The sequence below is a fragment of the Paroedura picta genome, chromosome 4 (genome assembly GCF_049243985.1).
Source record: "Paroedura picta isolate Pp20150507F chromosome 4, Ppicta_v3.0, whole genome shotgun sequence".
In the NCBI taxonomy this organism is placed as follows: domain Eukaryota; kingdom Metazoa; phylum Chordata; class Lepidosauria; order Squamata; family Gekkonidae; genus Paroedura; species Paroedura picta.
Genome location: NC_135372.1, coordinates 139844404 through 139986389, shown reverse-complemented (window position 1 = coordinate 139986389; position 141986 = coordinate 139844404). Strand labels below are relative to the sequence as shown.

General features: G+C 48.5%; 1 protein-coding gene across 4 annotated transcripts; it reads left to right on the top strand.

The window, feature by feature from the left end:
• Positions 1-21454: 21454 nt before the first annotated feature.
• On the top strand, positions 21455-128897 carry KCNQ2 (potassium voltage-gated channel subfamily Q member 2). 4 transcript variants are annotated; one of them, XM_077335844.1, is made up of 17 exons: positions 21455-21957; positions 55512-55602; positions 62629-62755; positions 64949-65124; positions 65766-65891; positions 69263-69373; positions 71189-71284; positions 76174-76268; positions 88360-88389; positions 94860-94928; positions 96361-96390; positions 98244-98467; positions 100643-100751; positions 101829-101960; positions 108891-108992; positions 118110-118233; positions 119645-128897. In XM_077335844.1, exons 1-17 carry the CDS (start codon positions 21665-21667, stop codon positions 120365-120367), a joined length of 2658 nt encoding a protein of 885 aa, XP_077191959.1. In that variant the 5' UTR covers positions 21455-21664; the 3' UTR covers positions 120368-128897. The 4 variants fall into 4 exon arrangements, with proteins under 4 accessions (XP_077191959.1, XP_077191958.1, XP_077191956.1 ...); XM_077335843.1 differs by lacking the exon at positions 108891-108992 and having other exon boundaries at positions 21457-21957; positions 98280-98467; XM_077335841.1 differs by lacking the exon at positions 108891-108992 and having other exon boundaries at positions 21458-21957.
• The last annotated feature ends 13089 nt before the right edge of the window (positions 128898-141986 follow it).

The following is a 141986-nucleotide window of genomic DNA, read 5'->3' as shown; positions in this document are numbered from 1 at the left end:
TCCTTTTATTTCCTTCCTTTCTTTTTCTTTTTCTTTTTCTTTTTCTTTTTCTTTTTCTTTTTCTTTTTCTTTTTCTTTCTTTCCTTCCTTCCTTCCTCCCTCCTTCCTCCTCTCTCCTTTTCCTTCCTCCCTCCCTCCCTCCCTCCCTCCCTCCCTCCCTCCCTCCCTCCTTCCTTCCTTCCTTCCTTCCTTCCTTCCTTCCTTCCTTCCTTCCTTCCATTTGTATACCGCCCTGAAGGGTCAGGGCAGTTCACATAAAACAGGACAGAAACAATACAGATAACGTAGATTAACAATAATGAATGAAGTGAAACAACAAGCAACATGGAACGGTAGAAAAATGAAACATTGAAGTAACTCCTCCTGATAGCCCAGTGGGTTGGGCAGAATTATGGTGGAGGCTCGGGGGGAGGGCCCTGGTGGAGGAGCTCCCTTTTGCAGGCCCTGTGGAACTGTTCAAGTTTAATAATTGCCCCTCGCTCAAACATTTAATGGAGCTGTGGGGCTCAAACATGGTTTAATTGGCTCACTCCTACCCGTTCTTCCTAACTTAAAATACATACATAGAGAGCGACCAAGATTCTTAGCCTGTGCTTGTGCACAGGTTCCTTTCCCTGGGGCAACTGGCCGATAGGATTAAGCAAACGAAGTTAACATTTGTAATTTGAACATAGCCCTGGAGGTGACCAAGTTTATTTGCAATTGAACTTTTGCACTGTTTCCCTGGCCCAGAGTTTGGGACATTTTGCTTTTTTTCCCAGCAGCTTCGTGGCTCAATGGTAGAGCCTCCACTTGGCATTCAGAAGGTCTCAGGTTCAATTCCTGGCATGTCCAGGTAAAAGGACCAAGTAATTAGTGAGGTCAAGACCTCAGCCGTAGACTCTGCCAGCCTGAGTAAAAAACCCTGACTGATGGACCAAAGTTTGGATTCAGGATAAAGCTGTTCCGTCCTTTCCTGTTACCCAAAAAGAAAAATCTCATCCTGGAGTCAATTGAATGAAATCTCTGTATAACTTCAATTTTCATTCATTCATTCATTCATTCATTCATTCATTCATTCATTCATTCATTCATTCATTCATTCATTCATTCATTCATTCATTCATTCATTCATAGAATCAGAATCATAGAGTTGGAAGGGGCCATACAGGCCATCTAGTTCGTTCGTTCATTCATTCATTCATTCATTCATTCATTCATTCATTCATTCATTCATTCATTCATTCATTCGACTTTTATCCCGCCACTCCCAGACATAACTTGCTTGAACCGTCTTATTCATAGTGACGGCCAAGACTGTTTAATCGGAGAATCTTTTGTTTTTTTAAAAAAAGAACTTGCAGACATTTCTACGACCTGATCTTTCTCAGTGCAATTACCATAATTATGCATTCGATTTCTATAGCCCCCTCCTGAAACCGGCTCAGGGCAGTGCGCATAAGACGATTAATAATTAAATAGCTCCAGTCGACATAATAAAACATTGAGCGTTAAACAATATAAAACATTAGCAAACGAGCAGCATTTAGAAACAGTAGTAGCATCGGTTTGTTAGTCACTAGAGCTTTCCAAGCTGGATGTCTCAGGGGTGTGTGTGTGTGTTTTGTCAGGGAGGGGGCCTAGATGTTATGAGGTCTTTGGCCGCACCAAAGGCTTGGTGGAAGAGCTCCGTCTTGCAGGCCCTGCAGAACTGAGTCAGCCCCAGCTGTCCTCCAGGAGCTCATTCCACCAATTAGGGGCCAGGACAGAACATCCTGGCCCTGGTGAAGGCCAGACGTCATCTCTTGGGGCCAGGGACCACCAACCAGTTGGAGATTGCATAGCAAAGCACTCTTTGGGGGGGGATATAGGGAGGCAGTCCCTCGGATACGCTGGGCCCAGACCGCAAATGTCCTTATTCTTCACCATGCCCCCAAAACGTTGCATGAAATAACTTTCACAGCAATTGCAGATCTGCAAGGTCCCAACAGAATGGGTTTCCATGTGTAGACTCTTCGAGCAAGTCGTAAAAATTGGAGTTATGCACAGACTTCATTATATTGACTCCGGTCCATCATGCTGGATCTGCTTTCTGTGTGTAACGATTGTGCCCTTCGTTTGTGGCTCGTGTGCCCGCCTGTTCTGCAAGACAGCCTCGAAACCAGGCAAACTGGCGAGATCATAGAATCCTAGAGTTGGAAGGGACCTCCTGGGTCATCTAGTCCAACCCCCTGCACTGTGCAGGATGCTCACAACCCTCTCGCTCATCCACTATCACCTGCCATCCCTAATTGATGTGTAAAGCACTTGAAACGATATGGAGAAGGACCCTTGACCATTTGAAAGTTGAAAGCCTGTGAACTTTCCATATAGAGGATGGAGCAGAGTTGTTCTCTCTTGCCCCGGAGGGACAGACCAGAACCAATGGGATGAAATTAATGCAAAAGAAATTCTGTCCAAACATCCGGAAGAAGTTCCTGACAGTTAGAGTGGTTTCTCAGTGGAATAGGCTTCCTCAGGAGGTGGTGAGTTCTCCAGTTTTGGAGGCTGGACGGCCATCTGATGGAGAGACTGATTCTGTGAAGGTTCAAGGGGGTGGCAGGTGACAGTGGAGGAGCGAGAGGGTTGTGGGTGTCCTGCACGGTGCAGGGGGTTGGACTAGATGACCCAGGAGGCCCCTTCCAAGTTCCACAGGGCTTGGTACTTTTTGACAGTTTTGTCAGTGATCTGGACAAGGGGGTAGGGGGACTCCTCATTAATTTGCAGATGACACCAAATTGGGGGGAGTAGCAAACACCCCAGAAGATAGAGGTAGAATTCAACAAGATCTGAGCACGCTGGAGAAGTGGGCAAATGAGGACAAGATGCAAAAGGAGAAGTACAGAGTCGTACATCTGGGTCGCAAAATTGAGAAGCATGGCTAATGTATGGGAGGAGACACTTCTGGGGAGCAGTGTGTGTGTGTGTGTGTGAACGAGATTTTGGGGTGGGAATCTCCCCCTCACTGGACATCTTCAAGCAGCAGCTGGACAGATCCTTATCCTGGATGCTCTAGTCTAGGCTGATCCTGCATAGAGTAGGGGGCTGGACTAGATGACCTGTATGGCCCCTTCCAACACTATGGTTCGTTGATTTATTTATACCAGTTATCAGGATCTGGGGGTCTGGGCTGAGCTTATCCATGCCAGTTTCTTTCATGTCCCTTGAAAACCCCATTCTTTTTTGTTGTTTCAAATGCCACTTGGGGAACTGTGGAACTCTCATTGAAAGATTAAGGGAAACATTAACTCTTTCTAGTTGGAAAAGCCCCACCCTGTGTGGGTGTGTGGGCGGGACTTTAAAAGGGGCTCCTCTCTCCATCAGGGATAAAAGCAGTTCTGCAAGGGCTTTTTCAAACAAGGAAACTTGTTTCCAAGGCATAGGCTGTGTACCAAGGCTTGTGTTTTAATTGACAGGTGGATGTCTCCCAGTCTGGGGAAATGAAGGCAAGCAGTTGCCAAGGTACTAGAAAGCCACTGTGGAGGTAGCAGTTAAGAGTGCCCAATGAGCATTTGAGAGCCCTGAGTTCGAATCCCCACCTGTGCCAGCAAAGCCCAGTAGGCCACTCCCGGTCAAACCTACCCTGCAGGGTTGTTATGAGGATAAAATTGGAGGAGAGGAGAACAATGTCGGCCGCTTCGGGGAAAGGCAGGGTCCAAATGAATAAAAATAATACACAAAATGCTAACCCCCAGCAATGCCAGCGAGAACGGAGGGAAGCCAGAATCCGGGAGCAACCCACCTGGCCATTTGTTCCAGGCAAGGAGAGGGACTCATTGACAGCTGTGTACAAGGGTGGCCATAGACTAAGGTGAGGGAGGTCCAGGGTTCAAATCCCTTCTTGGCCATAAAGCTCTCTGCATGACCGCGAGCCAGTCACTGGGATCTTGGCAGCCTGCAGGTTATGAGAAGGTGAGAGATGGATTCGGGTGAGGAGCCATCTGGGTCTGAAGTGGCAGGTCCCGGGTTCAATCCCCGACAAGTCTCACTGGAAACAACCAACAGGAGAAGACCTAAGGGTTTCAGCCTGGAGAAAAGGAGGTTGAGAGGGGACATGATAGCCCTCTTTAAGCATTTGAAAGGTTGTCACTTGGAGGAGGGCAGGATGCTGTTTCTGTTGGCTGCAGAGGAGAGGACACGCAGTAATGGGTTTAAACTTCAAGTACAATGATATAGGCTAGATATCAGGAAAAAAATGTTCACAGTCAGAGTAGTTCAGCGGCGGAATAGGCTGCCTAAGGAGGTGGTGAGCTCCCCCTCACTGGCAGTCTTCAAGCAAAGGTTGGATACACACTTTTCTTGGATGCTTTAGGATGCTCTGGGCTGATCCTGCGTTGAGCAGGGGGTTGGACTATATGGCCTGTATGGCCCCTTCCAACTCTGTGATTCTATGATTCTACAACGGTATAGGCTAGATATCAGGAAAAAAATTTCACAGTCAGAGTAGTTCAGCAGTGGAATAGGCTGCCTAAGGAGGTGGTGAGCTCCCCCTCACTGGCAGTCTTCAAGCAAAGGTTGGGTACACACTTTTCTTGGATGCTTTAGGATGCTTTGGGCTGATCCTGCGTTGAGCAGGGGGTTGGACTAGATGGCCTGTATGGCCCCTTCCAACTCTATGATTCTATGATTCTGTGATTCTAACGTGTGTCAAGGCAGCTGCCAGCCCTTGGTTTGCAAGACTGGAACAGGGCTGTTAGCGACAGGAGCTTTTGAAGGTCATTAATGTTAGAATACACAAGATCTGCAGTGTGCATGACTGAACAGAATATGGGGAATATGGGGAATGCAGAGGAGATGTGTAATAGGAAAATTTGGGTCAGGAACTTCCAGATATGTTGCAAATAATCTCCTCTGTGTCATGACTGCTCAATTGGAGAGTTCCTGCTCTGAGCACACTTCCTCCACTTGCTTGCCTCCAGAAATGAATGCAGAACACAACAGTTAAACAGTTAGTTAGGCCTCTCTCTCCTCTCCTTATGCAATGTTGGTTTCTAAACAAACTTTCATTCTTTTAAGCAGCCTGGTGCTCTTCTCCTCTCTTCATAGAATCATAGAGTTGGAAGGGGCCTCCTGGGTAATCTAGTCCAACCCCCTGCACTGTGCAGGACACTCACAACCCTCTCGCTCATCCACAGTCACCTGCCACCCCCTTGAACCTTCACAGAATCAGCCTCTCCGTCAGATGGCTCTCCAGCCTCTGTTTAAAAATCCCCAAAGATGGAGAACCCACCACCTCCCGAGGAAGCCTGTTCCACTGAGAAGCCTGATTCACTGAGATACTCTTGAGTACATACATTCTAATTAATTCCTAGGATCAGTGTAAGTCAGAAGCAACTTCACAACATGTAGCTCATGTACAGTTGCCAATTGGTGCATGTATGTGTGCAAAAGTTAGAATTTGGGGTCCTGGTTGCCAATTTTCTTTTTTGAAACGAACTGGAATGCTTTCAGCCAAACCCAGCTGCTATTTTTTTCACAGAGCATGGGTGCTTGAAGCCTGCAGCGCAAGGAACATGATAACACATGCACATGCATCTTCTGTAACCATTCCCATAGATCCCATTGACGCATGGGGGAGGGGGAGGCAGTGTGATTATTCGGCTGCAGTGGGCTGCGTGCGTTCCCCGTACCCATTTCCGTGCTCACCCGTTTCACTGCGCAATCCCTGCGCAAATGTACCACTGAGACCAGTCCAAGGCTCTCATGCGCATCGTCTGATGCACTTTGGGCCTCGTGCCACAGCAAGCAGGATTAAAAGCTGTTAACAGCATTTGTGGTCTCTTAATGCACTTAACAAATGCACAAAGTGAATCAAGCAGTTTTCCCCAGCTGGCACGGCCTGCCGACCACTTTTAAAACATTTTTCATAAAGGAGCTCGTGGAGAAATAACTGCCATTTATATGTCCATGAAGTATTAATGGTGGACACCCAATAATTAGTAGTAATTAACAATTCCCAGTGGGGCTTTCGCTGTGTGCATGGGGGTGGGGTGGGGATAGCCCCCCTCTAGTGAATTCTCTTTTAAAATAATATGTTTCCACTAACTCTCATAAATTTATTTCATAGCCGTGGGTTCCTCCCCAAGGAAATCTCAAGAGCAAGTGCAAATATATGCTCCTGATTATGAAAATCTCGACAAATTTGAATACTCTGGCCAAACTACAAATCCCATGATTCCATTGGGGATTGCAACATTCATGATGGGGAGACAACTGGAGCTGTTAAATGAGGAAGTTGGTATAGTTTTCTATGGAAAAGGGGGCATAGAATCGCACATGTTGGTTTACCTTGAATCACACAATCCTAGAGTTGGAAGGGACCTCCTGGGTCATCTAGTCTAACTCCCTGCCCTGTGCAGGACGCTCACAACCCTACCGCTCATCCACTGTAACCTGCCACCCCCTTGAACCTGGACGGGGTCCCTTTATGCTGTGTAGCTAAGAACCTTGAACCTTAATGATTTTCCCCTATGACAAAAGGCAGGGGGAGGCGGGTGCTTATCACAGAGGAGGAAAATGATTGCTGCTGTGTAGTGACATCATTTCCGGTGTATAACTTACGGGATTGCTACAGGGAGACAGTCTAGCACACATCAGGAACTCTATAGGAGAGATGACATCACTTCCAGCTCTGCTCACAGACGTTCTGCAAACCATAGAGTGCTGGAGGTGCTGGAATATGCAAGATGTTTAGCGTGTGTGATTCAGAAACATACGAAGAATGTCCTGCAGGGGGCATCAGAGGAGCAGTGTATTTCGCATAGTTAGATTTGAAACTTCCTGATGTTTTCCAAACACTCCCCTTGATTGGCTCAAATGGAGACTTCCTGCTTGTCCGGAACAAGAGACTGAATGAAGTCAACAGGACAGTTAGACAGTTAGACCAGTCTCTCTCTCTCTCTCTCTCTCTCTCTCTCTCTCTCTGTACAAAGTTTGTTTCTCTTCCCAAGAAAAATATTTTATTCTTTTAAGCCAGCTGTTGCTTGACACCTTTCTTGAATATTTAAATGCTGCTAACAAGGGGGTGCTAGAGCACCATCCTGGCACCACATCAGGGGCTCCAGCTTGTGCTGGAAGCTACATTGACATGCAGCAGGGAAAAGCACTTTTCCTCCATTTTGCTGGCCGGCTGCCACCAATCAACCAGCCGGAGAGCGGTTGGCCAGTGCTGGCAGCGATGTCATCATGCAGAGGTGACAATCACCATCCTCAACCCCCATTTGGTAGGGTGCTTCTGCCCCCCCAACCAGAGGAGCATTGGCGGGTGACGGATCAACTAGAACTGCTGGGAGTTCTTTGTCCTTGGAAGACATCTGGCAAGGCTAGCAGTAGCCAGCCAGAATCGCCATCCAAATGAGTTGCTTATTTTCTCTTCGCAGGGCATCCGTGGTGCACATGGCATCCGATGTCCGCATGCCTCTTGCTTTCCTGGAGTCGTGCACGCATGGGCAGGGAGGTGTCAAAAACAGGAGCGCCTCATGATGTGAGTTGGCCATCTGTGTCTCATTTGGCATCACGTAGCTGAGCAGAGCAGGTTGCCATGGAGTAATTAACCTTCGAGTGACTGCATGGCCTGGTAGAGAGTCGCTTCTTCGTGGACCTCCGTTTACAGGGGGCTGTCGGCTGGGGTCAGTCCAAGGTTTTCCCATCCGCACCGTCTGCAAACGGTGGGGGGACGAGCACCTCCCTAACCCAGCCTTCCTCCTTCTCCCCAGGGTTGGAAATGCCCCCAAACATTGCGGTGGATCAGTCTGTGATGCTCTAGAGCAGGGGTAGTCAACCTGTGGTCCTCCAGATGTTCATGAACTACAATTCCCATGAGCCCCTGCCAGCAAATGCTGGCAGGGGCTCATGGGAATTGTAGTTCATGAACATCTGGAGGACCACAGGTTGACTGCCCCTGTTCTAGAGAACAGTCATTCTCAACCAGGTTCCTAATAATCCCGAGGAGTCAGGATGACAGAGTAGTCCATGGTGGCCTTGTTGAAAGGGGATAGAAGAAGAAGAGTCGGTTTTTATACCCCACTGTTCACTACCCAAAGGAAGCTCAAAGCGGCTTCCAATCGCCTTCCCTTCCTCTCCCCACAACACAGGTAGGTGGGGACGAGAGAGCTCTGAAAGAACTGCTCTGTTGGGGGACAGCTCTAACAGGACTGTGACTAGCCCAAGGTCACCCAGCTGGCTGCATGTGGAGGAGCGGGGGAATGAAACCCGATTAGAGGCCGCCGCTCTTAACCGCTACACCAAGCTGGTTGAAACTCTTGTAAGCCTCTTGGCCCAGGGTTGGAAGCGTCGGCCAGGACAAGGGGAAACCTGGGGGGAAAAGGAATCCTGGTGCAGGCTGTGCACAGTCCTTGTGCTGGATCCCTGTGTAGTAGCTCTCATCTAGGGATGCCAGCCTCCAGGTGAGGCCTGGGGATCCCCTAGAATTACAGCTCATCTCCAGACTACAGAGATCAGTTCCCCTGGAGGAAAGGGCTGCTTTGGAGAGTAGATTCTGTGGCATTGGCCACAGTCACTTCCTGCTTGAACATCTGGATCCTTTTGCTTGCAACAGCCTTCCTCCCGCCATTTTCTGCCAGCAGAAAATTCCGAGAGGGGAGAAATGGGAGGAGCCAAAAGGGGGAGGTCTGCGGATTCCCCTCTTCCCTCCCCTTCCTTATCCATTGTGTGTGAATTCCACAGGGTCACGGGAGCCTGGACAGATGAACAGAAAGCCACTCTATCCACCTGACTCCTCCTTGGGTTAGCCAAATTTTAATACATATAATTTTTTTTTAAAGTTTAATCCCCCCCATCTGGAGTAATCCCACTGGAACCCATCTTCCAAGTATTTAAAAAGCTGCCATGTAGAGGATGGAGCAGAGTTGTTCTCTGTTGCCCTGGAGGAATGGATCAGATTCAATGAGATGAAATTAATTCAAAAGAAATTCTGTCTATACCTCCGGAAGAAGTTCCTGACAGTGAGAGCGGTTCCTCAGTGGAACAGGCTTCCTCGGGAGGTGGTGGGTTCTCCATCTTCAGAGATGTTTAAACAGCGGCTGGAGAGCCATCTGACGGAGAGGCTGATTCTGTGAAGGCTCAAGGGGGTGGCAGGTGACAGCGGGTGAGCGATAGGGTTGTGCGTGTCCTGCCTAGTGCAGGGGGTTGGACTAGATGACCCAGGAGGTCCCTTCCAACTCTATGATTCTAGGATTCTATGACCCCTGGAGTTCATCCTGGGATTATTAGTAACTGTGGTTGAGAACGACTGCTCTAAATCAGGCCGGAAGCTCACTGTGCCATCAGGGAGATGACCCCAACCATCTCCTGCTTGATTTCTCCCCCCAAACCTCTCTGGCCCGCCCCCACCATCTCCTGCTGCGGCTTGGCCTCACATCTGGCTGGGCTCGCTTAATAATTGACGGTGCATCTCGCGGATGCGCTGCTCCTGATTGGCTGACTCGGCAAGGCCCTCGGGGCTCCCGCTAAAAAATTCATAAGGGCTCTGAAAGGGAGAATCTGCGGGCTGCCAATGCTGAGTCCGAGCAATTTGAGCCAGTCTCTGTCCTTCCACTGGAGGAAGGAGGCAGCACGGAGCGTGGCCAGGCCTTGGTGGAGCGGCTGCTCATGACTGCAGTGATTTCTAGGGAAGTTCCCAACAAGCGTGACTCAGAAGGGTGGATCCATGGGAAATGAATACGGGGAATATTGAATTGCCAGAAATGAAAGAAACTCCAGTGTTGTGTCTGCAAGATGAGAGCTGGGCCCTGTTGGCGTCCAAAAGGCCCAGATTCATACTTTTCAAAGCTGTTTTTAAATTTCAAACCAAAACCGATGAGCTTCGGAGGGGAATACGTTTTCTGGGCCCAAACGCTGTCTTTAAGTTTAGAAAAAGAGTTGTTTTTTTTAATGTCACTCCCCGAAGGAATCCCAAAGCGGCTCACGAAAACTTTCCCCTTCCTCTCCTCACAACAGACACCCCGTGAGGTAGGTGGGGCTGAGAGAGTTTCTCTCAAACTGCTCTGGGAGAACAGCTTTAACAGGACTGCGACTAGCCCAAGGCCTCCCTGCTGGTTGCAGGGAATCAAACCCAGCTCTACAGTTTCGAGGCTGCCGCTCTGAACCACAACACTAAGCTGGCTTTCTGTTGCTCGCACCAGACTTGTTTGTGGCTGAACACAGAGATTATAAGGCAGCTTCACGTAGTCATCCTAGTTCCAGAATTGGTAACCCTTCTAACGAGGAGAAGGAGAAGAAGAGTTCTCCCTCACTGGCAGTCTTTAAGCAGACAGATCCTTATCCAGGGCTGATTCTGCACTTACTTTGTGTTTTCCGTTGTGGATCCTGCTGAATTTAGATCAGTTTGAACTCAGGTCTTCCTCTATCCCCCCTCCCCTAAATTGAAACAGAAAGTGTTCTGCATTTGATTGGGGAAGCTCAGAGCGGCAGCGGGGAGAGGAGCCAAGCGTAGCAGAACGGGGAGAGTATTGGAGGCAGCAGAGGAGGGGGGAATAAATCCAAGAGGCAAATCTCTGCTGAGAGAAGTTAGGGCTTCTGGAGCACAGTCACTTTAAGATAAGCCTTGTAACTGGGAACCAGGAAGACTTTGAACTGACGCCCTGGCCAGTCAGGGAAGACTGCTTTGCTACAGTGTTGGAGTTAATTCGCAAAGAACACTGAACTGCACATTTAATTATGGTGGTTTTTGAAATATTGAGGCTTATATCCAGGATATCACGGGAAAGGTAGGATTAACTTGAATCAATCATACTTGTTGTAGAGGGAAAATTTAAAGTGCCCAAAATCAAAAGGCAAATTCAATTCAGTGTAGATGGGAGGGATTCATCCAAACTGGGACTGGGTAAAAAGCCCCATGCAGACTATACCCTGGATGCTTTGGCCTGATCCTGCATTGAGCAGGGGGTCGGACTAGAGGACCTGTAGGGTCTCTCCCAATTCTTTGGCTCCATGATTCTATCTTTAACAAATTCCCCAAACTACAGTGGCTAAAAAGGTCCAAATAACGCCAGCACTTTCAGACATGCCTAACAGTTTGCCACAGCTGATTTAAAGGTGCCAAATTCCAAGAAAATCTAGAGCTGCCAACTCTGCCCTTGGAAATCCATGGAAATTTGCAGGTCTAATCTGGAGAGGGTAGAGTGTGGGGAAGGGAAGAAAGCAGCCATATTCTCCTGGGGGACTGATCTCTTTCATCAGGAGGTCAGTTGTATTTCCAGGCCCCACCTGGAGGTTGGCAACTTTAGCAAAAGGTCATGGCTGTGATTTCTCTTGTCTGGAATAAGTTCACAGCTTTGACTCTCAGTCATCTGGCAAACAGTGGCTCAAACTTCCTTCCATTAATGGACGTAAGTCTTTTAGAAACCACAACATGCAAAAACTTGTGGGGGAACATTTTAAGCTTCCAAGACGTTCAGTCGATGACCTAACAGTAGCCGTTTTCTCTTACAATGGAATTTCAAATGGAAATTAGAAAGAGAGATAATAGAAATGCAATTGATAATGAAGCTCAAGAAATCATCATCTGTTCCACATCATATATTTCTGGTAGGGCCTTGGAGGAGGAGCGTGTCTCATGGCTTAAGTGCCACTCCTCCAACCGGCTTGCCTGTCTGTCTGTCCAGCAGCCAGCCAATCATCTTCCGTCCCCCACCCATGACCACCCCCTCCTCCTTCCACTTCCCTCCGAGGCTCGGAGGCTGCAGATCCCTGCTGCCTGAGAGCTGCCCCTGCCAATGAGTTCCCTTACAGCTGCCTGCAGCCTTCCCAGGTCCTGGGAGGAGAGGGAGGCCATCTGCAGAGTTCTTCCACCTCCCTCCAGTCTAGCGGCTGCTGTATTCCTGAATGCAATGGGCATGGCCCCTAGCAATATAATAATAATAATAATAATAATAATAATAATAATAATAATAATAATAATAATAATAATAATAATAATAAACTATCTAGCAAGTAATATTACTAATATGTTATCTATCAATTCCCTCTTCCCATACTTCTGCCATCATTTTCCTGGACTGAATGGAGACCTAGGTTTCCTGTCTCATTACCAATGCTGATTTTTTCCCCCATGCCTAGTACCCCTCTTCATATCATATGATCCAAACATACCTGCTATTGTCATTTAACTGCTAATGTCATTCAGCATCTGAAATTACTCCACTTTACAGTATATAGGTCACATTAGAGCTGTACCTGAACAAGTGAGCAGTGACTCCTGAAAGCTCCTCCCCTGCCACTAATTTTGTCTGTCCTATAGGTGCTACTGGATTCTGTTTTTTTTTTTTGTACTGCTGCAGACAGACTAAGATGGGCTATCCATCTTGGCATCTGAAGAAGAGAGCAGGAACACACAGACGCTACTCTGCTGCCCCACATGTTGTGTGTCTTTAAAACGCGGCTGGACTTTTGCTCTTTTCCACGGCCACAACCAAACTAACACGGTTAACCGCCTTGATCTTTCTTTTCCCTGTCCTCTTTGAATGTTATCCTTTTGACTTTAGAAGGGAAACGTCCTCACCCCCCCTCCCCGGAATCACATGGGCAGTTAACACGAGACCACGGAGGACTCTGTTGGGGACAACGGTCTTGGACATTTGCAGGGAACCCTCTAGGCCTTTATGGACAAGATCAAATTCAGATCATATGCCCAGGTAAGCTAAATTCGGCACCTTGACTGAAGGAGGCAAAGTAAACATATCCATGAAAGGATGTCAGCCAAGGGTAATTAGGTTTTAAAGTCACCTTTCAGGCTGGGTGAGGTGGTTTTAAAAAGCATGGACAGATTCAAGAGGGGAGGGGAGAAACAAATGGAACAGTGGACCATCAGTGGCTCTTGGCCCCAAGGTATAGATGGGACACTCTGTTTGGGTCAGGGATGCTGTGTTTTCTTGGAGCTTGGAGGGCAACAGGGGGAGGGCTTCTGGAGCTCTGGCCCCATTGCCAAAACTCCTGATGGCTCCTGGAATTGGGCCACACTGGGACACAGAATGTTAGACTGGATGGGTCATTGGTCTGATCCAACATGGCTTCTCTTGTTTTCTTATATGGAGCAGAGGTCCATCACTGACTATTAGACACAAGGTATAGATGGACAAAGTATAGACAGCATCCTAAAAAGCAGAGACATCACCCTGCCAACAAAAGTGCATTTAGTCAAGGCTATGGTCTTCCCAGTTGCAATGTATGGCTGTGAAAGTTGGACCATAAGGAAGGCCGAGCGTCAAAGAATTGAGGGTTTTGAACTCTGGTGCTGGAGAAGACTCTTGCGAGTCCCTTGGACTGCAAGGCGAACAAACTGGTCAGTCCTAGAGGAGATCAGCCCTGCCTGCTCCTTAGAAGGCCAGATCCTGAAGATGAAACTCAAATACTTTGGCGACCTCATGAGAAGGAAGGACTCCCTGGAGAAGAGCCTAATGCTGGGAGCGATCGAGGGCAAAAGAAGAAGGGGACGACAGAGAATAAGGTGGCTGGATGGAGTCACTGAAGCAGTCGGTGCCAACTTAAATGGACTCCGGGAAATGGTAGAGGACAGGAAGGCCTGGAGGATCGTTGTCCATGGGGTCGCGATGGGTCGGACACGATTTCGTACCTAACAACAACAGCAACATATATGGAAGCCTATGTCTGGCATTCTGGCCCCACCGTGAGACTGCCTGATGGCTTCTGAGTTCTGGCCACTGTGTGACACAGAGTGTTGTACTGTATGGGCCATTGGCCTGATCCAGCATAGCTTCTCTGATATTCTTATGTCTGAAGCAATGATGGTTCTTGAGGGGGGCAATAGTAGGAGATATTCTGGAGTTCTGGCCCCACTAGTGGACTTCCTGATGGCCCCTGGGTTTGGCCTTTGTGCGACTCAGGGTGTTGAACTGGATGGGCCATTGGCCTGATCCAACATGGCTTCTCTTATGTTCTTATGTCTGGGGCAGGGATGCTCTGTCTTCTGGACGCTTAGTAAAGTACGGAAAGGTACTGGCAGTGATGCACACCTGTTATTTCAGTTAGGCAGATGGTGGGCAGAAGGAAATGTGTTTGGCTCTCGTGGCCCTCTCTTGCATGCCCAGGGAAATGCTGAGCTCCTGTTTGTAGTCGGGAGGCGAATTTCCTCCAGGCCCGACTGGCCAGGAGATTCTGGGTTTTTTGGGGGAGGGGGATCGTCTGAACATGGGATTGACGTCACTGTGGGTGGGCAGCTAGTTATGCATTTTCTGCATTATACAGAGGTTGGATTAGAGGCCCCTGGAGGCCCCTTCCAATTCCACGTTTCTATCCTTCTATGAAATACCACTTCCCGAGGGTGATTGCACTGCCGCCCTCCAAACTCTTTTTCCATCTGTCGCAGGAACGTGAGCATCGTGCTTTCCAGGGAGATGTGATGGAGCTCTTTTGACTCTCCGCAGCTGCGACTGAGTGGGTTGCAAATTTGGATATTAAAATTCAGGGGGATTGCCCAGTCGGCCTGCATTCCATACGCCTGGCCCAACTGTCTTTCCCAGACTGGATCTTAAGAAATACCACATCTGCAACATCCACTTTTATGCAAGGTGAAGCAGCTCTCCTGGGAAATATAAAATCTCTCGAACTCTGCCCATAAAAGTCTTTGTCCCCTTCAATTTCCCCATGTAAACTTCTCCTTTTGCCTCTTCTTTTCTACCCTTCCTCCGGGACCCTGAATTGCTTCCTCCCTTCCTCTGTATTGTTACCTTGAATTTATTTTTAGAGTGTCATCATGTCCACGCCTGAGTTTTCTTCTCCCAGGGCTACATATAAATTTAGCTCCTTTAGTCACTTGACTGACAAACATCTCAGGTGATCTCGGTCTCCTCTCTCCCCTTGACTCAGGGACTGGTCCCTTCTATGAAGCACTGGGGGCTTTTCTACACCCGATAGTGAAATGCTTACCTAATGTAGTCATTATATTCCAGCTGTTCCGCATGATGTCGGCAGCAAACTGCTTGCTACATCCTCCATTTTAAAGGGCGAGTTTGAGAATCCCATAAAGTGGATTCCTCAACCTATTTAGTACGAGCTACTGGAGAGCAAGCAGCAGGCAACCAGCAGAGTGAAGGTATGGAGGCTCAAATGTGCTAAAGGCGCCTGCCTCACACCCACCTCCCTCTTCTTTGTTCCCAGAGAAGGGAATTTATTTTTAAAAATGGCTAACTGACTGGAGCAACGAATAGGCGGACACGCGTGCAGGCGATGACAGAAAAAAAGAATTTTTTCCCAAAGTTGTAACACAAAGCGCGCCTCTCCAAAGTCCCCCTCCCAAAATTGGGAACAATATTAATTTTTAAATGTACCAAAGGACATTCAGAAAAGCACTATGCATCTATGATTCAATGCATAGGCATTTCAACAGAGAAGCTTGAATTTAAAAAAAAATTAATGGGCATCGCGGGACCTTTAAAATGTGGAAAAAGGGGGATTGGTTTCCTGGATTGATTGACAGGTGGAGTGCGACACAAACAAGTTGTGTTGCTCTCTTCTGCCATGTCCAGCAGCAGATGTGGAGGGTAAGACGTGTGAAAAGGTGCCATCCTAAATCCTTCCATCCTCCCCAAAGGAGCATACCGCCCACTCTGGACACCCCTAAGTTAAAAGAACAGGAAGTATGAGATTTGAAAGGCCTCTGTCTAGAGCTGCTGCCAGTCTATTGTCTGACCTTGTCTGACCTTGATGGGCCGTTTCAGCAGAAGGCAGCTTCACGTGTCCAGCCTTGTATTTCCAAACATGGCAAAACTGCGATTCGAACCCCAAACTCCCACGTAGATGGGCGACGTAAAGTAAAAGGAACTGAGCGGTTTTGACTTCATTTCTCATCAGAATGTTTTGTTCTGCGCCAGCCCCACCTTCTCCCTGCAGATTCGACAGATTTGAGCTACCCCCAAGGTTTTCGCACGTGAAAATCGGCACACGTTTGCTCAGCTCCCCACTGACCGGCCTCCTTCGGTTTATCACAGCACCCTAACGGAATCTGCACAGACTGAGGGACAATACAAACCTGTCTAGCAGCAAAGGGCTCTAATAGATCTTGCTTACTGCAAACCCCATTCATCATGCTCTTGCTACTAGCTATCCCTGTTCTTTTCGCATTATGACAATTCAGTCCCTGGGGAACAATCCGCCTTCAGCCTTTACAGCTCGTTAGCTTTGGATATCCACCCTGCCAGTGGCTGTCTTCTTCGCTGGTGGTTGTTTCTGCCGTGGCTCCGTGGTGGGGCCTCTGCTTGGCACACAGAAGGTCCCAGGTTCAATCCTCAGTTGTTATTATGATTATTCGAATTATTTCCTGCCACTTCCGAAGCCGGCTCGTGGCGGGTTACAATGTCAATAAAAACCCATTAAAACCCCCATTAAAAGACATAAGATTATGAACATGGTAGAAACCCCCCCCCTCCCCACTACCGGAGGGGCGAGGAAGGAGGTCAAGATGACTCAGTCTGCTATTCACACCCGGGCGGGAGGGGGGCATCGATCTTCCTCACCTACCCCAGGCTCAACCATAGACCTGGTGGAAGAGCTCCGTTCTGCAGGCCCTGCGTTATGCTGGAAGTTCTGCAGGGCCTGCACTTTACCCGGGAGCTCATTCTACCAGGTCGGGGCCAGGACCGAAAAGGCCCTGGCCCTGGTCAAGGCTAGGTGTACTTCCCAGGGGCCGGGACCAGGCAGTAGAGATGTCCTAAGTCAGTGGTGGTCTGATGGGACTTTCCACCAGCAAGGTGGAAATCAGGGGTGTGCCCTTCTGCCGACCCACTCACCATCTGCCCAAGTTCACAGAATCAGCATTGCTCTCAGATGACAATCCAGCCTCTGCTTAAAACCTTCCGAAGAAGGAGAACCCGCCCACCACCCCCTGAGGAAGCCTGTTCCACTGAGGAACTGCTCTAAATGTTAGGAACTTCTTCCGGAGGTTCAGCTGAAAATTCTTTTAAATTAATTCATCCCGTTGGTTCTGGTCCAGCCCTCTGGAGCCACAGAAAAGGACTCTGCTCCGTCTTCTTATATGACAGCCCTTCAAGTTCTTGAAGATGGTTCTCGTATCACCTCTTAGTCATCTGCTCTCCCGGCTGAACAGCTTTGTCATGGATTGGCCCTGCCCCTGCGGCTCCTGCCCTCCAGCCGTGGACTCTAGCCTGCTTGCTCTCAGACGCCTCAGTGCCTGAAGCCAGCAGCAGGTAAGGGGAGAGGCCCTGGGCAAAGGATCATGGTGGAGGGCCTGCTAACAAGGGCCTCCCGGCCTGCTGACTGCCTGCTAAGCAGCTCTGTCTCGTCCCTGCTAATGAGCAGCCCAGCCCCCGCCTGCCCCACTTGATTTGGCTGCGAGTTGCGGCCCAAAGCCACCTTAAGCTGCCTGTCCAGGGGCCAGGGGAGGGGACCCTTTCAGGGCCCGTTCTTTGGAATGGGCTTTGAAGCAAGTAGAATCATAGAGTTGGAACAGGGGCCTCCTAGGTCATCTAGTCCAACCCCTGCACTATGCCTTATACTGAATGGGACCTAAGAATATATACTGAATATAAGCCTAAGAAATAAACAGAGGATGGAGCAGGGTTGTTCTCTCTTGCCCTGACGGGATGGACCAGAACCAACTGGATGAGATTAATTCAAAAGAAATTCCACCTAAACCTCCGGAAGAAGTTCCTGACAGAGCGGTTTCTCGGTGGGACAGGCTTCCTCGGGTGGTGGTGGGTTCTCCCTCTTTGGAGATTTTTAAACAAAGGCTGGAGAGCCATCTGACGGAGAGGCTGATTCTGTGAAGGCTCAAGGGGGTGGCAGGTTCCAGTGGATGAGCGAGAGGGTTGTGAGTGTCCTGCAAAGTGCAGGGGGTTGGACTAGATGACTCATGAGGCCCCTTCCAACTCTATTATTCTATGGTTCTATGAAATGCAATGCGGGAAGGTTGATTTGAACCCATGCTTTACAACCTATTTGTCCTTCCAGGAAAAATTTCTCTGAACTGCAATGTGATGGTCAGAGTAACAACGCCGCACCAGCTGCCGGAGCAGATGACAGGGTGACCGTGGCCAGGGCTGGCTTGTCCTTTGCTGTGGTTCATTTGAAGAAATGTCAATTAGGAACAAACTCATTTGAAGTTAGCTGTGCTCCTTCAGCCAAAAAACATGAAACGGAAAGCATAAAGCAGGCATTTCCCGCTCACACAATCTGCTTGAAGGTTCAGCAATTAAGTTGGGAGCTCATTCTAGTAATTGGGGAGCATTCTCATTTCCTGATGGATGAAGATTTATAACGTTTTGATGTTTAAAAAAAATTGGACGGGTGCCTGTGTGGCCATTGGCATTGGTGATGGTCAAATCTGACGGAGGTTTGGACAAAGGCATTCTGACAGATGCGGAATTTCAAAAAGGCCAGTGGGGTTCACTGGATGGATGAAAAGAACCAATGGGATGAAATTAATGCAGAAGAAATTCCATCTAAACATCCGGAAGAAGTTCCTGTCAGTTAGAGCGCTTCCTCAGTGGAACAGGCTTCCTCGGGAGATGGTGGGTTCTCCATCTTTGGAGATTTTTAAACAGAGGCTGGATCTGACGGAGAGGCTGATTCTGTGAAGGTTCAAGGGGGTGGCAGGTGACAGTGGATGAGCAATGGGGTTGTGTCCTGCATAGTGCAGGGGGTTGGACTAGATGACCCAGGAGGTCCTTTCCAACTCTAGGATTCTATGATTCTAAATTCCGTCTCAACATCCGGAAGAAGTTCCTGACAGTGAGAGCGGTTCCTCACTGGAACAGGCTTCCTCAGGAGGTGGTGGGTTCTCCATCTTTGGAGATTTTTTAAACAGAGGCTGGAGAGCCATCTGACAGAAAGGCTGATTCTGTGAAGGCTCCAGGGGGTGGCAGGTGACAGTGGATGAGCGAGAGGATTGTGAGTGTCCTGCATAGCACAGGAGGTTGGACTAGATGACCCAGGAGGTCCCTTCCAACACTTATTATTCTATGAATCTGTGATGCAATGGTTAAAAGAAGCAAACTCTAGTATGGAGAGCTGGGTTTGTTACCCTGCTCCTTTGTATGCGGGCTGGGTGTCAAAATCCCCAGGTTTTCTGCCATGATTTTATTATTTTCCATTGAGTTGATTCTGTTGCCTGCTAAGGTGTTGCTTTGACCTACCTTGCCATGGCTTATATGTTGTCGCTTGACACCCCAAGGTCGTTTCCTGCTGCTATGTTTTATGACTCCCTATCCGCTCAAGGTTGACTCAACCCTCCATCCTTCCGAGGTCGGTAAAATGAGTACCCAGCTTGCTTGCTGGGGGGTAAACGGTCATGGTGGGAAAGGCACTGGCAAACCACCCCGTATTGAGTCTGCCATGAAAACGCTAGAGGGCGTCACCCCAAGGGTCAGACATGACTCGGTGCTTGCACAGGGGATACCTTTACCTTTATCCTCCCTCTACATCCATCCCACATTCATATAGTACCCCATAGTTTCCAAGACCTGTTGTGAGAGCCAGCTTGCTGTAGTGGTGCGGACCTCTAATCTGGCAAGTTGGGTTTGATTCCGCGCTCCCCCACATGCAGCCAGCTGGGTGACCTTGGGCTCAACACAGCACTGATAAAGCTGTTCTGACCGAGCAGGAATATCAGGGCTCTCTCAGCCTCACCCACCTCACAGGGTGTCTGTTGTGGGGAGAGGAATGGGAAGGTGACTGTAAGCTGCTTTGAGAGTCCTTCAGGTATAGAAACACAGCCTATAAGAACCAACTCTTCTTCTTCAATAATATCAGGACTCTCTACCTCACAGGGTGTCTGTGGTGGGGAGAGGAAAGGGAAGGTGCTTTGAGAATCTTTCTGGTAGAGAAAGGCGGCATATAAGAACCAACTCTTCCTCTTCTTCAAACGGCCAAATAGTTATCTCTCTGTTTTGACTCCTTTGAATTGTGCCTGGTTCAAATTCCCACGGGAGGGGAGAACGAACCCCTATAGTGCTTTTTCTATGCTTTGTACCTCAGTCCTGACTATGCCTTTGTTGTAGATGCTTTCATTTTCCTTAACACAGAGTTTTGGCTGGATGGGCCATTGGTCTGTTCCAACATGCCTTCTCTTATATTCTTATGTCTGGGGCAGTGATGGTCTGTATCCTTGGTGCTTGCGGGGGACAACATTGGGGAGGGGCTTCTAGAATTCTGGCCCTGCCGATTGACCTCCTGATGGCCCCTGGGTTTGGATCACTGTAGGACAGGGGTAGTCTCATGGGAATTGTAGGCTCATGGGAATTGTAGTCCATGGACATCTGGAGGACCACAGGTTGACTACCCCTGCTGTAGGACACAGAGAAGGTACGACTGGATAGACCATTGGCCTGATCCAACATGGCTTCTTTTATGTTCTTATGGGTTCCTATGCTGGTCTGTACTAGAAGAACAAGATTCAAGTCCAGATCGGAGACTCTACACCTTAAAAGCCCAACAGGACATCTACAATATAAACTTCTGTGATTGGAGGCTTCAATTCTTAGCTTATACCACAGATACTTTGTTGATTTTTTTAAAGTGTCACTGCCCCCGAGTCATATCAGAGGAACCACAAATGAAACTGTTGTGTCTGTAGATCTGCTGAGGATCGAGCTTTGAGTTCGGAGGCAGGATCCTAGATTGCAATGTAATTGACCAATGCATGGCTAGATCCCTCTGCTGGATCCAGTCCCTTTAAACTGAAACTGGCCAATAGCAAGCACTGGAGGGAAGATCCATTGTTTGCCAGTGTATATAAACTGGGTTTTTTTGGAGGGTGTTTCTAGTTCAGTTCGCAGTTCTGCACCATCCTGGGGTCCTAATAAAGAGCTCAAAACACGGCCGGTGTTCACGTCGACCTCTGAACCCACGAGCCCACCCCCTTCGATGCAAGAAGAAGCGGCCGGAGTTTTTTTCAATGAGACGGCTCCTATGTGAACATTAACATTGTTTCCCCTCTGTTTTGACGGCGGTCAATGACCGTAAATAAACGGAAGAATCAATGAATGAATGAACGCAGATTGAAATGAAGAGTTCAAAACTGAGATAGATCTAAGGATCGCACTCGGGATTCATGGCAAGCAGCCTCGAGCCCTCTGGGGAACGGCGGGGTAAAAAAAAAATTCAATCAATCAATCAATCAATCAATCAATCAATCAATCAATCAATCAATCAATCCAAAGAAGCTTCCCATACAAAGAAGCGTGGCTCGCCCGGCTCTTGGGTGTGATTCTTGGGTCTTATTTTTCCTCCTCCTCCTCCGCTTCGGATCGCCTCTTTGCACAGGGCCGTGTCTCCTCCCGAGAAGCCCTGTCCATTGCAGCGGGGCACCTTCGGCCTGCAGTTTGGCGCAGGGGCGACGGGGTGGGGGTGGGGGGTGGGGGGTGGGGGGTGGGGGCTGTGCTCCCCTCCCCCTCCCCCTCCCCCTGGGGGCGGGGCTGCGCTTGGCTCCTACCCCGCCCCCCCCCAACCCACCGAGGCGAGGGAAGGGTTAAGCGCAGTCGGGGCGGAGCTGCGCCACACCGAAGCCGGCGGGGGCTGCCTGCAAAGCGGGGCCGCTTGGATTCGCCTTGCGCAGCCCCAGCCTCCGCCTCGCCCGCTTTGCAAGGGCGCCCGCCGGGCCGATGCCCCCCTGAGCCGCCGGATCGGGGCCCGGCCGCCCCCCCCTCCCGCCAGCATGGTGCAGAAGTCGCGCAACGGCGGCGTGTACCCGGGCGGCGCGGGCGAGAAGAAGCTCAAGGTGGGCTTCGTGGGGCTCGACCCCGGCGCGCCGGACTCCACCCGCGACGGCGCCCTGCTGATCGCCGGCCCGGAGGGGGGAAGCAAGCGCGGCTCCATCCTCAGCAAGCCCCGCTCGGCCGTCTCCGGCAAGCCGCCCAAGAGGAACGCCTTCTACCGCAAGCTCCAGAATTTCCTCTACAACGTGCTCGAGCGGCCCCGCGGCTGGGCGTTCATCTACCACGCTTACGTGTGAGTAGGAGGGGGGGGGCAAGGCCCCTGTGGGATCCCCGCTTCCGGCTGCACCCCACGTCCCTGGGGAGGGGGGCAGCTCTGATCCCCCCTCCTGGCCACAAATCATCACCCCATGAGATCCTTGATTTCAAGCATTGCAAAATATTTGGGGCTCCGTTCAGCCCAAAGGCCCCCCCCTTTTTGAATGCCTCTCCCTCCCCCCCACCCGTTTCCCTTCCTCCCCAAATGGGTGTCCGCTGAGCCGCAGCTTTCCTGCTCTTCTCCATCCCCGTCTCCATCTCGCCCTCCTCTTCCGCCTTCTATCTACCTTCTCCTGCATCAGTACCGATTTCCTTTCCTGGCCCCTTTCTCTCCTGCCTTCCCATAAAGGAGCCTTCGGCCCACCTGTGCCCGGCCGTTCTGGAGACCTCCCACGGTAAACATGTACAGCTTTTGCCAAAAATCGCCCTTCTGGCTTCTTTTCCCAACCTTCTCCCCCCTTCTAGCCATCTCTTCGTTGCATATGGTCCGAGATTCGGCTTTAGCAGGTGTCATATCAGGGAGCTCCCAGGCTTTTAACAGAGCCTTGTTTCTCTCCCTTTGTGGTAGGGCTATTTGGCAGACTGACAGCTCTCGATCCCTTTGAGCAGGTATTTCTTAGGGGGTTCCCGGATTCTGCAGTTCAGCTCTGTTTTCGCATCAGCCCTGGTCTGGGTAGAAAAAGAGAACAGGTGAACCTCGATGGGTAACGCCGTTTGGGGGGGAGGACAGGAAGTGGCCATCCTGATTTTGGCGTGCAGAAAATGGCTTACCCTCCCGCAAACACCAAACTTCTTGAAAACAGACCCTGAGAAATGATAGGCAGCCGACGGAACCAATAGAACATCGTTTCGGAGGCTCCTGTGTTTTTCGGCTCGGGCAAGATGGAGGAGGGCGTCCTTTGGGTACCGTCTACCCAAAAAGGCAGCGTTGGGCGTTGTGGAACCCTTGCAGGTAAAAGACGGTTCCGAATGGGATTGTGGTGAGAACAGTGACCTGGCAATGTTGATCCTCGTCCCCTTTGCCTTGATGAAAATCCTGGAAAGATCCAAAACATCATCATCGTTCCTACAATGCACGATTAAACCTGTAGAATCCCACACTTCTGGATTTTGGGTCAGCCCTTATCAGAAACTGATAACAGTAATAGATCAAGATGGGTAGTGATGTCTGCATCGGAAAAAAGCAAACGTCTGCTAGCACCTTAAAGACTAACAGGGGGAGCTTTTGGGAGTGACAGATCACTTCTTCAGATATCAGGTATCTGAAGAAAGGAGCCAGGACTCATAAAACCTCAGAAATTTTGTTAGCCTTTATGGCAGGCTTTCTCAGCCAGGGTTTCATGAAACCTTGGGGTTTCTTGACAACCCCGGAGGGGGGGGGGTTCCCGATTGGGTGGGGATTAATTTTTATATCCTATAAAAATTTGTTAAACATTTCTTGGGTGATATGACCATAGATGGTCATGCCAACCCACCCGACTCCACCCGAATGGCCAATGATGGGCCAGGAGGGGGGTGGGAAGGGGTCCTGGGTGAGCACGTGCACAGCTATGCTTCCCAAACATTGCACGATGTGCATGATTGTGTCACTTGTAGGGTTTCTCAAAGGCTTCAGGGGGTTCTCAGTGGTTAAAAAAAAGGCTAAGGTGTTTCTGGATTCTTGCTCTTTTCTACTGATTGGTGAAAATGCTGAAAGTTAAGTGCGCATGGGCATATGTGAAGTGCGCCTTGGCATATGTCCCATTTCCTAGAAATTAAACCCACCGAAATAAGGGAGAAATTAATGAATTAATAACAAGTGAAATGCTAACCAATAGGTTTGCTCAAACCTCACAACAGGAAGAAAGCTCATTAAGAATTGAGCCATGTTTATGCCACACAGCCACACAGAGGGATGTGGAAAGTTCAGAATGACAGCACACGGGCCCCATCATTGAATGCGCATTGGAAAAGCCTGGGCAAGATTTGGGATGCGGTGTCATTGTGGGGCTCTTAGGCCTGACAGTGTGGGTTATGAGCTCTGTTTCTGGAGGTGAAATCCAGGAGGTGGATTGGTCCATGCTGACGGAAGACTTTCCAGGTGGAAGTCGGATTTGGGTCAGCCAATGGCCAGCATGGATGCTTTAATTTTTACCTACCCCAGTGGTTCTCAACCTTCCTGATGCCGCGACCCTTTAATACAGTTCCTCATGTTGTGGTGACCCCCAACCATAAAATTAGGCAAGGGTTCTTTCACAGGAATTAAACCAAAACTGACCAATGGCATGAAGATCCATTGTTCAGGATTGAATATAAATTGTTTTTTTCCCTGGGATTTCTCAGTTTAGTTCTGCCTCTTGTCCCACCATGCCGATCTCACTTTTTCCCCACTGCTCCAGACTGACGAATGCTCCATCTCGATCTACCCCGCAAGGCTGTTGTGTGGATGGCGCTCCCCCGGCCAAGCTGCTTGCCCTGTGAAAGGGTTCAGAACCACTGATCTAGAAGCACCTTTGCCTTGCATTTCCTTTCCATTCAATCGCCTCTTCTGTCTATCGTCTTCCGCCTCTGGGCTTTGACTCCACAGGGCTTCCGTAGCCATTTCCTGTGGCAGATTCCCCACAAAATGCGAGAGTTCTTGTTGCATTTATCACAGCCTTCCAGAACTGGAGTGACTGGAGCCCGCTTTGTAGGGTGGGTAAGAGGGGCGACTTCTAATCTGGCGAGCCGGGTTTGATTCCTCGCTCCTCCCCATGCAGCCAGCCGGGTGATTTTGAGCTAGTCACAGCTCTGATAGAGCTGTTCTCGCAGAGAGCAGTTCTCTCAGAATTCTCTCAGTCCTGTCTGCCTCACAGGGTGTCTGTTGTGCGGAGAGGAAGGGGAGGCGATTGGAAGGTGTTTTGAGACTCCTTTAGATTGTGAAAAGTGGGGTATAAAATCAACTCTTCTTCCTCCTCCTCTTCCTCCTCCTCTTTTTCTAGTTGGGAGTGATTCATAGAATCTGAATCATAGAGTTGGAAGGGACCTCCAGGGTCATCTAGTCCAACCCCCTGCAGAATGCAGGAACTCACCGCTACCTGCTTACCCACAGTGACCCCAATTTCATGCCCAAGCGATCCCCCCACTTGTTGAGGTGGTGTGTATATGGCCTCTGAGGGATAAGTCAGAAAGGAAGTCCATCTTCTCTGTGGCTCAAAATGACTCTTCCTGGAGCGTTTTTGATGCTTTTGTTGTTTTGGTCCCACCTTTCTCCTCTCCTTTCTTCCTTTCCCAGAGCCTTTGCTTCGCCTCTGCTTCCGAATTCCCAATCTTCAAGGGGAACCTGGAGATCTTTTGCAATTATATCTGATCTCTATACTACAGGGATAAATTCCCCTGGAGAAAATGCAGTCAGAGGGCAGACTCTATAGCAGGGGTGGGCAAACTGGCCCTCCAGATGTCCATGGACTACAAGTCCCATGAATGCTGGCAGAGGCTCATGGGACTTATAGTCTATGGACATCTGGACGGGCACAGTTTGCTCACCCCTGTCTATGGTATACCATAGATTTTTAGTTTGGAGAGGGGGGGGGCGAACTGTGGTTCTCCAGGTGCTGGCAGGGGCTCATGGTAATTGTAGTTCAAGGACATTTGGAGAGCCACCATTTGGCCACCGCAGTTAGGTGAATAGTATGCCAGCTCTGGATTAGGAAATTCCTGGAGATTTTGGGAGGTGGAGCCTAGGAAGAGGAGGGAACTTAGTGTGGTATAATGCCCTTCCCATGTTCAACTTCAAAAAAACTTCAAAAAACGCCATTTTCTCCAGGGGAACGGAGCCGAAATTCCAGGAGATTTCCAGTCCCCACCTGGAGATTGGCAACCATGCACCCCCTAATCTCCAGGCATTCTTCAGGTCCTTGTGGTCAGTGCTGCTCCTACGGAAATAACCTCTGGAGAGGAATCTTGAACTGGCCTCCTCTCGGTCTTCCTGAACTCTCTCGAATCTGCTTCTTCTTCTGAGCGTTCGGCCGCCATGTTTGTTTCCCTGGTGACCACGTAGCCAGGGATTGTAGCTCCAAGCTTCCTCTCGGCCTCTTCTCCTGTCTTTTCCATTGCCCTCTTTCGTGCCTTGCTTTCTTGGAAGGGCAGGTGGGATTCGAGAGATCTGCAGATGTTTAAAAGATGACTTGAGAAGGAAACGCACCCAGGAAGTTTGCCGTGAGAACAGAGACGCCATGCAGGGAGAAAGGGCAGATGTTGACATTCCAGGGGTTCCCTTGTAGGAGGAAGAGCTCTCTCTCTCTCTCTGTTAAGGTCTAACCATGGCCAAGTGTTTGCCTGCGAATTGTGATTGTGGTCTGTAATCTGAGGATCTCTGCTTCCACCTGGAATATTGCTGGTTTTGTCAGGCCGGTTCCCAGATAGAACCTGGGAGAGCCACCTGAGATGTGTTCTAGTGTAATGTGCGGTCACTGCTCTCGGTTTGATTTTTCCAGCGGCACCTGAGATCTGCTGACTCTGGTCTCCCCGATAGCTCCTTAGTCCCGCTTTATGCTTTGATGGCATCTGAAACAAGCCCAGGATGCTGCATTTTGGAGTGCTGCCATGTTGCAATTGGGAGCGTACCAGAGAGATGTTTTATGAAGTCGTTCCAGGAAGGCTGTTTTGCCGAATGGTAGCGAGAATGCACGAGAACAAGCAGAGTCCAGCCGAGGACTGCTTGTTTCTAACTGGGTGAAACCTTTGCAGACCCTTAAATTTTAAAGGACTTGGTGATTCTGGAGGGTATTTAAGGGGGGGCATTTCGTGTTACATTGGGGGTGGGGAAAAAGCTTCGCTGCTAAAAGAGGAAAGCTTGCTTGCAAAAAGGATAAAAAATATGGCTGGCCTTGACCAGGTCCCGGGCCTTTTTGACCTTACCCCCGGCTTGGTGGAATGAGCTCCTGAGTGAGATCAGAGCCCTGCTGGAACTCCAGCAGTTCCGCTGGACCTGTAAAACGGAGCTCTTCCGCCAAACTGTTGCATGCTGTCGTATTGCAGATATTGATGGTCCTCCCACTATACACCCTCCCCCCTTTAATATTCTATCATTCCGGGAGCGTTAATTGCTCCCGGATCAGCGGGATGAACCCACACTGGGTTGGAATTAACTTGTGGTTTAATGCAGTGGTCCGCAACCTTTTTAAGGCTGCTGATCAGTGGGTGTGGGAGTTTTGCGCATGCGTGACCGGGCCGTGCATGCATGTTTGCGTCATGCGCGGCCGCACATGCACATGTGCGGCCGGGCCATGCATGCGTGAAACTGCCGCACATGCGAATTTTGGGCCGCGCATACGAGTTTGCGCATGTGCCTGCGCTTCCCTCTCTCCCCTCTCCCCTCTCCCGCAAAAAGAAGTTTGTGGCCTGGGGGGGCGGGGAGAGGGAGCCGTGGCCCGGTGCCAGGGCCTTCGCGGCCCGGTATCGGGCCGTAGCCTGGTGGTTGGGGACCACTGGTTTAATGGATTCAGTTAATGGATGTGTACCATTTTAATGGCAATTGTTTTATTGTTTCTTGTTCTTTGTACTGTATTTTAAATAATCATCGTTAGTCGCCCTGAGACACAAGTGAGGGGTAGGATATAAATTCAATAGTAACAATAAATACAGTTTTCTCAGGATATATTTGAATTTTGAGTTGCATGCATGGAAACATAGTAGATTTTAAGACCTGCTACTGGGTCTTTTTTGTTTTAAATTATTTTTAAATTCTAAGTAGGCAGACAGGAATGCTTCTGAATCCCAGAAGCAGGACTCATCATCTGGGGAAGGCCTCAGCTTCTGTGCATTGTTGTTGGCCTTCCAGAGCAACTGGTTGGCCGCTGTGTGAGACAGGAGGCTGGACTGGATGGACCACTGGTCTGACCCAGCAGGGCTTTCTGATGTTCTTAGGAGAACCTCAGCCTCTCTGCCCTGTTGTTGGCCCTCCAGAGGAACTGGCTGGCCACTGTGTGAGACAAGAGGCTGGACTAGATGGACCCCTGGTCTGATCCAGTAGGGCTCTTCTGCTGTTCTTACATTACAGGAACTGAAAAGGCATTTTGCTACACGTGAAGACTTGGGAACTTTGGGATTACTGGCCATAAACTTAAGATATGGACCTGTATTTGTGGGAGGGGCCTGTAGGGGGCGTATGAAAATGGCTGAATCTCAGTAGAACCCTTGGAGGACCTCTTTCCCCCGTGATTCTTTCCCAGGGGCTCATGGGAATTATAGTCCATGGACCTCTGGAGAGCCACAGTTTGGCCACCCCTGTGATATGAGGTAATGTGACAGAAAGATCTGAGATCTTGGAAAGCGGCTGCCAGTTTGAGCAGGAAATACCGCCCTTGCGGGACCCAGAGTCTGATCCAGAAGAAGACAGCTTCATGTTTTGAAGACCCTTACAGCACTCTTGAGAAGGGGGGTGGGGGATGCTTGGTTTGCAAGTCAGTTGCCCTTGGGTATTTATAACTTCTCCCGGGATGGAAAAGTTGGCAAAATCATACTCCCGTACAGCTGAGGCAGCTCAGCTGTATACTGTGCTGACAATAAATAGCTACCACGAGAAGCCAGGCCAGAAAAGACAATTTCTGCTGAGAAACTGTCAACTTCCATGAGGTTTCTTCCCCCTGTGCCCCTTCTTTGCAGTCAATCAATGTCATAAGAACTCCGGCATATAAGATGACTTGCATTAAAAAGTTTCCCAACTTTGCATTTCAAGGAAGAGCATGCAGTGGCTGGCAATTCCGTTGGCTCATGGCCAAAGCTGAAAACCGAAACACCTGCTTGTACAAGCAGGGGCTCATGGGAATTGTAGTCCATGGACATCTGGAGAGCCACAGTTTTGCACCCCTGCTTGGGTTTGCCCTAGGGAGCCCTTAGGTCAGGGGTAGTCAACCTGTGGTCCTCCAGATGTTCATGGACTACAATTCCCATGAGCCCCTGGGAAAGAATCATGGCAGGGTTTGCTGGCAGGGGCTCATAGGAATTGTAGTCCAAGAACATCTGGAGGACCACAGGTTGACTACCCCTGCCTTAGGTTATTTGGAGTTTTGTGCGTCGCTTGGGGAGATGATTTAAATAACAGGAGTCAGCAGGTAATATTTAGCAGTTGTACTTTCAGCCTTTCGTCCTTTCGGGGAGCACTGGATGACGGATGTGGTTCTTTACCTCTTTTTTAAAATCCTCACAACAACCTTGTAAGGTAGGACAGGCCGAGAAAGTGCACCCAGGGAGGCACACGATTAAGGTGGGGTATGAGTCCAGTTCTCTGATTGAGGCTGGCTTTCCACTATGGTGCACTGGAATTCAGGATTGGACCGCTCGATTTATTGGCTACTGTGGGGTCACGGTTGGAGGAATCGGACAGAAGGGATGCAAATCTGATCTGATTTTGCTTCTCTTCTGACAATGTCTGTGCCTTCGAGAGCATCACCCAGGGACCAGAGAGGAAGCAGCTTTTTAGGGATGCAGCGGCTGGACTCAGGTAGCTGAGAGCGGCCCGCTTTTCCATGGTTCCGATTTAGCACTTAATTACACAGGACTCTTTCTTTGGTGCTTATTTAAAATGACTCCCCACCCCCTTTCTGTCTGTGGAGTGGCTTTATTAAGGAGGGAGACAGAATGATTTTGGGATGGTTGGGTGGTGAACGTTAACCTCTTTGTCCCCAGCTATTTTCTCAAAGGAAAAAAAAGCCCTTCCCAAGCTGGTTTTTACTTTGGGGGAGCGGGGGAAAGGAAATCTGTAGGTTTTCTCCCGTAGAATTAAAATCAGCTTAAAGGTGGCTCATTCTAGCTTGAATGCTGCAAGGGAGGGGGGGGGGGGAGGATTAAAGATCCTTCCTTTTAAAAAATAAATAGAAAGGCCAGAAATTGTAATGTCTAGTTAGAGTAGAACAGCTTCTCTCAACTTTTTGACCATTGAGAAACCCCAGAAACAGTCTTCAGGCTTCGAGGAACTGCAAAAGTGGTGTGATGGTGCAGAATATGGTCAGGAAGCATAACTATGGACACGCCCACCCAGGGCCCCTCCCCTTCCCACCCCTTCCAGGCCCATCATTGGTCATTTTGGGGTGTCAACATGACCATATATGGTCATATCGCCTGATAAATATTTAACACATTTTAAAAATATGTAAAAAATTAATTAACTCCCACCCATTCAGGAAACCCTTCCAGGGCCATAAAGAAACTCCAGAGTTTCACAAAACCCTGGTTGAGAAAGCCAGATCTGGAGGGATCTCTAAGCTTTTTGACCCTACAGACCATTTTTGGAATGGTTGCTTCAGGAGATTTGTGGGGCATTGATGCTCTGTCTTCTTGAGCTTGGGAGCCAAGAGTGGGAGGGCTTCTGAAGTTCTGGCCCCGATGGTGGACCTCCAGTGTGTTTTGGACACTATGTGACACGGAGTTTTGGACTGAATTGGCCGCTGTCCTGATCCAAGATGGCTTCTCTTATGTTCATACGTCTGAGGAAGTGATGGTTCTTGAGGGGGGCACAGTGGGAGGGCTTCTTAAGTTCTGGCCCAGCTGGAGAACGTCCTGAAGGCACCTGGGTTTTGGCGACTGTTGAACTGGATGGGCTGTTGACTAGATGGACCACTGACTTGGTCCAACATGGCTTCTCTTATGCTCTTGTGTCTCGGGCAGTGATGCTCTTATCTTCTTGGTGCTTGGGGGGCAAGACTGGGTGGCCTTCTGGAGTTCTGGCCCCACTGGTGGACAGCCTGGTGGTCTTGGAGTTTTGGCCATTTTGTGATCCGGAGCGTTGGACTTGAGGGTCCTTTGCCCTGAGCCACGTTTATTTATTTATTATTTAATTTCTCTCCCGCCTCTCCTGGCAGAGTCAGCTCGGAGCGGCTTGTTTGGCTCTTACATGACCTGGGACCAGTCACAGATTCTCAGCCTGACGTACTCCTCGGGGTTGTTGTGGAGGTAAAGTGGAGGAGAGAAGAATGATAATATAAGCCGCTTGCGGGAGAAAGGAAGGGGATATAAATAACGCAGATAAAATGAAATGAATCCTTGCGATGTCAAGGGCAAATCCCCGGCTGCTTCTTCCTTTCTAAGACGGCAAATGCCGCGTCAGCGGATCAAGCCTTCCCTCCAATTGTATGCCAGCGAGTAGGGCCATTGTTGTGTGCGAGCCAAAGAACCAGGCTTCCTGCCACAGGAGTAGCATTATGCACAGGCCTAATCTCTGTACCTTGTGGCTGAGAATGCATGTCCCGGAGAGGCCGCCTGCCCCCTGAAGCTGCAGCTTACTCAGCAATCCGACAGCCCAGAAGGGGGATAAAATAAGTGCCTGTGGCTTGCTTCCATGAGCCAGCATCTTCGGTTTCACGTAGGGAATTGGAGAGCTCCCTGGGTCTCCCCCCCCCTCTTTGCCTTGTACAGTGTGCAGATTGTTGGCCAGGTACGGATGTCTGTTTTGTGGTTTTGTTCCTGGGAAGTTGCACACTCCACATGGTATTGTGAGCAAGTAGGGATGGCAATCCCCAGTTGGGGCCAGGGGATTCCTCGAGAGACAGTTTGGTGTAGTGCTTAGGAGTGTGAACTTCTAAGCTGGCGAGCAGAGTCCAATTCTGCACTCCTCCACATGCAGTCAGCTGGGTGACCTTGGGCTCTCCTCAGCACTGATAAAACTGTTCTGACCAAGCAGAGAATATCAGGCTCTCTCAGCCTCGCCTCCCTCACAGGGTGTCTGTTGTGGGGAGAGGAAAGGGAAGGCGACTGTAAGCCACTTTGAGCCTCCTTTGGGTAGAGAAAAGCGGCATATAAGAACCAACTTCTTCAGTAATATCAGGGCTCTTTCAGCCTCCCCTCCCTCGCAGGGTGTCTGTTGTGGGGAGAGGAAAGGGAAGGCGACTGTAAGCCACTTTGAGACTCCTTTGGGTAGAGAAAAGCGGCATATAAGAACCAACTTCTTCAGTAATATCAGGGCTCTCTCAGCCTCACCTCCCTCACAGGGTGTCTGTTGTGGGGAGAGGAAAGGGAAGGCGACTGTAAGCCACTTTGAGACTCCTTTGGGTAGAGAAAAGTGGCATATAAGAACCAACTCTTCTTCTTCTTCTTGTAGCCTCAGTTGTAGCCTCGAAAAAACCAAAAATTTCGACATAGAAATGGTACTTGGTTGGTAAACTGTAGAGATGGAGACGGCACAGGATGAAGTTACTATGAATTATTTATTGCTCATCAAGCGTTCAACACAAACATTTGCGGAATTTCTTTTCACTGAATTGCTTTTAATTGGCTCGAAGTCAACTCTGTTTATTTGTTTTTGTTTATTTAATAATAATATAATAATAAACCTTTATTGGCATAACAATAAGAGGCAAGTACAGCCAGGCAAGGTAAAATTATAATAGAATAATCAGCTCATTTTACTGTATTTTTATTCTTTTTGTTTATTTAATTTATATACCACCCTCCCAGCGGACTAGCTCAGGGCGGTGTACATCATATCAGCAAAATTAAAACAGTTGGTTAAAATTCAGTTTTACAATGTATAATAGGGAAGATTTAAAATTGTGCGGCGATTTAACATCAGGAAGCAAAGATTGGAACAGCAGCCTTGATAATCCCAGTTGCCTTCTGTACTTTCCCGGAATTAGCGGATGATCTGGGGGTATCTTATTTTATGAGGAGGGCTCAGTATGTTACTGGTTCACGGGCTGCCACCAAAAACCTGGTGGAAGAACTCCATCTTCGAATACTAACAGTTTGGTTCTCCCTAGCCTGAGGGAAGTCCATCTGGCCTTGATTAGGGCCAGGGCCTTTTTGGTGGAATGATCTCCCGGAAGATCTCAGAGCAATCACGGAGCTGGCTTCTTCCTGCCTCTCCTGAATCCACTTCCCATCAGCTTATTGGATGTCCACCAATTATTATGGAGTAGGTCGGTACAGGAGGAAGGGGTCTTTTGAGTACTCCTCTCCGGAGCCACTTTGTGTGCGATATTCAAAAAAGAACAAGCTACTGCTGTTTGCAGTGCCCCACCGCCCCACATCTGCCAACTACCTTCTTCCACGAGGAAGCTCTGCCCTCTCCAGCAGTCAGTTAATACCAGCGGACGTGAATCATGAAGTTGAATTCACAGCCAATTAGGCATCTGCTTCCGTGCCCACAGCGAGGCAACCCCCGTGCATCTCGAGACGGCATTGTTATGGTGCTGTCAGGCTGGTTGAGCAAAAGCCTCCGGGAACGAGGAACGCATTCCACGTTTCCCAGATATGCCCCTTATTTCACGGGGGAACAATCGGCCGCGTGTTTCAAAGGCGGCCAGTTGCATTTGGGCTTCCGGCAACCTGGGAGCACAAATATAGCTGTTTTCCAGTGGGCAGCCTTGGGCACTAAGCCGGTTTCTTTGGCACAGTTCTTTTGCTTCCGTTGCCGTTAACGAGAGCGATTGGGGCGATTCTGTGCACGGCCGGAATCGGGCGGTTACCGAAAGGTAGTTGAGCGAGCAGGAATTTAAAAGTCTAATGTGGATAAACTGTGTTTGCACACTGCCGTGCGGAGCTCCTGAAATTAACTGCATGGAGGAAAGGGAATTGTGAATGGGGTGAGTCGTCGTCCCCCCCGCTCCACCTGTGTGGTTCTCTGAAGCAAGAAAAGGGATGAAATAGGGCAGGAATTTGGGGGGGTTTTTTTTGAAAGTGACCACCTTTGTGGAAGAGAAGGGGGGCAAAGGGTTGGTTGTGCATAATTATCAATTTTTCTTTCTGCCAAGTGTGATGGAGGGAAGGTGGGGTTCCCTGTGATGGTCCCAGTGGGGGTGATCTGATGCTCCAGTCGCATAATCATCTCTGGTTGAACAGGTTTTGCAGGCTTCTGTCAAAAACCTGCCAGACCAGAGAGCATAAAATAAGTCTGCACACAGTTCTGATCGTTTGGTGAGGAATGAGCTGTCCTCATAGCAGAACTGGACAACTGTGATTTGTGATTCACATCACTTTTTTTTTTGCCCCCCGTCCCTTGCTGTGTAGTATTTCTGTCTCTATACTCACCCCACATCCCTTACCCCTTAACAAAGGGGTACCCAACCTCTTTGAGCCAGTGGGCATCTTTGAAAACCGACGCCAGGGTGGGGGCATAGCTGCAAAATGGCTGCTACAAAATGGCTGCTTCAGGAGGTGGGGCCAGCCACAAAATGGCTGTTGCAGGAGGTGGAGCCAGCTGCAAAATGGCCGCTGCAGCTTACAGTCTGCCATGCACTGAAGGTCCTTATGCTGGGACAGCAGCTGGTGCCAAAGCAGAATTTTAAAAAATTGTATAGCCAATCAGAGGCCTTGTTGGGATCCCAAGTTTGGGCACCATCTAAGTAACTACACAGAATCATAGAGTTGGAAGGGAACTCTGGGGTCATCTAGTCCAACCCCCTGCACAAGGGAGGACACTCACAACTGCTTGCCCACCCACAGTGACCCCAATTTCAATAGAATATTTTTGCCTGATTTTGCACCATCAGCAATGGCCTTGTCCTTAATCTCCTGTGACAAGCGCAGTTATTTGTTTTCGTGTTCTTCTGCATTTAACCAAGCTTGGCTTTTTGGACTCCAAGGACAACTGGGCTGGCACCAAGCCACTATAGTCCCCTTGGGACTCCCCTGGGACTGCCACTGGAGTGGAATTTCTGAATCAACTGAGCAACGCGGAGCCAGTCGGGGCCGTTCAGTCATTTCCACATTCTCAGAAAGCCTTGCGGCAAATTAAATAGGGTTTAATTGAAGCTGTGGTTTTGCTTTCCCTCCGCTCCTTTTCGGGGGCGAGGATTAAATTAAGTTGTCTTTTGAGGAAATGAGGCTCTCTGAAGTCTCAAGAAGTGGCGTTTGCAACCCTGCAGGGCTGGGGGACGAGCCCCGGGAGACCGGTTGTGAGCGGCCTAGTGGCCATGTACCGTGAAGTGAGGCCGAGCATGCTGCGGAGGGTTGGTGGATCGGAATTTGGGAAACGGGGAAATGCTTCCTCTGTTCTGGGAAAGAATCTCTTTCTTTGGTGGTGGCTGAAAGTGAAGACATGAAGCCGCCTTATACTGAATCAGACCATTGGTCCATTCAGGTCAGTGGTGTCTACCCCCGGCCTTTCTCAACTTTTTCACCATTGAGAAACCCCTGGAACATACTTCAGGCTTTGAGTAACACCAGAAATGGGGCGATCCTGCAGAATACAGGTGGGAAGCAGAGCTGTGGACACGCCCACATGGGGCCCTTCCCCTTTCCACCCTCTCCTGGCCCATGATTGGTCATTTGGGGGGGGGGGCGGCACTCGACATGACCATATATGGCCGTATCATTTATCTGTAACTGCTCCACAGAGCGGTATAAATAAAACAGTAAAGGGTGGGGGGTGGGAGCTGTCCGGGATGGAGGGGGCCAACTATTGACCCCTGGCCCCGGACTGACAAGCGGAGGGCTCAATCGGGAGGTGTAAAACTCCAGGACTGACCAGTTGGGAGGCGCTTTGCGCCTCTCCCCCCCATGTGGGCCACCTTCGCCCCATGCTGGCCGCTGTGATGCGAAGTAGGCCCAGGGAAGCTGGCCTCAGGAGCTGGGAAGCTGGGCCGGGAGGGGCTGGAGGGAGCCTGCCCAGGGAGGGCGGTAGGAGATGGCTTTCCCACCCCCAAAGCCCCAGCCTTCGATCGGGGGGGGAGGGTTGGGGGTGGGAACACCCTTCCTTGCCGCACGGCCAGCGTGGCCGCCAGCTCGAAGAGCCAGGGACTGTGCTGCCCGGCCAGCTGGGAAGGGCTGGAACTTGGGATGGGGGGAGAGCCCTTCCCAGCCGCCCGGTCAGTGAGTACTTTAGTAGTACTTTAGGATGCTTTGGGCTGATCCTGCATTGAGCAGGGGGTTGGACCTTCCAACTCTATGATTCTACGATTCTAGTAGTAGTAGTAGTAGTAGTAGTAGTAGTAGTAGTAGTAGTAGTAAATAATTAAATTTTTATCCCGCTATTCCCAGACAAGCTGGCTCGCGGCGGCTTACAATGTTAAAAACATAACCTCGTAAATACAAGCCAAAAACCCGACACAACAGAAAAACAGTCATCCAAAAGATGGCGGTCAGATAATCCTAAACCTCTATTCCTCGCATTCCTTCTATTCCCGACTGTGTCCGTCTGATGTAAGTCTGGGGGCGATGGTAGCCCCCCTCCCGTGGGTCCAGAATTGTTCAAGCACGGGGGAAGACCCAGGTGGCTTTGTGGAGGCAAGCAACGGCAAAACCAGCTCTGTTCATCTGCCGTGACCTGGATGAACCAGACTACCTCGATCTTGTCACCTCTCGGAAGCTAAGTAGGGTTGGCCTCAGTCCGTATTTGGATGGGAGACCTCGAAGGAAGTCCAGAGTCGCAACATGTTCACCTGCCCTAACCTTTATGGTCCAGATGACCACATTCGCCAATGACGGGGACTGGGAAATCAGAATGGTTTATTATGTGATTGCCAGCTGCCTGTCATTGTTGTATTGTTGTATGGGGTGGCTTTATGGGTTTTATTGTGGTTTAGTGTTATATTGTTGTGAACCGCCGTGAGATCATCAGAAGAGCGGCAGTACAAAAATAAAATAAATAAATAAACGAAGATTAAATCCAGGGTTGCTATGCATAAGGGGGCAATGGCCACCCAAATCTGTTCAGCTCTAGCTTTGAAAACTCTACGCCAGGCTTGTTCAACCAGGATTTCGTGATATATATTTTAAAGTTTTGTTAAGCATTCATCGGGTGATTTGACCATATATGGTCATGTCAACCCGCCCACCCCTCCTCCCAAAATGGCCCTGGAGGGGGTGGGAAGGGGAGGGGCCCCGGATGGGCATGTCCACAGCTCTGCTTCCCAACCCTATTCTGTGCAATTGCGCCATTTCTGGGGCTTCTCAGGGGTTTCTCAACGGTAAAAAGGAACAAACCCCTTGTGTTGGGCAAAAGCACCCCCACATTCTCTCTGTGCACTTTCTGTTTTTCTTTTGGGGGCACACCCAAACAGACCTCAAGCCCCTGGAGAGGAGGTGAGAAATATTTGTCACTGCAAATCTGCTGGGATTATGCAAAATTTGGAAGGGGAACCCCCCCCTCCCATCACTGTTTCCTAGTTTGGAAGAAGGGATCATGGGTGAGCAAGTCCATCCCTGCTCCCTGCCAATTTTCAGTACTTTTGGCCAGTTAAACAAACATTTTTTTTAAGCACCTGTTTTCAGAAGGTAACCCTCGGTTCTTTCTTTGGAACATCCCTCCCCCCTTCGGACTGCGATAGAAGGACTTGGACATCTCCATTCCTGCTGGTATCTGACAAAGGGAACTCTCTCATAAATTCATACCTCCAGAATCTCCTGGCTTCGAATTAAACTATTAAAGACTAAAAATATCCATGAATATCCATAGTTCATATAATTTCAGAATGTATCTGTATTGGCCTTTCGTAGAGGGGCTAGGTGTGAGTCCGGTCAAAGCGTCCTTCATCAGATATTGACAAAGGGAGCATTAATTCTCTTACCTCCCTAATGTTATTGTTCTTTAAGGTGCTACTGGACAAATCTAGCCCTAGACTGGAGTAACCAGGGACCTCAGAGTTTCCTAACTGGATCACGAGGAAAACACTGACTTCCTTTATTCCCCAGTTGTTTTTAAGCAGAGGCTGGTTCTGTGAAGGTTCAAGGGGGTGGCAGGTGACAGCGGACGAGCGATAGGGATGTGAGTGTCCTGCACAGTGCAGGGGGTTGGACTAGATGACCCAGGAGGTCCCTTCCAACTCTGTGATTGTATGATTCTATCTGGAAGAAGTTCCTGACAGTCAGAGCGGTTTCTCAGGGGAACAGGCTTCCTCGGGAGGTGGTGGGTTCTCCATCTTTGAAGATTTTAAAACAGAGGCTGGAGAGCCATCTGACAGAGAGGCTGATTCTGTGAAGGATCAAGGGGTGGCAGATCACAGTGGGTGAGCGAGAGGGTTGTGAGTGGCCTGCATAGTGGACTAGATGCACCAGGAGATCCCTTCCAACTCTATGATTCTAAGGTTCTGCCCAAATTTCTACGCATTGCCCAGTCTTTTTGCTTTCATTGTAAGGAGACAGACCTGTGAGCTCGGGAAAGGGAAAGTCTCCTAGGCAACCGGGGCTTTGTGAAGCATTCCGGACTGGAATTCGTTATCATAATGAGGCCGTGGGAGTATTTGATGTTGTCAATTCTCAGATGGTGGTTTTACTGAGCTCCCTCCGGTGTGCAGGGAAGCGGCTGAGGCGGGCGCCTTGAAGTTTTATTAATAGGGGAGTTGAATTTGTCTTGGAGGGACAAGGAGGGACTTTTGGTCAGGGGCGGCCGGATGAGACGGCACAGTCAGTCCACAGATGGGCAGTAACTTACTATTTTTATTAACCAAGCAGGATGGGAGGTGCCTGTCATGGTGCAAGGCTATGCCTGGTGGTTGCTGACACAGTCTCCAATCTCACAAAGGCAAGTTTGGTGTAGAGGTTAGGAGTGCGGACTTCTAATCTGGCATGCCGGGTTCCATTCTGCGCTCCCCCACATGCAGCCAGCTGGGTGACCTTGGGCTCGCCCCAGCACTGATAAAACTGTTCTGACCGGGCAGGAATATCAGGGCTCTCTCAGCCTCACCCACCTCACAGGGTGTCTGTTGTGGGGAGAGGAAAGGGAAGGCGACTGTAAGCCACTTTGAGACTCCTTCGGGTAAAGAAAAGCGGCATCTAAGAACCAACTCTTTTTCTTCTTCATAATAAAACAGCTGTTGTGTTCAGGCCAGTGCTTGATGCTTTTACCCTGTGTGGGAGTTTCCAGGAGGCCAGGAGACAATTACAAGGTGGTAACGTAATAAAGAAAGCAAAATTATCTAACTGGTCCACAGCAGGTGTTTCGTCCATGGAAGAAGAGCTGGTTTTTATACCCTGTATTTCACTACCCAAAGGAGTCTCAAAGACTGTTTACGCACTGGAGGTTTCATGTCAGGCTGCAGACTGGAGTTTTAGTTGTGGCAGGTTGCCCCACCTCTTCCTGCACCCACCTGTGGGAGCATTTGGCCTGGTGCACCTGATCCGCCCCTGATTTGTGCTCCTGCACGGGAGCTGGGGCAGTGAAGTTCCCAGTGCGGAAACGGTCAAAGTGGCTTAACATTGCCTTCACTTCCTCTCCTCACACCTTGTGAGCCTGAGAGAGCTCTAACAGATCTGCTCTGTGAGAGCAGCTCTAAGAGAACCATGACTAGCCAGAGATCACCCAGTCAAGATCCACAAGCAAGGCAGGTATCGAGAAAGATCTCTGAGAAATAAACCCAATTAGTAACCAGGCACAGACAATACTGTTTTACCAAGAGTCTTGGTGGACAGCGTCGTGATCTGCAAAAGTTGCCCCCTCCTCTGCTTTTATTATTGTTGCTCTTCATTCTGTGAGTCTGTGGCCCTGCACCAACTCAGTTGTCAGGAGTCAAGAGCAACTGGAGCTGTGCTAATAGCCTTCCGCTCTGACGCCTTTTCTGAGGGGTAAATCTCACCTTATGCCTGCAATGCTGGCTCAGGAGACCCCGGAGGTGAGAGACAGACTGATTTTGGTCCCTTCTCCTGCCAGAAAGAACAACCCTGGTCTCCTGAGGCTTTTTTTTGCTGGTCTCTGCCTCTGTACCCAGCTGCTCAGATGGGCATTCCCCTGGTGCAGCTCCTGACTCCTCTGTTTCCTCATTCTCAGAGGCAGAGGCAACTGGCTGATTCACTACAGTGCCACCTGTGTCCCCATCCCTCTTTCCATCTATCCATCTCTCACCCTCCCTCCCTCCCTCCCTCCCTCCCTTTCCTTCCTTCCTTCCTTCCTTCCTTCCTTCCTTCCTTCCTTCCTTCCTTCCTTCCTTCCTTCCTTCCCTCCTTTCCTTCCTCCCTCCCTCCCTCCCTCCCTCCCCCCTCCCTCCCTCCCCCCTCCCTCCCTCCCTTCCTTCCTTCCTTCCTTCCTTCCTTCCTTCCTTCCTTCCTTCCTTCCTTCCTTCCTTCCTTCCTTCCTTCCTTCCTTCCTTCCCTCCTTTCCTCCCTCCCTCCCTTCCTCCCTCCCTCCCTCCCTCCCTCCCTCCCTCCCTCCCTCCCTCCCTTCCTTCCTTCCTTCCTTCCTTCTTCCTTCCTTCCCTCCTTTCCTCCCTCCCTCCCTCCCTCCCTCTCTCCCTCCCTCCCTCCCTCCCTCCCTTCCTTCCCTCCTTTCCTTCCTCCCTCCCTCCCTCCCTTCCTTCCTTCCCTCCTTTCCTTCCTCCCTCCCTCCCTCCTGATATCTCATTATCAGGCCCTCAGCATGTTTAAACATCTTTTCAAGAGGGTTAAACTGTGTAAGAAGGGGCATAATAAACAATTTCCTTTCTTACATGTATATAGCAGGACACAACTAGAGATGAAGGCACCAGGGTGGATAGAGAAGCAGTTAAATGGTCCCTTCTCGACTTATCAAAATGTTCAGCCCTTCAAGAGGTGGGTTGAATGGAAGCTGGAAGTTGCCAGATCTCCTGGGTCAACACTTCTAATCCTTCCAGTATTGAGAATGTAATAATTCCTGGTGAATCTGAATAAAGACTGCCTCCCTCCCTCCCTCCCTCCCTCCCTCCCTCCCTCCCTTCCTTCCTTCCTTCCTTCCTTCCTTCCTTCCTTCCTTCCTTCCTTCCTTCCTTCCTTCCTTCCTTCCTTCCTTCCTTCCTTCCTTCCTTCCTCCCCTCTCTCCTCCCCTCTCCCCTGCCCTCTCTCAAATGACCCAGGGCTGTCATAAGGTTGCCAGTGGTGTCCACAGGCTCAAGAAGCTTAGAAGAAGGAGAGTTGGTTTTTATACCCTGCTTTTTACTGCCTGAAGGAGTCTCAAAGCAGCTAGCAATCGCCTTCCCTGCCCTCTCCCCACAACAGATTCCCTGTGAGGGAGGTGAGGCCGAGAGAGCTCTGAGAGAACCGTGACTGGCTCACGGCTCCCCAGCTGGCTGCATGTGGAGTTGCAGTGGGGCAGGGGTAGTCAAACTGCGGCTCTCCAGATGTCCACGGACTACAATTCCCATGAGCCCGCTGACAGAGGCTCATGGGAATTGTAGTCCATGGAAATCTGGAGGGTCGCAGTTTGACTACCCCTGGAATAGGGAATCAAACCCGGTTCTCCAGATTAGAAGCCACCACTCTTAACCACTATGCTGGGACCCTGGGGTAGGTGACACTGGTTTTGACCTGAGCAGCATAGTTGTTTGGTGAGGATTGGAACCCAAGACTTCCCAGATCAAACACGGTCCTTCTGTCTGGGCTGCGTCTCTGGCAGGATTTGATGGTTGTCCTCTCAGGGCGGCAGCAGCTTTCGAAAGACTGAGCCAGAAACATCAGGATGGTGCTGGCAGAGATGGGTGAGCGGCCAGAACCGTGGGAAGAAGAGCCAGCTTGGTTTGCTCAGGCCTGACTCATGGAGAAGGAATCTGCAGTGAGCAATGAATTCCTAAAAAGACAGGTGGCTGGGGCTCACAGGTGCAGGCTGTCATCTCTGACTGGGTGTCGTTGGGAAGATCTCAGCGCAGAAAATACTGCAACATCTGTTTGCAAAGACGTTGACACCAAAAGGCGCAGGGCAGGGATTCCTAACCAGGGGTCTGTAAGCTCCCTGGGGGTTTGCAGCAGCTCTCATGTGGTGTGGTATTGGGGAGGGGGTCCGGGCTATCCTCGTCTCCTTCTCTTTTTTCTGGCCTATGTGAGGCAGAGCTGCCATAGTAGTAGTATTGGGGGGAGAGGGAGCAAAAGGTGAACAAAGGGTGCAGGTAGTGATGTCACTTCTGGGGGTGTGGCAGGGGGCGTGGCCAGCTGACATCAAAGTTCTCAAAGTCTGAAAAATTAATTCAGGGGCTCCTCTAAGTCAAAAGGTTGGAAAGGGCTGGTCTAGAGTCTAGAGCAGGGGTAGTCAACCTGTGGTCCTCCAGATGTCCATGGACTACAATTCCCACGAGCCCCTGCCAGCGTTTGCTGGCAGGGGCTCGTGGGAATTGTAGTCCATGGACATCTGGAGGACCACAGGTTGACTACCCCTGCTCTGGAGGATAACGAGAGTTTTACTTGGGCAGACACGTGTATATGTATATATGTGTATGCATGTGTGTTTATATAGAGATATACAAACAAATATATATACGTTTACATGGGACTAAAGAAGGGTATACCTCGAAAATGTTTCTGGTCTCTAAGGAACCTCTGGACTTGTGTTTCGATCTTCTGCTGCTGAATAATACGCCCCCACCCCCACCCCGGAACTCCTCTGTTATGGGCGTCACACCAAAAGCCATTCCTGTTTCTGCATGAATGTTCGATCACAAACTGGATTGAGTCAGTCTGTTCTGATGCAAGCTGGGTTTCTCCCCCCCCACCCCCTTTTTTGCAGTGTTTAAATTATGCCGGGAGAGGAGTGAGAGATAATATAAGTGATTAATTTTCCATGGTGTCCTGGGATTAATTTATGACAGCTCAGCTGTTGAGATGGGGGTTGCGCATCTGAATCTGTTCTTTGGGCATCCGTGCAGCGGAGGCTGGAAAGGTTTGCTGGGCAAGGAGGAACATGGTGAATATATGGCCTTGCTAAGGTGCATGTGTGTCAGGTGCTGTCAAGACACATCCCACTGTGGGTGACCCCAGCAATGGTTGATTGATTACTCCTTCCTTCCTTCCTTCCTTCCTTCCTTCCTTCCTTCCTTCCTTCCTTCCTTCCTTCCTTCCTTCCTTCCTTCCTTCCTTCCTTCCTTCCTTCCTTCCTTCCTTCCTTCCTTCCTTCCTTCCTTCCAATATTATATCCCGCCCCTCACAATGTCTCAGGGTGGCTAACAACGATAGAATTTACAATAAAAATACTCACTAAAAATTCAGCTTGTCTAGTCAGATTGGGTTTTTGTTTTCTCCTTTTGGTTGTTAGCCTGATCTAGAAAGCCGTTTGCTCTCCATGGTCAGCTCATTTGAAGAAGGAAGTAGATGAGCCGTTGGAACAGAATATAATGATAATAATAATAACTATTATTAATAATAATCATAAAATGTCACCTTCCCAATATGGCTCAGGGCGGTGTACAAAATGGGTTAAAATTAACAATGAATTAAAAACACACCAAATGTCAATATTAAAATATTAAATATTAAATCTATCTATTATTTAGCATGTGCGAAAGCACTCGGGTGAATCAATTGATACTCATCAGAGCAGCTCCACACCAACAAACCTAATCCATTCATGTAGATTTTCATACACCTTCCAAAAGACCACCCTCAGTCACTGTGAGGAGAAAATAACATTCTGTGCTGTCCATCTTCAGCTTGCCTTTCTCACAAATAGCTCAGAGAAGAGGACATTTCTCACTGTATCTTCATAGGAACCATGGGAGAGTAAGAAAGCCTGACAGACTGATCCAAATGTTCTGTGTCTGGTCTTGAAACCTGCTGTCTGAGGGCAGCCATTTTGTGACTGGCTCCACCTCCTGCGGCAGCCATTTTATAGAAGCTACTTTGTGACTGCGTCCACTATGTTCCATCAGAATTCCAATGGTGCCCACAGCCTCAAATAAATTGGGGACCCCTGGTCTGTCGGCCTGACCGCTATTCCACACTGGTTTTACCGTCAACCGTTTCCTCACGCAACTCTGAGGAGATGCTGACAGCCTCCCGAACAAAAGCACGACCGGAACCAAGTTGCCTCCATTTTGTTTGGCCCATTACACAGGCTAACGGAAAAAATGAAGGGCCTTCTAGTAAAAGTCACGGCTGACCAGAAATCCATCTGGCTGACGAGAAACCCCACAATTAACGAGACAGCCTCATCAATAATCCCTTCAAGGTTGAGTAGAAATGGTCCTTTTATAGGCTTCGTAATGACTGGCCCTGCCAGCTGAATAGCCCGGCCTAGCCAGAACGCGTCACAGCTTGGAAGCTCAGCATGGCCGGCCATGGCTGGTGCTTGGACCACCAAGGAAATCCACAGTGGCTTTGCAGAAACCAGAAATGGCAAACCACCCCAGCTCCTCTCCCACCTTGAAAACCTACTGAGGAAGTCACGCTAAATCAGTTGCTACTTGACGGAAAGAGAAGGAATAAGCAGCTTTCTACACAGAATAAGGTTTTTAGAAGCGGCATATAAGAACCAGCTTTTCTTCTTCTTCAGTAATATCAGGGTCTCTCAGCGAGAAAAGCAGCATATCAGAACCAACTCTTCTCTTTCTGTAATATCAGGGCTCTCTCAGCCTCCCCTCCCTCACAGGGTGTCTGTTGTGGGGAGAGGAAAGGCGACTGTAAGCCGCTTTGAGACTCCTTTGGGTAGAGAAAAGCAGCATATAAGAACCAACTCTTCTTCTTCTTCAGTAATCTCAGGGCTCTCTCAGCCTCCCCTCCCTCACAGGGTGTCTGTTGTGGGGAGAGGAAAGGGAAGTCGATTGGAAGTCGCTTGGAGACTCCTTTGGGTAGAGGAAAGCGGCATCTAAGAACCAACTCTTCTTCTTCAGTAATCTCAGGGCTCTCTCAGCCTTCCCTCCCTCACAGGGTGTCTGTTGTGGGGAGAGGGAAGGGAAGGCGACTGGAAGCCGCTTTGAGACTCCTTTGGGTAGAGAAAAGCGGCATCTAAGAACCAACTCTTCTTCTTCAGTAATCTCAGGGCTCTCTCAGCCTTCCCTCCCTCACAGGGTGTCTTTTGAGGGGAGAGGAAAGGGAAGGCGACTGTAAGCCCCTTTGAGACTCCTTCAGGTAGAGAAAAGCGGCATAGAAGAACCAACTCTTCTTCTTCAGTAATCTCAGGGCTCTCTCAGCCTCACCTCCCTCACAGGGTGTCTGTTGTGGCAAGAGGAAAGGGACGGTGATTGGAAACCGCTTTGAGACTCCTTTGAGTAGAGAAAAAGTGGCATATAAAAACAAACAACTCCTCCTCCTCCACCACCATCATCATCATCATCAGGCTGCTCAACGTGGAAAAGTTTCTTTACGAGGTCTCCCTCTTTGGCTCATCTTTCCTTCCTTGTGCCCAAATAAGGCTATAAACTAATAAAACTGTGCCACTGATTAAACAAAGGCTAATGAACTGCAAGGAAACCAGCTTTACCGGCAGTGCTGGAGGGAAGGGGAGGGAGTGGAAAGCCACAATTAATCACATTTGCTCATCAGGCAATTTATTTAATTCACTGAACTCAGGAGACAATACAGTCATTCTCTCTCCTCCCCCCCCCCCCATGCACCACAGGTGCAGCAAATTCTGCATCCGTTTAATTGTCTCTGCTCCCCATCTTGTTAAGTCTGTCATTAAAGCCACCTGGATGCCAAGAAGCCAGGGCACCGATCCATAGCACTGTTGCTTTTCCCACAAAAAGGGGCCGTGGTGGAGAGAAGGAACTCCCAAAACAGAGTCATGAACGGAACAGGAGTGGATTTGGAACAAATTATTTATTATATATTTATTTATGATCGGATTTCTATCCCGCCACTTCTCAGAAAGACTTGCGGCGGCTTACAAAGTAAAACTATAAAACCCCTAATAAGCATACCCCTAATAACAGCAGCAAGCTTGGTGTAAAACAATCCTCTCATCCCCATCCTGGAGTCACCCTTGATGGGATGCACAGGTGTCAGTGCGGGGACCTGATCCCGTGGAGGGGCCCAGCTGATCTTAAGCTCTGGCCTCACCCAGAGACCTGGCGGAAGAGCTCCATCTTGCAGGCCCTGCAGAATTGTGAAAGCCACGACAGGGCCCTCAGCTCTTCCAGGAGCTCATTCCACCAGGTTGGGGCCAGGACCGAAAAGGCCTGGTTCTGGGTTGAGGCCAGGTGAGCCTCCTTAGGGCCAGGGGCCCCTAGCAGAATTGCACCAGCAGAGCGAAGAGCCCTACGAGGGGCATAAGGAGATACGAGGTCCCTCAGATAGGTAGGGCCCAAGTTGTGAATGGCCTTAAAGGTTCTTGAGGAGAGAGGAAAACTAGGTTTACCACAGCAATAGGGACAGGGCCTACCTCTCAATAATAATCTTGAAAATTCTGACTTGCGCAGAATTCCTTGCAAAGACTTCCGTCAAGGTGCTTGCATCTACCCTTCCATTTTGGGTTTTGGAGGGTCAGGTTCCGAAATATTGAGATCTATGAGGGAATTACTTCTTTATCCCCCTCCCCCCTTCAGAGAGCATTGGCTTCCAAAGGGTATCTGCATTTTTCTGTTGTTTTCTTTAGGTAAACCACTTTTGAGTGCTAACAGAAAGCGGTTTATTCAGGTTACTTTCTCTTCTCCATCCTCAAGGGTGAATGATGACTCAGTGTTGAGTAAAATAGGCATGCCTTCCTAATCGAGAACATTTAGAGAAGGACAGTCCAATGTGGAGAGTGTGCACAAATTTAGAGTCTGGGGGTCATGGTTGAACACGGTGGGAATCAAACTCACTGACTGACTGCTTTTTGGAACCCGGCCTTTCCCTAAGGAGTTTCGAATTATGTATGTTGTTCCTCCCTCCTCAGTTTTATACTTAACAACCTATTGAGGAAGGTACAGTGACTGACCCAGGGTAGCCGGACCTCATGGGCCACTGGCCACTGACCATAATTTGTTAAACATTTCATAGAATCACAGAATGATAGAATAATAGAGTTGGAAGGGACCTCCTGGGTCATCTAGTTCAACCCCCTGCACTATGCAGGACACCCACAACCCTATCGCTCATCCACTGTCACCTGCCACCCCCTTGAGCCTTCACAGAATCAGCCTCTCCATCATATGTCTATCCAGCCTCTGTTTAGAAATCTCCAAAGATGGAGAACCCACCACCTCCCGAGGAAGCCTGTTCCACTGAGAAACCACTCTAACTGTCAGGAACATCTGGATATTCAGATGGAATTTCTTTTGAATTAATTTCATCCCATTGGTTCTGGTCCATCCCTCCGGGGCAAGAGGGAACAACTCTGCTCCATTCTCTATATAGCAGCCTTTTAAATACTTGAAGATGGCTATCAGATCCCCTCTCAGTCGTCTCCTCTCCAGGCTAAACAGACCAAGCTCCCCCAACCTTTCTTCATATGTCTTGGTCTCCAAACCCCTCACCATCTTTGTTGCCCTCCTCTGGACACGCTCCAGTTTGTCTATATCCCTCTTCAACTGGGGTGGCCAAAACTGAACACAGGTCTCCAAGTGAGACTGAACCAGAGCAGAGTAAAGCGGTACCATCACCTCCCATGATCTGGACACGATATTCCGTTTGATGCAGCCCACCTCGCTCTCAAAATGGCCAATGATGGGCCGGAAGGTGGGGAAGGGGAGGGTTCCTGGTGGGGCTTGCACACAGCTACGCTTCCCAACCACTTGCTGCATGATTGCGCCACTTCTGGGGTTTCTCAAAGCCTGAAGCATGTTTCAGGGATTTCTCAACAATAAAAAACTTGAGGACGGCTGCGTTAATGGTGCTATGCTCTGTTTCCCCTCAACTTTATCCTCTGTACTTCTTCAGTGACTCTGATGTGAGTTTGATATGTAGCCTGAGCCGGGATTTGTGTCTGACTGTCAGCTGCTGTTACGGATGCTCCAAGAACTGCATGTGCGGATTCTCTCCTCTTCTTCTGTGTCGGATTAAGAGTTGGGGTAAAGGAGCGAATCTGCATCCCGACGCTGTCACTTTCTGCAGGTTTCTCCTTCACCACCTCTTTGTGCTGCTGCTGCCGTTCCCAATCCGTTCGGTGCCATCTCAATCGGCAGGATAATCTTTTATTACTTTTGAGAGTCCTCGGGTTTCATCTGACAGGATATTAAAGACGATAGCAGGAAGGAATTTTTAGATTAAAAAAAAATAAAGACCTGAGCTTGGGTTTCATTATTACACATGAAGATTATCATCTGGTAAAATGTACTCGGGCGGCGGAATTTGTTCCATGGCATCGTGAACTTTGGTGGCTCTGTGGTATGCAGATGAACATTTCAAAACATTTCACTTGGATGGCAGTACTGTGGCTTTCTTCTGGTGACCTGGAAATCTTGCGCAATGTTTGTGTTGTTTTGGTTGGCCCTAATACAAAGGTGTTGAGGGGATATTTGCTTTCTTTTTTGTTGTGGCACACATCTGCTGGCGCGCCTCATGTAACGGAAATGTAGACGGATGTGACGTCTGTAGTCCCATCCACGAAGTGCACTAGAAGGGCCCAGCCAGTGGTTACACTCTACCCAGCAGCATTAGGGTGTCCTAGAATAGAAGGAGGAGAAAGAAGAAGAGTTGTTTTTGATTCCCCGCTTTTCTCTACCTGAACGAGTCTCAGAGCAGCTTACAGCCACCTTCCCTTCCCACAATAGACACCCTGTGAGGGAGGTGGGGCTGAGAGATCTCTGACAGAACTGCCCTGTGAGGACAGCTCCGAGAGGAGTGTGACCAGCCCTGGGTCGCCCAGCTTGCTGCACATGGAGGAATGCCCGGCTCTCAAGATTAGAAGCCACTGCTCTTAACCACTAAAGCAATTCTGGAATCCAGCATGGTTTCTGGAATCACTTCCAGAGGTTTAGTGGGAATCCAGATGCAAAGTTGTATTCACCCAACTGATTTGGGAGCACGAGACAATCCAGAGTGCTTACCAACCTGAAGAACTTGGTGAGTGTTAAGTTAAGGGGATGTCTTCAGCTGCACAGCTGTCAGTCAGCTGCTTTTGGGGGATGCTGAATCCCGGCCACCTGGAAGCTGGAGAAGACCAGTATCCAGTCCTTTTCGGTCCCTCTTGTTTTATGGTTCTGCGAAATTCAGGGCAGGGTTCCCGCTTGGCTACTGGATACTGATCAAAAAACACATTCAATCTTGGGGAGTTTTCAATCAAGGAAAACAATATTTGATAAGTTATTGATTACGCCGACTTACCTATAAAAGGCTCAAAGAGCTAATAATGAGGGTTTCAGTGAATTAATCAGGGCTTTTCAAGATGGCTATAAACGTCAGATTTACCGCTTTTACTGCCTGGAGTGGCTTTCTCAGAGCCAGAGATTAATGCTGAACTTTCGAATTGCACGAGAGGTTGGGTGGCCTGGTGGTTTCCGGGATAGTGATCATTTTGGCATTGGCAGGGTGGTTTTGGGACAAAAGGCTAGTAGAGATGATTAGCCTTTTGGATTCGTATATGTTCAAGTATTTAAAAGGCTGCCATATCGAGGATAGAGTAGAGTTGTTCTCTCTTGCCCCAGAGGGACGGACCAGAACCAATGGGATGAAATTAATGCAAAAGAAATTCCGTCTCAACATCCGGAAAAAGTTCCTGACAGTTACAGTGGTTCTTCAGTGGAACAGGCTTCCTCGGGAGGTGGTGGGTTCTCCATCTTTGGAGATTTCTAAACAGAGGCTGGATAGCCATCTGATGGGGAGGCGGATTCTGTGAAGGCTCAAGGGGGTGGCAGGTTACAGTGGGTGAGCGATAGGGATGTGAGTGTCCTGCATAGTGCAGGGGGTTGGACTAGATGACCCAGGAGGTCCCTTTCAACTCTGATTCTATGATCTAATTTTTGGTGTGGCAGAACAGATAAGCCCGACCTTTGTAGAAACTTGAAAAAATGCCATTGTTAGCAGAAAAATCTGAAGTCTAAAAAAATACATGGGAGGGGGGGGGTTAACCCCATTCAGATAATAAAAACAGTACCTGTAAGAAATACATGCATTACTCTGAGCAAAGAACAGAGATAACTGGGGGAGTGAGGGGTTGGGGAGAGGAGGAAGGGAAGGCGATTATAGATCACTTTGAGACTTCTTTCTGGGTATAAAACTCAAATCTTCATCTTTGCTGCCTGTTCACTGTGCGTGTTCATCTTGCTAGAATTTTTTTTTTTTGAAAATAACAGGACACTGTCAATTGAATTACCGCTTTTAATGATGCGTTGCTCCATGAAAATCATACATCAGAGCGAGTTACTGTCCAGTAACGTAGACCAGAGTGCATTACGCTAATGAAAGGCATTCTTTAACTAGGCCGTTACTCAAATTAAATTTCCCTCGTTTCAACCTTTGCGCCCCTAGCTGCTCAAATCCTCGTTTCTCTACTATTAGCCACCTTTCTCCCTTTTCTTTCCTGCCAGGAGGGATTAGCATGGCGCAAAGCAGGTGTGAAGTTCTGGCGCCCCTCATTGTTATGGTTGGAATTAGGTGATTTGATTTGTGTGGCCTGATTTGAAGTCACGGGCCGGTTTGGCGCGGTGTTTAAGAGCGGCGACTTCGGATCTGGTGAGCTGGGTTTGATTCTCCGCTCCTTCACATGCAGCCAGCTGGGTGACCTTGGACTAGTCACAACCCTGATAGTGCTGTTCTCACAGAGCAGCCCTGTCAGAAGTTCTCTCAGCCTCGCCTACCTCACAGGGTGTCTGTTGTGGGGAGAGGAAAGGGAAGGCGAATGGAAGCCGCTTTGAGACTCCTTCGGGTAGAGAAAAGTGGCATATAAGAACAAACTCTTCTTCTTCTTCAGTAATCTCAGGGCTCTCTCAGACTCCTCTCCCTCACAGAGTGTCTGTTGTGGGGAGAGGAAAGGGAAGGCGATTGGAAGCCGCTTTGAGACTCCTTCGGGTAGAGAAAAGTGGCATATAAGAACCAACTCTTCTTCTTCTTCAGTAATATCAAGGCTCTCTCAGCCTCACCTCCCTCACAGGGTGTCTGTTGTGAGGAGAGGAAGGCAGGTGATTGTAAGCCACTTTGAGACTCCTGAGTGAAAAGCGGGTTATAAAAGTGAAAAGCGGGTTATAAAAACCACCTTCTTTCTAATGGAGACAATTGACAAAGAATGGGGTTATTAAAATAATACACAAAATTTGACAGCGCCTTTGTCCAAATCCTTGATGGAACAGCCCCACAGGGCTCAAAAGAAAGTTAGGCGCCGGCTCTCAAAGTCATTACTTTGAGAGCCGGCGCCTAACTTTCTTTTGAGCTGATTCTCATGCAGTCCGGTTTTTCCGTGTGCTCGAGGCTAGCATTAGTCGTGCTGTGAGCAGATGGCATCTTTGAAGTAATGAGGATTAATCTGTGCTCCCATCTCAGGGCTCTGACCACAACCTGTTGTCTTCAGTTGATGTTTGGGGATCTGGAGGCCAAGCCATACGAGGAAAGGCCGAGGAGCCTGTTCTGCCTGGAGAAGAGGAGGCTGAGAAGGGACAGGATGGCTCTCTTGAAGTGTTTGAAAAGTCGTCACTTGGAGGAGGGCAGGGAAAGGATCCTGTGGGAAGAATCTTCTAGACATCACCTGGCAAATCCTTTTTCCAAGTCCCCACAGGGTTGCCTGGCAACCAGCAGGAGTTTATGCTAGGGTTGACAACCTCCAGGTAGTGGCTGGAGATCATTTCCCCAGGGGAAAATGGTGACTTTGTGAGGTGAACTCGATGTCATTATACTCCATTGAAGTCTTTCCCCTCCCCAAACCCCATTCTTCTCAAGCTTCACCCCCTAATTTGGTAGGTATTTTCCTACCCAGAGCTGGCAACCCTAGTCTATAGGGGGGCAATGACATGGAATGAGAATCTTGGTGACCGTGTGATGTCACTTCCGGGGAATACCCAGAAGCCATGGCAGTCCTCTCTAGAATGCTGTATAGTAACATCATAGAGTTTCTAGGAATTCCTAGAGAGGACTGACATCACTTACAGGGGTTCCCAAGAAGCATGTTCTGCTGTTGGCCAGGCATTGATTTATCTTGCTAAAGCTCGGAGTGGGATGAAATTAATGCAAAAGAAATTCCGTCTAAATCTCCGGAAGTTCCTGACAGTTAGACCGGTGGAACGGCTTCACTCTGAACTGTGATGTCATTTCCACGTGTAAAACTGGGAGTGATGCCACTGTCTCGTGTGACACTCTAGGAATTCTTTCAATCACTATGGTTATACCATAGAGAGCGAGGGGATTCCGAGAGCAGTCCAGAGCCCGGCACAGTGACATAGCTTCTGTTTTTTTGGCGGGAAATGGCATTGTAGCTTTCTGTGACCGCATCCTTTTTTTGCGCTCCCTGTTCGCTAGAGCAACGTCTGGGGCCGTGGGACAAAGGATGGGACATTGATCCCCCATAGCAGCAACCGGGCAGTTATAATTTGTATATTCCTTTGCGGTCAGCTTTGACCCTCCCCCCCACCCCCGCAAAGCACTGGAGGAATAAAGGAATCTGAAGTTGTTTGGCCTATGGCCCACAAAAAGAACATTCATCGAGGTCCTGATCCCACTGGGTTTCTGAAAGGGTTGCAATTTTCCCAATCATCTTATAGTCCAAACAGTAGCTTAGAATCATAGAATCATAGAATCATAGAGTTGGAAGGGGCCATACAGGCCATCTAGTCCAACCCCCTGCTCAACGCAGGATTAGCCCTAAGCATCCTAAAGCATCCAAGAAAAGTGTGTATCCAACCTTTGCTTGAAGACTTCCAGTGAGGGGGAGCTCACCACCTCCTTAGGCAGCCTATTCCACTGCTGAACTACTCTGACTGTGAAAATTTTTTTCCTGATATCTAGCCTATATCGTTGTACTTGTAGTTTAAACCCATTACTGCGTGTCCTCTCCTCTGCAGCCAGCAGAAACAGCATCCTGCCCTCCTCCAAGTGACAACCTTTCAAATACTTAAAGAGGGCTATCATGTCCCCTCTCAACCTCCTTTTCTCCAGGCTGAACATTCCCAAGTCCCTCAACCTATCTTCATAGGGCTTGGTCCCTTGGCCCCAGATCATCTTCGTCACTCTCCTCTGTACCCTTTCAATTTTATCGACGTCCTTCTTGAAGCTTCCACATTCCCTGTTGTTTGTAGATGGCTCCTTTGTGGCGAAAGGTGGGCGTCATCGGCCATTTTATTTTTTTTACAAACTAAACAACAGCATCTTTGTAGAAAATGCCAAGGCAGGTGCCAGACATGCAGAGTCTTATAAATATTCCATGCTAAATCTGCAGCAGCCTACGAGCAAAGCCAGAGGAATGAATTATTCAATGCCCTTTTTAATTTTTTTTTTTTTTTACAAAATGTGAATTTTTAAAAAAGTTTTTATTTTTGGGCTGGCTTGCTTCTCGCAGCTGAGCTGCCATAATTAGTAGATTTAATTTATTTTGGCTGGCTGGCTTGCTTGACCCACCGTCCTTGCTGCCTGCCGATTTCAGCCTCCTTGCCATGTGGTTTCTGGCAAACTCAACAGATCGCCTCTCAGCCGAGTAGGCAAATTGCTGGGTGTCTCGTAGCATCTCAAGACAGTAGTAATTATATCTTCTCTCAACCCCATCTTTAACAATATTATGTTATATTATGTTATACAAGCAGGACTCGCAGCGAGCACCTTATTTTCCCTTTCTCTACTGTTTTAACTGTTCATTCTGCTAGGACAAAGAAATTCACAAACGGACTTCAGTAAGAAAGAAAGACCTTTAGCAGCGCTGATAAGGAGAAAGCTTAACCCTCTTTGGTGAAGACCTAAATCTTTCTCAAAACTTGCAGTCTTTTATACAGTTCATCCAGTAAGATCACATCTAAACTGTCCCTTCCAAGGCATTCATGGGCCGGGCTCATACTCTTTTCCCTATACACCCTAAACATACAATTTCTATACATTGCATGAGCGTTAAAATGAGCTCTAGGTCCACCCAGGGGTGGTGATTCTATCATGCTAAAAAGCCTATCTATACATCTGTGCAAGTGCCAAAATCTGTATCCTTAACCTTTACTCCAAAAAACTAGTTTTTTTTTTACAACAGGGGTCTTATCTGTCAAGCAGGGTGTAAGGATTCTTAGATTTTATCTAACCTGTTGTTTCTCTAACCCATTTTATTATCAAATGCTTATGCTACTAAACAAGAAATTCAGCTCTGACCCTTCATTTCCCCCCCCCCCAAACCCCATAGCTTCTCCCCCTTCCCTGCTTCTTTCACTCCTTCCCATCAACTATATCTACTTGTCTTTTTCTTTCCCTCTGCCCCTCACTCTCTGCTCACTGATGAAGGTCATGTGGATGGTGCACAGTGGTGGCACTCCTAGACCCATTATGTACGGGGGTTTTAGCGCACATTCGGGGTGGAATGGCGGCGACTAAAATCACCGATAATGCACGGTGCTGGCTGCAACCGGCCGCAGCTTCGGTGCATGCCGCCGAAAAAGCCGCGTTCGCGAAACGCGGAAGAAAGCGCAGCTTCCGGATGACCGGGGCGCAACCAGAAGTGGCGCCCGAATCGCCGCGTGCATAATCGGTTACTCTGGGTTTTCCGCTGTCGCGCCCCGCCCCGTGCATAACCGGTGTGCACCGCGTCTTCCCCCTCCGCGTTTTCCATGTGACCCGAAATCGCCGTTTCGGCGGCCGTGCATAATGGGCCAGTGTGACACCAGCAGCTGAACTCCCAGTTGCATACAATGGCAAGTGCTGTTGGGGAAAGGGTGCACAGGTGGTGCAGGCCTCTGAGCATGGGCTGGGAAAGGGATTTTAAAAACTGATTTAATAATTTATATATCACCCTCCCCTGTGAGCCTGTGAAGGACACATGAGCAGGTGGGGAGCATTTGCAGTTTTAATTGTAGCGTGGTGAATACATTTTTTGTAATCCTTTTCAGATTGGTTTTCAGACAGCCATAATAAACTGAGCTGAACTGAACTGGGCAAAGCGAGGTGGGGAGCATGCCAGTATGGGGGTGGGAAGGACGGCTCTGGTGGTGGGCCGATTGGGGCCCTGGAACAATGCTCTGTAAGTTAAGGGCTCCTGTCTGCTGGCTGGAAATATGTGTAAGAATAAACAAAGGAAAAGTGAAGGGGGAACTCAACCCAAAACATACTGAAATTGTTGCAAAGGTCCAGCTATCTCCACTAAAATATCATCAAAGTATTTATTATATGATGTGCCCGGGGTTCCATGAAAGCTCCCCGTTCATTCCCCTCTATCCCTCCTTAATGGACTCAGCCACATTGCTGCAAAAGCAGGGAACTGGCCGCTTCCATTGACCTGGGAGTGGCATTCTTGCTTGCCCACCATGCCTGGGAAAGGGGGTGGTGCCTGGACCCTTCCTACTTCAAACTTCCTCCTTTCTCTCCCCCCTCAGTCCTCCTTGGGAATGGTCAGGAGGCGTGGCCATCTGACATCACTTCCAGCCTGGTTCTGCGGCTCCTTGAAGGCTGAAAAATATTTCATGGGCTCTTCCTTAAAAAAAAAGACTGGTGTACAGGATGGTGAAGAATAATTGCAGTTTTGTTGGTTACCAGATGTGAAATCTTCAATTTTGTATGTGAAATTACTTATAGAATCACAGAATCATAGAGTTGGAAGGTACCTCCTGGGTCATCTAGTCCAACCCCCTGCACTATGCAGGACACTCCCAACCCTCTCGCTCATCCACTGTCACCTGCCACCCCCTTGAACCTTCACAGAATCAGCCTCTCCGTCAGATGGCTCTCCAGTCTCTGCTTAAAAATCTCTTAAGAACTTCTCCTATGAAGTTCTGGGTAGCCTCATAGACCTTATGTTTTTAATCTTCGCCACTGTGTGCGCTGCATCATAAATATATATTTTGATGATATTTTAATGGAGGTAGCTTGACCCATTCAGCATTATTAGAAATGTATCTGTTGTCGGCAGCAGCTTTAATGCTGTTTTTCTTCTTCTTCTTCTTTTTAAAACACGCCTTCTAGTTTTCTACTCGTTTTCTCCTGCCTGGTGCTGTCTGTCTTTTCAACTATTGCCGAGTATGAGAAGAGTTCCGAAGGTGCCCTCTACATTCTGGTAAGCGACAGATGGTGCTTTTAAAAAAATTAAAATAATTCAATCCCCCCCCCCCCCCGCTAAGTTTGGATGATTTCAGAAAAAGTTCCTGAAGGAGAAGACAAAATGTCATGGATCATAAAACCAAAAAAACGTAGTTTACGCCTAAAGCCCAAAACAAAAATATCTGGACTCGGACAAAAGCCAAATGTCCGACAGAAAGCAAATTTAAACACATTCTTGAGACTAAAATAAGAGAATGCGTTCGTAGCCAAATAAATCGGAAAGCTCAATCCAAGAGCCAAGATATTTCATATCTGCTTCTTGCCCAATTCTTTCCTTCTGTGATGTTTGTAACGGAGGAAACAGCTTTTCCTGGGGGTGGTTTTAAGAAATTATTTTATTAATAACTTGCTTCCATTGCTGAGAGTCAAGACAGATTACGATGTGTGTGTGTGTATAATATGTCGGTGCAAACTTAAATGGACTCCGGGGAATGGTAGAGGACAGGAAGGCCTGGAGGATCATTGTCCATGGGGTCGCGATGGGTCGGACCCGACTTCGCATCTAAGAACAATAACAAATAAAACTGGTCCATCAAATGCCAGCAAACAGTGTGATAGGGTGAGGATTTAAGAAGTCAGAAACCCTGCAGATAAACACAGAAGCTGAAAGAAAAACCCGTCTTAAGGTGGAACTAGTTACAGAAATAGAAGGCCACTCAGTAAAAATGAGTCATAGTCCTGTTAGAGCTGTTCTGGCAGAGCAGTTATGTCAGAGCTCTCTTAGTCCCACATACCTCACAGGGTGTCTGTTGTGGGGAGAGGAAAGGAAGTCGATTGGAATCCGCTTTGAGATTCCTTCGGGTAGTGTGGCCCTCCCTCCTCTTCCCACCACCAGGTCCCCCAGTCGTGCCTCCCTTCCCACACGTCCACCTCTGTAGCCCTTTCCCCCCATACATCCTGAGTCTCCTCCCTCCTTTTCTGAACATCAGGTCCCTCCGTCATGCCTCCCTCCCCACTCACCCTCTTCTGTCCCCCTTTTCCATACATCCTGAGTCTCCTCCCTCCTCTTCCCAACTCCAGATCCCCCGGTCGTGTCTCCTTTCCCCCTCATCCACTTCCATGGCCCCCTTTCCCGTGCATCCTGTCTCAGCCATTTGCAAGCCCTCCTACCTCCCAGCAGTGAGAAGTGTGTGGTTGCAGAGCACTCAGAAGAGAACAGGCTGGGGAAGGGCTGTCTGGGGGAGGGGTGTGTCTGACTGCCAGCGGACCCCAGTCTCTGCCAGCCACTCCATCCAGGTAATGCTGATGCCCGCCCTTCATAACCCAGTACAAAAAGGATGCCTTTCCGTGTCCTGGATAGTAATCAGGCTTTTATTTTTCTCGTCCCCCTCCCTCCTTTGTTGTGTTTTGTCACGGAATCTGCCAAACTGCCATCTTGTACCAACAGTTGTCTGGTTGGGCGTTGGGTAGAATTAAACCTATTAATTATGCCTGGCGTTTAGCAGTCTCCGATCTCGCGGAGCGCCTTGCCGAGGGAGTTGGTTCTCCTTCCTCTGCTGCGCTGCCGTCTTGGCGCTCACTTTGATGTGATGCACAGCTGCGTGGTGCTGCTGTTCACGACAGCTCGGTGCCCCTACCCAGCGCCGATTCGGCCTCCGATATCGGGCTGAGTGACAGCTGGGAGAATGCTTGCCGACAAGCAGATTCCAAGAGGCCTTGTGGCTCCTGCAAGATTAAGCGAGAACGCAGTCTTCATCACAGCCCTCTGCAGAGAAGGGATGAGAGAGAGGCTGTGGCTCAGGGGAAGAACTTCCCGCTTGGCATGCACAAGGTCGTGGGTTCAATCCCCGGCATCGCCAGTTAAAGGATCGGGTCGTAGGTTTTGTGAAAGGCCTGAAATGCTGGAGAGTGGCTGCCGGTCTGACAGTCCTGACCTTCACGGGACCAGCGGTCTGATTCAGTATAAGGCAGATTCCTGGGTGTCCCTGAATGAAAATGCAAATGAGCCCCTCTACTGGGCTCAGAGCTACAAAATGAGGGAAAGACGGAACCAGGCGAATTCCACAGAATTAGTAGTCAGCCTTGGAGAGTAACTTCCTCGCTCATCACCAAGGGATAACTGTGCCAGCATTGTGCAGTGATTAACAGCGGCGGCTTCTCATCTGGCGAGTGGGGTTTGATTCCCCACTCCTCCACATGCAGCTTGGTGTGTGACCTTGGGCTAGTCCTAATAGTACTGTTCTGACTGAGCAGTCCTGTCAGAGCTCTCTCAGCCCCACCCGCCTCACAGGGTGTCTGTTATGGGGAGAGGAAAGGGAAGGTGACTGGAAGCCGCTTTGAGCCTCCTTCGGGTAGAGAAAAGCGGCATATAAGAACCAACTCTTCTTCTTCTTGAGTAATACCAGGGCTCTCTCAGCCTCACCTCCCTCGCAGGGTGTCTGTTGTGGGGAGAGGAAAGGGAAGGCGAATGGAAGCCGCTTTGAGACTCCTTCGGGTAGAGAAAAGAGGCATATAAGAACCAACTCTTCTTCTTCTTGAGTAATACCAGGGCTTTCTCAGCCTCCCCTCCCTCACAGGGTTTCTGTTGTGGGGAGAGGAAGGGAAGGTAATTGAAGCCACTTTGAGACTCCTTCGGGTAGAGAAAAGCGGCATATAAGAACCAACTCTTTTTCTTCTTCAGTAGTATCAGGGCTCTCTCAGCCTCACCTCCCTCGCAGGGTGTCTGTTGTGGGGAGAGGAAAGGGAAGGCGAATGGAAGCCGCTTTGAGACTCCTTCGGGTAGAGAAAAGCGGCATATAAGAACCAACTCTTCTTCTTCTTGAGTAATACCAGGGCTCTCTCAGCCTCACCTCCCTCGCAGGGTGTCTGTTGTGGGGAGAGGAAAGGGAAAGCGAATGGAAGCCGCTTTGAGACTCCTTCGGGTAGAGAAAAGAGGCATATAAGAACCAACTCTTTTTCTTCTTCAGTAGTATCAGGGCTCTCTCAGCCTCACCTCCCTCGCAGGGTGTCTGTTGTGGGGAGAGGAAAGGGAAGGTGAATGGAAGCCGCTTTGAGACTCCTTCGGGTAGAGAAAAGCGGCATATAAGAACCAACTCTTCTTCTTCTTGAGTAATACCAGGGCTCTCTCAGCCTCACCTCCCTCGCAGGGTGTCTGTTGTGGGGAGAGGAAAGGGAAGGCGAATGGAAGCCGCTTTGAGACTCCTTCGGGTAGAGAAAAGAGGCATATAAGAACCAACTCTTCTTCTTCTTGAGTAATACCAGGGCTTTCTCAGCCTCCCCTCCCTCACAGGGTTTCTGTTGTGGGGAGAGGAAGGGAAGGTAATTGAAGCCACTTTGAGACTCCTTTGGGTAGAGAAAAGCGGCATATAAGAACCAACTCTTTTTCTTCTTCAGTAGTATCAGGGCTCTCTCAGCCTCACCTCCCTCGCAGGGTGTCTGTTGTGGGGAGAGGAAAGGGAAGGCGACCTTTCCCAATGCTCTGTCCTAAAAAAACATACCTGGATTATGGAAGTGGAAGATAGCAAGATTCACTTCTGATTGGTCAGCCCCCGGTGATGTCACCAGGGAATTTCCCTGGCCCTTCCGTGAAATTTCCTTATTTAGAAGAATGAATAAACAAATCCGCAAATGCTCACGTGGCTGTGTCAAAAAAAAGAAGTGAAACTGTGGCAGGCAGCCCGTCAGCGGCGTGATGGCTAAGCGCCAGGGCGGAAGCTCTGCCATTTCTCCCTTTGTGCCACAGACTGTCTTTTTTATTTCAAGTCTGTCTTCCTTCTGAAATACGCCGTTAATGAAAGTCATAAATAAATATGACGGAGGAAGCAGCGCTGGAAAGTCTCAGCAAAGAAAACAGGAATAATTGGGCTGCGGGGTTTGTTGGTCTGAAATATTTATACCTGGCCTTATTCAACCGTATCCTGAAGGCGGCTTCTAATAGGCGGCGTTCAGATGATAAAACCTGAGACTTGAAAAAAGCTTTGAGCACCTTTGAGCACAGGGGTAGCCAGACAGGGTGCCTTTCCCCTCCTGCCTTAGTGTGCTCAGCCACAAGTCAGGCAACTGGCTGCTCCCATCGCTCCCCTCTTCCCTTCCCTCAAACGTGAGTGTTTCTCTTGTGGTTTTAGCACCTGGGAGGGGGCGGAGCCTGCATGCCTCCTCCCACCTTAAACCACCCCCTGTCTCTTCTCCCCGTAGTCTTCCTTGAGCCTGCCTGTTAGGAGCCGATGTCACTTCTGGCAATATGTCACTTCCGGGGGGCGTGGCCGGGAGGCGTGGCCAGCTGACATCACTTCAGGGGCTCCTCGAAGCTTGAAAAATTATTTCAGGGGCTCCTCCACAGCCAACAGTGTGAAAAAGCCTGCTCCAGTACGTTGTAGGGAAACCCTGTGAATGAACAAACCGCAAACTGTCCTGTCGTGAACACCCTGAGCAGGGGTAGTCAAACCGCGGCCCTCCAGATGTCCATGGACTACAATTCCCAGGAGCCCCTGCCAGCGAATGCATTTGCTGGCAGGGGCTCATGGGAATTGGAGTCCATGGACATCTGGAGGGCCGCGGTTTGACTACCCCTGACCCTGCGGGTCATGGCTTCCTTGAAGGAGTCTATCCATCTCTTCGTGGAGACAAAAGGATTTTGTGGCAGGGGAGGAGCTTTTGCGGGTCACTGATCACGACTTCACAGCCGTGGCTCACAAATGCTCCTCACTTGCTACAAATGGGAGCCTTTAAGGTGCTCCCGGACTCTCAGCTGTTTTCTATCGCTGCAGACAAACGTGGCGATCCGTCTTCCTCCTTTCCAGCAGCCTTCAGTTTTTTGAAATATATATATTTTTCCTAGCATATATACATGTCTGTGTATGCAAAACAAGAAATAATTGCAAATACAGAATGCAGAAATGGGATCCTACACCACTCAGACGCTGAGGATAAAATAACATTTTCCCCCCTTTTGCTGTGAGGTCACAGCTGACTTAGAGTGACCCTGTGCAGGGGTGGCCCAGCTGTGGCTCTCCAGATGCCCTTGGACTACAAGTCCCATGATCCCCTGCCAGCACTGGGAATCGGAGCCCATGGACATCTGGTGAGTCACAGTTGGGCCACCCCTGCTGTAGGTGGGCCATCCCGGTCAGAGCAGACAAAACAGGGGTGGCCTGGCATTGCCTGCCTCTGCGTAGAACTCTCAACATCCTTCGTGGTCTCCCATCCAAATACTAATCAGCACTGACCCTGCTTCGCTTCTGTGAGATCGGATGAAATTGAGCTAATTTAGACTATCCAGGTCAGGGCAAAATAACAATAGGGTGCTTTGTGGTTTTCTTTAAAGATTATAGCAGCAGGAAAAGTTCTGTCTTTCTACCTTCATTCTGGAACCTTTTCAGGCAAGGAAGACCTGCCTTTTGGCACAGCTAACCATCTTTCCTCTGAGCGTGACCCCTGGCAGGCATTGTCAAATTCCGGAAGCAGAGAGACTTCGCTTGCACGGTTGTGATGTTCCTGCTGCTCTTCCTCAATTTTTTTCTGGCTTGTCCTGCTTTCCAGGGTTATAGAGTTAAGAGCGAAGGGTAGTAGTGAGCGACAGGTTATCAAAGCCTTGCCTAGCCAGAGGGATTACGCTCCACTGTCCAAATTTGCCAATGTCCTCTGCTCAGTTTTTGAGACTGACTCCTCTCTTCCTGTTAAAATCGTGAATCGTGCGTGTTTGAACATTCGTTTGAGTTGTGCTTATCAGTAACGATTTGGGTTTTCTTTTCTGCCATTAAAGGTCATCTGCAACCATCTGTATCATTCAGAGCAGGGTTGTGGGGCTAAGGGAAATCTTTTTTTTTAAATCCTCTCTTTTTTTAAGCTCAATAAAGGAAGACTTTTTAAACTCTCTCCGCTGAATCACGGCCTCAGTCTAAGTTGGGCTGTTAGTGGCTGTTCGCTTTAAAGAAGACGGTGTGATGTTGTGATCGCAGCTCTCTTGTGTTGTTAGTAGCTGAGCATCAGATTGCGGGGGGGGGGGGATGTAGAAACCTGGCAAATAAATTTTCACACCTGGCGAATAGTGCGTTTTTAATCCATTTTCAACGCACTTTAAGAATCCAGCCGCAGAGCGCATTGAAAGTAGATTTGGAAGTGCATTGCCCACCATTTGTAATAGAGCCCTGTTTCAAGACAAGCCAAATTCATTCATTCATTCATTCATTCATTCATTCATTCATTCATTCATTCATTCATTCATTCATTCATTCATTCATTCATTCATTCATTCATTCATTCATTCACCGCCCTCCCCTGAGGCTCAGGGTGGTTTACATAAAACATAGAAAAGAGTAGATAGAACTTAGTTTTTCATAATAATATAATAATATTAAAATTAAAACTATAAGAGATAACAGACTAGAACAATACAAACAGGTCCAGAGCAAAACACATGAGTGTTTTTCTGGGAGGGAAGGAGGGAGCAGGGGCCCTGCAGGTCTCAACTGAATGCCTGGTGGAAGAGCTCTCTTTTGCAGGCCCTGTGGAACTGTTCTAGCTCCGTCAGGGCCCTGATCTCTTCCGGATGCTCGTTCCACCAGATGGGGGCCAGGACAGAGAAGGCTCTGGCCCTGGTTGAGGTCAGGTGGACTTCTTCTTTAGGACCAGGGACCATTAGCCGGTTGGTGGTGGCAGAGCGTAAAGCTCTTTGAGGGGCATAAGCAGGGAGGCAGACCCTCAGGTACACTGGGCCCTGACCATGCATGGCCTCAAAGGTAATAACCTTTAGCCTGATCCAAAATTCAGCTGGAATTAAAAGTTCAAATCTGCAAGCTGCTTTGGGATGTGGTGTGACTTTAATGTGTGCGCATAGTCATCAGAGTACTCGTCCTGGAGATTTTGGGGGTTGCGTCTGCCATTTTCTTTACGGGAAATGATTTCTATAATCCAGAGATCCGTTCTGGGCGAGGTCAAGACCCTACCTGGAAGTTGGTCCACCCTCTCAGAATAACGGACCAATTAGCATTGAGGAGGTCTCCTGGTGTTGCCCCCCCGTCTTATTTCCTTGTGTCTCTTCCAGGAAATTGTCACCATTGTGGTATTTGGAGTGGAGTACTTCGTGAGAATCTGGGCCGCTGGCTGCTGCTGCCGATATCGGGGTTGGAGAGGAAGGCTAAAATTTGCCCGCAAACCGTTTTGTGTTATTGGTAAGTTCTGTCTTCTTGCCCAGTTGGTTTGGGCTGGTTGTGTGGGAGATGAGCACTCGTTCAGGAGACCATCTGAATGTGGATGGAATAAGATGGGCGCCTCCCCTTTTTGTGTGTCCCCCTCAAGAAGAGTTCCACTGGTTTATTTTTAAGAATGTTGTAAGGGACCTGCTGGATCAGAGTAGGGGTCCATCTAGTCCAGCATCCTGTCTCACACAGGGACCAACCAGTTCCTCTGGAGGGCCAGCAACAGGGCAGAGAGGCCGAGGCCTTCATAAGAACATCAGAAGAGCCCTGCTGGGTCAGACCAGGGGTCCATCTAGTCCAGCCTCCTGTCTCACACAGGGGCCAGCCACTTCTTCTAGCAGGCCAGCAACAGGTCATAGAGGCCAAGGTCTTCCCCTGATGTAGCTTCTTGGCTATGGGATCCAGAGGTTTAGTGCCTCTGAACGTGGAAGTTCCCCTCAATCACCATAGTTAGTAGCCATTAAAAATGCTGCCTTCCCCTGTCAAAGATTGAGAGTAAGGGATCAAATGTACCCCCCTGGGGAGGTTGTTCCATAATTATTGGGCTTTTCCATACTATCAAATAACCCCCAGCCCCACACATCTGAGGAGGACAGGAGATCCCAATCTGGGTTGTTTCGTTTCCAGGCTTCCTTGAACCCTGTTGACATGAAGCAGGCAGGCTGGGATGAGTTTGCTTAGATGCTCCCTTAGTGATATTCCCTTGTGGTCTGAAAACTGTTAGCATTTGGCAGGGGAGGAGGATATTTTTAGAACAACCGTGGACGGAGGAGCAGAGTGAGGAAGTCTCGTAATTGCTTTAATTGCCTCCCGAGTCTCCAGAGTCGCCTTCTGCACGGCATGCTCCGTGGATTCGGGCACAATATCCTACGCTGCCCTTGAGGGCTCTTGGGAAGTGGCTAATGGTGGAGAAGGTGGGAGCATCCATCTCCTGAGCAGCTTCTTGGGCATAGTTTAAGAACAAAAATGTACTGCCTGTTGTTAGACTCATAGAATCATAGAGTTGGAAGGGGCCATACAGGCCATCTAGTCCAACCCCCTGCTCAACGCAGGATCAGCCCTAAGCATCCTAAAGCACCCAAGAAAAGTGTGTATCCAACCTTTGCTTGAAGATCCCAATCTGCCAGTTGGAGGAGAACTTTACGGAGATTGTGGACTGCCAAAAAGACAATCAGTGGGAGCTAGATCAGCTGTTCTCAACCTTTTTTTTTGGTCATGGCCCCTTTAGGAACTCTTTTCAGGTTCTACGGTCCCTTGGAGTAGGCCGGCCGCTTGTGCAATGTGCTAGGCTCAAAAAGGCCTAAGCTAAGAGTGAGTTAACTATACTCAATGTACTGTGCCTTATATATGTGAGGGATCTCTAGAACATTCGACCGAGAGAACCAAGTGTGTTCATTCTTTTTTTCTTGAATGCAATAATTCAAGCATGCAAAAAGGAACGGATGCCATGATTTCTTTTTCTTTCCTTTGACGGAGGTCGAATTTTCTAGCAATTAATGACGTTACACGTGACGAAAAAGGGTGTTTCATTGTTTCCCTTACCAGGGACCCCCATAAATCTTTTGGGGGCTCTCCATCTCACATTTTTCAGTCTGTGGTCCCCTTGAAAGCCAGTTTGGTATAGTGGTTAAGAGCGGCAGCCTTTAATCTGGAGAACTGGGTTTGATTCCTCCAGCACAATGGAGGAACTCGCAACTACCTTCCCACCCACTCACAATCTGCCTAAATTTATAAAATCAGCATTTCTGTCTGATGACAATCTAGCCTTTGCTCACCTGAGGAAGCCTGTTCCACCGAGGAACCACTCTATCTGTCAGGAACTTCTTCCGGGTGTTGAGACAGAATTTCTTTTGAATTAATTCTGGCCTCCAGAACTGCAAGAATGAACAAAGAAGAGACAGTTAGATTATTAGGTCTCTCTCTCCTCTTTCTATATAAAATTTGTTTCTCTTCTTAACAAAACTATTTTATTCTTTTTTGGCGCTCTGATCACTTGCACATTTAAACTTTGCTAACAGTGTTAAGGTAGCCTCTTGGGTGTATAAAGTGTCCCGATCATTTTAGGTGAACAGAAGAGGGAGAGGGCAGGTAGAGCCCAAGTGAGCACCAGGGCAAAGGGGGAGTGAACTCCCTCTTAACAATTTGGCTTCTCTCCCATCTACGCAGACATCATGGTGTTAATCGCCTCTATCGCCGTGCTGGCCGCGGGATCCCAGGGGAATGTCTTTGCCACCTCTGCTCTTAGAAGCCTGCGGTTTCTGCAGATCCTGCGCATGATACGGATGGACCGCAGAGGGGGTACCTGGAAACTTCTGGGATCAGTGGTGTATGCCCACAGCAAGGTGAGTGCTGTAGACATCCTATACTAACCGCTGCTTCTGGAAAGTCTTCAAGGGCAGCCCCAGGTAGACTCATTGCAGTAATCTAGCCTCAATGTTGGCAAGATCTAGCAGGGTATAGTAGATGGAGAAATGGGCAAGAATTTAGGAGACCTGGACTGAAATCCCCACTCAGATGTGGAGTTTGCTGGATGACTCTTTTTCCTGATATCTACCTGGTATCGTTCTACACGTGGTTTAAAGCCATAACTGCAGGTCCTCTCCTCTGGCTACCAACAGGAACTACTCCCTGCCCTCTTCCAAGTGACAATCTTTTAGACATTTATAAAAACCCCATCCTATCCCCTCTCCACCTCCTTTTCTCCAGGCTGAACATTCCCAAGTCCCTCAGCCTGTCCTCACAGGGCTTGGTCCCCAGGCCCCAGATCATCCTGGCTGCAAACCTCTCATTTCTCCCCATGAAGACTAACATTGAGTGGGGGCATTTGGGTCTGAAGGGGGAACAGAGAGGTGAGGAAGTCGGGCTCCACCAATGGAAGTCCTATCTACCAGCGGAGGTTTTCTGTGTGATTCGAGCATTCCCTTGAGAACAGGGAATTAACAGGACACCCCCTTCTTCTCTTTCCTCTTCCACTGCATTTCAGGAACTGATCACTGCCTGGTACATCGGCTTCCTCTGCCTCATTTTAGCCTCCTTCCTCGTGTATTTGGCTGAGAAGGAAGAGAACACGGACTTCGACACATACGCAGATGCTCTTTGGTGGGGCCTGGTAAGCATTGCTGGTCGGTCGATTCCTCGGCCAATTCCTTGCCGCCATTGCGAAGTGGAACATCGGCTCAGGTTAAACTGTGGTTAAAAACTGGGTGGGTTTTTCTTTCTGTGTTGAGATCTTGAACTCAAATAGGCCTCTGGGCCCACTTCTTCCACTGGGTGTGGATCCCTGACGCTTGAAAACTGGCCTTTGAAATCTCCGATTCCTTTCCAGGCCCATTTTAAAGTCCTCCCTCCCTCCCTCCCTCCCTCCTCCCTCCCTCCCTCCCTCCCTCCCTCTTTCCTTCCTTCCTCCCTCCCTCCCTCCCTCCCTCCTTCCCTCCCTCCCTCCTTCCTTCCTTCCTCCCTCCCTCCCTCCCTCCCTCCCTCCCTCCCTCCCTCCCTCCCTCCCTCCCTCCTTCCTCCCTCCCTCCCTCCCTCCCTCCCTCCCTCCCTCCCTCCCTCCCTCCTTCCTTCCTTCCTTCCTTCTTTCTGCCCCTCCCTCCGTCCCTTCCTCCCATTTATATATCACCTTCCCCTGCAGCTCAGTGTAGTTTACATTGCAATTTGGGGTGGAGCACAAGGAATTTCATCATTTTGAACATATAATAATTGGGAACATATAGTACCTCTGAACATACAATAATTGGGAACACATACATCTGATAGTAGAGATCATAACAATAAGATGTTCAACCTTCATAGAATCATAGAATCATAGAATCATAGAGTTGGAAGGGGCCATACAGGCCATCTAGTCCAACCCCCTGCTCAACGCAGGATTAGCCCTAAGCATCCTAAAGCATCCAAGAAAACTGTGTATCCAACCTTTGCTTGAAGACTGCCAGTGAGTGGGAGCTTACCACCTCCTTAGGCAGCCTATTCCACTGCTGAACTACTCTGACTGTGAACATTTTTTCCTGATATCTAGCCTATATCGTTGGAGTTTCAACATTTCAACATTAACTGTGACATTCTGACTTCACCATTCACTATCTGATGTTACTCCAGCACTGTGGCTTGGCACAGCGGTCTGTGAGATGTAGTTGGTGCGAGGAGTTTCTGGCCTCTGATTGGTGGGATTGTGTCATTGGCCTTGACCCTCATGCCCTCAATGCAAGGGATGCTGGGAGTCTGGTCAACCTCAAAAGGATGGCAGGACTCAGGCATGCCTATGCTCAGCTAGGCCCTCTCCGTCAAACTGTTTCTAGCTTGTAAACACCACTACTAAACTACAAGGCCAGAACTCATCCCCCCTTCCCATGCTGGGGAAGAAACCCAGGCTCCTGACACCCTATACGTCATATCTGAGGGACCATCTCTCCCTAGATACTCCCCGGAGAGCACTCCGTTCTACCAATGATAACTAGCTGGTAGTCTCTTTGGTCTGCAAAGTCAGATCTCTTAACAAAATATATTGTGGCATTGTGCCTCCATAGGGTGGGATTCTTTGGTGTGAAAGTTCCTGCGAGTGGCATTTTGGTCAAGGGTCCTTTAAGCTGCAAAGAGGTGACATGGGCAGGCTGACGATTCTCCTGGGTTCCTTCCGCCTTGCGCAGAGCTTTCAGTGGTGATGCTTTGGGGACGGCAGGCCTTTGAACCAGCCTGGCTTTCCTTGATGCCTATTTTAGGAAATAGATCAAGATCTGTGTGAGGAGCTGTGTGAACCCGCAGAGGCAGAAAAGAGCCAGAATCAAGCAGCCCCCAAAAGACTCACAACAGCTGTGGCAGGGGAGGAATTCTTGCAAATCACTGCTGCCTTCTTCAGATAGCTTGAATCTGAAATCTGAAGAAATGAGCAGCAATTCATGACAGCTTGTACCCTGCCACAAACTTTGTTGGTTTAGGCTTGAGCACTTCGGCACACTTTGGCCGCTTTGGTGGCCATTCCAGCCTGAAGCAGCTAGCGCCGCGGGAGAAGGGGCGATGCTGGCGGTGGGGCGGCAGTCAGCGCACGCACACAGGGGCAGAGCTCTGCACCTGCGTGCAGGTGCCAGGTCATGCGCTGCCACCGGCGCTGCCATTCCCCCATAGCCACTTCGGGATGGAATGGCCACCAAAGTGGCTGAAGCGCACCAAAGCGCCCGAGCCTATTTCAGGTGCTCCTCTCTCTCAGGTCTCTCACCTTTTTTGGCCTGTTTTAGGGGAGCAGGCATGGGAAGATGCATGCAAGCCTGGTCTTCATATGAGCATATATGAAGCAGTCTTTAGTCCAGTCCTTTTGGTCAGTGAGCTTTTCAGAATGGAAGGGAAAGCTGGGAGGAGTCTCTGGGAAGAGTGAACATCAAAGCCTCTCGCGATCAGCTCTGTTTGCCAAAAACATGTCCTTGGTGGTAAGAGCCCCTCCTGGTTTCTTGGTGGAATTTGGCATCCGGCTGGGTTAACTCTGAGGCAGCTTTTTTGGCCTCCTCCTCGACGCCGTCTCCTTCCTCTGGAACTTGGTCCTCACGTCAGTTTTGCGTGGGTGGGGGGAAAGCCATCCATCCACTTGGAATTGCTGGAACGAAATCTTGGCAGGGCTTCGTGCTTGCAACAGCAGAGGCTGGAGGACCCAGCAGAAAAAGGCTAGCACTAGGACAGCTCCCGCGGATCTGCCATTCTGCAGAAGGGACAAAACAGAAATGCTCGGGAGAGCGTCTCTTGATCAAGGGATTTCCGGCGCAGTGTAACGGCCTAGCCCACGAAGGCGCTTTCAGAAAGGAATGGGATCGTTGACTGTTGAAGTGCATTCTTGGATGCATCTTGCTTTTACCGCTCCGTCCTCTGCCTCTGAAATCCGCTTTCAGTGTTCTGTTACGGCGAGACCTGGACGGTTTTCTTTCGCGGCGGTTTCCAGGTCTGTAACCCCAGTCCTGTTCCAGTGCCTGTTGGGGAATCGATGCTGTCTGATGGAGTTGTTTTCTGCATCTCATAATTAAGCACGAGTACTGTCAAGGAAGGGCAGGCTACAAAACCACGCAAAGACATGAATAAATAGGAGGGGAGAGAGGAGAAGAAGGCATTTTTTAAAAGAGGAGAGGGAAGAGCATACGGCCGCTGAACTGGGAGCAGAGCTCTGGGTGGGCACTGGTGATGCATCGTTGGCCAGATGCTGGGTTCTATCCTTGACAATTCTTGGCTCTTGTGGCCCTTTCTTTCATGCCCAGGGAAATGCCAATCACCACTTTGGGGGCAGGAGGCAAATTTCCTCCAGGCTAGGCTGGCCAGGGATTTTGTTTTTTCTTTTGGGGGGGGGCATCATCTGCACATGGAATTGGGCAGGGACATGTTGGTGGGCAGGGGGTTGTGAGTTTCCTGCATTCTGAAGGGGGTTGGACTAGATGACCCTGGAGGCCCCGCCCAATGATTCTCTGATTCTCTGATTGTAACTGCTTGCCTGTCTATCCTCAGATTACTTTGACCACCATCGGCTACGGAGACAAGTGCCCAAAGACCTGGAACGGCCGCCTTCTCGCCGCAACATTTACCCTGATCGGTGTCTCCTTTTTCGCCCTGCCCGCTGTAAGTAGGCGTTTGGAAGCCACGTTTTTATGGATCTTTTGAAAGTGGTATTTTTATGGATCTAGTGAAAGTGGTATTCATGCATCTCTCTTCATTTCATAGAATCATAGAATCATAGAGTTGGAAGGGGCCAAACAGGCCGTCTAGTCCAACCCCCTGCTCAACACAGGATCAGCCCTAAGCATCCTAAAGCAATTTCAGTACCAGGCAATTTGATTCAACCCCTGCTTGAGAGCCGCTGTTCCTTGGGGTTGGACAAATATTGTGGTTTTAGGAATGTGCTCCCGAACACACAGAAGGCACAGCAAATTGTGTTGAGTAACACAACATTGCTTCTTCTGCCGGATCAGTGAATTATTATTTAGCTCCGAAAGCAGCAGAGAGTCCCCGTTGAGACACAGAAATTGGGGGGAATCCCAATATTGCAAGGTCAGCCTTGGCCAGCCCGTCTGCTTCTGGGCCCAACTCAAAGTGCTGCTTGTTACCTTCAAAGCCTTGAAACGGCGATCTACAACATGGGGCCTGGGGGCACCAGCATGCCCGCTGACCCCCTTCCTGGTCCCCACTAAGTATTTTTTACAAAGTGGGGGACCTGACGGATGAATTCCTCACCCATGGGGCAGAGGGACTTCGGCAGGGGTTGCGGTCACCTGGAGTTAGTGTGAGGGTGCAGCCGTTGACCTTGGAAAAATCCGTTCATGAGTTTTGCGGCTAAATTCATGGAAGGGATGCCTGCAGCCAAAGAAAATATGTCAAACTTGGAATGGAAGCCATTAAATAATCAGAATCACACAGAGCTGTAAGGCAGGGGTAGTCAACCTGTGGTCCTCCAGATGTCCATGGACTACAATTCCCATGAGCCCCTGCCACCGTTTGCTGGCAGGGGCTCATGGGAATTGTAGTTCATGGACATCTGGAGGACCACAGGTTGACTAGCCCTGCTGTAAGGGACTACTAAGGGCCCTCCAGTCTAGCCCCTCCCCCCAACTTCTTGGGGACTTCTTAGGGACACCCAGCTTGGTGTTGTGGTAAAGAGCGGTGGCCTCTAATCTGGCAAGCCAGGTTTGATTCCCCGCTCCTCCACATGCAGCCAGCTGGGTGACCTTGGGCTCGTCACAGCCCTGATAGAGCTGTTCTCAGAGAGTCCTGTCAGAGCTCTCTCAGCCCCACCTACTTCACAGAGTGCCTGTTGTGGGGAGAGGAAGGGATCATAGAGTTGTCAATTGCTTTGAGACTCCTTCGGGTAAAAAATGGGGTATAAAAACCAACTCTTCTTCTGTAAGCTTTCAAGACACGACACCCCCTTCATCAGATATGAGCAATACAGAAATGGAGATCTCTGCATTCTTTTCTCCTAGGTGGAAGGTGGGAGAGGGGTTTCAAAGGATACTTGTAGAGGAGGCAAAGTTGTCGTTTATGGGAAAATATTATATTTGACCTGTTGTATAAACACAGCAGTCTTTAATGGGTAGGTTAGTCCACTAAAGGTTTTGTCAGATAATGGAGGCCAGTTTTTGAGGTGCCTTTGCGTGGTGGAAAGCGGGGTATCAAAACCAACTTCTCCTCCTCCTCCTCCTCCTCCTCCTCCTCCTCCACTACTACTACTACTACTACTACTACTACTACTACTACTACTTCCTCCTCCTCCTCCTCCTCCTCCTCCTCCACTACTACTACTACTGCTGCTGCTGCTGCTGCTGCTGCTACTTCTTCTTCTTCTTCTTCCTCCTCCCTCCCTCCTCCTCCTCCTCCCCCTCTTCCTCCGGAGAGGAGCTAGTGCTCTTTACCAGAAAGCAATCTTGTTCTTTCTCTCAGGGGATCCTTGGATCCGGCTTTGCTTTGAAGGTTCAGGAGCAGCACCGCCAAAAGCACTTTGAGAAGAGGAGGAACCCTGCGGCCAGCTTAATCCAGGTGAGGAGCTCAAGGACTGGAACTGGCGTCGTCTGGCTGTGGGCTGTATCTTCTCTTGAGATGAGCCCCACACTGTCCGGAAAGCTTCTCGAGGATGTCTTGCCCTCCCAGACTCCCTGTTGAATGTGTCTGCTCAGGCAATCTGTAGGTTTTTCCTTGATCTGGTAGGGCTTGGGTTTGGCTGTGGTTACTGACAGGCTTGGCTGGTTGTAGAATCATAGACTCATAGTGTTGGAAGGGACCTCCAAAGTCAACAAGTCCAACCTGCTGCAGAATGCAGGAAATTCACAACTACCTGCTCACTCACAGTGACCCCAATTTCATGCCCAGATGATTCCTTCCCCCAAACCAGAATCCCTGGCTAGGGTGGCCTGGAAGAAATCTGCCTCCTGACCTCAAAGTGGTGATCAGCATTATCCTGGGTGCTTAAGAAAGGGCCACAAGAGCCAGGCATGGACACACTTCCTTCTGCCCACCCACTCACCTAAATTCATAAAATCAGATGACTATCTAGCCACTGCTTAAAACCTCCAAAGAAGGAGAACTCACCACCTCCCGAGGAAGCTTGTTCCACTGAGGAACTGCTGTTGCTGTCAGGGACGTCTTCCGGATGTTTGGCCTCCTGGTTCTTATTTCCTTGCCTGCTGGATTTTCCACCAGTTCTGGTGGCCAACACTGATGGGTCCAGCTCCCCCCTAAGTAGCTGAATCAGTGTGTAAGTCAAGTCACTGTCAAGCCGCCTCTGACTCATCATGACCGTATGGATTGGCGTCCTCCAAAATGTGCTGTCACCAGTACCCTTGCTCTGTTCTTGCAGACGGAGGGTCATGGGTGGCTTTCTTGGTTGAGTCACTCCATCTCATCCCATGGGTTCTGGGAAGGAACCAAGGCGAGGCTGTTAACGATAGGACATTTTTGGGGGTTGTGAATGCATTGGGTCCCCCTAAATTGGAAGGAAGGGACTCAGTGTGTCCTAGCACAGTGTCTGTTTGCTTCAAGAGGCTTCGTTCTCAGCTCTGCAGCAGAAATTAAAAATAGCGGGTGTTTGGGTTTTATTTTGGAAGCACTAGTATGCTTCAGGGAGTCCAGGGGGGTCATTAGGGACTTCTCCCTGGGAGGCCAGTTCCGACCAGACGAGGAGCCGGATCCCGCGTTCTGCCCTCTTACGAGGCAGCCGAAGTCAGCCAAGATATTCTCTTGATGAAAAAGCCTGCTTGGCTGTATGCAGGACTGGGCTAAATAAAACAACAACATCCAAATTCTATTTATATTCTGCATCCATCCTAAACCCCCCGCACGTTTTGTGCCAGGAAAAAAAAAAGATCCGCATTTGTGTTGCTTTCATTTTTTTTAAAATCCCGCCCTTGCTACAAAATCTCTCCCTGCCGTTTTCACAGTAGTCCTGTGGGATAGATTGGAATGAGAGATGATGACCAGCCCAGTGTTATTCAGCAGTCTTCTTGGCGGAGCAGAATTTGAATTCAGGTCTTCCCAATCTGAGTCTACTAAAGAGAGTGATTGGGATGTGAGTGTCTGGCATAGCGCAGGGGGTTGGACTAGATGACCCATGAGGTCCCTTCCAACTCTAGGATTCTAGGATTCTATGAGAGCCAGCTTGGTTGTGGAGGTTAAGAGTGGCAGCTCCGAATCTGGTGAGCCGGGAGTGATTCCCCTCCACATGCAGGCAGCTAGTGACCTTGGGCTAGTCCTGTTAGAGCTGTTCTCACAGAGCAGTTCTGTCAGAGCTCTCTCAGCCCCACCTTGTGGGGAGAGGAAGGGAAGGCGATTGTGAGACTCCTTGGGGTAGTGAAAAGCAGGGTATAAAACTCAACTCCCCCTTCTTTCTTCTTCTTGTTGCTGTACTCTTCTTCTACAATGGCTCACAAAAGCATTCAGTATTTTAACTAGTCAGTCTGTCCGTTGTTTGTTTCCTATTTTATTAATTTTTAAGTTCAGGGCTTTCCCCTCTTTTTCCTGTTTTTATTACTTGACAAAAAAAATTCATTGGTTTTATTGTCTGTGACTGCTAGATTCAGATGGTTTTACTCCTGGAGAGGCTTTTGTAATTATCCCAAATCTTGAATTGGTTTTGCTTTTTTTTTTTTGTCATCAGCCACCTTGAATCAGCTCCCAGAGAGGCATTTCATCCTCACAACAGCCCTGTGAGGTTGGGCAGCCTGAGCTGGGTCTAATGAGGCCATCAAGATTTACTGTTGAGGTGGGATTTGAAAAGGGAAGTCACACAGGAAGCTGCCTTATACTGAATCAGACCCTTGATCTATCTGTCGGCATTGCCCAGTCAGACCGGCAGCCGTTCTCCAGGGTCTCAGGCTGAGGTCTTTCCCATCACCTATTACCTGCTCCTTTTAACTGGCGATGCCAGGGATTGAACCTGGGACCTTCTGCATGAGGACCAGAGGCCCTGCCACTGAGCCACAGCTCCTCCCCATTGAAACTGCCTTAGATCAGACCATTGGTTCATCAAAGTCAGTAGTATTACCTACTCAGACTGGCAGCAGCTTTTCAGGATCTCGGGCTGCTGCCGTTCACATCAACTGCTTCCTGTTTCTGGGGATGCCGGGGTCCGAACTTAGGACCTTCTGCCTGCTTAGAAGATTCTTTACCACTGAACCACTGATGGAACAAGGATCCATGCTGGACCGGACTACCATGGGTGGACAAAGGGTCTTATTTGGTATAGGGCATGTGTCCCTGAGCAGGGGGAAGACGGCAGGTGAACGATGCTATCCAGTGTCAGGAAATGAGTTAATGGCCTGAGCAGAAATCTGGAAGGGCAGGGGTCAGGGTTTGTCCCGCCGCTACTTCCTGCTTTCTCTGCCATTTTGGCGTGAGGGGGGTGGGGTTTGGCCCAGGAGAGACCCAACACTCGAAACAGTAGTTCAGGTGGAGAGACGGGGTTTGGGAATGGAGCTTCCCTGGGCATTTTTCCCTCCTGCTCCCAGACCCGTGGTAGTTAGCCCCACTACCCGTCAGGCCCCGCCTTCTCATCAACTCACACCTTTCCCCTAAATAATCTTTCGTCCCCTGGATCCCTCCTCCCAAGCCAGTAAGTGCCCAAACAGCTCCATCTGGTCCCGACGCCCGCTTCCAGATGCCAAGTCCATGCCTGCCCAGCTGCTGCCGGGGTCGTTCCAATCCAGGGCTCTGCCCCTCCTCCCGGATGCCTCCTGCCCCTACCGGCTTCTGTCACGTTGTGCCGCCTCTCGGTCTGAGCCTCCAACACTCCATGGCTGGCCGACGTCGTCCGGGACACCTTGCTGTTGCCCTCCTGTCTCCCCTCGTCTTGGGATAAGAGCTTCCTTTCCTGGAGGTTGGGGTGCAGGTCTGCCTGAGGAAGCTTTGCCAGACAGCCGGGCACGGCGGGTGGGGAGGGGAAGTCACAGAGGCCTGGCATCCTTCATTAATATCACGGGCAGACTCAGCCTGTGGGCGCTGGTATCAAGGCCAGCTGAATGTTCTCACACCCCTCTCGGCTTCTGCAGAAATGAGGGCAGCGGTGGTGGTGGAGCTTTTAGCAAGAACAGATGCGAGTGCATTCTCCGTCTTTAAAAGTGGGGGAGAGGGAGGAGGAGGATCAAAGGAAACGCTCTTTCTCCTTTTCCTTCCATGTCCAAACCCCGGCATGGAAAGGAGGGAGGGATAGGGAAGGAGGTGAGAATGCGGCATGAATCACTCTGCAGATCTGCAGAAATCCCATAGGGCAGCCTTGGTGGACTTTTTTTTACCATTGAGAAACCCTGAAACATTCTTCAGACTGAGAAACCCCAGAATTAATATTAAAAATTAATTAACTTCCACCCATTCGGTAAACCCTTCCAGGGCTGTCATAGAATCATAGGTGGAAGGGTCCTTGAGGGTCATCTAGTCCAACCCCCCACAGAATACTGACAGTATGATGTGGCAGGAAAGAAGGCAAATGCAGTCTTGAGCTGTATCAACAGGGGTATCATGTCAAAATCGCAAGTCCTGGTTTATACTGCATTGGCTAACAATTTTATTGTGTGTCTGATCTTGCGATGGCCTATGGCCTAGTGTAATAGAGTTTGACTTGACTTAAATACTGCATTAGCCAGACCCCACCTGAAGTACAGTGTGCAGTTCTGAAGGCTTCACAGGGGTCCATCCAGTCCAGCCTCCTGTCTCGCTCAGGGGCCAACTAGTTCCTCTGGAGGGCCAACAACAGGGCAGAGAGGCCGAGGCCTTCATAAGAGCATCAGGAGAGCCCTGCTGGATCAGACCAGGGGTCCATCTAGTCCAGCCTTCTGTCTCACACAGGGGCCAGCCAGTTCCTCTGGAGGGCCAGCAACAGGGCAGAGAGGCCGAGGCCTTCATAAGAGCATCAGAAGAGCCCTACTGGATCAGACCAGGGGTCCATCTAGTCCAGCCTCCTGTCTCGCTCAGGGGCCAACTAGTTCCTCTGGAGGGCCAACAACAGGGCAGAGAGTCCGAAGCCTTCATGAGAACATCAGAACATCATCTAGACCAGCCTTATGTCTTACAAAGTGGCCAAGCAGTTCCTCTATAGGGCCAACAAAAGGGCATTGAGTGTTCAGATAGAACCAGAGTGTTCTGGGTTCAAATTCCCATGAAGGGCTGTTATGACGGTAAACTGGCACAGACGAGAAACGTGTATGCCAATCTGAGCTCTTTGGAGGCTGGATCCGGTCAAACCAAGAGAGATCTAAAACCATGAATTAGTCAAGAATGGTGCGCCCTGTAAAACCGGGTAGAATTTTTCCGTGTCCTTCCCTCTCTTAATAGGAAGATGTGTGAATCAAGAGATAGCAGCAGGAACGGTTTCCTCCCTGCAGTACTGGAAGGCACCTTTTTATTGACCCGGATTCACCTCTTCGGTCTTGTCTTCGCAGGCCGCCTGGAGGTTTTACGCCACTAACCTCTCCCGAACCGACTTGCATTCCACCTGGGACTTCTACGAGCGAACGGTCACCGTCCCCATGTACAGGTAGCTGTTCCCGGGAGCACTCCCTTCCTCTTCCTGTGGCGGATTCCCAGTCCCATCCCAAATGTTTTGCCTTTATTTCATTTTTTAAAAAACCTTCACGCATCGTTATTGTCCCTAAAAGTTCTTGGGGGAGCTCTTTTTGCCTTTCTTTCTTTCTTTTTTTTAAAGATGTCCTTTTCTTTTCGGTTGCGGTTAAGTGTCTCCATCTCCACGATATTAATTTCTTTTTCTTTTTCTCATGTGTGTCTGTGTGTACGTCCCGCATCATTATTTCCCCCTCCGCCAGCGGTATTGTGCTGCAATGCTTAGCACGGCAGCGTCCGAAGACCTCCTGAAGGGGATGCCCTTGGAAAATAGGTAACCAATGAAAGACCCTCCTCTCCGCATCTCCCACTAACAAATCTCTCTGTTGACTTTGGGCAGTGGAGTGGGATGTTGACGGTGTGCTTGCTTGTCTCTAATCCTCTGCCTTCAGCATTTCCTGACGTTGCCTTGGACCGCTGGCAGGTTCTCCAGCTCCCTAGGTCATTTTCTAGCCTGTGGGGTGGCGGTGGAAGGAGATTCAGCTCAGCGGAAGAGCCTCTGCTTGGTGTGCAGCCAGGTTAAATGTCCAGGGAAAAGGACCCGTAGTAAAGATCTCCGCCCAAGATTCCAGAGAACTGTTGTCAGTTTGAGTGGAACCAAATATCTGATTCAGTATAAGGCACCTTTAGGTGTGTTCATGTGGAAAGGCGGCAACCGTGGACTTTAGGCTCGCCTGTGTTCAAATTCCAGCCAGAAAGCACATCCCTGCAAAAGGGGCCGACGCGGAAAGAGTGATGGGATGGCGGAAGTGAGCATGCGACTAATGCTGAGTGGTCAGTGTGTTGGGGAGTGTGGGCGTCTGTGGCAGAAAGTGCTCCTAGGGAAAATACCTGATCTGTTTCGCCTCTCTGTGGAGCAAGGAGGGGACACAACCCATGTAGGGGTTATCAGGCGGAAAGCTTTGCTTCAGCCCTGGTTCGGCGGAAGAGCCTCTGCTGGGCCTGCAGAAGGTCCCCGGTTCAATCCCCAGCATCTCTCGTTAAAAGGATCAGGCAGGAGGTGAGGTGGAAGAGCTCTGCCTGAGAGTCAGGAGAGCAGCTGCCAGCCTGAGTGGGCAGTCCAGTTGGTCTCATTCAGAAAAATACAGGTTTGCGGGTATCGCTATTTAACGATCATGGTAAGAAATCGGCACGTGGCATTGGCTTGCGTTTTCGGAGTGCATCACACGCATGATTTTGGCCATCGGCACAACACCCCTGTTAGTTTGACCTGCACTTATAGTATCATTGCGTGGGTCAGGGTTGTGGCTTGCTTAGGGTCACTGAGTGTGTTTTGGGGCAAATGTGGCATTCTAGCACTAGGAAAAAATGTTGTCAGGGCATGGGGGGAGGGAATAGGGAAGAGGGTTAAGACCCACTGCTGCCACATGGTCTTTCATCTTTTGTAAGTGGAAGCTTTCTGATGCTTCAGGAGACCAAGATGTAAAACCTGAGTTGGATGGCTAAGTTCAGATATGTGCAAACAAGAAAAAAAAACCCTCCATAAATCCCACAGGTTACAGAAGAACTCGTGTATCCCAAAGTTCTTGTCTTTAGAGTATTGAATAACCATCATCAAGTCAACCAGGTAATTTCTAGTTTCATTGTTAGACTTCCTCAGTTTTGTATGTTAGACTTCGTCAGTTTTGTAATAATGATTGCACACGACCAAGAAATTCAAGCAGAGCAGATACCCTGAGCTCTGCTTGAATTTTTTTTTTTGATCTCATGTCATTGTTATTGCAAAACTGAGGCAGAGAAGAACTTTGGAACGTCCCCTTCATGCTTAATGTTGACCTCCAGTTAGAATACACAAATTCTTCCGTGGCCTGCTGGATTCATTGAGCCACCTGGCATTTCCTTGCTTGCATACAGCCTCCTGTGTGAATTTCCACTTTGTTAGCTTAGATCACATCTGAGCATGAAGTTACAATGAAACATTTCTGACAGCGGAAATCTAATCCTGTGATGTCTTTTTCCTGCCTTTTCTTGTCGCTTTCGTTTTTTGTGAAGACCTACTTCATTACTCATTCAGTGGTTAAATTGTGGAATTCACTGGCAGAGGATGTGGTGAAGGCGACAGGAATAAACTGCTTTAAAAGGGGTTAGATAGATTCATGGAGAGGAGATCTAAAAATGGCTACTAGCCATGGGGGCTCAAGGGAACCTCCTTGTTCAGGGGTGCTAAGCCCCTGAATCCCAGATCCAGGAGGCCAAAGCAAGGAAAGACCTTGACTGGTACTAGATACTAGACAGAATCATAGACTAGAATCATAGAACCATAGAGTTGGAAGGGGCCACACAGGCCATCTAGTCCGCCCCCTGCTCAGTGCAGGATCAGCTTCAAGCAACCAGGAGAAGAATCTGTCCAGCCGCTGTTTGAAGACGGCCAGTGAAGGGGAGCTCCCCACCTCCTTAGGCAGCCCATTCCACTGCTGAACTAGACTCCTAGAATCCTAGAGTGGGAAGGGGCCACAAAGGCCATCTAGTCCCACCCCCTGCTCAATGCAGGATCAGCCTCAAACATGCAGGATAAGGATCTGTCCAGCCGCTGCCTGAAGACGGCCAGTGAGGGGGAGCTCCCCACCTCCTTTAGGCAGTTGATTCCACTCCTGATCTACCTGGACTGTGAAATTTCCCCCTTTTATATCTAGCCAGTCTTGTTCTCCATGTAGTTTAAACCCATTACTGTGGGTCTTCTCCTCTGCTGCCTACAGGAACCTTTCCCTGCCCTCCTCTAAGTGACAGCCTTTCAAATCTCCTGTCTCCCTGCATGCGCAACGCATCAGGCCATGTTATCTTCCCCGTCTTTGATTTCTCACATTGCGTGACGTATCTCTGGGCCGGCGGGACGTACCAGCTTCCCGTCTCGGCTAACGTACTTACGTGAAAGGGCTCAGTTGAAAGCGTTATGAATGAACTGAGCCGTGGTTGGCTTCCGTTGCAAGGTACGCGAACGATGTTTCCCTCAAAGGTTGCATCAAGAGCTTAATGCCAGGGCTGGGATTCCAGAAGGTGCCACGTGCATGTTGCGTTCCAACCCAGCCAGCCACCCACCCACCTATGTGTCGGTGGTGCTTTAAATATCCTCCGTTGGCATGATGCAGAAGAGGTGCTGGCTGGATTCCATAGAATCACTCCACTCACCAAAGAAGGACTTGGTTTCCGTTTCTCGGATCACAGCCCTCCCCCTCCCATGGCCGCAGGCTTTGAAACTGAAAGGAGGGCATTCCGGTGACCTTTGGCACATGCCATGGCGATCTTTTATCCGTGGGAAGAAATGTCAGTCTTACCACTTGCCTTTGAGGGCAAGCCTGTCTACTCCAAAGGGAATCATAGAATCATAGAGTTGGAAGGGGCCACAAAGGCCATCTAGCCCAACCCCCCGCTCTACGCAGGATCAGCCCAAAGCATCCTAAAGCACCCAAGAAAAGTGTGCATCCAACCTTTGCTTGAAGACTGCCAGTGAGGGGGAGCTCACCACCTCCTTAGGCAGCCTATTCCACTGCTGGACTACTCTGACTGTGAAAATGTTTTCCTGATATCTAGCCTATATCGTTGTACTTGAAGTTTAAACCCATTACTGCACGTCCTTTCCTCTGCAGCCAATGGAAACAGCATCCTCCCCTCCTCCAAGTGACAACCTTTCAAACACTTAAAGAGTACTGTTTCTAATCATAGAACTGGAAGGGAGCATAGAGGTCCTCTAGTCTAACCACCTGCTTAATGCAGCGTCATTCCGATGCATCCAGGAGAAGGATCTCTCCAGCTGCTGCTTGAAGATGGCCAGTGAGGGGGAGCTCACCGCCTCTTTAGGCAGCCCATCCCACTGCTGGACTACTTGAATTCCCCCCTCCCCCTGATATCTGGCTGATATTATTCTCCGTGTCGTTTAAAGCCATTACCGTGAGTCCTCTGCTGCCAACAGGAACCTTTCCCTGCCCTCCTCCAAGTGACAACCTTTCCAATACTTCAGCAGAGCCCTCCTGTCCCCTCTCAGCCTCCTCTTCTCCAGGCTGAACATTCCCAGATCCCTAAGCCTTTCCTCCTAGGGCTTGGTCCTCCTATCCTGGATCATCCTCATCGCTCTCCTCTGCCCCTTCTCCATTCTGCCCACAACCTTCATTCTTGGCTCCAGCTCAGTCAGGACTCCATGTCTCATGTTGGCCAAAACCCAGGGGCTGTGAGGTCTCCCAGTGTGGCCAGAACTCCAGAAGTCCTTCTACTCTTGCCCCCCTTCCAAGCACCAAGAAGACAGAGCATTACTGCCCTAGACATTTAGAGCAGGGGTAGTCAACCTGTGGTCCTCCAGATGTCCATGGACTACAATTCCCATGAGCCCCTGCCAGCAAATGCAGGACCACAGATTGACTACCCCTGATTTAGAGCACAAGAGAAGTCACATTGGGTCAGGTCATTGGCCCATCTATTTGAACACTCTGTCACACAATAGCCAAAACCCAGGGTCCCCCCAAGCACCAAGACTACAGATTCTCACTGCCGCAGACTTAGAGTTACATCTAGTAGTCAAACAACTTGTGAAGCATATGGGAGATATTTACATCCTGAGGGCATTTCAGATGAGAACATAAGAGAAGCCATGTTGGATCAGTCCAATGGTCCATCCAGTCCAACACTCTGTGTCACACAGTGGCCAAAACCCAGGGGCCATCAGGAGGTCCACAACTCCAGAAGCCCTCCCAGTGTTGCCCCCAAGCACCAAGAAGACAGAGCATCCCTGCCCCAGAAAGAGCATTCCTGCCCCAGATGAGAACAGAAGAGGAGCCATGTTGGATCAGACCAATGGCCCATCCAGTCCAACACTCTGTGCCACACACTGACCAAAGCCCAGGGCCCATCAGCAGGACCACCAATGGAGCCAGAACCCCAGAAGCCCTCCCACTGTTGCCCCCCCAAGCACCAAGAAGACAGAGCATCCCTGCCCGAGAAATAGAATTCCATCTATACCTTGTGGCTAAGAGCCTCTGGTGGACTTCTGCTCCATATCTTTAACCCTGTTCCCTCTTGATGGTGTCTATGCTCCCTGTTGACATTTCAAATCTGCTGCCCTTACAACACAGAAGGAGGAGGTAAAGTGATTTTCATTACCTCCAGGGCAAAGGCAGAGAAGAATGAGGCTTAACCGCCCTTGCTTCTGTTTTTAGATCCTGCTTGAGTCAGGAAAAGCCCTTTCCCTGCAGAGGTGAACCGCGCAGGGTTTTCAAAACCTGGCTCACTTTCATCTCCGTCCCTGCAGAGGAAGGGAGAACGTAATGCCAGCAGTCTCTATCCTCTTGGTACAAGGACTCCAGGTCCAGGGAGTGCTTAATATTTTCCAAGATCGATAGCTGGATCTGCAAACAGCTGCTGAGGGGAAAAAGCTTTCCATGAAAAGCAGCTTTTTCTTCAATTCAAGAGGCTGCCCACATAAGCTTGATATTAAAAAAAATTCCCAGATTCATAGAATCATAGAATTGGAAGGGACCTCATAGGTCATCTAGTCCAACCCCTGCACTATGCAGGACACTCACAACCCTACCGCTCATCCACTGTAACCTGCCACCCCTTTGCCTTCGCAGAATCAGCCTCTCCGTCAGATGGCTATCTAGCCTCTGTTTAGAAATCTCCAAAGATGGAGAACCCACCACCTCCCGAGGAAGCCTGTTCCACTGAGGAACTGCTCTGACTGTCAGGAACTTCTTCCGGATGTTTAGATGGAATTTCTGTTGAATTAATTTCATCCCATTCGTTCTGGTCTGTCCCTCTGGGGCAAGAGAGAACAATTCCTGGCTTCTCCAGTTAAAGCGATCCGGTGATAAGGAAGACTTTTCTTGAGACCCAAGGGGTGGTTGACCTCCAGCCCTTCCTTAGCTACTGCTCTTGATGTTTCCCAAGTGTTCAGCAACTGGACAGTCAGTGTTCAATATTATTATTATGTTATTTAAATGTATTCCTCGCCTCCCCCTGAAGGCTCGAGGTGAGTTACGACATTTAAAACCCCAATAAAAACCCCTGTACAAAATAAAACTGCAGTATAAATCTACTCAACCCCTTGAGACATTCTTCAGGCTTCGAGAAACCCCAGAAGTGGCACATTCATGCAAAATATGGGTTGGAAGCAGAGCTGTGGACACGCCCACCCGGGGCCCCTCCCCTTCTCACCCCCTGCAGGCCCATCATTGGGCATTTGGGGGGGGTTTGACATAAGCATATATGGTCATAAAGGTAAAGGTATACCCTGTGCAAGCACCGAGTCATGTCTGACCCTTGGGGTGACACCCTCTAGCGTTTTCATGGCAGACTCAATACGGGGTGGTTTGCCAGTGCCTTCCCCAGGCATTACCGTTTACTCCCCAGCAAGCTGGGTACTCATTTTACCAACCTCGGAAGGATAGAAGGCTGTGTCAACCTTGAGCCGGCTGCTGGGATCGAACTCTCAGCCTCATGGTCAGAGCTTCAGACAGCATGTCGGCTGCCTTACCAACCTGCGCCACAAGAGGCTCAAGAGATATGGTCACATCACCCGATAAATGTTTAACAAATTTAAAAATTATATAAACAATTAATTCACTCCCACCCATTCGAGAAACTCTTCCAGGGCTGTCAAGAAACCTCAGGGTTTCACAAAACGTAGGGTGTCGAACTAGGATCTGGGAGACCCTGATTCAAATTTCCCCTCTGCCGTGGGAGCTTGTTGGGTGATCTTGGCCAGTCCCATATTCTCAGCCTGGCCTACTTCACTGGGCTGTTGTGATCTTAAAAACACAGGGAAAATGGTGCAAGGCAGCATTGGAGAGAGAAGCCGGGGTAAATGAAGCCAATAAATATTGAGAGGGATTTTTTAAAGCCAAATATGAAATCCATGATTTTCCCCCCAAGTGCTTTGTTTGATTGAAGATGGTGAATTTCTGCTCTTGTGTAAATATTCAGAGGTTGGAATTCACATGGCCTTTTTCTGCAGCAAATTGAGGGCATTCTGGAGAAGGTTTTCTGCTGTGTAGGCTTAACTTCTTTCATTGTGATTCAGACTAGCATCCTGTTAATGGGACTGCTGAGAAGAAAGACCCTGCCAGCTGTTTGTGTGTGGGCGTCTTTAAACTCATTCCCAGCAGACCTGTCGGAATTAGACAGGGTCAGGATCAGATGTTAGGTGGAATCTTTCTCCCCAGCAAACCCCAGCTTCAGAGGAGACTGCTGGGGAGAGCATAACCTCCCCCCCCCCAATCAAGCAGCTGATCCTCAGGGTCTTTCTGAATCCAACCTGAATTGATACGAGCTTCTCTGATTTGATCCATTTAAAATAATTGGTATTGTGACTTGGTTCTGATAAACCTGGAGAAAAACAAACAAACAGATCAGCCCTGCTTGATTGGACCAGTCATCCAGCTAGTCCAGCATCCTGTTGCACACAGTGGCTAACCATTTCCTTTGGAGGGCCAACAGCAGGGCACAGAGGCCGAGGTCTTCATGAGACTATAAGAAGGGCCCTGCTGGATCAGACCAGGGGTCCAGCTAGTCTAGCCTCCTGTCTCACTCAGTGGCCAACCAGTTCCTCTGGAGGGCCAGCAACAGGGCCGAGGCCTTCCTAAGAACATCAGAAGAGCCCTGCTGGATCAGACCAGAGGTCCATCCAGTCCAGCATCCTGTCTCACACAGGGGCCAGCCAGTTCCTCTGGAGGGCCAACAACAGGGCAGAGAGGCCGAGGCCTTCCTAAGGACATCAGGAGAGCCCTGCTGGATCAGACCAGGGGTCCATCCAGTCCGGCCTCCTGTCTCACACAGGAGCCAGCCAGTTCCTCTGGAGGGCCAGCAACAGGGCAGAGAGGCCGAGGCCTTCCTAAGAACATCAGAAGAGCCCTGCTGGATAAGGCCAGAGGTCCATCCAGTCCAGCATCCTGTCTCACACAGGGGCCAACTAGTTCCTTTGGAGGGCCAACAACAGGACACAGAGGCTGAGGCCTTCATAAGAACATCAGAAGAGCCCTGCTGGATTAGATCAGGGTCCATCTACTCAAGCCTCCTGTCTCACACATGGCCAACCAGTTACTCTGATGGGCCAACAACAGCGCATAGATAACTCCTGGCTCTTGGTTCAGGATTCTTAGTGCCTCTGAATGTGTAGCTTCCCTCTCAGTTACCAGAACTAGTAGCCATTGATAAGACTTATCCTCCACGAATCTATCTAACCAGAGATTTGTGATTTGACTTTCAAGTTCTTGCAAAGGCAAGACTTGTGGCTGTCAGTAAGCCTAAAGCAATAGCCTGATGTTCAGGAACCAAGGGTATTTTGTTGGTCTTTTAGGTCAGGGGTAGTCAACCTGTGGTCCTCCAGATGTTAATGGGCTACAATTCCCATGAGCCCCTGCCAGAGTTTTCTGGCAGGGGCTCATGGGAATTGTAGCCCATGAACCTCTGGAGGACCACAGGTTGACTACCCCTGTTTTAGGTGGTTCCTGAATGTCAGATTGGCTCTTCATTGCTCTCTGTGGCAGTCCTATGTGCCTTTCCCCTTTCAGCACCATGGAGAGCTCCCAGTATTAGGCAGGTGCAGGGCCAGTGCTGCTTAAGCAAATGGAACCATGAACAGCATTTTTTGAGCCACGGAAATGATAATATCAGTAACAATAGCTGGTGTCGGAGGGTTAGAAGCTTCTACACACCATGTTATAACTTGGCAAATGGAACTAGGTCAGACCGTTCTGTTGCAGACGGATGGGACACAATAGGATTTGAATGTTGTAGGACTGCTCTCGGTAGATTCAAAATGCCCCGAGTGCTGGGGAAGTTGAGAAAGATGAGTTGAAAAATGCGTATCCATAAAGATCTGCATTTTGATCCCAACTGTTATTGCACAGGATGATTCCACCAGCTTGGTGTAGTGGTTAGGAGTGCGGACTTCTAATCTGGCGAGCCGGGGTTGATTCTGTGCTCCCTCACATGCAGCCAGTGGGGTTACCTTGGGCTCCCCACAGCACTGATAAAGCTGTTCTGACCGAGCAGTGATATCTGGGCTCCCTCAGCCTCACCCACCACACAGGGTGTCTGTTGTGGGGAGAGGAAAGGGAAGGCGACTGTAAGCTGTTTTGAGACTTCTTCGGGTAGAGAAAAGTGGCATATAAGAACCAACTCTTCTTCTTCTTCAGTAATCTCAGGGCTCTCTCAGCCTCACCCTGAGAGAAAGGGAAGGTGACTGTAAGCTGCTTTGAGACTTCTTCTTCTTCTTCTTCTTCTTCTTCTTCTTCTTCTTCTTCTTCTTCTCCTTCTCCTTCTCCTCCTCCTCCTCCTCCTCCTCCTCCCCCCCTCCTCCTCCTGCTGCTGCTGAATTGGCAGATGTTGGCTTTTCCATGGCGAAATGATGGGGGGTTAACCTGCAGTTAGTTTGGGTCCTTTATCTCTGTGCTCTGGCTGAAGCTTTTAGCATTAGTGTTTCTTTTGTCATCTTCTTCCGGGACATCCACACCTCAACTTTGCTTTCAACTTTGCCTTCCTTACACGTACATGGAAGCGTGTATGATAAACAAGGCAGGGTTGATGGTAAATATCCATTCCCTTTCATTGACAAGCCAAGGTTGGCGCATGGTCATTCAGTGGCTTTTTCAGAGGTGAATGTGGGTTTGCTGTTGTACAGTGTTTGAATGTGCCCTTACGAATCCCGAATGGCCAAATGAGAAAAGGCTGAAAATGTAAGAAACATGCAACAGACGTTTCATTGGACAGCTGGGATTTCATGCTCACTTGCTATGATTTGCAAAGAGATGTATAGGCTAGGGGTGTGAGTCAACAGGGGCACACTGTTAGCAACATGCTTGTGGGACCAACTGGGAGCCATGGTTAGCATTACTTGGCCCTTATGGTGTGGGTCCGTGGATCAGTGGCATGGCACATGCATTTCATATAGAGTCCTGGGTTCAGTCGCTGGCAACTGGAGTTAAATGGATGTCAAGAGGTAAGATCCTGGGCAGGATATTACACTATGGTATAGCATAGAAGGATGTACTATGACCATTTCTGCATTTGAGGCATACTTTGTTTTAGCCACTTTGAGACTCCTTTGGGTACTGAAAAGCAATATAGAATACCCAACTCTTCTTCTTCCTCCTCCTCCTCATACAAAGTTTAATTCTGCACATGAAAGTGCATACCCAGGTTTAAACTTTGCTGGCCTGAGAGGGGCTACTGGGCTCCCACTTTGCCGATGCGCCCTCTGCCTGTATGGGAACACCATGGTGTGCAATTCTGTTGTGGAGATGTTTTTCTTACTGGGAACTTCCAGGGTCTCCCCATGCCTCTTGGGAAGCAAGACGGAGCATGAATGAAGCAAATAAATAAATCACCAGTGAGACTCAGTAGTCGATCCTGCTGCAGATGTCAGAATCCTTCTCTACGATACCAATGGCTTTAAAAACAGATGCAGGAGCTGGGGGGGAGCATGGCGCATCTGAACGGTCCCGCTTCATTCTCCCTGTCACCCATGACTACAATTTAACACACAAACACACACACCTGCCAGACTTCATAAGGATCCAGCTTGAGAAAGATTAGGAGACGCTGATGTTACATCTGATCGCAGCCTTTGGAAAGGAAATGCCCCAAGCAAGTCGGAGGTGCATGGTACGAAATCTGAATCAGCATTCAGGTGCCGTGCAGCTGAAAAGGACTGCCGGATGGTGAATTTCACACACCCGTTTCGACTCAACTCCCTAAATACTTGGCTCCAGGTCAGCTGTGTGATAGCCGCTGTAGTGGACTTCTCTTGTGTGGTGTAATTTCTTCCCCTCCTCAAAGACTTCCTGTCGATGTGTCATTAACATTTACTAAATGAGAATGTGTTTCCGTTTTTTTTCGAATGGCTCCAATGTTACTAATCTATGTTACATGATGCTGTGTTATGTACTCTTGCTTAACAACATGAGATGTGCCTTTCTGGAGATCACAGCTGGCCCAGAGTGTCACATTTGTGCAAGAACCTTTGAAGGTTGTTGAGGTTCCACTTGGAATGTAATTTTTCACATCCAAATTTTCTCCCTAGATTCTCAAATTGCGAATCCCGGGCCTGTTTTCCAGAAAGGCACTGATGCATTGTTCACTTTTCATTCTTCTGGTTATTTTTCACGTCCAGGCATGGGTAGGATAGTGGCACATGTGCAGCTTGCTACAGTTTTGCATTTGCGCTTGGGAGTACTGGTGTGCTCACAGGTTCGCACCTAGCTTCCTTTTCGGGCAGCGACGGACGGTGTCCCTATGTGCCCCGAATCAGCTGTAGTTGGGAGGCCTTTTTGAGATTGGCCCCCTTTGTGCTATCTATCCATGGGGCTAAGTACGGTAAGATGAGCCTGCCAACTCAAATCTGTGGCAATCTGGACATGTTCTCATGAATATATTAATATTAGAAACGATCGGAATTAACCTGGAATGCGGAAAAAGGACCTGAAAGGAGGTGCAGACTGGACCTACGGGAGAAAATCCAGAACAGAGGGAAATTGCTGTTCTCTGCTAGAACTTGGCCAATTCATTATACCTTCTGCCAAATTCTGGGTCCTTTACTTGGTCCTTTTGATGCATACCGTGAGTTTGATTTGAGCCTAGTATTACTGTCAAGACCAGCAAGATGCACTTGTGAGAGACAAAGCTCCCTTTGCAAGAGAATCTTAACTCGTGAAAACATATCCTGACAGTCTTGTTGGCCTCGAAGGTGCTCCTGGGTTCGAATCTCAGTGTTTGACGGCAGACATCCTGAAACTGTGCCATCCGTTTGGTGCTGCAAATCAATCCAGAATTACGACTGTTGATAGTCCTAGGGGTCAATTGTTTGGGAGGCCCTGTGCTAGTCTTTGCTTAGAAACGGACAGACGTCTGTCCTGTAGCGTCCACTTAACTCGTGTGCTAATTTTCTTCGTTCTGTTTCTTTTCTCCCCCTTCCTTTCAAAACAACCGTTTCTTTTTCCCCCCATCCTTGTCATATTTCTCCGTCCCCCCTTTTTTCCTCCCCCCCCGACACTTTCTTTACGAAAAATTCCCGAATCAAAAAGTTCTCAACCGCAAACCTATGGTCCTTCCAGGTAGGAAGTGCATGTGAATTCAGTCGGTGTGTTGTGTTACCCCCATGTTCATTATTTAGTGAAGGGAACCTGCTAAGCTTTATTTTACTCCCCCCCCCAAGAAAACCCTCCCAAAACCCAACAGAAAGAAACGCTCTGCAAAAGCCCAACTCCTAAAAGCAAAGGCCTTGGACCATCAGATGTAATCTTGTGCTCCGTTTGCTATCTGCGTACAGGGGTAGTCAAACTGTGGCCCTCCCATGAGCCTCATGGGAATTGTAGTCCGTGGACATCTGGAGGGCCGCAGTTTGACTGCCCCAAGGTGGCAAGAGAGCGGAGGAATGGTTCTATAGGGACATGTTTTGAAGAATGTTGGAGAACAGAGATGATTGGAGGACTCGGGTTTCTGTAGCAACCGTTCGAAGGAGCCCTCATCCGTTCTGTTACCAGTGGTGTGATCTCATTAAAATCTGGAAGGGGCGGGGGCCAATAGCTTCCATGCTTTAACTGCATCCAAATGAAATAGGGACAGCTACGGATCTAAGGGCGACTCTGTCACTTTGCAACGGGACATGATGCTTTGTGCTAGTCTTTTGTATTCCAGTTTACGTGTTTGTCATTTGCTGAATTTCATTCCACACCCCCCTGCCGTTTACGTCCCCCTCCCCTTACGTTTTTCTCGACTAACTTTTCTCGCCTCGCCCACCACCTTTGCTTAGCTTCTGTTTTCTTACGCCGGAGCTTCTGTTTTCTTACAACGGCCAGGGTGCAAGCCGACAATAGGAACAGCTTCATGGGAGCCATGGTTTTGAGCTGCTTGGGTCGTATGCAGTATGGGGTAAAAATCCTTGCATATCTCATGTCGGCTCTTTCAAGCAGCGAGTGAATTTTGGAAGAAAGCAAAATTAGGAAAGATCCAAGCAGAATCGCCAATATTTTTATGACCCTCCCTCTCCCCTCCAGCCCCCCCCCTGCTGCCTTGCTGAGTCCTCCTGTGTGCTTCTCCATTTTCTTCTTCCACCAACTGTGCTTTCCAGGTGATCTTGGCTGTCTCCCTTGTTGCCCTTTAACGGTGGAAGAATTGGTCGGGGGGGGGAGGAGTTTAACAAGCCACTGCTTCTTCCACTTGGGGCGGAAGCGCACTCCGGCAGCAACCGTATTGCAAACACAACCATAACATGGCCACCTAATTTTGGGGGTAAAGATAGGCGTAAGACTTCCGGATGAATCAGTACAGCATAGCACTGTGTTCCCATGGGGTAACTTGTTAGCCGTGCATTTGGCTGTGGGTGCCCTTCCCGAAAAGCAGAATTTGGAGGGAGCCTGTGCCATCTTGTCACAGTAACCATACCAGGTCTTCAAGGCAAGAGATATTCAGGGATGGTTTGCAGGACTTCCTTGGTTGGTCTCCCATCCAAGTCCTATCCAGGGACAAATCTGCTTAGCTTTGGACTAGTCTAGGCTATTGAGGTCAAAATAAAAGCAGCAAAAGCCATCCCTTTATCTTTCCTTTCTTCCACCTGACTCCATCCTGCCCAAACGGCCTATGTTTCAAATGGCAAAACTCTCTTGGAATCAGGGCAGGGAACCATATTGGTGACGCTCCAGGTGCTAGCCAATAGGTGCTCTCCGATCCCCTCCCCCATTCCAGAAGCTTACGTCTGTCTTCACCCCTTCTCCATCATTCAACAAAAGATGCTACTGGCACAATGGGTGCAATCCAATGTAGGTAAGGCACGAACTCCTGTAAGGATTGCGACCAACCAGCCAAAGAGCGATACGCCACGTTTAGCAACTTTGCGTCCGCGACAAGCCGGTCCTGATCCTCTCCTTGTGTTGCTTTCTCTACAGTAAAGCAGGGTAAGTAGCTGGGTGCCCCCAAAACATGCAGCAAAGAGCAAGTGAGGCAGTTTCCTTTGACTTTGGACCCGATGCCCTTCCAGATCCTTGCATCCCAATTCTGCGTGTTACTTCCCCAGTCCCCTCCTCGCCAGGTGACCCCACTTTCCCCACTCCACCTCCTTCACTTCCTGTCTTACAACTGCTTTGACTTAACCACAGCAATTAACCCTTTGTGTGGCGTGTGCGCTCGCATGCCTTTGTGCGAAGTGTGTGTTTGTGACGTACAACCCAATATTGTGTTTCCTGTGTGTGGCGTCCCGGCCGGTCGCTTAAAGGCATGAAGCCAGCCTTACTCCGCCCTCGCCTTAACGTTGTTTGTGCTTCCCGATGGAGACTCGTCTCTCTTTCCTTTGCTATGGACGGTGAGCAGTTGGGTGTGGTTATTGTATCTTCGAGGCTGTACCAACAAGAGCGGAAAGTTCTGTCCAGTGGAAAAGGTTGCCCTTTGGTGGCTTGGCCCAGATATCATGGGAAACCACGGGTTTTTCGAAACAAAAAAACTAACCACGGTTACTGTGATTGTCCAAATATGGGCGAGCCCACTTGCTATTGGTTAGTTTATGAGCTGTCATTCCAGGATCTCATAACATGTGTTGTTGTTGGGTCCTTATTAGTCTCAGCTATGTTTTTGTGTACTGTATGGGGGTGAGGGAGGGGCTGTGGCTCAATGGCAGAGGATCTGCTTGGTGTACAGAAGGTCTCAGGTTCAATTCCTGGCATCTCTGTTTAAAAAATAAAAAGAGGGTGTGAAAGACCTCTGCCTGAGACCCTCGAGAAACTGCTACCTGTCCAGGTAGATAGTATTGACCTCATTAGACCAAAGCTTTGATTCAGTATAAGGCAGCTTTGTGCGCTCATGTGACAGGGACACTTGGGGTTTAATGTTACCTCGCATGGCCCTTGCTCAATGCAGACTGGGATAACAGCTGGAACTCTGTATCGGGGGCAGGGGAAAGACTGAATGAAACCAGCATTCGGCAGGACAGACCACTGCAAGCTGAATCCTGGTTTTGTAAGCCAACCGTCATTAATAAACCCTGGTTTCTCATTATGTCTGAACAGAGCTCATGAGTGATATGCATAATCCACCTACAAATCCCAGGTCCTCAGAGATCGCATGCAGTGTGGGTTTTTTTTCCTAGTGATTGTGTGAATCCTTGTGCCTCCCCAGGCCTGTGAGTGCGGCATGTTTCTTGCAAATCTTCTGTCGGAAGAAAGTATCTTCAAGTACCTCTGAGTCCAAACATATGCATTTCTTAAAGTTAGTTTGTTAGTTTCATAGCTCACAGAATTTTTTTCCCTCACTGTCTCTGACATACCCCATTTACAAAACGAATTATCTCTTTTGTGATAAAAACATTACAAGCTGCGGTAAATGAACCACACAGAATTTCTGGATAACTTATCTACATCACACTTCCTGTACTTTTTTGGGAGAAGGATCTTGCAAATTAATTAACAATGACTTTCATTTTCATATCAGCGATGCCAGATTCACCTTTTGTCTAAAATAATATTGAGAAAAAGGAGATGTCAAAGATTGCAGCAACTATTTTACACACAAGGGATGCTCAAAATCAAAATCTTGTCTAAAGTACATATCCAAAATAAGGTTGGATGTAGAATATTATAAATCTATATATATTACATAATACTGAGAAAAAGTAGATGTCAAGATTGCACCAAATATTGGTCCATCACATTAACTTCACATGTGAGTAAAGTGTTTCACAAACGAAAAAATCAATCTGAATTTTGCAAGCAATCTTACAACCCAATCCTCAGCACAGTTATTCCCTTCTAAGCCCACTGATTTCAGGAGACATGGAATGGTATAAGTCTGTTTTAGGATTCCATTAGAAAGCTAGGATTTTTTTAAAAAAGGTTTTTTTTAAACAAGACTTTAAAAAAGAACATTAAAAAGAAAAAGAGATGGGCCACAAGTTTATTTGAATCCTGTTAATCAAAGCTTCTGCCTGCAATGTCCAAAAATTACCCTTAGCGTTATGTGTTATGTCTCTGTCTGCCATTTTATGATTGACTCCGCCTCTTTTGTGACTGACTCCACCTCTCATGGCAGCCATTTTGTGGTTGCTCCCACTGACTTGTTTCAAAATTCCAAAGGTACCCACATGCTCAAAAATATTGGGGATACTCCCTGCCCCTGCTCTAACTAGCGTTTTATTAATCTATTTTTATTGATTTATAATTGTATTCCCCCTCCCCTTGGCAGCTCAGGGCGGATAACATCAATGTTAAAATACAAAAAACTGGAATATACCATAAATTAAACACCGAAATCCGAAATATAATTTAAATTTAGGATTTAAAAATAATTTAAAAGCCACCTCCTCTCCCAGAATTTAAATATACTGAAGGGGGCTGATCAGTTCCTGGAGGTTTTCAGGTGGATTTTAGGCATGTAGGCCAGCATTTCTAGGCCTCAAACACAGGCCTGGCAGAACACTGCTGTCTTGGCACTGGTTCAAAGCTTATCTTGGAAGGAACATCAAGAGCTGACCAAGGCCATTAGCACTCTGTGAAGACAAAACGTGAGGAGATACGGCCCCAACGAAAAGCAGAGGTCTTGCCTAGGTGATTATTATTATTATTATTATATTTATATTTATACCCCGCCTCCCCCCGAAGGCTCGAGGCGGCTTACATAACCCCGTCCCCTAAAACCATAAAATGACAATAAAAACCAATAATTTACAGTAATTGTAACAGCGATGGCGTAATCTACTCATTTGCTCTCCGCATCCTCATCTACGGCGGGGGGTGACGCTCTCTACCGCCAGTTTGTGAGGGGGGGCTGATCTTCTTTCCGCCCGGCCTCAGTTATAAGCCTGGCGGAAGAGCTCCGTCTTACAGGCCCTGCGGAATGCTGGTAGTTCCCGCAGGGCCCTCAGCTCTTCCGGGAGCTCATTCCACCAGGTTGGGGCCAGGACCGAAAAGGCCCTGGCCCTAGTCGAGGCCAGGCGGGCTTCCTTGGGGCCGGGAACGACCAGTAGGTTAGCCCCAACAGAGCGTAAAGCCCTGCGGGGGATATAGGGCAAAAGGCGGTCCCTCATATATGCTGGGCCTAGACCACGGATGGCCTTGAAGGTCAAAACCAAAACCTTGAACCTGATCCGGAAGGCGACCGGTAATACATATTACTGGTTCATATTCATGGAAAAATGTGATAACTGTGATATTTTGTATTATTATTATTATTATTATTATTATTATTATTATTATTATTATTATTATTATTATTATTATTATTATTATTATTATTATTATTATTGTTGTTGTTGTTGTTGTTATTTAATTGTTACCCGCCACTCCCAAGCAGGCTCATGGCAGGTTACAGATGTCCAGTTAACCCTTCCCATTAAAACCCCATTAAAATGGACAGAAAAATACCAATACAATAGACCAACAACCCAACAAGATGGCAGAGAAACCCTCCCAGCCCCTACCCCTACCTCTAGTGAGAGGAGTAAGGAGAGACAAGGTAATCAAAGTCACAGCTTGACACCAGGGGATTGACTGGCAATCACTGAAGAAGACACCGAAAATGGGATAAGCTCACCCGGGACCCCGTTCTGGTTGCCCGTATCTGGAATTTATGGATACTGATAAGTTGAAAATTAGAACTATATTCATTTAATAAGGAAAAAAAGACTTTATTACATCCATGCCCTTTGGATTTTGATTTTGGACTTCTGATTGTTCACGTAAAATGGATAGGCTGCAGAAGTTTTGCTCATCTAGGGTTGTTAATGATTGCTTGCGAAATACAGGGAGGTTTCTAAGTGGAAAGAACCAAAGAGGTCCAGCGGTCTAAAAATTATTATCATAAAAAAAAATGAAATACACATTTGATTGCACATCGCTGAAGGTCAATTAAAAGCAATGCGTTCCCACCTCAGTAGAAAGTATATGCTACAAGGGACACAAAAGAAACCCAGATAACAAAACAACACAATCTGATGGGTCTTCTTCAGAGGTCAATTACAGATCCATCCACACATAAATATCCATTAAAAAAAACTTTTTTTTTTAACAATCAGGAAGGTTGAATAAAAAGTCTGTACTGTGCAGAGGTGCCAGTCAATATCCTGGGTCAATATTTTGATGGGCAGAATTCACAATCCCCAAGTAGATGCTTTTCTGTAAACCTTCCCTGGACTGAAGGGAAATCTCGGACGGTGGGTGGAGCCTGGGGAAGGACCTCCAGGGGTGTAATACCATGGAGTCTGCCCTCCAGAGCAACCATGTTCTCCAGGGGGATTGACCTCTCACTAGGAAACCAGTTATCCAGCCCTCCACCTGGGGGTTAACAACCCAATACTTAATGGCTCAACAGAGATACCACAAGCAAATCCAGAAACAATATCTTCTACTCCCCCCACATCTTTGTTTTGCTTTTGGGCTGCTTCTAGAAATAGTGTAAGCTCTAGAAAACCGTTCCTCTCTTTCTGCGGGCAGGCAGGATTTCAGGGGCCAGGAAACGGTCGCCGCTTTCCTCGCAAGGTGTCCGTTTCTGAATATGACTTTCTTTCCCTCTCATTTTCTTTTGTGCCTTCCCTCCAATTCAGGCTCATTCCTCCTTTGAACCAGCTGGAGCTCCTGAGGAACTTGAAGAGCAAATCCGGACTGACTTTCAGGTCAGTGGAATGGTCCGGAGGCCGAGAAGAGGGAAAAACCAGAACAAGGGCAAGCGGCAGAAGTGACAAAGGCCGGGAAGGGTCGCTTACAAATCTCCTGTGGGGTCTTGAACACGTGGGACTTTTAAATGCCTGTGGTGCTTTTCAATGCTGGGAGAACTCACAAAACTCTGAGGGTATTAGACTCATAGAATCCTAGAGTGGGAAGGGGCCATCCAGGTCATCTAGTCCCACCCCCTGCTCAGTGCAGGATCAGCCTCAAGCATCCAGGATAAGGATCTGTCCAGCCGCTGCTTGAAGACAGCCAATGAGGGGGAGCTCCCCACCTCCTTAGGCAGACCATTCCCCTGCTGAACTAGACTCCTAGAATCCTAGAGTGGGAAGGGGCCATCCAGGTCATCTAGTCCCACCCCCTGCTCAATGCAGGATCAGCCTGAAGCATCCAGGAGAAGGATCTGTCTAGCCGCTGCTTGAAGACGGCCAGTGAGGGGGAGCTCCCCACCTCCTTAGGCAGCCCATTCCACTGCTGAACTAGACTCCTAGAATCCTAGAGTGGGAAGGGGCCATGCAGGCCATCTAGTCCCACCCCCTGCTCAGTGCAGGATCAGCCTCAAGCATCCAGGAGAAGGATCTGTCCAGCCGCTGCTTGGAGACCGCCAGTGAGGGGGAGCTCCCCACCTCCTGAGGCAGCTAATTCCACTGCTGAACTACACTCCTAGAATCCTAGAGTGGGAAGGGGCCATGCAGGCCATCTAGTCCCACCTCCTGCTCAGTGCAGGATCAGCCTGAAGTATCCATGAAAAATAGCTGTCCAGCCTCTGCTTCTTTCTTCTTCTCCTTTAGCTGGCGATGGGTGGAGCAGGTTGTCCTCTGCTGTAGGTGCCACTGGATATTTGCCTTGTTTATAATACGCTCCCACTCTTCATGTTTGGTGGCAGGAGTTTTGGCCACGTGGATAGTCAATCGCTGGTTTCTAAGGTCTTACGATCTGTTTAAGCCATATTTTCTCTGGCGCCAGTCTCTGGATCTTCCATTCGGTTGATTGTTCTCTCTGGAGGAGAGGAGATTTTCTGACAGCCATTTTGTGGCTGTCCCTAAACTGACTATGTTGCAACTTCACAGGTGCCAACAGGAACACAAAATGTTGGAGACCCTTGCAGTAGTAGACAATCATGACCTTGATGGGTAGACCAATGGACTGATTCGATACAAGGCAGTTTCATGTGTCGCTGTTTTTACTGGGTGGTATGCTTTGGCATGGCTGGCTTTTTCTGAGGTTGGCCAATAGCTTCCTCTAAGGACTGATCTACCTGGCTGGATTTTGCAACAACAACAACAACAACAAGCCTTTAATAGCATATAAAAGTACAATATAAGGAGAAAGCATCCTCTCTTCCTTCTTGCTGAATGTTATTTCTGCTTCTGTTTACAGGAAAGAGCAACAGCCCGAGCCATCCCCAAGGTCTGTATATTTCCAGACTGTCCATTCTCACGCTGTCTTTCTTCCTTTCTATCTTCCTGTCTTCCTTACTGTCCTCTTGTCTCCCTCTCTCCTTCCTTCTCTAATCTTTCTCTTTCTTTCTTTCTTTCTTTCTTTCTTTCTTTCTTTCTTTCTTTCTTTCTTTCTTTCTTTCTTTCTTTCTTTCTTTCTTTCTTTCTCTCTCTCTCTCTCTCTCTCTCTCTCTCTCTCTCTCTTTCTCTCTCTCTCTCTCTCTCTCTCTCTCTCTCTCTCCCTCCTCTTTTTCTTCACTCTTTCCTTCTCCCTTTGTGTTTCCTTGTGTCATGTGCCTGTGTGATGCCCGTGGCAACAAGGGGTGGACAGCCATTCAAATAAAGCATTGTGAACCTTCGACACACTCATCCTGGACCGTGAGACCTCTGCCCACATGTCTTGTACCTTATCCATTAATGGCGGCCCTTCAATCCTCTTTTCCTCTTCTCTGGTGGCAAATAGATGTGTAGTGGTGTGGACCAGTAAAGGGATACAAAAAGCCAGGTCCTCCTCCTCCTCCTCCTCCTCCTCCTCCTGCCAGCTAATAGAGCCAGCTTGGTGTAGAGGTTAAGAGTGGCGACTTCTAATCTGGAGAGCTGGGTTTGATTCCCTGCTCCTTCACGTACTGCCAGCTGGGAGACCTTGGACTAGTCAGAGTCCTCTTAGTGTTGTTCTCACAGAGCAGTTCTCTCAGAGCCCCACCTCTTAGCCCCACCTCCTTCCCGGGGTGTCTGTTGTGGGGAGAGGAAGCGAAGGTGATTGTAAGCTACTTTGAGACTCCTTCGGGTAGTGAAAAGTGGGGTATAAAAACCAACTTTCCTTCTTCGTAGTATATAGATAATGAAAGACCATGGCTTAGTGGCAGAGCATCTGCTTTGAATGCAGAAGGTCCTGAGTTCAATCCCCAGTATCGGCTGTATGCAATCCTGGCATCTGGAAGAGGGGGAAACTAATTTTGGCCCCTTTGGGGGGAAGGGACATAGTTCAGAGGCAGTGCATTTTCTGGGCATGCAAAAGGTCTCAGATTCAATCTCTGGCATCTCCAGTTGAAATGATCAGGTGGTAGGTAGATGGGAGCCCCTGAAACATTCTTTGGGCTTCGAGAAACCCCAGAAGTGATGCAATTATTCAGAATATGGTTGGGAAGCAGAGCTGTGGACACACCCACCACCCAGGGCCCCTCCTCTTCCCCCCCATCCCCAGGCCCACCATTGGCCATTGTTTGGGGGGGGGGACAAGTCAGCATGGTTATATATGCTCATATCACCCGATAAGTCTAACAAATTAAAATATATATATATAAAATAAAAATTAACTCTCACCCATTCACGAAATCCTTCCAGGCCTATCAAGAAACCATAGGGTTTCACAAAACCCTGGTTGAATAAGCCTGGAACAAGCAATTGGGGACATTGCACGTCTAGGACCAAGATCCTAACTATTTGTGTTCCCTGTGTCCCTGCAGCTTCTCCTCCCTTTGCACTGTGCCACCATCTCCATTGGCCTTTCCGTTAATGGTCCTCCCTCCATGGTCACATGGTCATCCTTCATGATCCCCCCCCCCCCCGTGCTGAATGAACAGACCCCTCCCAAACCTCATCTTCCACCATGGCCATGGAGACCTTCCCCGAGTCACCTCTTCAAACCTACCTAGTTCCAAAAGCCACACCTTCCTGCTTCTAACGCTGCCCCTTCAAAAGGCGGCTGATCTTTGAATGGCCGAAGGGGATCCGCCCTTGGTGTTTTTTGGAGTGACTTCCCCTGCTTGTCTCCCTCCCCCTCCCCTATTTTTGTCTCTTGTTCCAATTTGTCTCGGCGTGCAGTCAAAAGGTCAGCTTGAAAGATCGTGTCTTCTCCAGCCCCCGGGGTGCCACCATGAAAGCTAAGGGTTCCCCGCAGGCCACGGTTGTCCGGAGGTCTCCCAGCGCGGACCAGAGTAACGAGGACAGCCCAAGCAAAGTGCCCAAGAGCTGGAGTTTTGGGGACCGAAGCCGAGCCCGGCAAGCTTTCCGCATCAAGGGAGCCGCCTCCCGTCAGAACTCAGAAGGTATTTTGTTTTGTTTCTTGGTTTCAGTGATTTGGTGGGAGCTCTTCTGCCGGGTAGAGCCTCTTGTGGCGCAGAGTAATAAGGCAGCAGACATGCAGTCTGAAAGCTCTGCCCATGAGGCTGGGAGTTCAATCCCAGCAGCGGGCTCAAGGTCGACTCAGCCTTCCATCCTTCCAAGGTCGGTAAAATGAGTACTCAGCTTGCTGCTGGGGGGTAAACGGTAATGACTGGGGAAGGCACTGGCAAACCACCCCGTATTGAGTCTGCCATGAAAACGCTAGAGGGCGTCACCCCAAGGGTCAGACATGACTCGGTGCTTGCACAGGGGATACCTTTACCTTTACCTTACTCTCGGCAAAAGAGCCTCTTGTGGCGCAGAGTGGTAAGGCAGCCGACATGCAGTCTGAAGCTCTGCCCATGAGGCTGGGAGTTTGATCCCAGCAGCCGGCTCAAGGTTGACTCAGCCTCCCATCCTTCTGAGGTCGGTAAAATGAGTACCCAGCTTGCTGGGGGGTAAACGGTAATGACTGGGGAAGGCACTGGCAAACTACCCTGTATTGAGTCTGCCAGGAAAACGCTGGAGGGCGTCACCCCAAGGGTCAGACATGACTCGGTGCTTGCACAGGGGATACCTTTACCTTCTGCCGGGTATTTGATTGAGGTCGACTGAACTGACAGCATCTCCTGGGGCCCCAGAAATCCCTCCCCGTGAACTGAATCCCAAAGACACCAACCTAGGGGGTCACAGTTAACTGGTTAATAGTTTCACTGTTAGTATTGGAATTGTTACGTTGACCTCTATTTCTTCATCATATGTTGATGTCAAAGTGACATGCAATCAGAACACTAACTGGTGGATGTAACATCACAGAAGGGTGCATTCATAGGTGAGATCTGACCTTTGTGCCAGGGCAGGGTAGGTATGCTAAGGGGGTTTAATTATAACTAGGGGCCAATTCCGTTGCATCCAGGAATACAACAGGCACTAGATTGGGGGTGGGGTGGAGGTAGTGGAAGAAGAGGTGCTAGATTGGGGGTGGAGGGTGGAAGAACTCTGTGGATGGCCTCTCCCTCCCCTCAGGACCTGGAAAGGCTGCAGGCAGCTGTTAGGGAACTCACTAGCAGGGGCAGCTCTCACAAGGCAGGGATCTGCAGCCTCCGAGCCTCGGAACGAAGTGGAAGGAGGAGGGGGTGGTCAGGGGTGGGGGACGGAAGGTGATTGGCTGGCTGCTGGACAGACAGGCAAGTCGGTTAGAGGAGGAGGCACTCAGGGGCGGGACAGCCGTCCTGAGTGGGTGTTAAGCGCTGAGTGGCACTTAAGCCATGAGACCAGCTCCTCCTCCTAGGCCTTAGCAGAAATATTAAGTGGAACAGATTTATAGTTCAGTTTGTATTCTGCCCGTCGCTGGGGGCTCAGGGTGGATTACGACAAAAAAGTTTGCTTTCAGATGGCTGCCTTACCACTCTGCGCCACAAGAGGCTCTTATGATAATAGTAAAAACTGATAAATAAGGGTTGACGTCCTAAAGATGGCTTAAAGAAAACAAGAGAGATCCTGTGGGATTAATAAGTAACAATTGAATGTTTGCTTGGTGTGGTGGTTAAAAGTGGCAGCTTCTAATCCAGCCATCCGGGTTTGATTCCCCACTCCTCGACATGCAGCCAGCCGGGTGACCTTGGGCTAGTCACAGCCCTGATAGTGCTGCTCTCACAAAGCAGTAGTATCAGGGCTCTCTCAGCCTCACCCACCTCACAGGGTGGCTGTTGCGGGGAGAGAGAAGTTGATTGTCAGCCCCTTGGAGACTTCTCCGGGCAGTGAAAAGTGAAGGAGGCAGAGATGAGTTGTAAACTGCAAAGGTAGAGATGCTTGTTCCATGGGAGAGGAAAGGGAAGGCGACTGTAAGCCGCTTTGAGCCTCCTTCGGGTAGGGGAAAGCGGCATATAAGAACCAACTCTTCTTCTTCTTCTTCTTCTTCTTCTTCTTCTTCTTCTTCTTCTCCTTCTTCTTCTCCTTCTCCTTCTCCTTCTCCTTCTCCTTCTCCTTCTCCTTCTCCTTCTCCTTCTCCTTCTTCTTCTTCTTCTTCTTCTTCTTCTTCTTCTTCTTCTTCTTCTTCATACCCCTTGCAGGCTGCACTAAGTGTCTTGCTCTCCTTTTCATTTGATCTTTCTTTGTAGAAGTCAGTCTCCCTGGAGAAGACATCCCCGATGACAACAAGAGCTGCAACTGTGAATTTGTGACGGAAGACCTGACGCCGGGCCTCAAAGTTGGCATCAGGGCGGTTTGGTACGAGAGGGATCGAACGGTGACCATTACTGTGAAGAGGAACACGCTAGGAAAACCCTTCCCTGCTGAGTGGGCTATGTCAGGCTCTGGGCTGTGGCTCAGTGGTAGAGAATCTGCTTGGCATGCAGAAGGTCCCAGGTTCAAAACCAACCACGGCCTGCTAAAAAAGATCAGAGAGGATGTGACAGGAAAGGCCTCTGCCTGAGGCCCTGGAGAGTCACTTCCAGTCAGAGTAGACATACAGGAACTCTGCTCTGGTTCGGCCTCCCTTGGAGTCCTGTGTCAGTTTTGGGCACCCCAATCGAAGAGGGATGTAGACAAACTGGAGCGTGTCCAGAGGAGGGCAACAAAGATGGCAAGGGGTTTGGAGACCAAGATGTATGAAGAAAGGTTGGGGGAGCTTGGTGTGTTTAGCCTGGAGAGGAGACGACTGAGAGGGGATCTGAGAACCATCTTCAAGTATTTAAAAGGCTGCCATATAGAGGATGGAGCACAATTGCCCTCTCTTGCCCCAGAGGGATGGACCAGAACCAATGGGATGAAATTAATTCAACAAAAATTCCGTCTAAACATCCGGATGGAGTTCCTGACAGTTAGAGCAGTTCCTCAGTGGAACAGGCTTCCTCGGGAGGTGGTGGGTTCTCCATCTTTGGAGATTTTTAAACAGAGGCTGGATAGCCATCTGATGGAGAGGCTGATTCTGCGAAGGTTCAAGGGGGTGGCAGATTACAGTGGATGAGCGATTGGGATGTAAGTGTCCTGCATAGTGCAGGGGGTTGGACTAGATGACCCAGGAGGTCCCTTCCAACTCTATTATTCTATGATTCTATCTCCAGCTGAGCAGGCCAGGTAACAGGTGATGTGAAAGTCCTCCACCTGAGACCCTGGAGAACCACTGTTAGTCTGAGTGGGCTTTATTGACCGTGACGGACCAAGGATCTGATTCAGCAGAAGGCAGCTTTATGCGTCCCTGTGTGTGCATAGGGTCAGCAGAGGAGAGATGGCTCACCGGGGAAATGCACACTTGTGCACAGGCTGAGATTTTTACCTGCCTCCCTTTCTCCCTTTCCGCTTCAGCATCATGAGGTTTCTGGTTTCCAAGCGGAAGTTCAAGGAGAGCCTGCGGCCTTACGATGTGATGGACGTCATTGAGCAGTACTCTGCAGGACATCTGGATATGCTCTCCCGGATCAAAAACCTACAGTCCAGGCAAGAGTTTCTCCTCTTTCTGCATGCAGCCTTCCGGCAATGGTTGTTTGTTTTGGCCACCACTTCCTCAGTTCTCCACCTGTTGTACCTCCGGTTAAAAGCCGCCAGGCATGGTGGGGAAGGGCTATTTCTGTGTGGGCTGCTGGTACGGAGTTCGTATTCTTGAGAGTGAGGTCTTTGGGGCTCAGTCTGCAGCAGGTATGACAACCAGTAGGTACACCTTTGAAATGCAGGCACAGGTTGTTCCAGGAAGTCCACTCCGTTGTCTCATGCCGAAGGAAAATTCAGCTCCCTTTGGCTGATATTATTCAAATAGCAAATGTTGCGTCCAGGGGCACCTTTAAGACGAACCAAGTTTTATTCAAGGTAGGAGCTTTCTTGTGCACGCACATTGTATCCGAGGAAGTGTGCATGCACACAAAAGCTCATATACCTTGAATAAAAGTTTGTGGGTCTTAAAGGTGCCCCTGGACGCAACATTTGTTCTGTAGCTTCAGACCAACATGGCTACCCCCTTGAATCTATTATTAGTCCCACAGACAATTTTCCCTTGATCCCTTCATCAGAAATAGAATTTGAGAATCTGTTCAGGTGCCAGTTTTCTCAAGGGTTCTTTCAGTGTCCTTTTCTGGCTATCTATTTATTAGGCTTTTATTAGGGATGTTTATACAAATTTTGAAAGAGGGAGGGGGGGAGTACAAGTAAAAAGGGGAAAAAAATAAAATAATAGAATAGAACAAAGAACAGACCGAAAAAACTTCATTACAATACTTTTTTGAGACTCCAGCCAGGTAAAGGTAAAGGTATCCCCTGTGCAAGCACCGAGTCATGTCTGACCCTTGGGGTGATGCCCTCTAGCGTTTTCATGGCAGACTCAATACGGGGTGGTTTGCCAGTGCCTTCCCCGGTCATTACCGTTTACCCCCCAGCAAGCTGGGTACTCATTTTACCGACCTCGGAAGGATGGAAGGCTGAGTCAACCTTGAGCTGGCTGCTGGGATCGAACTCCCAGCCTCATGGGCAAAGCTTTCAGACTGCATGTCTGCTGCCTTACCACTCTGCACCACAAGAGGCTCTTGCAACTCCAGCCACCCACATCATAAACTATAACCTATACATCAGATTTATCCATTTATTCCAACCTTAAGAAGACAGAAATTGGAATTAATTCTGCATGTGCTTTCTTTAATCTCTAAAACCACAAGTCACCCAGTCATTTTTTTTCTGTTTCCTACAAGAAGTCAATAAGTGGTTTCCAGCTAATCTTCAAGAAAGTTGTTGGCTTCTCTCAAATGAAATCAGTGATGGCCATTTCAGCCAATCCTAACCTCTTCAAATCTGGCTGCACATTTGTAACAACAACAGCATATCAGACCAGACGAAGCAGACTCTTTTGGACTTTCGGTTGCAAATAGATAAGCAGTTGGAACATAACATCTCTGAAACCATACTTGTGAGTAATAGGGCATGGCTCATTGACACTGCCGTTCCAAGACACAGTAGAATAGAAAAGAAAGAACAGGAGAAGATCACTAAATACCAAGATCAATTAATAGAGTAACAGCGCCACTGGGGGAAGATGGGGTCCATTGTGCCTGTTGTCATTGGAAATTTTGGAGCAGTCCTTCGAAGTCTTATGAAACAGCTGGACATTCTGATATCTGTTTGTACCTGTGCAAGTTTTTGCCCTGCAAGGTAGATTCTAATTTGTAAAGGAGAGGTGGCTTTAAAAATAATTTTAAAAGCCAAAATCAAATTTATAATTTTCATTAATGTTTAATTTATTAGAGCCTCTTTTGGCGCAGGGTGGGAAGGCAGCCAACATGCTGTCGGAAGCTCTGACCATGAGGCTGGGAGTTCGATCCCAGCAGCCGGCTCAGGGTTGACTCAGCCTTCCATCCTTCCGAGGTCGGTAAAATGAGTACCCAGCTTGCTAGGGGGTAAACGGTAATGACTGGGGAAGGCCCTGGCAAACCACCCCGTATTGAGTCTGCCATGAAAACGCTGGAGGGCGTCACCCCAAGGGTTAGACATGACTCGGTGCTTGCACAGGGGATACCTTTACCTTTACCTTTACCTTTACTTTATTATATATGGAATTTATTTGTATTTGATGATGGTTTTAAACTTGATGTGATCAGCCCCATCCATCCAGGGAAAGGTGTAATACAAAAATAGTAGTAGTATTGTTATTTCCATTCTATACAGACATTATTATTATTGTTATTTGTTTTGGGACCTGAGCAGAGGAACCCCAGCTCAGCTACAAAAGACAGTGTTACTTGGAACAAGAAGAATGTAGTTCCCAAAAACTTGGCTAGTTCTTGATCAGCAGAACACCATCTCCCTGTCAAATACCTGACTGTAACAATTATTATTATTATTATTATCAATAATAATAATAATAATAATAATAATAATAATAATACATCTTTATTTTTCAGTATCGCCCTTCCTATAAGACTCAGGGGGGTGCTATCTGGACATAAAATACAATAAACTTAAAAATCAAGTATTACATTAAAAACAATATGGAATAGAACCCAACTGCCTGTAAGTATTAAATACTAAATGCCAAATAGTCAATATCAAAGAGGGTCTCCATTTGGGGCAGATGTATTTCCCCTTGATGTTTTGATGGATTTCCTTGGAGGATTTTTACAAGGGAGGACAGCCAATCGACGTTGTGCATTTTATTATTCTCCTTAGCGTATTTTTTGTACACTGCCCTGATCTGGCTCACCGGGAGAGCGGTCTCAAAATCTAATAAACAAGCCAACAAACAAAGAAATGTTCTATTCCTGGCCTCCATAAGAGGCCTGGCGGAATAGCTCTGTCTTGTAGGCCCTGCAGACGTGATTAAGGACAGCCAGTAAAGAGCACTGGAAAGAAACACTGGAAAAGACTAAGATCTGACGAAGGCCTTGAATTCTGTATCTGGCGAAGGGATCAAAGGAAAAAAAATTGTCCTCTCTTTGGGTGGGGCTATGGCTCAGTGGAAAATCCTCTGCTTTGCATGCAGAAGGTCCCTGGTTCGATCCCCAACATGTTCAGTTGAAGGAGTCCAATAATAGGGGTGTGAAAGACCTCAGCCTGAGACCTCAGAGAGCTATTGTGAGGCTGGACAATAGTGACCTGAATAACGAAGGATAAGGCAGCTTCAGAGTCTAATGGCAAACGTATTCTTCTGCTTGGAAACCGATTTTAGCCATTTTAGCAAAGTGGACAGGAGATGTCCTGCGAAAGAGTTCCATGAATGCTTGATCGTCTCTGCAGTGGAGCGTGCTTCACGTCCCACCCAAATGTCCACTTGTGCAAGGTGATCCTCGGGCCTTTGCACAGGTGGAAGTCTCAGCAGAAGAGCAAGTGTTCACGGCAGTGAGTAGCGTTCATGGGAGCTCTTTCAGAAGAGTCAAGGCAAAGCTACCTTTGGTGGGGTTCAGCCACAGAGTTTCCTCTGCTAGACGAGTCTTGTTCAGCTGCAAGTGAAGGAGAAGAGCTGCAGTTCTGTACCCCGCTTTTTACTACCCAAAGGAGTCCTAAAGGGGCTTGCAATCACCTCCCCTTCCTCTCCCCACAACAGACACCCTGTGAGGGAGGTGAGAGAGCTCTGAGAGAACTGTGCCTAGCCCAAGGTCACCCAGAAGGCTGCATGTGGAGGAGTGGGGGATCAAATCCAGATCTTCAGATTAGAGATTGCCTCTCTTAACCGCCACATTACCTGTCCCTCATTTGCAGGGGGGGGGGCATAGCTTCCACAAGTCTGATAAACTGTTCATGGGTAGATTTTAGCAAAAAAGATTTCGGGGAAACAGATTGTTGTGCCAGACTTTTTTTTTGTTTTTGCTGCTAAATGTCAGAGTTATCCGTAAGGACAGGAGTGATTGACAAGACACTCCGTCTAGTAAATGGATTTTCTAGTCTGTGCTTGAACCAAACTTGATTAGCTCTGGCTAAGCCAAAGGAGGACAGAAGGTGAGGAGGCACCGTGTTTTTTTCCAGTGTCTTCCTCCGGAGCGGATTTGGCAGGGCTTTTGTTTTTCCCCTTCTGGGGTTATTTAAGGCCAACGGACTGGTGGCGATCCTGATCGCTTTGTCAGTAGGCAAAGGGAGAGATCATTGGATCCCGCCATTTTGAAAGATGATTCCTTCCAGCTGTACGGGAGGGTTGCCGACTCCGTGTTGGGATATTCATGGAGATTTGGGGGTGGAGCCTGGGGAGGGTGGCGTTTGGGGAGGATAGCAGAGTAGACTGTCAGAATTCACCTTCCGAATCAGCCATTTTCTCGAGGGAACTGATCTGCATATTCTGGAGGTCAGCTGTAATTCCGGGAGATCCTGGAGACTGGCAACCCTAACGTAGGGGGACAATGCTGCAATCTTTGCCTAAGAGGCCTCTCTTGTCCTGTTTTGGTGGGCCAACTACTCTCTGGCAAGGGCTTCTAAACCCTCGTGCTTCCTACGTCTGTCTCCACCAACTTGTTCGTCCATAAAGCTGAACCCGAATGGTTTCACCGAATGCTCGGCATGCCGGCCAAATACCAGCAACCCTTTAGCGAGTTGCTCCATGTAACAGACTCGAGTCAGCCGATTATCCATTTCCACCTGACTAAGCGGAGAGGAGGACTCTTTCCTGTTTCTCTGGCTAATGGTCGCAGATGCGAAAGATGAGCAAAACCCCCTTCCTCGCTTGCCAGGATGATTCGAGCGACCGACACAATTCCGTGTGAATTTCTGTTGGGGAAACGGGCCATCAATTTCCTTTGCCCAATGCAGCTGAGGCTGAACTTCAGCTGCGAATCCAACAACACTCAAAAGGAAATCTGTATTTAATAACCATTGTGTGTCATTAAATCACAGCTGACTCGTGGCAGCCCCACAAGGGATTTTTCAAGGGCAGAGATGGCTTGGCGGTTGCCTCCCTCTGCAAAGCAACCCCAGTCTTTCTCGGAGGTCTCCCATCGAAGTTCTGACCATGGCCACTTCCAAGCTCTGATGAGATCGATCTAGTCAGGGCTTGCGAATTAAAACCAATTCCTAAAATCAGAGTTTGCTGGTAGGACAATGGGGTGACCTAAGCCTCCTGCCAATTGTTCTACGGTTCATAATGGCAATTTGAAACCTGCTTTTACATCCATGGGGAAATTCCAGTCCGTAGGTATATTTCCAGGCAAAAGGGTCACGTTCGGAGGGGAAAAAAAAAACAGGTGATGGGAAATAGATTTATTGTACAAAGACCTTATCCATACCGTTCAAAATTATTTCTTATCACCTAGCAATTTTTTCCCTTTTTGTTTGGTGACGTATTGCTGGGGGCAGCCCACTTTTTTCCTTTCACTTTCAAAGGGCCATTTTGAGCTGGAAAAAATTTCTGGAGGGGAAGGTATTCGGCAACATCTCTTTGCTGGCCGTCCTGCTCCACTAGCTGTCCAGGCTGGTTGTAAAACAAAACTGTCAGCAAAAAGTCAACAAGAGGGTTGCAAGGTGTGTGGAACTAACACAACAAACCAGAAACCCCTGAGCAAAAATGCCCTGCATGGTAAATCCAACTGCACAAATAAAATATTTTTTAACGAAAATATTATATTCAATTTCCTAGAACAAGTACAGATTATGTTTGCAAAATTCTTATCCGTTTCTCGTTTCAAATGTTACACTGTTGTCCACATGCTCTGTAAACCCCTGTTTCGCTTGGCTCTTGCTTCTTTAGCGGACTCGTAGAAACGGGACCATGTCTAAGTGAGTGTCTCCAAAAAGTGACCTCTCAATTTACAAACATCCTAGAAGAATTCTCCACAGTTTCAAACAGTTTCAGTCCTTCCCAGCTCAAAGAAACATCTCTTCTCCCAGAAACTCTGGAATGACCCAGGTTAGAAAATCCAGCGAAATGAACCTTTGCGTGGACAACATTTGAAATGAGAAACTGATACCAATGTCGTAAGCTAAAACTGTGATTTCTGCTTTGAAGAAGAAGAAGAAGAAGAGTTGGTTCTTATATGCCGCTTTTCCCTACCCGAAGGAGACTCAAAGCGGCTTACAGTAGCCTTCCCTTTCCTCTCCCCACAACAGGCACCCTGTGGGGTGGGTGAGGCTGAGAGAACGCTGATATCACTGCTCAGTCAGAACAGTTTTATCAGAGCCGTGGCGAGCCCAAGGTCACCCAGCTGGCTGCATGTGGGGGAGTGCAGAATCGAACCTGGCATGCCAGATTAGAAGTCTGCACTCCTAACCACTACACCAAACTGGCTCTCCAGCGAATATTGCACAGCGAATATTGGTTTGTTAGATTATAAAACCCCGCACAGGAAGGAATCCCAGGACCTGCAACGGCATTCGATAAGACTCAACACGATGTTATCAATGCCTCGGATGTTTCCATGCCTTTACTCATTTCCACCAGCCATGTCCCTCGCTGCTTTTGTGAAACGTCCCATAGCATTCGTATCTCTAAAACATCTTGTTCCCCGCTCTCTTATCCCATCCCATCCACGGGTGTGTCTGCCTCCTTCCAAGCTTGTTTCCTCCCTCCCGCAACAATGGGAGAATGCATTCCATGTGTTGTCAAAGCAAGGAGCCTGTCTTTCCAATGGAATATCGTCAGAAACGTACCAGGTTTCTCTTAGCATGTGTTTGCTGTTCATTGGAGAAAAGCTGCCTCGTTTAGTGGAAGAGCTATTGTCCTGTTGCGGTTCGCAAACTTCGAAACACTTTCAATTGATCGATCCCAGCTGATCAAGTGCTATGATTTTATTGCCTTCTGTTCCGAGCGATATATAATGTCCAATTTCCCCCCCCCCTTCCCGGCCTTTTTTTTCTTTGTGTGTCTGTGTGTTCTTCTCCGCAGCCTCAGACCGAACGTTCTCTCGTTTCTGTGTGGCTTCATTATGCATTTTGTTGGTGTCTTTTTTTCTTCTCATTTATTTTCGCCAGGATAGATATGATTGTGGGGCCCCCGCCCCCATCAACTCCCCGGCATAAGAAGTATCCAATCAAAGGAGTTCCTCCTAAAGAATCACCCCAGTACTCGCCTAGGTTAGGATTTGCCGAAATGCCTCTTTGTTCGGGATCTTTCATTTGCTTTCCCTCCGCCAACCTCCTTTTCCATGCCACCTTAAATGACGGCATCTGTCACAGGCAGCTGGCTTGGCATCTCGCACTGAATGGCTTGCTGTTTCTGGATGCGCTTGATTTTTTTTTCCCCATTCGAGAGACGCCAAAGGTGGGCCTTTGCGGCGGTGCAAACGTGGAAATGGCAACAAAGGACCCTGTTCCGAATATTCGTTACCTTTTGGTGGGACTATTTGAGCCTCCCACATTAATAGCAACTTTTATGCATAGAAGGATTTTTTTAAAAAAATCATAGTGTTGCATTGCTGATTCAGCAGTGGAATAGGCTGCCTAAGGAGGTGGTGAGCTCCCCCTCACTGGCCGTCTTCAAGCAAAGGTTGGATACACACTTTTCTTGGATGCTTTAGGATGCTTTGGGCTGATCCTCCATTGAGCAGGCGGTTGGACTAGATGGCCTGTGTGGCCCCTTCCAACTCTATGATTCTATGATTCTAGGATGTCCAGAATATGGTTGGGAAGCAGAGCTGTAGACATGCCCACCTGGGCCCCTCCCCCTCTCCCCACCCCACCCCTTCTAGGCTCTTCATTGGCCATTTTGGGAAGGCAAGACGATAGGACTATATATGGTCATATCACCCAATACATATTTAATAAATTAAAAATATGTAAGTAATTCCCACCCATTCAGGAAACCCTTCCAGAGCTGTTGGGAGACCCTGGTTGAGACAGCCTGCTATACAGTTCCTAGGCACTGAAATAATTCTGTTTGTAGAAGACAAAAGAGGTTCAGCTACAGATGGGCCCACAGATCATGTACAGAAGTGGTTCTCAACCTTCCTAATGCCGTGACCCCCTTTGGGTCACGGCGGATCGATCGTTCGGAGACACTGCAGTGATTGGCCCCAGGCTTGCTCTGCTGCATCCCTATAGGGCCAGTGGAGTGTCAGGTCTGCATGCGGGGCTCGGTTGGGGAGTGTTGTGGTTGTTTGGTGGGGTCGACTCACGACCCCCAGGTTGAGAACTGCTGATGAACAGGATATTTTTTGGTGCTATTTTGGGATGGTAGGGATCCTGAGGATCACAACTAGGTCTCCCGAAAGCTTTTTAGAGATTCTTCAGTGAGAATACCGCTAACAGCAGACGTTTCCTATGACTCACTGTCCCATATGAAATAGAATTGCAGGAGTGTCTCAAATGGACTTCTGTCATATATTCTTTTGTCATACAGAGTAAGAGTCCAAGAACTCAGCAGGAACCAGAGGGGATCCTTAGGAATCAAGTCAACGTAGTGAAAGTTCCCTGAAGGTTGAAAATCCATGTTAGCTCCTGCTATGTGCTCACTATTCATTTCTAAAATCAAATCACACCTTACTAACTGCCTTGCATAGAACATAGCTGTAACGTACAGCGGCGAAATATGGTACTACTGCAAGGTAATAAAGGAATGGTTTTATTTATATACTAGGGACAAAGCCCAATGCATTCAGGAATACAATGGGTACTAGATTGGAGTGGGTGTGGTAGAAGAACTCTGCAAATGGCCTCTCCTTCCCCCCAGGACCTGGAAAGGCTGCAGATGGAGGCCTCCTGGGAAGGGTAGTCACCGGCAGGGGTTGCTCTCATGCAGCAGGGATCTGCAGCCTCCGAGCCTCGAAGGGAAGTGGGAGGGGATAGTCAAGGGTGGGGGACAGAAGGCGATTGGCTGGGTTCTGGACAGATAGGTAAGCCGGTTGGAGGAGGAGGCACTCAGGGGCGGGACAGCTGTCCTGAGTGGGTGTTAAGCACTGAGTGGCACTTAAGCCATGAGACAAGCTCCTCCTCCTTTGCCTTACCGGAAATATTAAGTGGAACAGATTTTATTTATTATTAGACTTGTTGACTCTCAGCGGGCTCATGCCGGTTTACAACAGAATGATAAAAACACAGTAAAATCACACGACAGCAGTAAAATCCCAACCGTCCCCTGACAGCCCCATATAGCCTGATTTCATGCCACAAGGTAGGTGTCAAATGGTTAGTTAGATAGACGTTCAAATATTTGAGAATTTGGGATTTAGAGGAAGGGCCGTATAGATCTTCCATGCCCTGGCCTTAACTGAACTCCTGGTGGAAGAGCTCCATCTTGCAGGATCCACAGAACTGGGATAGCTCTGGTAGGGTCTTCAGCTCTTCCATGAGCTCTTTTCACCTGGTGAGTGCCAGGACCGAAAAGGCCGTGACCCTGGTCGAGGCCAGGTGTACCTCACTGAAGTTGATGTCACTGAACTCTAGAGGAAGGGTCAAATCTTGCAAGAATGGATCATCTAAGTGTTGTTGTTGGTGGAGGACAGTGCCACCAAGTCACACCAGAGTTATGGGGACCTGATACATTTTTCAAGGCAAGAGGCAAACAGAGGTGGCTTGCTATTGCTGGCCTTTTTGTAGGAGTACTAGTCTTCCTTGGTGGTCTCCCATCCAAGTCCTAACTAGGGTGGACCCGGTTTCTCTTCCAAGAGCTGATGAAATCGGGCTAGCTTGGGCCATCCAGGTCAGGCTAAGTGTTGGAGGCCTCCAAAACTCTGCTTCCTTTCTGAAATCAGAAATGGGTGGAAATCAAGTTGATTATCCTAGACTGTAAACAGGGCAGTAGGCTGAATCCTGCATTGAGCAGGAGGTTAAACTAGATGGTTTGTCTGGCTCTTCCTACTCTATGATTCTATGATTTTATTCCATGGATGCTTGAGGCTGATCCTGCATTGAGCAGGAGGTTGGACTAGATGGCCCCAGTGGTCCCCTTCCAACTCTCTGATTCGTTGAATGTTATCCATATATCTTTCTTTGTCTCATGTTTACTCAAGTCACATACTGTGAAATTTGCTACCTGATGGGCACCACTTAGACTGAGTGAGATCCTAACTCATTTTCAGAGTTTAATGAGTTCAAGGGGATGGCAGGTTACAGTGGATGAGCAATAGGGTTGTGAGTGTCCTGCATAGTGCAGGGGGTTGGACTAGATGACCCAGGAGGTCCCTCCCAACTCTATGATTCTGTGATTCTATGAATATGTTTCTACGAGATGGAATTGTTTAGTAGATAACAAATTTCAGAGTCATAAAAAGATGTCTAATAATAACAATATGATTTTATTTAAAACCCACCCTTCCCTGAAGGCTCAGGGAGGGTATATAAGAACAATAGGCACAATAGTCATTCTAAGCATAATGTTAAAATGTACATGAATATATCATTTCATTATTTGTTTATTATTTCATTCCATTTGTAGGCCACTGCTCCTGGCCAGCCAGCTCACAGCAGTTAACACCAGAGTTTCAAATACAGAAATTCAGTAAAAACAAAACAAAATACAGTAAAACAATTAAAAAACACCCCACCCCCGTTTGGCAACGCCCCATAGAAGAGAAATGCTACACGGGTGAGGATTCAGGGGAACCAAAATTAATATCCCAATTAAACCAACTTATTTCAAGGCCACCTGTAATCCTTTATCTGTTTTTCCTTAATTTAGACTTCAGCCTATTCCCTAGAATAGGGCGCCTGCATATTATTATACGTCCGTGTGAAATACAGTGGAAGTGCTGTGAACCTGCCAAAATTAAGTAACGTTAAGTGCTATTGATTTCACCAGGCCAGAGTTAAGTACGTGAAAATCAATAAAACTTTTAAAAAATGCTGTTTGTGAAGTGAAATTTGACTGGATTGTGACCAATTATTAAGAATTTACACACAAAGCTCAAAATGTGGACTACCTTACAGTTTTCTGAACTTGAGGATTTCACTATAGGGTGTTTTCACATGACCTACAGTAACAAAGCCAGGTTTACCACCCAATATACAGTTAAAACTACATATTCAAATTCTTCATTGCAATACATTTATATAATTTTTAAAATGTCTTTCTAGATTTGTTTCCTGTTCCCTTACAAATAATACAGACTCCATCGCTCTTCAGATTTCGTTAACTGATCTGTTTCTCAAATAAGATGTTAGTTTTGCCATCACAATATACTCAGCAAATTGTTTTTTCCGTTCTTCTAATCATTGGCAAATGTCTGCTTTCCATTTTGCTGCAGAAATAAATTTTTGGCAGATAATAACATAGTCACAGCTTCCCTGAGAAATTTCAGCTTTAAAATATTCTGCATTTCTCCATGTATTTCTTTTCACGTCCTTTTTTGGGTTTTACACTTCCACCACATGTGAAACGTAGAGGATCTTTAGATTAGAGGGAGGACAACATTGTGTGCAAATTTGGTACCAATTTTCTTTTTAAAAACAGCATAACCTAAAATTGGTTCTCTTATTGAAAATACTAGAATTCTGGAATTGGGAAAAAGCATGGACTTGAATCACAAATTAGTGCTGCCCTATAAAAAATCAGGATTAAATGGCTAAAGAGCATCCTTCTGAAACCTGGATCTCAAATTATAATGACTTTCCCCCCTTTCAACGCACCCCTACTTAAAGGGGCTTTAAGTTGTGTTTCTCTAATGATGCCTTTCACCTTGATTGCCTCATTGCAAATTTTTTTAGGGGGGGGTTGGAGCAGTTTTTTTAAATGCATATTGTAGTGGTTGGGAGGATACTAGAAGAAGGGTTGGTGTTTTGTACCCCGCTTTTTACTACCTGAATGAATGTAAGAGTGGTTTACAATTGCCTGCCCTTCCTTTCCCCACAACAGGCACCCTGAGGGGTAGGTGGGCCTGAGAGAGATCTGAGAAAACTGCCTGGCCCAAGGTCACCCAGCTGGCTGCATGGGGAGGAGCAGAGAATCAAACTTGGTTTTCAAGATTAGACGCTGCCCCTCTTAACCACCACACCAAGCTGGCTCTCAAGTAGGCATGGACCCAGCCTAGGTTTTCCATTCAGCTTTGTCAACTTTTTTACTGTTGAGAAACTGCTAAAACGTTCATCATGTTTCAGGAAACCCTAAAAGTGGCACAATCATGCAGAATATGGTTTGGAAGCATAGCTGTGGACACGCCCACCTGGGGCCCCTCCCCTTCCCACCCCCTCCATGCCCATTTGGGGAGGACAGCCGGTCAACATGAGCAGATATGGTCATATATGGTCACATCAACTGATAGATGTTTAGCACCTATTCAGGAAACCTTACCAGGGCCGTCAAGAAACCCCAGGGTTTCATGAAATCCTGGCTGAGAGAACCTGTTCCAGCAGAATTGTTAGAAGTCCTGGTCACGTCACATGGATTAAGGAGGTTAGCCTCAGTGCCTGAATTGGGCTTAAAAGGTAACTGAATATTTCCCAAATGGTTCATTTTTAAAAAAGGATTCTTTCTCTCTCCCCTTTTCTTCATTTTGTTGTTTCTGCTGCATTTGAACTGTCTTGATCTTTGCTATCTGCTTCTGGCCGGAGGGTGAACGTACGGACACTGCTCTTTGCATGCTTCTGAAAGCACGGAGTATAACGAAGCATGAGAGAAAACAGCGTTCTGGCCAAGCCGATAATTCCTACCTTTTCTTTTTCTTCCATTTAAAAGAAGGAACGTCATTGGAACGAATGATTACCATTTCTCGGCTCCATGTTAAGGGGGACCCTGTGGATTCGGTCAGTCAGTAGTGATGCTTTCTTGCGCCTCTGCTACTGGACCAAGATCTGCAGGATCCAAGGCAGGATCACAGCAGGATGAGCTTTCTCGGCTCCTTGGACTTTGGTGTCAATAACTAGTAGCTGTCAGAATGACACCCTGCAGTGACACCCATTTGGACTAAATAAGCCAGTGCCGAAGCCAGTCCAAACTTGCACTAACATGATCTCAGTTTTCCTTGATTTCATGCTCTGGTCTTCTTTTCAGACCTCATGCAAAGAAACAAGTATTGACAGAGCTACAGAACCTGTTCAGAAGGCCTTCTCCACATTCATGTTTAGGGAGAACAAAGATGCATTCTGGGGTTGTCAGGGTTTCGGATGATGCCCTTGGTGGCTTTAACAGGGCGAACTCTAGATTCTGAACTGCTATTTCTGTCCAGTTTTGAAGCAAATCTGTATCTAAAAACCTACGAGACACATATTGTTCCATCAGTTGCCTCCCACATCCCCCACAGCTCCTTCCCTCTGCTTCGTCCACACCAGAGGAGTTGATTGATGGTCTGGCTGGTTTCCCTGCATGTCCTGTGGCTTGTTGCTTTGCCTACGAAAGAGCATTTGACAGAGGTTTTCCCATAAAGGAACATAACCTGTGACCCCTCCCCTCAAAACAAGTATTCTAAACAAAACTTGCATCTGTTATAGTGAATGTCCAAAATGTGGAGTCTGTTGACAGTTACAAGATCTATCGTTGGTGATTGTTGTATGATTCTGGACATCTATTGGACATGTATGAAATTGTGTATGTCCTTGCTCATGCCTCTTACCAGATCTTCCTGTTTTTGGAGGACTGGTGTCTCCATCTGTCCATTGTGCAGAAATAGCTCAGTTCCCAAATTAGATTGACTGTATGTACATGCGTATAAGTGTGGGTAAGGATAAGCCAGTATGCATTCTCGTGACAAATGAAAACCAGGGGCCAGAACCTGGCTCCATGTGGGATCACAATCACCCATTTAGCTGTGTGTACATTGAATGTAACATTTATTTATTTAGCTAATTTGATGTTGTCCCTCTCGGACATAGCCGTCCCGGGGCGGTGAACAGTAGTTTGGATAAAAACAGTAAAGAAGGCAATAAACAGTTAAAATTCCACCTAAAATTAAACAATCCGATATCTATAAAATCACAATTCAACTGGTAATTAACACCAAAGGAGATTACTGGGTTCTAGAAGTCCCAGCTAGCAGGTTGTTAGATATAAGGAGAGGTTTGGAGGGGGAAAGGGAGGAAGAGGGGGACGGGGGAGGAGTAGGCCCTATATCTTGATATAGACGTTGGAAGCTTTATCTCCTGTGACTGTTGACAGCCTTCGTGTTTGGAGACTCGCCATAACACAGATCCAGAGGGAAACCAAACCCCTTCCGTTGCCAACATTAAGGCAGCTCGGGTAGCTGTATGGTTGGAATTGCCCTTGTGTCTCGACCCTTTTCCTTGGCTTACGGTTTCTGTTCCGGTGGTCAATCTGGTGACAGCACTTTTAATTTTTGCAAAGTGCTTTGTGACAACCTTGCGTCTCGTTAATCCTTCCCCTCCTCCCTTTGTCTGCATCTGGACTCATGACTTCTCTCCCCCCATCTCCTCGCGCATGGACCTCTTGCCCACACCGCAGAACTTGCATAAGAAGCATTGTGTTTGTTCCGCTCCAAGCAATTAACTGGGCTTCCGACAAGACCTGACAAACTTGCCGTACTTATTTATTTTTGAATGTTGTCATTGTGTCATTGTTGCTGTTGTTTTTTTTAGTATCGCTTGGGAGCTTCTGGCACACTATGCAAGAGGGCAGTTCCCCAGCAATTGACTTGCTCTTGATGTAGATTTCAGGGAGGGGGCCGTGGCTTGGTAGGAGAGCATCTCCCTGGCATGCAGAAGGTTCCAGGTTCGATCCCCGGCATCTCCATTTAAAAGCAGGCAGGATGGGATGTGAAAGAACTCTACTTGAGACCCTGGAAAGCCACTGCCTGTCATGAGTATTATTATTATTATTATTATTATTATTATTATTATTATTATTATTATTATTATTATTATTATTATTATTATTATAAGAGGTCATGAACACATGGAGCTGCGTTCTCCTGAATCAGATCCTTGGTCTATCAAAGTCAGTATTGCCTACCCAGGCTGGCAGCAGCTGTCCAGGGTCTCGGACTTAGATCTTTCTTCTCATCTCCTGCCTGCTCCTTTTTCAACTGGAGATGTTGGGGACTGAACTTGGGACCTCCCGCATGCAACCCAGATGCTCTACCATGGATCCATAGCAGCCCCTCCCCCCTCCCCCAGTTTAATTCCTGGCATCTCCAGTTCAAAGGATCTCAGGTAGCAGGTGATGGGAGAGACCATTATCTGCTCAAATGGCTCCTAGTCAGAGGAGATATGGCAAAGTGGTGTCAAAAGTTTGGTGTCTACCTGTAACCATCGCTTAAAATAAAATTGGCACAGAAGCCCTGTAGATTTGTTTTCAGGCAGATGCCTTCCTTTTGGCCTCCTTTTGGTGGGATGGGCTGATCCTGCGTTGAGCAGGGGGTTGGACTAGATGGCCTGAATGGCCCCTTCCAACTCTATGATTCTATGATTCTAATTGGTCAAACCAATAAGGAAATTTGGATAGCAGAATTAAGGTTAGGTTTTGTGACTTCAGAGATTTTGAAGCTCAGCTATTGTCCCCTGGAATCTGGAAGCTTTCATCTCCTGGAATCCACAAGCAAGTTTAAATGGGATTTGATTTGCTCATTGGCAGCAGAAAGTACCATAAAGTCACAACTGACTTATGGTGACCGTGTACGAGTTTTAAGACAAGAGATGCAGAGAGGTGTGTGCTATTGCCTACCTCTGCATAGAGACCCTGGATCTTCTTGGTGGTCTCCCACCCAAAGACTCACCAGTGCTGACCCTGCTTAGCTTTCAAGACCCAACAAGACCCACCTAGCTTGGGCCATCTTATCAAGGCCTTTGGTAACCTTAGGTGGCCAAACTGTGGCTCTCCAGATGTCCATGGACTACAATCCCCATGAGCCCCTACCAGCATGTTCACAGGGGCTTATGGGAATTGTAGTCTTTGGACACCTGGAGAAGCACAGTCTGGCTTAGAAGATCAGAAATGCCAAATGTATGAAATATATACAGAAATTGATTCAGAAGCCATTGTCTAATTTGGGGACGAGAACAAGCTTGACGTCACCTTCTTCCCGAGGGGTGAATTTACCTTGCATGATGTGCCAGATGATATCGACAGAAACCAAAGCAGTGTCTTTTGAACCAAGATCACTTACAGACACAGAGAGATGACTTTGCATCCCCCCGTGTATATTTACCCATCTCACTTCGATTGGCACGGCTAACTCTGATACTTATGAGTGGACGGGCAGAGAGTTGCTTTGTCTACCGAGGAATTGCGCGTAGAGCAGCATTCTACCCCCTTGACGTAGCTCCCGAACTTCATGGCTTTTTCTGGGGTGGGGTTTGCGCTTCCGGTAGAGTTGACCAGATTGTCGGCCGAGGGCCACCGATGACCGATAAGGACCGGACGAAAGGATCCGCTGAAGGAGAGCTTCCCGAAGATCCGAGTATGATGGGCAGACTGGGGAAGGTGGAAAAACAGGTATGTGCCAGGCAAGGGGCGTTCAGAGGTGGCTTTCCATTGCCTGCCTCTTATACCATCATCATCATCATCATCATCATCATCATCATCATCATCATCATCATCATCAGATTTATTATTATTATTATTATTATTATTATTATTATTATTATTATTATTATTATTATTATTATTATTATTATTATTATTATTATTATTATTATTATTATTATTATATCCCCCGCCTCTCCCTGACCGGCTCATGGTGGGTTACAGCGCCTTATAAAATCCCCATTAAAACACCCATTAAAAGACATTTTAAAAATCCAACATGGCGGCAAACGCACTCCCAACCCCCACTACTAGAGGGGTGGAGAAGGAGGTCATGCCCCCTAGTGTCCCTTAAAGGGACTACTCCTCAGATCTTTGGAGGTCTCCCATCCAAATCCTGGCCGGGTTTCACACTGACGCCTCAGTCGAAGAGCAGGATAAGAATGCGACAGACTTCGAAGAGCTGTAGTTTAATTCCCTTTGTGGTTTGGGATCCACATATCTGGGGGACCGTCTTTTGCCCTATGTCCCTCGAAGGGCTTTGCGTTCATCATTAAATTTTATCATCCCTGACGGGAGGGGAAGGACAAGGGGACGCTTTGGAGAAACCTTGGTAACCAGGGTGTAAGTGAAACCAGTTGCATGTGGTTGCAATTTCATTTTCTTTGGGGATAAGTTTACAAAGATGGGGTGCAACATAAATGCCATAATAAATATATAAAAATAAGGCCTGAATTAAACCAGAAATTTAGTCCAAGAAAATAAATATGCCTTTGAGGGGTTTGCAGAAGAAAAGTAATAAGGCACTGAGATACCAGTAAGGCTTAACAATTATGTCAATATAAAAAGGAGATTTCTGCAGATGCATCTGGAATGCCTGAAGCTATGATGAGCCAACTGTTATAATAATTCTACTCCCTGTTAAGGCATTATTTCTCAGTACTGAAGCTCCTGTTGACATAACAACGAATTGAATGTCCCTTGATAAAGCCTTACGGTGAAAACCATTGGGACTTTTTGGACATTAAAGAACCCTTGAAGTCTGCAGACACTGTAGAAATCTACTTATTATATTGTTAGAATTGTTAAGCCTTACTGGTATCTCAGTGCCTTATTACCTGTCTTCCGTTTGATTCTTCACTGGGTCCTACCCCCTCATATTTTACTTTTGTTTGTGGGGCTTGCAGCATTTTGATTGTGGGGTTTGCAGCATTCCCCCTTTCCTTGTAACACATTATAGCTTAGGTTGCATGCAGGACATGCAGTTCAGCATTGTTATTTGTTGTCGTTGTCATTTGAATTGGGGTGTAGGAGTCCAGAGCTGTCCAAAGTGGGAACTGCGTGAGTAATGATACTCTGGCACCTCTGTGGCCCTTTCCAGGTTCAATCCATGGAGAAGAAGCTGGACTTCCTGGTCAACATCTACATGCAACGGATGGGGATCCCGCCATCGGAAACGGAGGCATACTTTGGATCCAAAGAACCCGATCCGGCACCGCCGTACCACAGTCCGGACGACAGCCGGGAGCACATCGATAAGAACGGGTGCATCATCAAGATAATCCGCTCCACCAGCTCCACGGGACAGAAGAACTTCTCCGCACCACCGGCCACGACGGTGCCAAACAATTCCTGCCCGCCTTCCACTTCGTGGCAGACCTACCAGCGCCAAAGTCACAGCACTTCTCCGGTTGGTGACCCCGGTTCTTTGGTGAGGATCCCGCCGCCTCCTTCACACGAGCGTTCCTTGTCGGCCTACAGCGGCGGGAACAGGGCCAGCGCTGATTATGGAAGGAACGAAGACGTTACAGCGAAACACCCCGAGAGTGCCCTACGAGACAGCGACACCTCCATCTCTATCCCCTCCGTTGACCACGAGGAACTGGAGCGTTCCTTCAGCGGGTTCAGCATCTCCCAGTCCAAAGAAAACTTGGACGTCCTCAACAACGGCTGCTACACAGCGGTGGCCAAAATCAGACCCTACATCGCAGAGGGAGAGTCGGATACGGATTCTGACCTCTGCACCCCCTGCGGGCCTCCTCCAAGGTCGGCCACCGGTGAGGGACCTTTCAGTGACATGGGATGGTCAACTCCTAGACAGTGAAGCCACCGGAAAGCCATCTGAATCCAGCGTCGAGGGAGCGGAGCCCGGTTGGGCTGTCCACGTACTGAACACCTTCCAATGATTGAGAACTTAACGTTCGGCGATGCAGAAGTCATGGCTGTTTGGTCCCAGTGGACTCTGGGGGGGGGGGGATTAGGAGCAGATGCTATGCCTGTCCTCTACAACGAGAGGGCGCCATAGCAAATAACCTGAAGCCTTGAAATCTTTGGATTTCGTTCGTACTATGTTTCTAAAAATCGATACGGGAAACCGTTATCGTGCACTGGGGGGGGTCAGGTGATGCTTGGTAACTTTGTACGTTAGCAAGACACAGTCCTCACCAGAGAGCGGTTGAGTTATTGGCGAGTTAACTGTTTTTTACTAATAATAGGTAGAGGCACGGAGTTATTGATCACATGCAAAAATGCGTTGCGCTGTCGAGGAGACACTTCCTAACGGTCACGCAGGGGGAGGGGGAAAACCAATCGTAAGTACACAATAGTTTGCTGCCAAGAAATTAACAGTGAGCTCGTCCAGATATAGGACACAGTCCAGCAAGGGTCAGGCAAGGAGCAGTGTGCGGTGTTCCAACGGCACCGATTTTGAGGAGCAGGAGAAGAAAGGAAACGGTTTTCTTGGGTTAGGACGGGGATAGGGCTGCCGCTTTGGCAGGAGTACTCGAGCGCAACAGCTAGGAAACTTTCTGGAATGCAAGGCTGGTTTGACATAATTATATGTGTGCGTTTTTTAAAATTCTTTGAAAAGCATCTGCAGGACGGCATCCGGGAGCTCTTGATATGCATGCCCAGATGTTGAAATCTTTTTGCACTCTTTGGAATACTGTTAAATAACGTGGGGGGGGGTGGAGTTCCCCACACCTGTTGTGTAAGCGAGGGGATTTTGGAAACCAGAATTTTCTCAATTTTAAGACCACCACGGTACAAGAAGGCAGAACGATAGGCGCTCGCCCCGTTATCCAGATCTTTCTTACCCACGTTTTTATTTATTTCTAATTTAATTGGTATGCCACCACTCACGGACTCACTGTCTCAGGGCGGTTAACAGCAGATTTAGAGAGCCTGCCTTTTCAATGAAGCATGCAGCAAGTCGCAGATCAAAAGCCCTGGGGCTGTTGTCCGAAGCAAGAGATATACAAGGAAGTGAAAGGGACCTCGCTTGGGAAACGGGGAGTCACAGAGCCAATCAGGGCTGACAGCTGGTAGACCCTACCGCCAATCCTTTATGGCTGCCAAGAAAAGTCCCTGGTCTTCTTTCTAGCCCTTCACTGGCTCATGCTGATGGCCTCTCATTTCCCTCCCCAGGTTTTCTCGTTCCGTCTCAGGGGCTCCTTACCTCTGATCCATTTTGATTGAAAAAAGTCACTACTTGGCCATTTGCTGCCTTTACGGATTTGACTGTTTTAGCAGCCTGGTTGCGTTCAAACATGGAGCCACTGGAGAGACAGAATGGAGGGGACCTGTAGGTAATGGGAAGTCCTATGACCCCCCCCCCCTTTAACTCTTTAGGGCAAAAGGCCTCAGGATTCATGCACTGATTGCTATTCATTGCTTGTGATGGATGTTTTAAGGGGCTTAAGCATAGCAGAGAGGCCCTCATTGCAATTTTCTCTATCAAGCATACATGATGAGCATTGTGAGGTTACAATAAAGTGCATTGGTTTTTCACACTGTAACCTTTTGGGCGTTGAGCAAGGTACTTCCAGAACAGGTGCTGGTTGTATCTGAAGGTACCTCTTCCTTGTGAGGAGAGTCACTTTCCATTCCCTTCCCACCTTCCATGTATGGCCACCCTTGAAGGTTCCCTTCTCATAAAGGACCCTGGTCCTTCTCTGGAGGGACATCTTGGGTGGATCCTTGCTCTGGTTCATAATGCTTTTGTGAGACAAGCTTGCCAGTAAGGGATGCTATGAACCCTGGTTTATTTTAGATATGTACTTTTGCATTTATACCCTGCTCATTCCCAGGAGCTCTGAGATGGGAGTAGACCAAGGGAATTAGTCAAATCCCTGGAGAAGGAGGTCCGTCAGCGGCCCTTAACCAATGTGCCTAAAGGGAAATCCCACATTCAGAGGTCGAAACCCTCTTGTTGTCGATGCTTAGAGTGAGGACAACAACTCAGAGGAGGCTTTTGGCACCCATGCCTTGCCCGTAGGACTCCGAGAGGAACGTGGTTGACCACTGTGAGGAACGAGAGGCCAGATGAGATGGACCATTTGCCTAAAGCTGTACAATCGCTTTATGTTTTTTTTCATAAAGGCACCTCCACGATGCCGTCAAAAGGAGCACTCTGTAGATGAGACTATGAGGTCAAGAAAAGCCTTTAAAAAATTATTTATTCTTGCATGAGGTTCCAGTGGTGGTGTTGATGGATCTGGGCAGTGGAGATACATTGTTTGTGTGCACACGGGAATACATATGCATGTATATGTATATATATGTGTGTGTGTGTACATGTACATACTGGAGAACCAGGCGGGAAGGGAGATCTTTTGCAGAGCAAAATGCGGAAAATGAACAAATGGCGAACAAAAACATACCCAAGATCATCGGTTATCACATTGATGGTATCCCAGACCAACTCTTGCCCGGAGAGGGCTTGTAGGGGGTGCTCCTCTTTTTAGTAGTGAGTTCCTTATTTTGGTTGTAAAGGAGATCCACTCATGTTCTGTCTGCTCAATGTTTTGCGCTTACGGTGTCCCCCATGGTTCAGAGAGAAATTCAGGCTTCTGCTGAATGGTTTCCCCACTGCCAAGACTTAATCAATTGTCTCCGGTTCTTGCCAACTGAACCCAGAACCAACCCCAGTCTTGCTGGTGCAAATCCCTCCCGAACGTCCTTCTATGTCTTTTGCTTTCTGGGTCTGCCCTGTTTGTTTCATTACCCCGTAAGAATAGGACAACGGGCGGTTTATACTGGTGAAGTTTCCAAGAGATTGTCTGAAAGGTGAACTTGACGGAGTCCCCGTTGACATCCAAACAACGGCCATTAATTTTGAGAGAACGTCAACTTGGGCGAATCCAACAAGGAGCTGTTGGTCTTATTCTCTTGAGTAGATCCCTCAATTCCCCGCACCACCAGTTGTGGGTACAAATGGTCAGAGGGGAGGTTTTGGGGGTCATGCTGCACCTTTGTGTTAGTGCATTATGGACGTCGGCACAAATTTGCTTGCCTTACGGTGTGTCTAAGGAGAGACGAACACCATCTTTTGATAACTATTTAGCACAGCTTGTCTTGTCCACGCTTGTTCGTCAGCCTCTCCTTTGATGGGATGGCCCCCTTGGCCGGGGCACGGCACTCATTTGACAATATATGGATGTCTGCTTTTCAAGCTAGCTTGCCAAACGCACTCTCAGATCTTGCCTGTAAAATGCATGCCGGCCGAGACAAGTAGAAACCAACACCCTTTGCATAGGCTCCCCCAGTAAGTTGCTAAGAGAGCATTGCAGAATATATGAATGCCAGTGATCAAAAATCCATTTTGGGTGGGGAGAAGCAGCATTGCCCGATGGAGAGATCTGGTAGATATAGCACTGATATACCCAGCTGTCTATGACGGGGCGGGCAAACTGTGGCTCTCGAGATGTCCACGGACAACAATTCCCATGAACCCCTGCCAGCAGCATGCTGGCCACTGACATATACAGTAACCAGCTGAAAAGAATTAAGTCTGTTCAGGATGGAATGAGAACCCCATTGGGCTGGGAATTCAGAATGAATTCTCTTGGATGGGTTCCTGTTTCTGATTGGCCTCCCCATTATCTGTCAATTGTAACATCGAGTACAAACATATCTGCTATCACCTTTGGCTCAAGAGGTGGCTCCCCTTTAAAAAATTATTTCCAGAAACGGAGAAAAGATTTTGTGTAAAAATTGAAGAAAGCTGCGTGTGGGCCTGGAGCCACATTTGAGGTCACAAGAACAGCTCCGGGAGGAGGTGTGAGGCCTCTCTCCCCACTCCTGATCAGAATTGGGCCTTGCACACCTGTGAAATAAGTTCTGGCCACGAATCTCCCAGAACTTGTCCGTCAGATGAGCCCATCAGGGACGTGAGCAAATTGTAACGCATGACTCAGGATGCTTGTGACAGCAATTGGGTTCATACTTGTAAGTCTCTCTTCATTGTTAGGAAGGTTAAAAAAGAAGGGGTGGTGGGGGGAAAGGATTTCCCCCCTGTCCTTTCCACGCATGCTTCTGGGTCGAGACTCCAATCCTGGCGGTATTCCAGATGTGGAATGTTGCACATGTGGCCTTGCACAGAAGGCCACATGGAGCTAGTGACGGCCTTAGTATAAATCCGTCAGTGGCTCTGCACACCTACATTTTCAGTGAACCACACAGCCTATGTTGGGCCAGAGGTTGATTGCAGGGACTGTTGCAACCCATGTCATGAACAGGTATGATCCCAGGGCAATATTTGTGCAGGGTTAGTCTGAGCCTGGAACGAAAGAGCTGCTCCACTAGTATTTCATGCTGGCGGCTGTTGAAATTGCACATATTTTTGCAGTGGCTTGCTATCATAGGGGGCAGGCATGTGCAATAAGAAAAAGTTAAATGTCTAAAATAACATGCAGTTTGGGTAGCGGGGTGGGGATCATTCATTTTATTTCAAAACTACACCGTAATTCATTTTCATTGTAACCATCACTGTTTCCAGTTGTTTTCATTAGACTAACAAATTGTTTTGAGGGAGGTTCACTCCCCCCCTCCCGTAAGTTTAGGAACAAATTGGCAAGCCTATTTTCTTCTTCTTCAAGAGCTGTTTGATTTTGATGATTGGAAAACTTCATTGTCAGTTTCCAGCGCTCATGTAATTCTCTATTCCAGAGAGGGCCCTAGGAAATGGACAACATTAACGCCGACCACATAAACTGTGATAACGAGGGTGTGGGGGGAGAGGAGAGAAATAATTTAAATGAGCAGAGCAAAATGGAACCAATATACCTCTCAGAGACGCAAAAAAAAAATTATATACATTGCATTTTACTTCTCTCCTGTGTGCATGGTTCCATGTAGTCGACCTGCCATTCAGTTGCTGCATTGACACTGTCCAATAATATATGCCTGCTAAGCATTACTAGCTGACTGTGTGTCCCCACCTTAGAACCACGCATAGCAGAGAAATCCTTTTTTTAAAAAAAAAATAAGATGAAAATTGCACAGGAATGCCTTTAAAGATTATTTTGGCAGAAAGCAGGAACATATACTACTTTAGCAGAAATATGCAAGGTTTTACCCTGATTTTTTTTAGAACAGGGGGAAAAAAGAAGGAAAGAAGGGAGCAAAATGACGAAAGAGAACAGGCTGACTTGCTAATTATGTATTTCTACTTGCCATTGTTTCATTTAAGGGAGGATTGGTGTACACATATCTCTCTGGGGTCATGCAAGAGGAAAAGGGTAATATCTATCAAGGCACTAGTAGTGCAATCCCAAGGACACGTACCTGGGATTAAGCCTCACAGAATAGACCTGAATTGGCCAGTGACATTGGGAGGCATGGAGAGGAACCACAAGATGAGATCAGACCCTGCCTATATTTTAGAAATCCAGAATGATGTCAGAACATGTTCGCAGGTCTGTACATGTGCACATAACCTCTGTGTGTGCAGGAAGGAGGGCGCCGGTAATCTTGCGTCCAAGCCCTGCTAAAATATCTTTTTGTCTCTTCATATGTTACAACACAGCAAGGCATCTTCATGCTATCAAAACAAATTCTGCAGCAGAGAAATAAAGGGCCTTTTTCTCATTCTCATTTTTCTTGCTTGTAAGTTCCTGTTTCTTTGGGGGGGGGGTTTGTTCCACATGTGGTCAGTTTGATATCACACAGGTTCATGCCCGGCATATCTCCCTGCAGATTTAAACTGCCGGATGTAATTTGATGTAATATCAAATTGACCACTAGAGGGTGTATAAACCGTGTGGTGCAAACCCCTTTCCCGAACTGACCGGAACTCAGAAGTGAGGAATAGTGACACTGTGGAATAACCCTTAGAGAGTGTGAGGTTTCTGTGTCATAAATGGTGTGATTTGGTGTGAGGATAGCAAAAAGAACAGTCCTCTAGAAGTGGAGTGGGAGCCTTTGGGATATTGCACTGGAACTTTTTCTTTCCAAGTGACTGGCTGTTGAACATTGACCGATACTTGGTTTTGGAATCCTTGCCCCCTAACGCTTTTCATGGACCCGCCAGATGACATAGAGAAACAAAGTTTCTCTGAACCAGTCAGGAAGGAGGTTGGTGCTGTTCCATGGATACTCATGCCTCCTTTGTTCATTTTAAAGGGACAGCCGCGTACCTTCCAGACTTTGGAAAAAATGGAAGATAACAAGGGGGAGGCGTGCCAGATTCGAATCCAGTAAAACCTTGGAGATTGACAAGATTTTGTGGGTATATGAACTTTCAAACGTCAAAGCTCCCTTCATGAGATATGTCAGAATGGAGATCTCTGAGCCCTTGTATCCCAGTCTGAAGGTGGGAGGGACGTTGCAAGGAAAAGAGTCAGGAGGCAGAGATACACCACAAAATACAACCAGCTTGGTTAGATCAGGGGAGAATTGTGTAGGAACAGAGCATGGATCTCCATTCTGACTTGTGTCTGATAAAGCGAGCATTCACTCTTAAAAGTGAATACCCCCCTCCCCCAAATCTTGTTCTCGAAGATGCTACTCTACTAAGTTACTACTGGACTTAAACATAGCTCTTCTACAGTCCTCCAAAACAATCATCATGGAAGGGTATGGTGTACTCCTACTTCCTAGGGAGGACTGGCATTTGGGGGAGGAAAAAATCATGGAATTTAATATGTCCCTGTTTCACATGCTTTGATATTTTGCCTTAATCGTTAAGGTTGATAGCAGACTTGGAGAAAACCATCGTGATCCCTTTCATAGAGGCTCCATGTGTGGAAATGGGTGGCACATTTCTACGGTATTTCTTTTGTGGTCTCCCACCGAGGTCAGTTTTGCTTAGCTTCCAAGCGCAATGAGATCAGGCTTGTTAACATTTTTTTGGGGGGGGGGGGATAATTTCTGGTATCATTGCAGGCTCCCCTGAGACTATAGTGTTTCACTACTATGGCTGCCTTTATCTTAATATATTTACACAATCATAAAGAGATCACTGTGAGATCTGGGCAGCCTTCGGCATATGTTATTAGTGTTCAGATGAGTGTGTATTTTGGCACCCCTACCTGTACTGTGGTGATGGTCCGTGCCCCGTTGAACTGACGGGATGCAATGTGATGGGGGCGGGGGGATCGCCATCTGCCTCTGGCCAAGAGTTGCCCAGGGACAGGTGATTCGGTAGTCATTGGCTCCCAACATGGACAGAGGACATCTGCTTAAATTGATGGTGTGCAACAAATTGTTCCACTGAGTTGTGGCTCAAAACACACACACACACACACAATAGGATTGTGTCTTTCCATAGAAGGAGGTGATTACAGCCAGCTCTGCTACCCCTGAGAGACTTGCCTAAATGGATTTGATCACAAGCCGGGAGCTGTCCGCCTCTGCCTTGAGGGTTCGGTGGCCAGGCTCTAGGTATGAAAATAAAAGGGGGGAAGGAGATTGTTTGTGGCATGATATGGGAAATCCAAGCTGTCTTCTCCGCTCCTGCCCTTCTTTCTGGCCTACGTGAGACAAAGCCACCATAGTAGTAGTCAAGATGGGAGGAGGAAGTGACAGAATGGCTGTACCACTTCCAGGGAGGGAGGCGTGGCCAGCTGACATCACTTCCGGGAGGCCCTTGAAGCCTAACAATTTATTTCAGGGGCTCCTCTACGGCCAAATGTTTTTAAAAAGCTGCATTAGAGGAACCCCTTGGTATCTGTTTGCGTTTGGGAAATCCCTTGACTTTTGCCCAATACGTCTTCTGGGCAGGGTCGGCTGTGATCCTGGCAGCAAAAAAGAAAGACTGTGATTGGCCGTCATGCGGGGGCACGGCCTTGTACCACTTATGCTCCTCCCTTCTCTCCAAACAGAGAAGGTTATCAGCGTGCCAACATAACTTGCAGTTTCTCAGGCTGGCTTCCCCAAGCAGAGTGTGGATCGTACCCAAAGTATTCTGTCTCTGTACCGAGGCAACAGTGAGAATGAAGACCTCTTTGTAAGTAGGACAGCTACACAGCTTTGGTCGGGATGGATTTGGCCGTTGTCCACCAAGGGGCTTTTCTTTGCCCCCCCCTCCCCATTCACTGCACGCCTGCTCACTGCGCACACATGCTCAACCGAGCCTCGGACTGCGGGCCATCCCTTTCGGGCCTGTCCGCTTGGTTTCGTTTGCTCCGTTGCCTTGGCTTTCTTGCACATTCGTTCCTGCTCCAAAGAATATTTCGTAATGCCTTTGGTACCAATGTACACTTTTCAGACATTTTTTGTAACGTATCGAATCGGACACACTTTACCTTGTACTATAGCTACGGAATCTTTGTTGGTTTTTTTCCCCTCTCTCTTTCTCTCTCTCTGCCTTTGTTCGAATGTGTAACTTCTGTAAATTTCAAAAGAAAAAAGAAAATAGAAAAAAAAAAAGATCCCGAATATTTATTTCGGTGTTTGGAATGTCGCGTCGATGCTCGGAGGGGGGGTAAAGAAGTACAATAAAACCGGAGAAATGATTACAAAAGATTCCACGGGGGTTGAGCCAAGTCATAAAAGCCAGCTGAAACAAAACTGCCAAGCCCTCGTTCTCTGCTCCGTTGGGACATTTCAGTTGGATCCCCGTTCTTCCCTTAATTGTTTTGAAAAACACCCCTTGAAAGAAGAAGAGTTGGTTCTTAGATGCTGCTTTTCTCTACCCGGAGGAGTCTCAAAGTGGCTTACAGTCGCCTTCCCTTTCCTCTCCCCACAACAGACACCCTGTGAGGGAGGTGAGGCTGAGAGAGCCCCGAGATTACTGAAGAAGGCGAGTTGGTTCTTATATGCTGCTTTTCTCTCCCTCAAGGAGTTTCAAAGTGGCTTCCATTTGCCTTCCCTTTCTTCTCCCCACAACAGACACCCTGTGAGGGAGGTGAGGCTGAGAGAGCCCTGAGATTACAGAAGAAGAAGAAGAGTTGATTCTTATATGCCGCTTTTCCCTACCCGAAGGAGGCTCAAAGTGGCTTACAGTCACCTTCCCTTTCCTCTCCTCACAACAGACACCCTGTGAGGGAGGTGAGTCTGAGAGAGCCCTGATATGACTGAAGAAGAAGAAGAGTTGGTTCTTATAAGTCACTTTTCTCTACCCGAAGGAGTCTCAGAGCGGCTTACAGTCACCTTCCCTTTCCTCTCCTCACAACAGACACCCTGTGAGGAAGGTGAGTCTGAGAGAGCCCTGATATGACTGAAGAAGAAGAAGAGTTGGTTCTTATAAGTCACTTTTCTCTACCCGAAGGAGTCTCAAAGTGGCTTACAGTCACCTTCCCTTTCCTCTCCTCACAACAGACACCCTGTGAGGGAGGTGAGTCTGAGAGAGCCCTGAGATTACAGAAGAAGAAGAAGAGTTGGTTCTTATAAGTCACTTTTCTCTACCCAAAGGAGTCTCAAAGTGGCTTACAGTCGCCTTCCCTTTCCTCTCCCCACAACAGACACCCTGTTTAGGGAGGTGAGGCTGAGAGAGCCCTGAGATTACTGAAGAAGAAGAAGAGTTGGTTCTTATATGCCGCTTTTCTCTGCCAAAGGCACAGTGTGGTTTCCAACTGCTAGAGCTCTGAATCCCTAGTGCCACTGAGTGAACAGCTGAGGCCTGATATTACTGAAGAAGAAGAGTTGGTTCTTATATGCTGCTTTTCTCTGCCCGAAGGAGTCTCAAAGTGGCTTACAGTCACCTTCCCTTTCCTCTCCCCACAACAGACACCCTGTTAGGGAGGTGAGGCTGAGAGAGCCCTGATATGACTGCTCGGTCAGAACAGTTTTATCAGTGCCGTGGCGAGCCCAAGGTCACCCAGCTGGCTGCATGTGGGGGAGCGGAGAATCGAACCTGGCATGCCAGATTAGAAGTCCGCACTCCTAACCTCTACACCAAACTGGCTCTCAGTTTGAAAGAAGAGCTGTTTTTTTTTGTAGCCAGCTTTTTACTATCGGAAGGAGCCTGAAAGCTGCTTATAATTGCTTATGGATTAATCTCATCAAACACCCAGCCTCATTTCCTCTCACCTATTTACCCAAATTAGCTTTCCCCATATGGTACTCAGAGTGTCATCAAGCACCATTTACATCTATACCTCTGGAAAGCACACCAAGTTGTTTCAGGTGGAGAATCCCAGTTACTCTCTCTTGCTTTATCTCCTTTCGGCTAATCGCGCATGCGCGGGCGGGCAGTTGCCCTGCCGGTCCCCAGCCTCAAAAAGGTTGGGGACCACTGCTTTAGAGGACTTTTGCATCATTTATTAGCTGATCCTTTCCATTGGAGATGTGGGGATTGATCCTTGGGGCTTCTGCACAACAAGCAGAGGCTCTGCCAAGGATCCACTGCCCATCCCTTTTGGGGCTTATCTATATGTCATCTCACAGAACCATAGAATCATAGAGTTGGAAGGGACCTCCTGGGTCATCTAGTCCAACCCCCTGCACTATGCAGGACACGCACCACCCTCTCGCCCATCCACTGCAACCTGCCACCCCCTTGAACCTTCATACCTTCCCCTCAAATTGAGCTTTATTGTGAAGCTGGAAAACCAGAAATTAAGACTAGCAAATGCGGCTTGCCTTTGTTCAGCTCTGCATAGTAATGAGACGTCTGCGAAACAACCAAAGGAAAAATTCGGTCCACTTCGGTTTTGGCCTGAATCAATTTGGGCAAACCCAAAGCACGTGAAGCAACCATCCCTGGCTCAGATTTGGCTGAATCAACACAGCTGAATCCTATGTGATTTGGCGCCATTAATGTCAATGGGAATTGCCTCCTTTCTGTCTATTCCACGGTCTGGGTGGGATGGGGGTTTTATGTAAAGGCACCAAATTTGAAGCATAGCTGCAGGATCCTCTCCTCAAAGGAACCTGCAAGTTGGAAAAAGAGAGGACCAAGGGGTCCAATTCTGGAGGCAGCCAAAGAGGGTGCCCCATCTGACCTCCGTTATTTCCAGTGGCGAGGGGGAAAAAGATTCTCTGTTCTTGTGTTGCCATTGGCAACCGTAGCGTTCGGAAGGAGGCAGCCCCTTTGGGTGACCATAGAATTGGGCCCCCTGGTCCAATCCTTTTGAAACCTGGCAGTTATTTTGAAGAGAGGCTGCTGCAGCTATGCTACAAATTTGCTGCCTCTACCACAAACCCTGCCCCCAGAGACCACAGAAGACACAGAAAGGTACAATTTTGGTTCCTTTAAATGGCCTGATCCTTGCATGACTGAATCGCATCTGAATCACAGTCTGGAAATTCAGCTGAGGCTGATTCGGACAGGGGGAAGGTCGATTCAGGCTGGATTAGCCCAAAAAGTGTCCAAATCAACATCGATTCAGGTACTTTTCAGATTATCCAAACTGAACTGCACATGCCTAATCATGACCCTAATATTCTCGGGGGGGGGGGGAGGGTCTCCCATCCACTAACCAGGGTCAACCCTGCTTAGCTTCTAAGAGCTCACAAGAATTTGCTCACCTGAGCTGTCCATGTCAGGTCAGATGTACAGAGGTGGTCAGCCATTGCCTGTCTCCAGGTAGTGGCTCTGGACTTCCTTGGCGGTCTCCCATGCAGGTACTAACCAGGATTGACCCTTCTTCACTCCTGAGATGGGATGAGATTGGGCTACCCACATCAGGGCAGCAAAATTAATCTGCCCTCCCAAAGGCAAAGTGTGGTTTCCAAGTGCTAGAGCTCTGAATCCCCAGTGGCCACTGAGTGAACAGGGTATTCTAGGCTGAATGAGACAATTGGGAGGAGAACTCCCTGCTCTGAAGTTTCAGAGGCAGACCCAACACAAACCCAGCTTCGTTCTCCTGTCTCTGTCAGAAGATAAGCCCTGGGGAAGATTGCACAGGATTGGTTTTCTCTGGAGGAGAATTAAGAAGAAGAAGAAGAAGAAGAAGAAGAAGAAGAAGAAGAAGAAGAAGAAGAAGAAGAAGAAGAAGAAGAGTTCTCATATGCCACTTTTCTCTACCCGAAGAAGGCTCAAAGTGGCTTCCATTCGCCTTCCCTTTCCTCTCCCCAAAACAGACACCCTGTGAGGGAGGGGAGGCTTAGAGAGCCCTGAGATTACTGAAGAAGAAGAGTTGGTTCTTATATGTTGCCTTTCTCTACTCAAAGGAGTTTCAAAGCAGCTTCCATTTGCCTTCGCTTCCCTCTCCCCAAAACAGTCACCCTGTGAGGTGGGTGAGGCTGAGAGAGCCCTGATATCACTGCTCGGCCAGAACAGTTTTATCAGTGCCGTGGTGAGCCCAAGGTCACCCAGCTGGCTGCATGTGGGGGAGCGCAGAATCGAACCTGGCATGCCAGATTAGAAGTCTGCACTCCTAACCATGACACCAAACTGGCTCTTAAAACATCTGTGCAAGAAGGGATCCCTGTGCAATGGACAGGTTTCCTGGCCAAGGAGGAAGTGCTCTGTCTTGGAAAGAAACTCACTTGCTCAGCAGCTAGAGGAGGGGGTGTGTGCTCTCTGGCTGGGGAAAGAAAGAAGTGGCAATGAGGAAGGAGACAGAGGAGGAAAGAAGAAGCGTTGGTTCTTATATACTGCTTTTCTCTACCCAAAGGAGTCTCAAAGTGGCTTACAGTTGCCTTCCCTTTCCTCTCCCCACAACAGACACCCTGTGAGGTGGGTGAGGCTGAGACAGCCCTGAGATTCCTGCTCAGTCAGAACAGTTTTATCAGCGCCGTGGCAAACCCAAGGTCACCCAGCTGGCTACATGTGGGGGAGCGCACATTTGAACCCAGCTCGCCAGATTAGAAGTCTGTACTAACCACTACACCAAACTGGCTCAGGGGCAGCAATGACCTGGCTTGCTGGGAGGGAGGTATAAAAATTAAAAAATAAATGCCATGCAAGTGGACACAAGACAAGCAGGTTCAGCCACCATGGGAAGCGACGGAGATATGGGGATCAGCCCAGAGGTAAGAGTGGTCCTGGTGCCGGGGGATGCTGCAGAGAAGGCCGTGGGGCCACGGATGTGGCTGCCAGGACAGCAGAGATAGTGCTGAAAGCAGGCCATAGGGAGAAAGATTTGAGTGGGTTCTTCTTTACATTTTGACCGGCTTTCATTAAACCTGTCTCAGGACAATACAACTGCATGAGCATTTTAATACGTTTGGGATTATGCATTTGTATTTTACTAGGAACTGCATTCAGCAAAACGGTGGGGTCACGTTTGTATCCATTTAAATGTACTTTTCTTAATTGGGTACGCTCGGTGGCTTTTTAAAAAGTGGGTCAGCATACCGAGTAAATTTGGACTCGCAGGTCACTGTATTGAGGAGGCTGGGAAGCCGTTGGTCTGTGAATGGGAACGCAGAAGAACATTTTTTGCAAAATGCAGCTTTTGCCAGCTGGGGGCAGCAAACTCCCTTCTGTACATGCAAGAAAAGTTCCTCTGACTCACAATCAGTTGGACAGCCGCTCCTGCTAACTTCATAGAATAGAATCATAGAATCATATAGTTGGAAGGGACCTCCTGGGTCATCTAGTCCAACCCCCTGCACCATGCAGGACACCCAAAACCCTATCGTTCCTCCACTGTCACCTGCCACCCCCTTGAAACACAGAATCTTCTGAAGAAACACTCATGCAATTGGAATTCAGCAGGGAAGCATTGGGCAGGGCAGGTGTGGCCAAACGGTGCCTCTCCAGATGGCCATGAACTACACTTCCCATGTGGCAAGGACTCATGGGAACTGTAGTCTATGGACATCTGGAGAGCCACAGTTTGGCTCCCCGTTATATGTAGATGGGCCATAAATGACCAGGAGAAATGGCAACTCAGAGGACGATTGTTGGAGGTATTAGAAAGGGGGTAGAAAACAAATCAGCCAGTATTGTAATTCTATGTACAGTTCTGGTCATCGTACCTCAAGAAAGATGTTATAGTATTAGCAAAAGGTGCAGAAAATTATGCATGGGATAGAGAAGGTAGAGAAAGAAGTACTTTGTTCCCTTTCTCACAGTGCAAGGGCTCATGGGCACTGAATGTAAAGAAAGAGCCGTAGGCTTAGAACAGAGGAAAGGAAGTCCTCCTGCAGCCTAAGAGGAAATAACGCTTGGAATTTATTGCTGCAGGAAGTGGTGGCAGCTACAAGGACAGACAGCTTCAAGAGGAGACCAGAGAAACATCTGGAGCACAGGCCCATCTTAGCCAGTGGCTCTTAGCCATAAGGCATAGGTAGGACACTCTGTCTGGGGCAGGGATGCTCTGTATTTTCGGTGCTGGGGGGGCCCACAGTGGGAGGGCTGCGTGAGTTCTGGCCTTGCTGGTGGACCCCCTGATGGCCCCTGGGTTTTGGCCAATGTGCGACCCAGAGTTTTTGGACTGGATGGACGGGCCTGATCCAACAAGGCATGGACAGCCAGTTTGGTGTAAGCCGCTTTGAGCCTCCTTCGGGTAGGGAAAAGCGGCATATAAGGACCAACTCTTCTTCTTCTAAGACGCTTTGAGACTACTTCGGATAGAGAAAAGCGGCATATAAAATCCAACTCCTCCTCCTCCTCAGTTCTTCTGTGTCTTACTTGGAGGTGGATGATTTTTGAACAACTATCCCTGAACAGTCTTGCTAGAAGGCAGCAGGTTCTGAAAGACCCTCTTTGTTTGACCTTCTGCTGCCAGCCCGTTTTTGATGATCTCGATCAACCAATTCCTTGACTCAGTCAAAGACAATTCCACATTTCCTGTGAGGCTCACACAGACATCCTGGCAAATGTTACTAAGGGGGGGAAAGGACTTTGCAACATGCTTCTTAAGGTGGAAATTCCCTTTAGTCATCATGTCTAGTATTGACTGATAGACTTATCCTCCGTCCATCTTTCTTCTCCCCTGTGAAAGCTGTCTCTTTCCAGTGGCCATCACTGCATCCTCCAGCAGCGGTCTGCATTTTAATCACTCTCTGTGTAAAGTACCGTGTCCTTTTGTCCGTCCTGAACCTACTGCCCCTCAGCTTCATTAGATGCCCTCGAGTTCTAGTTCGGGAGAGGGATAGAAACAGCAGTTCTCTTTGTCAACTCTCTCCATTGTGGGCATTTGTTTCACTTAATACTTCTGGTAAGGCCTTGGAGGAGGTGCGTGTCTCATGGCTTAAGTGCCACTCAGCGCTTAACACCCACTCAGGGCAACTGTCCCGCCCCTGAGTGCCTCCCCTTCCAACTGGCTTGCCCGTCTGTCCAGCAGCCAGCCAATCGCCTTCCGTCCCCCACCCCTGACCACCCCCTCCTCCTCCCACTTCCCTCTGAGGCTCGGAGGCTGCAGATCCCTGCCCTGTGAGAACTGCCCCTGCCAGTGAGTTCCCTGCCCAGGGGGCCTCCAGCCTGCAGCCTTTACAGGTCCCCAGTCTAGCACCCATTGTATTCCTGAATGCAACAGGCTTGGCCCCTAGTAATTCTATAAACCTTTGTCATGTCCCTGCCTAGTTCTCTCTTTTCTCAAGTGGAAAGTCCCAGATTCTTCGGCCTTTCCTCCTAGGTATTCTTGTATTCTTGTTTAATGCATCATCGTTTGTTGACTGTCCTGTGAGATATTTCCTGCTAGAAACTGCCCAGAAGGCGCATTCGAGCGGCGCAGCTTCATGTAATTAAAACCTGCAAGCACACAGCAAGAAGAAAAATGGGCCAGAATTAATCCCCCGGGCGGCCTCTAGATGGCGGAGTGGACTCATCCTAGAGAGATTGTGCAGCTCCAAGAACATCCCTTGAGCCGCAAAACGCAGATGTGTTCTGCCATAATTGCGGGAGGACAGCGAGGGCCGACGGATTAGACAAATGGACCTGCCATGGGTCTTCACGTATTTGGTTTCTCATCTTTGGCAGGAGACAAAATCGCGCCACGCACTCCGGTGTCAGTGATGAATGAGATCTCCCCACCCCACCCCCGGGCTACCTGACAGCTTAACTGTAAGGTATTATTCAAGGAAGGAGCGTCACCAGAATGTAAATGCAGGATTTGAATGCCTCTTCCTTCTTCTGTTGCTGGACCCAGGAAGCTGCTTCCTACGGCCAATTCCTGGCCAAGCCGAACGGGAACTCCATGGAAACTTATCCTTTAAGGATTTGGAGGAGGGCTTTATGACATAGGTGGTAATGAGATGAAAACCAGGCACACACGACACAAGATGTTGTCGTATACTGAATTAGAAGAAGAAGAGTTGGTTTTTATACCCCGCTTTTGCTGCCCAAAGGAATCTCAAAGCAGTTTACAATCACCTTCTGTTCCTCACAACAGGCACCCTGGGAGGGAGGTGGGACAGAGAGAACCCTGATATTACTGCTTTATGAGAATAGAACTATCAGGACTGTGACTAGCCCAATGTCACCCGGCCAGCTACGTGTGGAGGAGCAGGGAATCAATCCCAGTTTGCCAGATTAGAAACCGCCGCTTAACCACTACAAGCTGTCTCTCTTGGTTCACCAGGGTGAGCGTTATCTGCCGACTCAGGCTGGCTGTGATACTCCTTTTAAAACCAGAGAAGTCCAAGATAGAACTTGGACCTTTTGCATGCTGAGCAGAGGCTCCACCACGGAGCCATGGCCCCTCCCCAAAACCAGCTTTGTCATAAGTGTGATTCGAACCCATGCCTCCAGGGGAGACCACGACCTGAACTCAGGACCTGAGACCACTCAGCCCCCCTGACTGGCTCATTTCCTTGATGTGTCAACTCGAGCTTTCCAATCCGGGGTTTTGTGAAACCCTGGGGTTTGTTGATGGCCCTGGAAGAGTTTCTCAAATGGTGTTAAATATTTGTCAGGTGATATGGCCATATATGGTCATTTCGTTCCCCCATGCCCAATGATGGGCCTGGAGGGGGTGGGAAGGGGAGGGGCCTCAGGTGGGCGTGTCCACAGCTCTGCTTCCCAGCAGTATTTGGCATGATTCTGGGCTTCCTCAAAGCCTGACAAATGTTTCAGGGGTTTCTCAATGGTCAAAAAGTGGAGAAAGGCTGGTCTAACTTCAGAGATACTTCCAGACGGAATCCATCTGGGCCGTATCTAAAAAGGACCTTAAGAGAGGTTCCCGAGAAAGTGGGTTACAACTATAAAGGATGACACATTTCTTTTGTCTGAGGAATTAACCTGTCTGAAAGAGAGCTGCATGCGGTGGGGGAGAAGCTTCCTCCGTTAATGGAAAAGCCATTTCCTTTGCGACGCCCCAAGGGAGGTATCTAAAAACCCCGCTGCTTTGTGGGCCTGTCCCCAATTCGGTCCCTCTGGCGGTTCCGGTTTGGCCTCTTTCCCTTCAAATCCAGGGCACGGGAGGAAGACAAAGAGCGTTTTGCTCGGCTTTGATCATTAATTTATCAGTCAGGCTGCATTATTTAAAACTCCCTTCTGATCGAGGCCCTGGTGACTGTAAATCCAAAGGCAGCCGGGAAAAGGAAATAACATACTCAGTTGTGGTCTCTCGATCGTCAGGCGTGCCTCTTGGCAGGGAGATGAAGTTCAAGTCCTGAGGTTTTACAGAAGGGAGGGAGGGAGGGAGGGAGGGAGAGAGGGATAGAGGTAGAAATAGGGAGGGAGGGAGGGAGGAAAGCAGGGAGGGAGGGAGGGAAAAGGGAAGGAAGGACAGAGGGAGAGATAGGGAGGGAGGGAGGGAAGGAGGGAGGGACAGAGGGAGAGATAGGGAGGGAGGGAGGGAGGGAGGGAGGGAGGGAGGACGGAGGGAGGAAGGAGGGAAGGTGAGTGAGTGAGTGAGTGAGTGAGTGAGGGAGGGAGGGAGGGAGGGAGGGAGGAAAGAAGGGAGGGAGGGAAAAGGGAAGGAAGGACAGAGGGAGAGATAGGGAGGGAGGGAGGAAAGAAGGGAGGGAGGGAGGAAAGAATGGAGGAAGGAGGGAGGGAGGAGGGAAGGAAGGAAGGAAAGTCTGAGGCACTCCCCAAATCAAGCTCATAAATATCACAGTGTGCCCTAAATCAGTGGTCCCCAACCTTTTTATGACCGGGGACCACTCAACGCCTTTTACTGAGGCCCGGTGTGTGTGGGGGGTAGTTTACTCCTCTACTCTCAACCACTGCCCTAACACTCTCTGATCGCTATGGTAATCTTTAAACATCCCTTCAAAATAAGATACAGACACGCCACAACAATGAAGTGTGTTGTAAAGGGCTGGGGGGGGGGATGAAGTAAAGGGCCAGGGGGGGGGAGAAGGCATCCTTCGGGGCCCACGTCCAATGAGTCCAAGGACCACATGTGGTCTGTGGCCCACAGGTTGGGGATTGCTACCCTAAATGACAATCAGGTCACAATCAAGTACAGAAGTCACCTGAAAAAGTTGGGATCACTCTAAGAAGTATAAGCCATGCGGCATACGAAGATCACTCTATTAACCTATTTGCGGAGGGAAAAAAAAGAATTCATCCTGGACAAAAGACACCAGTGGGCATCACAGTTCCAATAGTTTTGAGTCATTTTATACACCCACTGTGTGTGTGTGTGTGAGTGCAGGTACGCACCTGTGTGCTGTGTACCACCTCCAGAAGCCAGTATAGCATTTCCGTTGTGCCTGCTGACATCATTTGTGGGTGCAACACAGAGATGAAGGACCCTGGAAAGGACAGGACACACCGTGCCTGAGAGAGCATTCAGGCCCTCTGCAAACCCGGAGAGAAGTCTGGGGCAGGGGAGAGGCATCATGGAGAGCAGATGAGATGAGCAACAGTGAAGCCATTTTGAATTCATAAAATCCTGGAATCCTAGAGTGGGAAGGGGCCATGAGGCCATCTAGTCCCACCCCCTGCTCAGTGCAGGGTCAGCCTCAAGCATCCAGGAGAAGGATCTGTCCAGCCGCTGCTTGAAGACGGCCAGTGAGGGGGAGCTCCCCACCTCCTAAGGCAGCCCCTTCCACTACTGAACTAGACTCCTAGAATCCTAGAGTGGGAAGGGGCCATGCAGGCCATCTAGTCCCACCCCCTGCTCAATGCAGGATCAGCCTCAAGCATCCAGGAAAAGGATTTGTCCAGCTGCTGCTTGAAGATGGCCAGTGAGGGGGAGCTCCCCACCTCCTTAGGCAGCCCACCCCACTGCTGAACTAGACTCCTAGAATCCTAGAGTGGGAAGGGGCCATGCAGGCCATCTAGTCCCACCCCCTGCTCAATGCAGGATCAGCCTCAAGCATCCAGGATAATTCATTTCAGCTTAGACTATATTAGGTACAGTGTGAATCCAGTGGCACCTTTAAGACCAACAAAGTTTAACTCTGGGTGTGAGCTTTCATGTGCTTGCACACTTCATCAGCTATCAATTCTACCGGTTCAGACCAACACACCTACCTGCTTGAATCCATTTTGTACTGTGTCACTGTTCTCTGGGCAGGGAAGAATGTTATTTCCTTTTATTATCAGTGTAACTTCCTTTATTTTTCATTCATTCATTCATTCATTCATTCATTCATTCATTCATTCATTCATTCATTCATTCATTCATTCATTCATTCATTCATTCATTCATTCCTCGATTTTTAGCCTGCCACTCCCGGGAAGGCTCTTCACTTACTTTGGGCTAGCACAATTTTGCATTTTCGCCTTTTAAGCCGATTCCTAGAGTCAGAGGCGGGGGACTCATCTCTGTAAATGTGCAAAGGGTTTGCATCTATTGTGATCTGAGATTCAGCCACAAATCCCTCCTTTCCCCAGGTGCTTTTTGGCTCGGCTTCTGAAACTAGGATGAAAAGGCCCCTCAAGCGTACGTCAGCTGCTGAGGGAGAACGGCTTACCTTGCTGAGTCAGCGCCTTAGTGGTGATCCCTGCTCGGAGCTGTTCTGCCTCACCTGGAAAGTGAAATTTCCTCTCTCCTCAGTCAGCTTTTGTGGATACCAGGGGAGTCATTGGGACATCAGCCTTTTTCTGAGTGTGCACTTTCTTGTTTTAACAGGGAAATGAATCCCTTGGGTGGATTTTTGCAAACTGTTTTTATACATCAGGAGATAGTTGGCCTCCTAATGTTGCGATTTCCAATGGCCGGATCCAGATGTGGGGGTCTTTCCTCCCTATATCAGGGGTAGAGCCAGCTTGGTGTAGTGGTTAAATGTGGTGGCTTCTATTCTGGAGAGCCAGGCTTGATTCCCCGCTCCTCCTCCCCGTGCAGCCAGCTGGGTGACCCTGGGCTAATCGCAATCTGGTTAGAGCCGTTCTCACAGAGCAGTTCTTTCAGAGTTCTCTCAAGCCCACTTACCTCACAAGCTGTCTGTTGTGGGGAGAGGAAGGGAAGTTAAGCCACTCTGAGACCCCTTGAGGGTAGTATAAAAATCAACTGTTCTTCCTTTAGAACAGGGGTAGTCAACCTGTGGTCCTCCAGATGTCCATGGACTACAATTCCCATGAGCCCCTGCCAGCATTTGCTGGCAGAGGCTCATGGGAATTGTAGTCCATGGACATCTGGAGGGCCACAGGTTGACTACCCCTGCTTTAGAGAGCAGTGTGGGATCACCGTCCCTCTCCGCAAGTCTCCTGGCCAGCCCTGGAGCCCCTGACATGGCCTGGGTCATGTACTTATCATTTAAAGTGTATACTAAACAAAGCATATTCTCTAAACCAGGGCTAGTCAACCTGTGGTCCTCCAAATGTTCATGGACCACAATTCCCATGAGCCCCTGCCAGCAAGCGCTGGCAGGGGCTCATGGGAATTGTAGTCCATGGACATCTGGAGGACTACAGGTTGACTACCCCTGCTCTAAACTACTCTAAATTCCTGGTGACCAGAAATTGCTTTATCAAGGATGCAAAGTCACAAAGACCTAGAATCATAGTCAAAACATAGAATCACCTCTATGATTTAGAGCTGGAAGAGCTATCCATGGCCATCTAGTCCAGCCCCCTGCCCCATGCAGGAAATTCACACCTACTTGCCCACCACAGTGACTCCAATTCCATGCCCAGATGATGCCCCCCCCAAATCAGAATCCCTGGCCAGTTTGGCCTGAAGGAACTTCACTTCCTGATCCCAAACTGGCAATTGGCATTTCCCTGGGCAGGCAAGAAAGGGCCACGAGAGCCTAGCTCTCACACAATCCCTTCTGCCCACCCACTCACCATCTCCCTAAGTTCATAAAATCAGCATTTCTGTCAGATATCCAGCCTCTGCTTAAAAACTTCCAAAGATGGAGAACCCACCGCCTCCTGAGGAAGCCTGTTCCACTGAGGAACCGCACTCACTGTCAGGAACTTCTTCCGGAGGTTTAGCCGAAAATTCTTTTGAATTAATTTCAACCCATCAGTTCTGCTCCGACCCTCTGGGGCAACAGTAAACAACTCTGCCCCATCCTCTATGTCAGGGATAGTCAACCTGTGGTCCTCCAGATGTCCATGGACTACAATTCCCATGAGCTTTGCTGGCAGGGGCTCATGGGAATTGTAGTCCATGGAATCTGGAGGACCACAGGTTGACTACCCCTGCTCTATGTGACAGCCCTTCAAGGACTTGAAGATGGCTGTCATATCACTTCTTTTGCTGGCAGGGGTTCATGGGAACTGTAGTCCATGGACATCTGGAGGACCACAGGTTGACTAC

Excerpts from the sequence above, each read along its gene's own strand:
- KCNQ2 (XM_077335844.1), top strand. The coding sequence starts at position 21,665 with ATGGTGCAGAAGTCGCGCAACGGCGGCGTGTACCCGGGCGGCGCGGGC. Across the intron at positions 55,603-62,628 it reads AAGGTGCCCTCTACATTCTG|GAAATTGTCACCATTGTGGT; the intron begins GTAAGCGACAGA and ends TGTCTCTTCCAG. Across the intron at positions 108,993-118,109 it reads TCACCCCAGTACTCGCCTAG|AGTTGACCAGATTGTCGGCC; the intron begins GTTAGGATTTGC and ends CGCTTCCGGTAG.